Genomic DNA, 144,179 nt, shown 5'->3' with positions numbered 1-144,179 from the left:
TCCATGTCCTAACTACCTCTAATTATGGATCACTTATTAAATAACAAGTGTCCATTTACAATAAATGCTATTCAAACCAACTAGCTAACTAATCTCCTAAAATAGAGCCTAAGATACGACACATTTGGAGAGTCATATCTAGTTACAACAATATGCTAATTCTAAAAGTCTCCATTAAATAATTAAACATTCTAGAATAATAATTATTAATTTAATATCTAAAATTAATAATTATTTTATTCTAATTTTATAACCTATGATAAAATTGTATTTTTGGATCATCTAACACCATATGCAATATATTATATTAGCAAAAATCTATCTCCTGCTGAATTAAACTGTACTATGACTGAAAAATAATTTTTAGTTGTAATATATGCTATAAATAAATTTAGACATTATATAACTAGATATCTTGTAGTTTTATACACAGATCACTTTGTCATTAAATATCTAGCAAATAAACCTGTTACAAATTGAAGAGTGACAAGATGGTTCATTCTCTTGCAGGAATTTGACATTACAATTGAGGATCGACCTGGAAAACAAAATCCTATAGCTGATTTTCTCTCACGAATGCCAAAGCCAGCTGACGCAGCAGCAGTTGAGGATCAATTTCCTGAGGAACATTTATTTTCTGTTACTATCAGAACGCCATGGTATGCGGACGTTGCAAATTATTTGGCAGTAGGAAAATTACCCAAGCACCTGATGCCTAATGAAAGAAAACAAATAGTGCAACACAATACCCGATTCTCTTGGATCGGGGGCTATTTATTCCATACTATTGGGTGTGGAGCCTGATTATCTTCTATATTCAAAGGTATCGCCACATAGGACCCCAGTTCGAAATGGGGGCAGCAATGCTGCCCGTAAAATATTCGCTGCAGGGGGGGGTCCGGGGGGGGCGACTGCGGGGGCGGGGGGTTTCGGGGGCAGCGCCCCCGAAGCTAAAAACAGCTGTAAAATTGCCTTGTAAAAGTATAGTAATTTCTAGTCAATCTGGGCCGTTCATTAGGTAGATGATCTGACGGTAGAACTTATGTTTAGTTTAGGGTTTTTTGCCCTAGAAGGCAACCCCTCTCTTTGTATGAGGGTATTGTATTTTGAGGCTGTGTGATAGATGTGTATTTTGTGAGCGAGAAACAGAGAGGTGAGACTGTGAGAGAAAACAGAGGATATTACAGCGGATTTGTTGTAGGTTGTGTCTCTTCATTTTGCTGGATAATAGAAAGGAAGGGCTGGCTGTTCGGGGTGGACGTAGCCCAAACTGGGTGAACAACGTATATCTGTGTCTCTCTTGTTTTGTGCGTTTTCTGTGTTTATATTTCTGCAATATTTTATGTGTTCCATTGCTCCGTAATATATAATTTTCTAACACATACAAGAGCAGATATGCACATTAGAAGATGCGTCTGGGAAGATGGAGTGTTTGACATTCTAAAAGAATGGAATGAGGAGCCATGTGGCGGAAATTTTGCAGACTACAGAACTTATCACAAAGTCTTAAAAATAGGTTATTACTGGCCCACTATCTTTAAAGATGCTAAAAAGTTTGTTCAAGCCTGTGATAGCTATCAGAGGATGGGATGCCCTAGACAATTTGATGAGATGCCTCTGAATCCGCAATTAGTAATCGAACCTGTTGAGTGGTGGGCGCTAGATTTTATTGGTCCTATTAACCCATCATCTAATAAAAAAACATACATATTGGTTGCAACAAAATATGTAACCAAATGGGTCGAGGCAAAGGCATTACCAAGGGCTACTGAGGATTCAGTGATACATTTTCTTTTCCAATTATTTGTGTGATATAGCCTGCCAAGAGACATAATTATAGATGGAGGACTGCAATTCATAGGCAACAAGATTGCTGCAACATTGAGAAATTACCATATTCTCCACAAAATTACAACTCCATACCACCTACATGCAAATGGCCAAGTAGAAAGTACTAATAAGGTAATTGAGTCAATACTTACAAGAACAGTTGCATCAAACAGACGTGACTGGGCTTCCAGATTGCTAGAAGCCTTGTGGGCATACAGCACAACATGGAGAAATACCACGGAATATTCACCATATCAATTAGTATTTGGTAAAGAACCCATCTTCCCAATCGAATTCGAGATCCAAACATTAGGAACAACTCAGGAGGTGGGTTTGAATTTAAATGAAGCTCAGATCAATAGATTACGACAGATCAATGAATAGATGAAATAAGGCTATCAGCTCTTGAGCACACTGCATTAATCCAATAGCAGAGAGCGAAATGGCATGATGCCCTTATTAAAAAGAAGATCTTCCACGAAGGAGATTGGGCACTCCTATACGATTCTAGGTTCCAAGATTTCTCCGGAAAACTCTAGACAAGATGGTTAGGACCTTATGTGATACAAAAGGTGCATGATAATGGCACCATTACATTGGCAACCATTGATGGATCTTTCTATTCTTTTAAAGCGAATGGTCATAGAGTGCGACTTTATCACAAACCGCTTACCAGGGAGTCCTTTTGCCAATAGTTACGGGAAGATTCCACCATGAAAATCCTTGTTGAGGAGGGTAACCCATCCTCAGCATCAATCTAGGGAACAATTCATTTGCTTTTGAATTTTGTATATAAACTTTTCTTTCTGAATTTGCTTGTATAAACTGTAAATAAATTTTTTGTTTACTTTGGCTATTCCATTTAAGGAACAGTTGTTGTTCCCTCCTAAGAATAGTTGTCGTTCTCTAAAGGAACAACAATTTTTTTGTTTTGTACATATTTTTGTGCTATTCCATTTAAGGAACAGTTGTTGTTCCTCCTAAGGAACAGCAGCCGTTCCATTTAAGGAACAACAGTTTTCTCTTTATTCAATTTTCATGTTGTTCCATTTAAGGAACAACTGTTGTTCCTCTTGAGGAAAAATAGCCATTCCATTTGAGGAACAACACTTTTGCGTGTATTTTCTTTTTGCTATTCCATTTAAGGAACAATTGTTGTTCCTCTCAAGGAACAACAGTCGTTCAATTTAAGGAACAATAGTTTTGCGTATGTTTTGTTTTTGCTGTTCCATTTAAGGAACAGTTGTTGTTCCTCTTAAGGAACAACAGTCATTCCATTTAATGAACAGTAGTTTTGCATGTGTTTTCTTTTCACTGATCCATTTAAAGAACAGATGTTATTTCTCTTAAGGAACAACGGCCATTCCATTTAAGGAACAACAATTTTGCGTGTGTTTTCTTTTTTTTGTTCCATTTAAGGAACTGTTGTTGTTCCTCTTAAGGAACAATAGCCGTTCCATTTAAGGAATAACAATTTTGCACGTATTTTCTTTTTGTTGTTCCATTTAAGGAACAATCGTTGTTCCTCTTAAGGAACAACAGCCATTCCATTTAAGGAACAATAGTTTTGCGTATGTTTTCTTTTTGTTGTTCCATTTAAGGAACAACAATTTTGCATGCATTTTCTCTTTGCTGTTCCATTTAAGGAGCACTTTTTGTTCCGTCTAAGGAACAACAGTTCCGTTTACATGTGTTTTCGTTGTTCCATTTAAGGAACAGTTGCTATTCCCTTTAGAGGAACATAATTTGTTCCATCTAAGGAACAACAGTTGTTCCATCCAAGGAACAACAGTTTGATATGTGAGTTCATCCTAAGGAAAAATTGTCGTTCCTTATAAGGAACAACAGTTTCGTCATTATTTTCTTTTTGCTATTCCTTCAAAGGAAAAATAGTTTCACTTCAGTTTGTTTTAATGTTGTTCCCCCGAAGGATCAACACTTTCGCTTGCACCCATTTTTTTGTTGTTCCTCTTAAGGAACCACAACTTCGTGTGCAATTTTTTGTTTTTTTGCTGTTCCTCTTAAGGAACAATAGCTTTGTGTGTAGTTTTTGTCTTTCTGTTGTTCCTCTTAAGGAACAGTTGTGGTTCCTTTTAAGGAACAACACCCTTTTTTGTGTGCATTTTTTGTTGTTCCTCCTAAAGAACAACACTCTTTTTGAGAGGTTTTTCTTTAGGAAATAAACATCTTGTGAAAAAATTTTCACTCTTTATGATCCTTTAAAGGCAAGAGTACAAGCATATATGCAAGGATACAAAAATTTAAAGGCTACTGGAATAAGAAAATCAAAGAAAAATTATTATCTTTAATGAGATTGCTTTGTATAGATTAGAAAAGGGGGAAGACACAACTATCTATATCACTTTGTTGTCCTTATCCTCACTATAACTTAAATTGATTGATTACTTGTATCCTGTTGTTTCTTCCCTAATCTCCAAAATTCTCTTTGCTTATTAACATTGAATAATAATAAGGGCATATTTTATTCTATTGATATGTTTAGACTTCTTCCACCATCCCTACTCTTAAGGAGTGTAGAGCCACCCTCTATATATAAATAGGAAATGTCATATAAAAGAAAAGAAAAAAGAAGGAAAGAAAAAAAAAAAATATATATATATATATATATATGTTTACTAACAATTCTATTATTTGTCAGATAGAAGATAGGGGGTCTCATCATGAGACAGCATACCATGATCATAAGGAAGCAGTGAAGTGGCATTCCCACTATGGCCACCACACTAGGGACATGATCTAATGGACACATCAGAAAAATAAAAAGCCCTTGGAACAGGAGGTCTCATCACAAGCTGGCTTGACCACCCTTCACTCCTTCCCAGTGAATGGCATTGTGATGCATCTGGTTACCAAGCCAACACAATGGCCTCCATTCTGACATCAGAAGGCACTTTCCTAATTATACATAAAGGATCATGGTTCCAAAGGGTGAAAAAGAAACTCTGTCAAGGTTATAAACACCTATGGGCAACAGAAGCTCTGCTGATGGTATTGGAGTCATATTTTTCAACATCAATAGTAATTATAACTCCATTTTCTTATTCCTTTATCTTTATTACAAAAGAGATTATGTTACTAATTCCCTCTGAACATTTATGCATCAAATATCGTTTAAAAAGTCAATAATAACAATTTAAGTGGAATAATGACCGCATAACATCTTACCTACGTTAGACGTCCTTTCCTCCTTTTCGAATCACTCCATGGAATCTCCATATTTATTCATACTTTTCATGCTATGCATCGATTTTAGCAACTTAATATTTTTGTGATCTTGTCATAAATATGTACACCTTTCCATTTTTACTGTTGTACGATTACTGCCAATACGTCGTTCCTTTATTCAACCAGTCGAAGGTGACCTATCATTTTAAAGGGGGGCACGGGTGACTTCCAAAGCACTCTTGGATACGTGTCAGTCTTTTATTTGGTTGTACTGGGCCACATGATATCCCATAATAGCATGTTTTTAATGGTATCAATGTTAAAAAAGTATTATCCGATATTAACAGTTTTTTGTTCCATTGTTGGCTCTGTGTATTGTTGTGTTACTTGTGATAAGCTAACAGTGTGCAGAATTCAGAAAAAATGGGAGGACGATTAGTATTCAGCGAGCCACATACACTATCTGTTTCCAATGCCACCCAAGAAATTCTAGTACGAGCCAGATGGGTGGCATATTTTACACGACTGCAACAACCCAATGAAACCATGGCTATCGAATTTTTATAGAATTTGCAGGATGATCATTCTATAATAAGAGGAGGGCGAATGATAGTAACGAATGTAGTAATAGCTGAGGTTTCTAGATTACCAACAATCGGACCCATATGTACGCATAAAAAATTGAGGCTACAAGATGCCATTGCCGCCTTTCAGGATGAGGGACAGAACCTGATTGTCAAAGGCAAAAGAGTTCAACCCTCATTTCTGGGAGAACCATGGACAGAGCTGGCTAGAATCATTCAAAGCTATATCACATGCGTTGGAAGAAAATATGTGGTAAGACCACACCACCTCAAATTATTAGCAGTTTTAAAACAGAAATGTTTTGTAAACTTGCCTACATATTTGAAATTCTTGTTGGATGACCCTGCTCAAAGCATAAAGAAATCTTAGCATGTAGAGACTATTGTAAGTCATCATTGTTTAATTAGGTTGATAGTAAGCTACAACCTTGCCCAGCAACAAACCAGTTGGGAAGAATTAGTGTTTACTATAGAGGGAGGGTTAGCCTTCCCTGCCCCAAAAAGGAAAAGGGCTACCAACACAATAAAAAAACCACAAAAATGCAGACGATATGCTGAGATAAGTCAAGGAACAGCTAAAAACCTTATGGGTAGCAGTAGCCAACCCTTTGAACTATCTAGCCCTGAAAACGAGCAACTTTTATAGTTGGAAGGAAGAGATAACCTAGATTCAGAACTTGAGGAGGAAACAGATGCATACTAGTGAAGAGGAGAGGGATGAAACATAACTTCCCTTAACTCCCAGCACAAGTCCACCACAAGATTTACTTCATGATGTTGAATTGGCCCAGATTTTGGCCAATATGAGTGAATATATATAGCCCGAGAGTTCGCTCAACCTCAATATTGAAGCATCATAATTGAAAGAAAACTTTGCCCACAATAGGAGTATATCAAAAGAAATAATTGGTGAAGTAGAAACAGGGGTAGAAGTCACTTAGAAGGAGGCAAACCAAATTAGGGATATCCCTCCAGAAGAACCTAGTTAGGTCAATTTAAACACAGAAGATGTGGGCCAAACAGAGGAAATAGAAACTAGTCAGGGTAGAGACATAGCCCTTGAAGAGCAAAACCTAAATGAGAAACCAAGCTCACTAAGAGAAAAAACGATGAGTGAAATAGTTGTTCCTCCCAAAAAGAAGAAAAGAGAAATTAAGAGGTTGAAAAAGGAACAACAAAAGCTACAGAACTTAGTGAAAAGACTCAGGAAAAAGATAAGGACATTAAAAAGGGGGAAAATTTCAAGCAGAATCCCAAAAATGGTGAATGCAACTATTCAAACTGAATCTCATAGCACAAGGGTTACTGGGACTCAAACTGATTCCATATTCATTCTGGATAAGGAACAACATGCAACTATTGCAAAGGTGGCTACCCAAATGGAGAGCACACACTTTCACAGTCAAGCTGTTAAAACGGAGGTGATACCCTCCAACAGCGCGGCCACCCAGACAGAAAGTCTGGTTGTCCATAATAAAAGAATGCAGACTTTAAGAATTCCATCCCTTGATAAGGGCATGCAAACTACAAGTACTCGGTCATATAATAAGAACACCTAGACAGATATCCAAGCCAAAGATGTTTTAGCAGGTAGCGATCCTGGTATAAAAATCTTCAATAGAATCTAGCACAGGCTCGGCTGACCATAAAAAGGCTTGAGGAAGAGACTGTTCCCCAACAAAGGTACCAAGAATTACAGAGGCAATTGCAGTATATCAGCGCATCAGAAAGCGAGGCCTTCGATAAATATCAGAGGGCAGAAGAAAGAACTGAGAAAATAAAGATCAAATTGGAGGTAGTCATGCATCAAAGGGATACTCTCTGTTCACTATACATGGATATTTTAGCATGTAGGTCCCCAGGCAATAACTACGCTTTATTTTTGTTAGAAAGATATTTACAGTTAAAAATTAAGGTTTTCAAGGCAGGGAAATCCATAGGTTTTCACCCCTGTGAGCATCACCCGATGCAATGAGTGCTAAGTGAACTATTCAAAAAAAATCATGAGAAATTAGTCAGTTACGACTACCTCTCATGGAAATAGTCATACGTTTGAATGACTTACTTAACGCAGTTGAATCCCAAAAATGATATCTAATATAATGCACTGCGTAATCCCCCATACTTAAATTCAAAAAGAGTCAAGGGATCTCTACTTGAATGGTTCATGAGGCACAATACTTGCTAAGGTTTTGCAAATGGGGTAGCAAGCTAAGTGGGCTTGATTGTGGGGAAAAACTCCACAGTTAAGCGCGCTTGAGCCGGAGGAGTTCTGGGATGGGTGACCTCCTAGGAAGTCCTGGTTACCGGGTGCAAGTCCCGGAAGTGATGATTGATGCTATGTGATTCGTTCTCCACATTTCACTAGTTTCAATCCCACTTCTTCACCCCTGTGAGCATCACCCGATGCAATGAGTGCTAAGTGAACTATTCAAAAAAATCATGAGAAATTAGTCAGTTACGACTACCTCTCATGGAAATAGTCATACGTTTGAATGACTTACTTAACGCAGTTGAATCCCAAAAATGATATCTAATATAATGCACTGCGTAATCCCCCATACTTAAATTCAAAAAGAGTCAAGGGATCTCTACTTGAATGGTTCATGAGGCACAATACTTGCTAAGGTTTTGCAAATGGGGTAGCAAGCTAAGTGGGCTTGATTGTGGGGAAAAACTCCACAGTTAAGCGCGCTTGAGCCGGAGGAGTTCTGGGATGGGTGACCTCCTGGGAAGTCCTGGTTACCGGGTGCAAGTCCCGGAAGTGATGATTGATGCTATGTGATTCGTTCTCCACATTTCACTAGCTTCAATCCAACTTCTTCACCCCTGTGAGCATCACCCGATGCAATGAGTGCTAAGTGAACTATTCAAAAAATCATGAGAAATTAGTCAGTTACGACTACCTCTCATGGAAATAGTCATACGTTTGAATGACTTACTTAACGCAGTTGAATCCCAAAAATGATATCTAATATAATGCACTGCGTAATCCCCCATACTTAAACTATTGAAGATTTCATAAACTATTGTAAATACCATGGAGTGAAAGTTCAACGATTACTATGTGAGTCTTATTTGCATAATTTTGTATTGGAAGAAGAAATGGAGAAGAATCCCAGCCTTTTTGTGGGGGATGTACAATTTCAAGCTCTCATTTCATTTGCTGTTAACCAGTCAAAATGGTTCAAAGCCCATAATACTTTCCAGAGGCAGGAAAATGGGTTGGACCTTTGGGTCTGGGGTGAACCAAAACCCCCACTACAAATGCTGGCCAAACACAAAAGTTTGATGCAAAAGGAAGGAGTAATCCGGATCTTGGGGCCCATCCACAAAGAAATTGTCCAGCAGGGGGTAGAATATTTTCTCTCTATCAAAGGCAACTCCTTGGCAGCAGCTAAACTTAGATGGACAGTTTCCAATCATAATGTACATGATAGAGAACCATTCAACTATAAAAAATTTAAATTGGCTGTCGATCGCTTTGCTACTTATAGCAACCTCATCTTGAGGGAAGGCCCATATTGGCTAGGTTGTTGATTTCGTAGTCATATTGTCTAGTATCTTGCAGAAGACTATAAAGCCATATATGAATTACTTGAAGGACATACCAGACACATTTTTGAAACCTTGGCCAAGAATCATGGTTTCAGACCCCCTCATGATATTCCTTCTCCAACCTATTCCTTGACTGCTTTGCACACAAACTACATGGTTTTCATGAGGGCATGAAAAAGGGTAAGTTGGGGAGTGTGTCGAGTTATGGAAAAGGTATGTATATGCTATTTATTTCATCATCCTTTTCTTTAGTTAATATCCCCTTTATATTCTAAAATGTTAATATATCAAAGGATTATGGAAAAAATGAGGGAATTGTCTCTTATCATAATTTAGCTTATTGATGTCCTTCCTCATGCAGGGAAAAGATGAAATGGGCCAACTGTCGTTCCCTAACCGGGAAAAGGGAAAAAGACAAAATGGAACAACTACTATTCCCTAACTAGGAAACAGCGTATAGGCAGCAAGCCAAGGATGGAGCGTGCAGTTATGGATAAGAACAAAGGAAATCACAGCATCAGTGTAAGGAAGGAAAGCTAACTAAAGATGGAAGATTACGCGAATTCCTTAGGATCTCTTGATCTTGAGGGATCATTGTTACTCTTTATCCTTCTTACCGCTTGGCCATTATAAAAGGTAGCGATTGTAAAGAGAAAAATATTATTATTCAAGAATTATTGTTGTATTTATACTTTGACCATCGACTCTCATTGTTGAAACAGAGTACGAATTGGCTATAACTATTTTGCAAACAATCAATATATAAATAGTTGTTGTTCCTTCTCATATACTGAAGTAGTACAGTGGTGTTCACTGGCGGCTAAGGGCCCGGCCTTGGTGGATTTACTTGTTGTTCCTGTACCATTCTTTTATGATTTCTGTCGTGTGATGATTTGGTTTGACCTCCATTTATTGTAATTGCATAACGTTGCTGTTTCATAATTTCAGTTTTAACGAAACTGTTCTATTTTTCTTTCTGCGGTAATATTGATTCTGTTATTGGTATTTCAGATTTATTCATTTTTCTCAGTGTTATATTATTTCTAATACAGATATTTAATTCTGCATGCTATCTTGAGATTCTCTACTGTAATGAGCATTGATTACTGTTATCTACACTCTCAGATTGAGATTCCTACTATTTAGATTACAAATTACATTTGGAAGACTAATCAGTTAAAAGAGAAATGAGTTATTGTTACTGTATTCTTGACTGATACTTGAGTGAATGTCTAATTTGATTTCATTAGCAAAGATAGACTTTCCTTTAATTGTAATTCAAGTTCACTAGCTGCATCCATTTACTCTTGTGTTTGAAAGCATTGTACTGCAATTTAGAAACATTACTCTTGAGTAAATAGCCGCCACATACTATGTACACTCTTGAAATAGAAAGTCTTGCCCGAATTGATAACTAATGTGAAGATAATTAGGAGTTAAAAATACCCCTTTTTAAACCTTAACAACTGCCTTCTTTCTCGAATTGATCTTCTCACACCTAGAGTTTGTGGCTCTTCATCTTCTGATTCCTCCTCTCCTGTAGAGTTTAATTCTTCCTCCTTAAGCTCAAACTCTATCTTCTCAGGTTCCCTTGGTTGGACTTCATGTTTAATAACATCTTTCACCTCTATGAACACCACATCTCGGTTGTACACAACCTTCCTTGTTACTGGATTCGAAATCTTATAACCCTTCAAACCATCATTATACCCAATAAAGATGCACTTTTCAAATTTACTATCCAACTTGGTTCTTTTCTCCTTTGGAACATGTACATATCCATCACATCCAAATACCTTCAGATGTGAAAGAAAGGGTTTCTTACTAGTCCATACCTCTTATGGATTCTTATCCTCCAACACTAATGAAGGTGATCTGTTGACTGGGTAACATGCTGTCTCCACTTGCTCTGCCTAGAATTCCTATCCTAACTCGGCGCCACTGAGCATGATTCTTTCCCTTTCCATCAACATCTTGTTCATTCTTTCTGCAACTCCATCTTGCTCAGGTATGTATGGAGTAGTCTTCTGTTGTGCTATACCACACTTCTTACAGAATTCTTCAAATTCCTTACTACAAAACTCTCCACCGTTATCTGCCCTCAACACCTTTATCTTCTTCTCTGTTTGGTTTTCCACTGGAGCCTTAAATTCTTTAAACTTGTCAAAGACTTCAGATTTATTCTTAATGAAATATATCCATGCATTTCTTGAGAAGTCATCTATAAATGATATATAGTACACAGACTTACCCAGTGATGGAACCTTCATAGGTCCAAACACATCACTATGCACAAGTTCTAATATCTGTTTCGCCCTCCTACCACTAGAGGGAAACTCACCCGATTCTGCTTACCATGTACACAATTTTCACAGAAATCAAAATCTAGAGAGCTATTACTCATACCTTCTACCATACCTTTACCATGAAGCATTCGAAGGCCCTTCTCTCCAATATGTCCTAGCCTTTAATGCCACAACATGGTCTTATCTCCAAAGACCACTAGATTTTTTACTCCACTTTCAGGAACCACAGAGTTTTTGCACCCATCAACAACAGTGCTACCTTGCAGCTTGTACAGAGTTCCAATCCGAACTCCCCGCATCAATACTAGTGCTCCCCGAACCATCTTGCAGGTATCCTTCTCAAACACTGTTTTTACACCTGCATCATCCAGCTTGCTTACAGAAATCAAATTTCTAGCAAATGTAGGAATATGCAGAACACCCAGAAGTGTTCTAACACTTCCACCTTGTAACTTCAACTTTACTTTTCCAAGACCAATGATTTTAGCCTTCCTATCATCCCCTAAGAAGACATCACCACCATCGTATTTCTAATACTTGCAGAACCACTCTCTATGGGGAGTGAAGTGAAAGGATGAACCTGAGTCAATCGACCATGCCTCATGATCTACATCTGCACTTGAAGAAGCCAAGTACACATCCCCACCCTCATCTGAGGTGGTTTTCACCTCTGCAGAAGGAGCATCATCAGATCCCTTTCCTTTATCAGGAGCTTTAGATTTACAATTTCTTTTGTAGTGCCCTTCCTTTCTGCATTTCCAGCACAACACCTTTACAAGTTTTCCTAGAGATTTAGATCTCCCTCTAGATTTGGACCTCCCAATCAATGACTTATTTTTGTTTCTGTTCTAGGACCATCCTCATATAGACAAGGCACCACCATTTTGGCTCTCCATATTTTTCGGTCTCATTTCCTCCGTTAGCAAGGATGAGACTGTTTCATCAAACTGTAAGGCAATTGCATTGCTACCTATTGCAATAACTAGACTATCCCACGAATTTGGTAGAGAACACAACAAATTGATGCACTTATATTCATCTGAAATTTTAATATCAACAGAATTGACTTACCATAGTATTAAATGTGTTCAAATGCTCTGTCACTGAGTTTCCATCTTTCATCCTTAGGTTATACAGCTTTTTCTGTAGGAACAGTTTATTCACCGAGACTTAGATTGGTACAAAGTCACTAACTTGTCCCACAAAGCCTTCATTGTAGCTTCCCTTGATACATTTAGCAATACTGAATCTGAGACACACAATCGTATTGTGATATTTGACTTCTGATCCAACTTATTCCGTTCTTCATCGGACACTCCCATTGGTTTAGTACCTAGATCTACCGTGATCCACTGATCTTTATCCACCAATATATCCTCCATCTTGAGTTTCCATAACTCAAAACTCTGACCATTAAATTTCTCGATCTCTATATTTCCACTGCTCACCATCTTCTTTCACCACCAGAATCGATCCCAAAGATCTCCCACTAAACAGGGTCTACCACAGGCCCGAGCGAAACCCCTTAGCAACAAAGGCATCCTTGAAGCCAAAATAGCTCCAATACCAAATGTAGGTTTTAAACCCATACAGAAATTACCTGCATACGAATTCTAAAACACAAAAAATAAACAATGCGAGAACCTAACACATAAAACACATATACACAGAGATTTTCCCCTGAATCCCAAAACCGGGACTACTAGCTTGATTTTTCATTATGTTCCTTTCAATGTTACAATACACATTTATACATGCTGAAGCATCCAATACCATAGATCGAAAACCATCACGTTCAAAACCATGTGCGAAAAACATGCACGAAACCATAGGTAGGTCCGCCCAACCTAATATAGGGTCCAAAAAACAAAATTTTCCAGGGCACTACTCTGGACCCCATAGAGGGGGGTTACCTGCACCCCTAAAACCCCCTATGAACCCCCCTGCTACATTATTAATGCAACAAAGGGGGGCCTCTGTCCCCCTTCTAACCCCCCGGTTAGCTACGTCGGCTAGTTGTGGAAAGAATATAACACAACCCAACATAGGGCTGCGCAAAGGCAGTGTATCAGGCCACGAGAAACAGGAAGTGCGTGAAGAGACCTATGCGCAAGAACAAGTTGAGGACCAGTCGTACCTCTCAGACATCTCAAGGGTGCAAAAACCTGGTTCTAGCACCCTCCCATACTACTTCGGGTGAGACCTCAGTCCACACTCCGCAGACTGTTGCCGAAAGGGCCAATAGTACAGGGATTTGTTTGGCTAATTAACTCTAAACCTCGGTCAGGCCCCAACAAGCCAACTGAAGCATGGGATGGAAGTTTAGAGAAGAAAATCAATGTGAAAGCATGCATACCACATGAGGAAAAAGAGGAATTGACAACAACAAACAATTCCTCAACAGTGACTCCCTCTACTCCTATTCAAGCGCAACAAAGCAGACAACAAGGAACACCATCAACAAATAATAGGACAACGTCACGCAGTCAAGCAAGTGCTTCTCCAAGCATGCCGCAAAGTGCAACACCAAGTGACATGTCAAGCCCATCTTCAGCAAACACAAGAAGACCAAAATTCATAAATCTAAATGAAATTTATGAGCAAGATGAGGTTGATAGCAGCGCTCGTCTGAATTCATTTTTTGCTTTGTTTTTTCATGTAGATGACCCAATCCATTTTTAGGATTCAGTCAAAGAATAAAATTGGGTTGCAGTAATGGAGGAAGAAATAGGAGCAATAGAAAGGAATGACACATGGGAGTTAGTGGACTTGTTGCAAGAAAAACATGTCATTGGAGTGAAGTGGGTCTATAATACGAAGAGTAATGTCGACAACAATATTGAAAGGCACAAAGCAAGGCTAGTTGTCAAAGGATACAAGTAGCAACATGGAAGAGATTGTGCGGAGACATTTGCTTCAGTTGTGAGGATGGAGACAGTGCGTATAGTTGTGGTGATTGCCGCGCAACATAAATGGAAAGTGTATCAAATGGACGTAAAATTAACGTTCTTGAATGGAGTGCTAAAATAGGAAGTGTATGTTGCACAACCACCTGGTTATGAGGTAGAAGGCCAAGAAGACAAAGTGTATTGATTGAGGAAAGCTCTTTATGGGATGAAGCAAGCACTGCATGCATGGTACAATAGGATAGATGCCTACTTGTTGAATAATGGTTTCGACAAATGTGACGGTGAGCCTACTCTCTACATTAAAGAGAGCGATGGTAAGATTCTTATTGTTGTCTTATATGTAGATGATTTAATTTTTGTAGGCAGTGATGATTCCCTCATCGCTGATTTCAGACAATTCATGAAGAATGAATTTGAAATGACTCACTTGGGGTTGTTAAGATAAGATATTTTTTGGGCATAGAAGTGAAGCAAACAGAAAATGGGTTTTTTTACCTCTCAAGAAAAGTATGTAGCAGACATTTTGGAGAGGTTTAATATGAAAAACAACAAGCCTGCACCAACTCCAACTGTCACGAGGTTGAAGTTGAGCAAAGAAGATTGCAGCAACAATGTCAATCCGAAATTATACAAAAGTATGATAGGCAGCTTGATGTATTTGACTGCCACTAGGCCAAAGATAATGTATGCAGTAAGCTTGGTGTCGAGGTTCATGGAGACACCCAAGGAGATGCATTAACAAGCAGCGAAAAGGATTCTAAGGTATGTCAATGGGACAAAGTAGTATGGCATTTTGTACACTACAACAGATGATTTTAGGTTGGTTGGTTACACCGACAATGATTGTGCAGGAAGTGTCAATGGTAGAAAGAGCACGTCGGGTTATGTTTTTCATTTGGGTTCTGGAGCCGTTTCATGGGCCTCTAAGAAGAAACCGATAGTTTCATTGTCAACAACAGAAGCTGAATATGTCGCCGCAACAAAAATAGCATGTCAAGCAGTTTGGATGAGACATATGTTGAGGGATCTTCGCCACGACCAAGAGGGAACGACAACTATTTTCCGCGACAACACATCAACAATTTCATTATCAAAGAATTTTGTTTTTCACAAGATGACCAAGCATATTGATGCTAAATATCATTTTATTATAGAGTTGATTAACAATGATGAAATTGTGTTGCAGCACTGCAGGTCATAGGAATAATTTGATGATATTTTCACAAAGCCATTGACACGTGAAACTTTTGTTTATCATAGAGACAATTTGGGAATTGTCAATGGTGGTAGTTGTTATTAAGGGGGAGTGTTGGAAATAATAATCCCAACCACCACCTTAAACACACTAACAATCACCATGATTTCCGAGCCAACTATTGCACGATTATGATTTTGTTTGCAAGCGAAAGAACTGAAGTCAGAGCAGAAGTACAGTGCTGACCATTCCACAACACAACAGAGAAGTAAAAGCATTTAATGAAGTTTAGTAAATAAGTATGGGCAAGAATTCACTCCGCGACTGTTGCCCACACTCCACAACACCTACAAGTTCAGATAACCATTTACTATGTAAATCCGCCCATGCTATGTATTAATTATTTTCTTTGTCATGTATTAATGTAAAATTTGTATGTTGAGATAAATATAGATGAAAATGTCATTTGTAGTGTTGGGCAAGTTAGAGAGCGAGATTCTGTGAGGTAGTGAGGAGAAAATCTTGAAGGAAATATTGGTGGGCACATTAAAACCATTTTTACAGAGTTTTACAGAAGTTTACTCCACAACCCAATGATGCGTAAGTAAGTTTGTTGTGTTTTTCACTTGGAGTTGCAGCCTCCATTTATCATGCGAATGTATTTCTTTATGTTTTAACATATAATATAAAGTATGGATAGTTGCATTATGACATTAATCCTTTGCAAGTAGATTTATGACCTCCTTTGTTTTACTCTGTTTTTCCTTGAGTTAATTTCCTTTGTTTTATTAAGCCCCTGTGTGGTTGTGATATCCTAGCTGCAACTTATTTATGAGCTAGATGACTTTTTTGCAACCGAACTCGTCAACCTCCCCATAAATTCAAATTTTTCTAACAATCACAACCCTAGACAGAGTCACAAAATAGTAGAAAAAATCTCAAAGGGACTCATAGACCATGATCAACATCATCGCCATGAGCCAGTGTGTGATAAGGAAACAAGCAACTCATCAATAGAAGCACTTACATTTTTGTTGCTTGTACTATCACAGTTTGTATGAGCAGGCACCGTATTTCTTGCCTTCTTTTTACCAACTATGCACCAACACCATTTCTTAAATCGGTGATATTTTCTCTTTTGAAGGCAAGTAGACACACAATGCTTCACCAAAAAATGCATACCAATTGTTGGAAATAATAATCCCAACCACCGCAATAAACAACTTCACAGTAGCCATAATTGTCAGACGTATTTTTGTAGGTTGCGTCTCTGTTTGAAGATGGAAGGACTGAAGCCAAGCGCAAACCATTCTGAAACACAACAAGGAATTTAAAGCATCTAATGTACTTTGGTAAATAGATATGGGAAAGCATTCATTTAGTGACTATTGCCCACACTCCACAAACACTTGCGTGATTCTGATTACACTCAACAACAACATCATATTAATTACTTTGCTCTATCATGAATTAAATGTAAAATCGTATGTTGAGTTAAAAATGTAAAATTCATTTTGTAAGAGGTTAGAGAGTAAGATAGCGCAAGTCTCTAGGGAGAAAATGGTGGAGCAAATTTTGGTGGGAACGTGAAAACAACAGTTATTGTGTTTTACTATGTGTTATTTCGTGTAAGTGTAAATCACCATAAAACCTTTGTTTTACTTGGTGAATGCGTTGCAGTCTCATGTAAATGTATTTTCATGTTTAAGAACTCAATCCTAAGTTTTAGTGTGTTGCTCCAAACCTACTTTGTTATTTTTTCCGTGAGTGAATATTATTCATTAAGTCTCTGAAATAGCTCCACGGTGCATGAAGGTAGTTGTGCAAAATCAGCTCTGCGATGCACGAAGCTAGTTGTGCGAAATTAGCTCCACAGCAGATGAAGCTAGCTGCGCGAAAGTAGCTTCACGAGAGTCATAGCTCTCTACCCCTCCATGAAAATTAAATTTCCTAAATATTTCTAACATGGTATCAGAGTGGGTTAAACATTGTTAGTGTAAAAACAAGTGTTTTTTACTAGTAGTTAAAAGTTGTTTTGAGGGCAGATTGTTTTTAGCATATTTACCAGTAGGTAGAAAGTTTCTTTTAGGCTTAGAAATGGCAACATCAAGCACAAGCTTGACTAATCATCAAATATCTTAGTGTAATGGGAAAAATTATGATTATTCGGCTATTACAATGAAGGCCCTATTTTCTTCTCAAGACAATTGGGATTTGGTGGAGAATGGTTTTCAAGAACCAACAGATGTAGCAACATACAATGCCTTATCTCAACAAGAAAGAGATTTGTTAAGGGACAACATGGAGAAGGATTCAAAAGCCCTATTTTATATTTTTCAAGCAGTTCATGAAAGTGTTTTCCCAAGGGTTGCAACAACAATGAAGTCCAAGCAAGCATGGGACACCCTCCAGACATCCTACCAAGGCATGGCAAAAGTCAAGACAACAAAGCTACAAATGTTGAGGAGAGATTTTCAAACAATTTGTATGAAAGAGTCTAAGAATATAGACTCATTTTTTACACATGTAAGTGGGCTAGTTACTCAAATCAGGTCTCATGGTGAGACACTTGAGGAAAGAAGAATAGTTGAGAAAGTTTTGAGAAGTTTGCCAGCAAGGTTTAAGGCCATTGTCGTGGCCATAAAAGAGACAAAGGATCTCTCACAGTTCTCAGTGGATGACCTTTATGCATCACTAATTTCTCATGAACATAGACTGAATAGAATAGCAAGCTCCTCATTGGAGCATGCCTTCAAGGCACAAGTATCATTTGGTCAAGGTCGAGGAAAAGAAAGATCACATGCTAGAGGAGGAGGAAGAAGCCCACACAGAGGTGGAAGAAGTATCCCTTCAAGCTCAAGTGGAACAGTCAATAATCAAAATCTGAGTGAAGGTCCAAGCCAAAATCAAGCACAAGGTCAGATGTATGATAAATCTCAAGTCCAATGTCATTACTGTAAGAAGTATGGTCATTATGAAAATGAATGTAGACAGAAGCAATATGACATTAGTAACAAACCAAGTGTAAATTTCACAAGAGAAAATTAAAACCAATATAGCATGTTTTTAGCTTGTAATGTATCACAAGAAAAACATAGTGATATATGGTATCTAGATTTAGAGTGTAGCAACCACATGTTAGGAAACGTAGAAATGCTTCCTAATCTAGATGAGAGTGTGAAATCTGAAGTGAGATTAGGGATTGATAGCAAACTCTCTATCATGGGAAAAGGAAGAGTTAATATCCTAACAAAGAATGGGGAGAAGAAATAAATCTCATATGTTTACCTTGTCCCTGGTCTGAAACATAATCTCATGAGCATTGCACAGCTCATGGAGAAAGACTACAATGTCTTCTTCAAAAATGATGTGTGCACAATTTTGGATAGGCCCCCAAGTAGACAGCTAATTGCAAAGGTTCAGATGAAAAAAGATAGAATAATTCCACTAAAAATAATATCATATTTGCAGAAAGAAGGTGCACAAGCACAACTATCTATGAATTCACAAGAAGATTGAAGAAAAGAGGCAACTGTCATACAAATAAACTTTCAAGCAGAGGTAAAAGATGAAAACTGGTTATGGTATTTGAGATTTGGAAATCTCAACTTTGGAGGTTTGAATTTGATACATAGGAAAGGCATGGTGAAGGGTTTACCACTCATAGAAAAACCAGACAGCATATGTGAAGGACATATCTTGGGAAAGCAACATAAAGAGACATTTCCAGCATGAAAGTTAGTAAGGGAAAAGGCACCTTTGGAGATTGTCCACTCAGATTTATGTGGAACAATGCAAACACCATCAATTGGTGGCAATAACTATGTATTGACCTTCATAGATGACTACACAAGGAAGACATGGGTCTTTCTCCTAAAACAAAAAAGTGAAGTGTTTGAGCGCTTTCGCCAATACAATGCTCTTGTTGAAAAGCAAAGTGGACACTACATCAAAGTCCTTAGGACTTATAGAGGTGGCGAACATATCTCAAATGATTTCCTTCGATTTTGCAGGGAGCATGGAATTCACAAGCAATCTACAACAAGGTATACACCTTAGAAAAATGGTGTGGTAGAAAGGAAGAATAGGACCATTATGGAGAGGGCAAGGAGTATGTTGAAGGAAAAGCATTTTCCAAATGACTATTGGGCTGAAGCTGTCTCTTCTGCAGCATATATCTTGAATAGATGTCCAACAAAAAGCATCCAGAACATTGTTCCTGAAGAGGCATGGAGTGGAAGAAAGAAAAATGTCACTCACATGAGAGTTTTTGGATGTGTGGCGTATGCACATGTCCCAGATGAGTTAAGGAAGAAGTTGGACAGCAAGGTGTAGAAATGTATATTTGTTGGATACAGTGATGAATCGAATGCATACAAGCTCTACAATCCATCAACCAAGAAGGCCATAATCGGTAGAGATGTGCAGTTCATAGAAGAGGAAGCATGAGATGGATGTTTAGAGAAGACAGTCAATGTCAAAGCATGTATACCACATGAGGACAGAGAGGAATTAACAACAGTAAGTAATTCCTCAACAGTGACTCCCTCTACTCCTATTCAAGTGCAGCAAAGCAGGCAGCAAGCAACGCCATCAACAAATAATAGGACAGTTTCATGCAGCCAAGCAAGTGCTTCTCGAAGCACACCGCAAAGCGCAACACCAAGTGACATGTCAAGCCCATCTTCAACAAGCACAAGAAGACCAAAATTTAGAAATTTAAATGAAATTTATGAGCAAGATGAAGTTGATAGTAGCGCTGGTTTGAATTCCGTATTTGTATTATTTTTTCATGTAGATGACCCAATCCACTTTTAAGATGCAGTCAAAGAAGAAAAATGTGTTGCGGTAATGAATGAAGAAATAGAAGGAATATAAAGGAATGACACATGGGAGTTAGTGAGCCTTCCGAAAGGAAAACATGTTATTGGAGTGAAGTGGGTCTATAAGACCAAAAGCAACATTGAGGGAAAGAATGAAAGGCACAAAGCAAGGCTAGTTGTCAAAGGATACAGGCAACAACATGGAAGAGATTACGCGGAGACGTTCGTGCTAGTCGTGCGGATGGAGAAAGTGCGTGCAGTTGTGGTGATTGTCGTGCAACACAAATGGAGAGTGTATCAAATGGACGTAAAATCAATGTTCTTGAATGGAGTGCTAAAATAGGAAGTGTATGTCGCACAACCACCTGGTTATGAGATTGAAGGCCAAGAAGACAAAGTATATCGGTTGAGAAAAGCTCTTTATGGGTTAAAGCAAGCACCACGCGCATGGTACATCAGGATAGATGCTTACTTGTTGGACAATGGTTTCGACAAATGTGATGGTGAGCCTACTCTCTACATCAAAGAGAGCGAAGGTAAGATTCTCATTGTCATCTTATATGTAGATGATTTGATTTTTACAGGCAGTGATGATTTCCTCATCGCTGATTTCAAACAAGTCATGAAGAGTGAATTTGAAATGACTGACTTGGGATTGTTAAGATATTTTTTGGGCATAGAAGTGAAGCAAACAGAAAATGGCATTTTTATCTCTCAAGCAAAGTATGTGGCAAAAATGCAGAACAACAAGTCCGCACCAACTCCAACTGTCATAGGGTTGAAGTTGAGCAAAGAAGATTGCAGCAGCAATGTCAATCCGACATTATACAAAAGCATGATAGGCAGCTTGATGTATTTGACTGCCACTAGGCCGGATATAATGTATGCAGTAAGTTTGGTGTCAAGGTTCATGGAGACACCCAAGGAGACACATTGGCAAGCAACGAAAAGGATTCTAAGGTATGTCAATGGGACAAAACAGTGTGGCATTTTGTACACAGCAACAAGTGATTTCAAGCTGGTTAGTTACATTGATAGTGATTGGGCAGCAGTGTCGATGACAGAAAGAGCACATCAGGATATGTTTTTCATTTGGGTTTCAGAGCAATTTCATGGGCCTCCAAGAAGCAGCTAGTAGTGTCACTGTCAATAGCAGAAGATGAATATGCCGCAGCAACAGCAACAATGTGTCAGGTAGTTTGGATGAGAAGGATGTTGAGGGATCTTTGTCATGACCAAGAGGGAGCGACAACTATTTTCTGCGACAACCCCTTAACAATTGCATTGTCAAAGAATTTTGTCTTCCACAAGAGGACCAAGCATGTTGATGCTAAATATCATTTTATTAGAGAGTTGATTAATAATGATTGATCCAGATTTAAGCAGGAACGCAACAAATTACAGAGATAACCATATACACAAAGGTGCAGTGGAAATAATACTTCATTTCATTAATGGAAAATACTGACATATGCTTACAAACAGAAATGGCAATAAACTAGCTAGGGCGATGGTAGCTTATCTCTGAGAAGAGATGTGATGGCTACATGCCTCTGAACTGTTCTGAACTGTATTACAATGAGGCTCGAAGGCCTATTTATTGTTGAGAAACAATGGAAAACCCTTCACATACCGAAACCTAACCCTAGAAGATGAAACGCCAAATTGTGGGCCCCGTTTGGGTAAATTGGTACATCAATTTCCCGGGGTCGTAACTTTGGCATACGATCTCCGTTTGACGCGTACGATAGCTCGTTAGAAAGATCTATCCGAGTACTACCACTTTGGGATAGCTTGGTCGCCCCAGAATTCCAAAAAAATGTCGTTTAGGGCCTCAAAACGGCTCCGGAAGTTAAGGACCCGAAAAACTGCTAAAAATAGTAAATTGTGCTACAATTAAGGAAACTGAAAATGCTGAGATAGACAATGGTGGGGGTCCAGGTGGACCTGGCAGGTGGCCACCAATATCCACCTGGATCATTCCTCCCCCCTTAGGAAGCAATGGTCCCCATTGCGTTGAGCTCCTCCATGAGATGAGGAAACCTCTGCTGAACTTGTTCCCTGGTGAGCCACTTGCCCTGCTGAAGGAGTTGGCCTGCTTTGACAACTCGATACAGTTGGATATGCTGTTGGCGAGTGTTCTTGATCTGTGTGTCCATGATCCGATCAGTTGCAGCTTGTTCCATGCAATCTGGATTTAATTCTGTGGGTTTGAGCTGTTCTGCAATGTCGGATGTGTCTAGCAATGGTGGAAAGTATGGCCGAAGGCGGTCCACATTGAACACTGGGTGCAGGCCAAGGAATGGGGGAATGCTGAGATCAAATGCATTGTCTCCCATAGCCTTAGTAATGGTGTAAGGACCATATCGAAGTGGTCTCAGTTTCCGATAGGCTCCAGTAAGGCGTTCCTTTTGCAAATGCAACCAGACTTTGTCGCCCACCTGAAACTTGTGTGGCACCCGGTGTTGATCATGTCGCTGCTTGTACTTGGCATTTGATTTCTCAAGAATGTCATGGACCTGCTGGCGAATATGTTGGATGCGCTCAATGAAGCTGGTGGCCTTATTTGTTTCGGACTGGACATGAGCTGAATTCATGTGAGTAGCTGCAAGTGGCATGGCCACATCAATGGGGCATAGTGGCTGGAATCCTAAACCCACCTGAAAAGGGCTATGGCCAGTGGAGCTGTGAAGAGCTCGGTTGTAGCTGTGCTGAACATAGGGGAGGCTCTCGTCCCATGTGCGTGGATGCTTTGAGTTATACATGCGCAGAATGTGCACAATCATCCTGTTGACAACCTCTGTCTGGCCATCAGTTTGAGGATGGAAGGCTGTGGACTTCGTGAGTTTGGTGTCCAGCATTGACCAGAGACTGGACCAAAATGTGCTGAGAAACCGACTGTCCCGATCTGAGATGATAGACTGTGGGATCCCAAAGTGCACCCACACTCGTTCAAAGAAGAGTTTAGCAGTGGCTTCTGCTGTGATATTCTTCTTGCAGGCCATCATAATGGCCATCTTTGAGAACCTGTCGACGACCACAAAAACACAGTCATTTCCATGCTTAGTGGAAGGAAGGCCTGACATGTAATCCATGGAGATGGATTCCCAAGGTCGACTAGGGGTAGGCAACGGGGTATAGAGGCCTTGCTTCTTAATGGTCGGTTTGGCAATGGCACAGGCAGTACATGATCGGATGTACTTCCCAACATCCTATCGAAGATTCGGCCAATAGAAATAGTTTTGCAGTACTGCCACTGTTTTCTCGACCCCGAAATGCCCAGCAGCCCGACTGTAGTGTGCTTCCCAAATCATCTTGGCACGCTCGCTTGAAGGAACACAAAGGTGACCGAGGTGGCATAATAGGGCATCCTGGAGGTGAAAATCTGCAACCTGCCGACCCTCCAAGAGTGTCTGGTATGTGTGGCCGAATTCTGGGTCGCTTTTGTAGAGAAGTGGCCAATCAGAAGTCTCGTGCCCGCAAGAGTTGAGCACGGTGGTTAGCGCCATGATCGGTGGTCGACTGAGGCAATCTGCAACATTATTGGTGCTGCCCTTTTTATACTTGATATTCAAGTGAAACTGTTGCACGTATGTAGACCACTTCTGATGGCGATCATTCTGCAATTTCCCTTGGGTCTGTATGAATTGCAGAGGTCGGTGGTCTGTGTGGATGACCGTTTCCTTCCCCAAAATGTAATGCTTCCATTGTCGGCAGGCCTGTACAATCATAAGTGGGGTACTTCCGGACTGTGTCTGAAAGTGTTTCACTGTGATATGCCACTGGATGTCCATGTTGAGTAAGGACTGCCCCAATAGCATAGTCAGAGGCATCTGTCTCGACCTCAAATGGTTGTTGTAAATCTGGTAACGCGAGCACTGGTGCCGTGCAGAGGCGATCCTTCAACTCCCTGAATGCCTTCTGTTGAGATTCAGACCAAAAGAATTTTGCTTTCGCCCCGCCCTTGGTGACTTGACTCAAGGGCCAAGAAATATGAGAAAATACCAACACAAACCTGCGGTAGAAGTTGGCAAGACCTAGAAAGCTGCGGAGCTCTGTTAGAGTGGTTGGAGAGGGCCAATCCCGAATGACTTGGACCTTGGCTGGATCGACATGCACCCCCTGTTCATCAATGATGTATCCCAGATACTGGACCTCGGTCATGCCAAAAGTGCATTTCTCCAAATTGGCACATAGCTTGTGTTGCCGCAGTGTTTGGAGAACCTGTCGGATGTGGTGGAGGTGCTCTTCCCAACTCTGGCTGAAGATCAGAATGTCATCCAAGTATACTACTACAAAGGAGTTGGTGAATGGCCGCAAGATGTCATCCATTAGCCTCATAAAGGTTGCAGGAGCATTCGTCAATCCGAAAGGCATGACCAACCATTCGAAGAGGCCCTCCTTGGATTTGAAGGCAGTCTTCCACACATCTGAGGGTTCAATTGGTACCTGGTGATATCCTGACTTCAGATCGATCTTGCTGAAATATTTCGCCCCCTTTAGTTGGTCTAGGAGGTCATCAATCCGCGGGATCGGGTACCTATTACGGACAGTGATCTTGTTCAGCGCCCGATAGTCAATACAGAGTCTCCACGTCCCATCCTTCTTCTGTACCAACACTATCGGGCTCCCACAGGGCGAAGAACTCGGACGGATGTGACCTTTCTGTAGGAGATCCTGAATCTGCCTCTTGATTTCATTGTTCTCCAGAACGGAGCGCCGATAAATTGGTCCATTGGGTAGCGGCGCACCTGGGGTCAGATCAATGGAGTGCTTGACTTGACAGTGCAGAGGAACCCCTGCCGGGGAGGTGAAGATGTCTTTGTACTCCTCCACAATCTTGTCCATTTGTAGCTGCCGTGCAGAGGGACCTCGTTTGGAGGCCGCGACCACTGTCTTCTTCTTCCCTTGAGGGCGTATCATCAGGAAAACAAATTTCCTGGTTTTGGAAATGATCTTACTGCATTGTTTTGCAGTAATCAAAGAGATGGCGGCAGGTGGTGGTACCTCTGGTATCCTGAACAACTTATTTCCCAATGTAATAATAACAGCACGGGGCCTTGATTCATACACAGCATGTCGCTTCCACAAGTATGGTTGTCCTAGTAATACATCACAAATTTCAAGGGGAGCAATGTCACACAATACCTCATCCGTGAAGGGCTTGATGTTGTATGGAAGGCGACACTGCTGGCTCACGCGAAGATCTCGCCCTTGGTAAAGCCACCCAATGGTGTATGGTTGTGGATGTGCTGTGGTCGGTAAGCCCAACCGCTTCACGACCTCTGCCGAAATGAGGTTCTTTTGACTCCCGCTATCAACAATGAACTGTATCGGGGAGCCCTTGACCCACATCTGGGAGTGGAAGAGACGCTCCTCCTCCTCTGGATCTTCGGGTTCATTTTTCTGGATCTTTGCGGTAGCAACAGTGGCGCTGGGATCCGCATCAATGATCTGCTTCCCTTTTTCATACCCCTTATCGGGTTCTGACTCAGAGTCGGAACATGCATCTGATTCTGAAACCTTTAGCTCAGCCACCAGTGACTGTTTGGCCCGACACTCACTTGTGTTGTGAGTGGAGCTCTTATGGAACTCGCACCATTTTCCAGTGTCCTTTCTCGGCTTCGCGGCGTTGCTCTTTGCTTGCAGCTTCAGCTGGTTGTCTTGGGCTGTCCCGCCTTGGCTTTGTCCTTTGTTCTGTGGTTTAGGGGCACCTTTCCCCTGCTTTGGATTCGCAGATCCAAAGTCTCGCTTCTTTTGTTTAAACTTCTGCTCGACTTTGATGGCATACCGGTATGCTGCACCGAGCGAGGGGATGTTTAGGAACTGTATTTCTTCCTGGATGTACTTGTGCAGGCAGCCACGGTATTTGAGTATCAAATGTTGCTCCGAACCCTTGATACCCAACTTTGTGCGAAGGGTATGGAAAAGATTGGTGAACTCCGGCACATCTTGGTCCCTTCCCTGCCGCAGCGTGGTCCACTTTATGTATTCATCCTCATAGCTTCCGACAGGGTAGTACTGCTCCTTGATGGCATCCCGGAATGAATCCCAGGTGGGTGCGGCTGAAAATAGTGAGCCAGTACTTTCATCCTTCTGCTCGCAGTAGGTTTCCCACCAGTCCTTGACGTGGGGGGCTGCTTTGAGAAGAGCAAAAACAATCTTTTCCCGACTCGAAAATTCATGAACAGAAAAATAACCCTCTAGCAGATTTAACCATTTATCTACGGCATCGGCGTCTATCTGACCCTCGAATATGGGGATTTCAAAATTAACTTGTACCTTAAAGGGTGTGGCGTTTCCAGAGGAGCTGCTGGAAGCCAATGCGCCGCTTCTGGGTAGCCGCTGAAGGATCTGCGCAAAGCTGTCCATCATCGCGTTCCGTTGTCGCTCGAGCGCTTCTTCGAGCAAGATTTTGATGGGATCTCCTGCCCCCTCGTCTTTCTTCTCGTCCGCCATGGGAGGCCGTCGGGATTTGCGAGGCTGGTCTTGCAAAGGTTCAACCAGTTCAAGCCCTAACTCCTTATATCCCGACCTTGTTGGGGACATGCAAAGAAAAACAGAGAAAAAGCAGACCGCTCTGATACCACTGATCCAGATTTAAGCAGGAACGCAACAAATTACAGAGATAACCATATACACAAAGGTGCAGCGGAAATAATACTTCATTTCATTAATGGAAAATACTGACATATGCTTACAAACAGAAATGGCAATAAACTAGCTAGGGCGATGGTAGCTTATCTCTGAGAAGAGATGTGATGGCTACATGCCTCTGAACTGTTCTGAACTGTATTACAATGAGGCTCGAAGGCCTATTTATTGTTGAGAAACAATGGAAAACCCTTCACATACCGAAACCTAACCCTAGAAGATGAAACGCCAAATTGTGGGCCCCGTTTGGGTAAATTGGTACATCAATTTCCCGGGGTCGTAACTTTGGCATACGATCTCCGTTTGACGCGTACGATAGCTCGTTAGAAAGATCTATCCGAGTACTACCACTTTGGGAGGCAACATAGGGCTCGATCGCCCCAGAATTCCAAAAAAACGTCGTTTAGGGCCTCAAAACGGCTCCGGAAGTTCAGGACCCGAAAAACTGCTAAAAATAGTAAACTGTGCTACAATTAAGGAAACCCGAAAATGCTGAGAAAGACAATGGTGGGGGTCCAGGTGGACCTGGCAGGTGGCCACCAATATCCACCTGGATCAATGATGAAATTGTGTTGCAGCACTGCAGGTCATAGGAACAATTTTTTGATATTTTCACAAAGCCATTGGCAAGTGAAAGTTTTGTTTATCTGAGAAACTGTTTGGGAATTGTCAATAACAGCAATTGTGATTAAGGGGGAGTGTTGGAAATAATAATCCCAACCACCGCAATAAACAACCTAACAACAACCATACTTTTGAGACGTATTTTTGTAGGTTGTGTCTCTGTTTGAAGATGGAAGGACGAAAGCGAGGCACAAACCATTCTGAAATGAAACAAGGAATTTAAAGCATCTAATGTACTTTGGTAAATAGATATGGGCAAGCATTCATTCAGCGACTATTTCCCACACTCCACAAACACCTGTGCAATTCTGATTACACTCAACAATAACATCATATTAATTACTTTGTTGTGTCATGAATTAAATGTAAAATCATATGTTGAGTTAAATATGAATGTAAAAGTCATTTTGTACAAGGTTAGAGAGTAAGAGAGTTGGGGAGAAAATGGTGGAGAAAATTTTTGTGGGTGCATGAAAACAATTACTGTGTTTTACTATGTGTTATTCCGTGTAAGTGTAAATCACTGTAAAACCTTTTTTTTACTTGGTGAATGAGTAGCAGTCTCATGTAAATGTATTTTCATGTTTAAGAACTCAATACTAAGTTTTAGTGTGTTGCTCCAAACCTATTTTTTTTATTTTTACAATGAGTGAATATTATTCATTAAGTCTCTGAAATAGCTCCGCGGTGTGGGAAGGTAGCTGCGCCAAATCAACATCACGGTGCATGAAGGTAGCTACGCAAAATTAGCTCCGCTGTGCACTAGTTTTGTGAAAGTAGGTTCGCCGAGTGTCATAGCTCTCTACCCCTCCGTGAAAATTAAATTTCCTAAATATTTCTAACACAAATGGTGAATAGATCGAAGTAGTCGCAACAAAAGGCCTTTGGAGCTTTGACGCCACTAATTAATGAAAAAAAAATATTAAGTTGCGACTGGCCTGAGACTTGCAGGGAAAACTGTGGCTGCGATATTCCTTTTCTTGTACTAGTACTTACAAGCAAATATCCAAAATAAATTGCGCTTCTACAAAAAAGATGCCATAGAACTCTTAACACTAAAGTTTGCGTGGCAGAAATGATAAAGTCAACATGGTAGAAAAAACATGTCGTTTGAAATGATAACCTTCGACATCTCTCACAAGGAGAGCGAGTGTAGACATGTCGCTATCAACATACCCATAATCACAAGCTTAGGTTAAAGTACATATAAGAAGATCCAGTTTTGTTCATCTCAATCCTTGCCAATCATGGGCATCATCATTGTAATCTTGGTGGCTTGAGAATTCTTATCAACTAAATCCAGAAATGTAAGCAGATTTGATATCAGTGAAGGAAATTTGTAGATCTAAAATAAAAGTTGTGAAACGACATTCATATTATAAAGAAAAAAGCAATTTTCTACGAAATCCTCAAAACAAAATTAGCACAGAAATTTAGCAGAAGAAGAAAAATTCAGCAGGGAAGGAATCACCTAGTCAGATACCATGAAAGAGTATTTTATTATTTATATTGTTGTGTCAAAGTACATAGAAAGCTAGCAATAGAGGAGGATACTAGTGTCTAATAAAGATAGTTACACAATCGCCGACATATAAGTTTTTATGTGAGCTTATCACTTATTATAGAAAATGTGGTGTTGGAAAAGCCAACTCTAACATTATGGATAACATCACAAGACAAAAGACCACAACTAGGTATATGCAAGTCCCTATATGAGTTTACAACTCACCATAATTAAATCATAGAAAAACACTATACATGCAAGGCCCTAGGTAAGATTACAACTCAACATACTTAGCTCATAAAAAAATAAAACCAGAACAAGATAACTCAACCGATTTTAAAGATTTTAGATTATAAAATGCATTAAACTTTACTTTGGTAAACGGGGCTGTCTCTAAGCCGATAATGGCTTAGATATACGGCACCGGATGGAAATTTACGGCGGATTAGCGAGCACTTACGACAGGTTTCAAATTATGATGGAACGCAACGGAAGAAGGGTTAAATGGCGGCGACAAACCAGCCATCTCAACGATCATCACAGATCGTGCCACAAGTTTCACAATACCGAGAGCATTTATCGCAGATCATCTGGCAACCCACCGTATCACAAGGAATCAGTAGCATTTATGGTAGTGGGAATGCAGTTAGGGAAGACAAGAACTCACAGTATGGGAAAGCGGAAGAAGGGTAAACAGAGCCTGTCCGAATCCACCAGTGTTCATAACGATCCTTCGGAGGTACAGCATACTTGGCAATTTAATCAATGGTTCTCGCACTACCACAGTCATTTTATGTCATTCGGCTTCAGCTCCGCGTGTGCGAACCGCCATCGAATTGACGGCAACAGTACCCTCATCTACAGCAAAATCAAGCCCGAACTCGGTTGCATCAACATCCGCGATGGCTATATAACCATGGGTCTTCGCTCTGCTCTCATTACTGTTTCATTTCAGAGGGCAGACTCACCTTTAGAAAGCAAGAGGATTTATGGTTGGAGGAAAAAGAGTGTGGCCAGGATGGATGCCAGCGGGTGCCGGAATGATGCTGCTAACCAGGACCTGTTGGAAGCAAGGCAGGGCTATGAGACCCGGGCGGCCGCAAGGAATAAACGCAAGGTGGAGGAGCTGGAAGCGGAGGACGGGCGTACCGTTGAGGAGATTGCCGCGGAGGTGGACTGGTTAAGGGACCCCGGCACGCCGTCGAAGAGGGCTACGCAGTTTGTAAGAACGAAGGCGGAAAGCTGGAGGACTAAGATGCTGATTGCCAAAGCCCTGGGGACTGTGGAGAAAGAGAAGCAGAATATAGTTACCGAGGTGATTGTCACAGACGAGCAGATGGGGAAGATTATAAACTACAACAATACTCTGGAAGGGCGGATTAACACAGTCCATGAAGCTGTTCAAGTTGTTAACAGGAAGCTCACCCTCCTTATTCAGATCCTGAGAGACACGGTTAATGCTGCCCCAGGAGCCTCTCAACCTGCCAAAACAGGGGCAGAGGAAAATGAAACTCTGGAAGCAATGCAAGCCCGAATGAACACCCATATGCGGCAGATGGGGCTGGATACCATCAGCCAGATGGGCAAATCTATCTAATTTCAGTCCCGGTGTGGCTCTCTTTAGCTCTTTCTGTGCCTCTGTTACAGTTTGTCATGTCTTTGTTCCAGTCTATCTATGTGTTTGCCATACTTTGTTATGTGTTGTTTATGTCGGCTGTTAGGAAAAAGTTAAGGTCAAGCTGCCCTGCGAGGTATGCTGTTCATAGTCATGTTTTGGAGAAAACTTTGAGCAGAGGTGTAGCTATGGTTCACTGTTATTTCCTGCTCTCGATCCGCCATCGCGGATTTTTTGTACTATATTTTGTTATATAATATAATCTCCTGACTTACAAAAAAAAAAAAAAAAAAACGGGGCTGTCTCTAATCATTCAAGATCAAAATACTATCCACTTAGAAATCTCTCTCTATATATATTAATTGATTGTTCGGGATAAATGCATTGCTTCTCCCATATGAAATTATTGAATACTAGCATAAGTGGTTGAAGGAGAAAATAAATGAATTATTCATAATGAATGGAGGTCATGTTTGAGCAAGTGAACTTTACAAGTCAGCATTATATATCCTTGGGGTTCCTTTCATGCACTCTACAACGTTGTTAATTCAGATCGTGATACAACCCTGCAGTAATTGATCCCGTGATTGTAACGGAAACGTGCTCTACTCTAAATGATTCCCGGCACAGGCTGGTCAGGCTGGGCATCGGTTCTGCAAACGGGACAGGTGGAGTGCGAACGAAACCACATGTCAATACAGTCAACATGAAAAGTATGCCTGCAATTTGGCAGAAGCCGGCCTGCGTCGTTCTCATTGAATTCGCATAGGCACACTGCGCAGTCCAGACCATCTATAAAATTCTGCGGTTCGTAGTGAAACAAGGGCAGACTTTCTATCACAGCAGAATCCAGCCCCACATTCCACAGCCTCGCTGGTTCTTGACCTGTAAAATGAAACCGGCTACGCCTTGGAACTATTCTCCACCTGGGCAATCTAACAGGTTGTCTCCATATCCATCTGACATAAATGTGCAGAAAAATGACGAGCAAAACCATAACAAAAAGAATTATTAAGGTCGATATCATGATTTTGACATTGATGCCATATTTCCGCTCATGGTATTCCTGGTTGGGTGGATCAAAATAATCTTCGGAGTTCATGGCTGAATCTTCAATTTCTTGTGTTTGAAATTGAAACGACTCAACTGTTTTATTATTTCAATTGGGTAGAAACTTAGGCCCTAGCCCACCCTACCGCTGGAAATAATCGCAGAATATTATGCCTTCTCACAAACTACTTGGTGCTCAAGTCTGGAATTTCTCCAAATGGGGAGCACCTCTGATGACTATATGAATCGGAAATTGACTTTCCGATCCCATCATTTGACTTCATCGCTCAAATAGCTACTCAGGTTCACCACCCAGCAAGCAAAAATTCGGAAAATTTGATATTAAGAGATTTTATTTTTGAATCTGGTCATCTTTATCCAAATTCGTGCGGTACGAGGGTTCAGTGTATGATTGGAGTCAATTTCTTAAGATAAGCATTCTAAGATTCTTTGAGTCAATTTCTTAAGATAAGCCTTCTAAGATTGTTTGAGTCATAATTCGGTTGTAACACGTTAAAAACTACAGATGTGACCGTCCAGCATGGTACCCAAAATACATGGACAGACGTTAGGATCTTCCCCATCTTTTCTGCATATAGGTGTCAATTAACCATGTAGTTCCCTACTTAACCTTCCAATTTCATGATTTTTATCACATCGACTCCTATCTAATGATGGAAAAGTTACGAAGGTAAACTAGTTGGTTTGGAGAAGAGTTACCAAGGTAAACTAGTTGGTTTGGAGAAAAGTTATGAAGGTAAACTAGTTGGTTTGGAAAAGTTACGAAGGTTGTGTGGAGTGTAGTTTTCCATAGATTTCAGGTTTAAATGTCATGGAGAAGAGTTGAGAATGAGAACCAATTGTAATGATAAAGTTAAATGTTTGAGAGAAAGATATAACTAGCACAACCATATTCGAGTAACTCAGCTCTATAACCAATTTTCCCCATAATATGTTAACTTGGCTCTACAACAAATTCACCCCTATAATATGTCAACTTGGCTCTACAACCAATTTTTCTCTTACAATGTTAACTTGGCTCTACAACCAAATTTCCCCTTAATATGTTAACTTTCAAGAGGGAAATATGCCAATTTCCAATTGGGAGATGCTATTGATGTAAATATGAAATTTGTGAAAGAGTAAAGGGTTTTTCACTCTCATTTTATTTAGTTTGGATAATTTGAATGGTTGTATGTTGCATAAACTTATACATAGGATTTATAAATGTAATGATGTTTGAAGGCATTGTGCATTAATTCAATAAAGAGGTGGTTTCAAAGTGTGTGGTTATTTCTATTGAGTGGTCACAAGTGTCTGAGATTTTGTGGTGGATGTTTATTTGTTTCTACCATGTTTATTTATGCATATATTTTTATGCATTAAATGGTATTAGAGTAGGTTGAACATGCACTTGGGAGGACTAGAGAGACCTTGATTTCAAATTGAATAACTTGTGAATATTAGTGTGTTGTGGCGTTAAATCCCTATGATACTAATTTAGCTCCCATATTGTTATTGTTGCGCCCTTACATTATTATTGTTATGTAGGCCCTAATTATATTTTGGCACTTTAGACTCCTATATATACTAAGGAGGTCTTTTTATTTGAATCAATCAAGAATTGTTCATTTTGTGATATAAAAGGAGGTTTCCCCCTCAAAGTTTTTTATCAGCAAGTTGTTGATTTTTTTTTTCCTATGGTTCTTCATTATTTTGATTTGGATATATAACATTTGGTATCAAAGCTCTTGATCCCAGGGTTTTGCTGCTTCGAATTGGCCATTGGGACATTTTAGCTATAAATTTTTTATATGAAGCTTCAAACCATGAAATTGCTACCACATGGAGGTGAAATCTTGATGAATATTTGGTTAAAATTACATAGCTTGGTTCGCTATAGTTTCTTAGATATAGTCCAAGGAAATAGGGTTTTTGTGTTCTCCATAATTCAGTCTCAAGTAAGTGTCATTGGGAAAATTGACATAAATTTTTCTTCGAGGATAAGATTTGAATTCTATAAAAAGGGAATGAAATTGTACATATTGTAGTTTTTTGGGTACAAGTTTCAGGGCCGCAGGTTGAAACAATGACATGTGGCATCCCATAAAATTTTTCTCTACTGAATCAATCCATAATCAAGTGATCATGTGAGATTTGACATAACTTTGCCATGAAGAATCCAATCTCTGTTTGACTTTTGGCATTGGAAAGAAGACATAGAGAGATAGCTTAGGACTCAATTATAGAGCTTGGAGATTGAAATCACAGAGATATAATAGTTTCAAGGTCATGTAGTCCCCTACATAGTTCCCTACCTAACCTTCTAGTTTCATTACTTTATCACATGGACTTCTACTGACTTTGTAGACTATAATCTAACAAAGAAAAAGTATGAAATCTAAACTAGTTGGTTTGTGTGGAGTGTAGTTTTCATTATATTTGAGGTCCAAACCTCATGGAGAGGAGTTATCAATGAGAGCCAACCTTCCAATTTCATGATTTTTATCACATGGACTCCTATAGACTTTGTAGAGTATAATCTAACCATGAAAAAATATGAAGCCAAAACTAGTTGGTTTGTGTGGAGTGTATTTTTTATGAGATCTCAGGTTCAAACCTCACAGAGAGAATTTGCGAATGGGAGACAACCCCTAATTGCAAGTTTAAAAATTTAAGAGAACAAGTATAACTAGCACAACCATATTCAATTAAATGTAAATTAATCCAATTTTCCCCATAATATGTTAACTTGGCTCTACAATCAATTTTCCTCTTATTATGCCAACTTTCAATAGGGGAATATACCAACCTTCAATAGGGAGATGCCTATTGATGTAAATATGAAATTTGTGAATGAGTAAGGGTTTTTCACTCTCATTTGATTTAGTTTGGGTAATGTGAATGGTTGTATGTTGCGTAAACCTATATATAGTGTTTGTAAATGTCAAAAGCGACTTGAAATCATCATGCATTATTGTGCATGGTTGTTTCTACTGAGTGGTCACTGGTGTGTGTGATTTTGTTGTGGATGCTTATTTGTTTCTACCATGTTTATTTATATATGTATTTCTATGCATCAAGTGGTATTAGAGTAGGTTGAACATGCACTTGGGAGGACTAGAGAGAATCCGAGCTCAAATTGAGTAATTTGTGAATGTTAGTGTGGTGTGGAACTTGTAGCAATATATCCTAGAATAGTATGATAGTGATGGTGTAGAGAGGAAAACGTTATACCCAGAAGACATGATGATGTAGAAGATGTAGATGTAGAAGATGATGAGGAAAGTAGGGAGGAATTTGATGATGAGGAAAATATTATTGTAGTTTGAAATATAGGTTAACAAATAACTAAAATGAAGGAAGACAATATTAAGAAAGGAATGCAAGATAAGAGGTTAAGTATGCATTGTTATTTGGTGATTGATATTGGTAATTAAAAAAAATGGTATTCAGTGATTTTGGGAATTTGAAGTGTACACTTCTTCTAAATGCATACAAGGTGTCATTTTTATAAAATCAGTGCAAAATCACTATAAGAGAGAAATTCTTGATTAATTTTAATATTAGGGTTTATAGTGATACTATTACATATGATTTATTTTTTCATGAATCAAATTTTGTTTGGAAGACCATAGTAGCTTGATTAAAGAGTTACGCATGATGGGGAGGAAACAACTAACGTTTGGAAAACAATGGAATAAAATTTAACTTAAATCCTTTGAATGAAGATATGGAGAACCTTGTAAAAGTGATGTTAAGTCTAATCCTAGCATATGTGAAGGAATTGGAGTAATAAAAATATGTGAATTAGAGGTCATGAAGAAAATGAAGAACAAAGTCTTAGTGCTAAAAGAAAAACACATTTGAAAGAGGAGAAAAATAGAGTTTTTGGCTCACATAATGTTATTTGTGTTTTCTATGTTTATGGAAAATATAGAAGAAACAGTGGAGGATGTATGTCACCATGAGGGAGGTAACAAGTAGCAAAGTATATAGTGAAGAAAATTGTGTACTCATGTAATCAATGAAACAACATTGGGAATGGTGCTTAAGGGGGAGGTAGTGAGGAAGTGAACAACACTAAGTGGGAGTCGTGTAAGGGATCAAGTAACATTGGGGTCAAGGATAAGAAGGTAGTGTAACATTATGGGAAAAATTTGAAAGGAATAAAGAAACATTATAAATTAGTGATCTAGGTGTAGCATAGGTGTATCATAGTGTTGGGTCATTGTAGTGAAAAAAATGTTGTGAATGTTAGTAGTGGAGATAAGAAAAAGAGGATGTCTTGTATGCAACTTTTGTTCACCAAGATTTTGTACATGCACAGGGGCTTCACTAGGGGAGAAATACCATACCAAATGGGTTCATATTGGGGTATATATATTGAGGAAAAATTGACTTAATATATTGGAGGATTTATAGGGGGTAAAGGGTTTTTATATTGGCAGGTATAAAAAATGGAACTCAAAGTTAATTAAAAAATAAAAAGGGGTATAAAACATGTTAATGAAAAAATGGATACATACAATATCTAGTGAAAGTATGGGATTTTAAATTGGGAAGGTATATTGGGTTCATATTGGTAGGGGGTTAAATAATGTGATTTTTAGAGGTATTTTCTAATATGCAGTCAAATTAGGGGTACTATTTAGTATGCCATGAATGCACACGATATGTTAGAGTTTCATTGAGTAAATCCCTGTGTGTACATGATGATCAAATTTTCCAACTAAAAAAATTCTTAACAATGCAGATATCTTGCATGCTTGTTTACATTTTCACTCGTTTAAGTTTATTTTATGGTTTCAAAAAAAATACATGAAATTGTATTCTATTACAATATAATATATTTTGAAATATGAAGTATTTCATTTCAAGTTTGAACAATTATAATAATTGTAAGGTGAAATTCCAATGACTAATAATAAACTTGATGAATAAGTAAAGGGTTTTTGAATCTCCTTTAACTTAATGTGTTTAAGGTTGTACTATTGTGCGTTCAATAAATCTATGCATAAGTTCTAAAAGTATAAAAAATATAAAATCATTAATAATCAATTCATTAAAAAAAATGAATAGATATATTTATTTCAAACAAATGTTTTGTAAAATTAACTTTATTATAAATATTTATTATTTTTATTTTCTATTTAAATAAATATCTCTTTTTTTATATAGATTCCTCAAAATTAATGTTATATTCACATGGTCCACAATAATTTCTTACATATAACCTTTCAATTTTATAACTTGTGTTGCATGAAAACCTAAGATATATATATATATATATATATATATATACACACACACACACACACACACATATATATCACTTTATAATCTACAACCTACAACCTTAAGATTAAAGGAGTACTCCTTACCCAATCCTCTTGATTTAAACTACTCTTTTTATTGAAAGCACAGTTATGACCAGGTATATCACGTATAAGTAGAATTTATACAACATGGAAGCCAAGATGTTTCCTATAATTGCTTCTAACTCTAGACAAAACCCCACTTTTGATTCAACCATGGATATCATAAAGATGCCCAATATTTTCTTGACTATTGAGGGATAAAGAAGGAGATCACTTTTTTCCAAAGATAAAGAAGAATATCGCTCGTAGAATAAGGATAATATTAAAAATATTATTACTTCCAAATTTAAGGAGAAGTTGGGGGGCAATAAAGAGAAGGAAAAAGGAAACTAAGAAATTATAATGAGATGATCAACACCAATCTTGAAAACCAGAATTATTTATTTGTCTTGACTAGTATTAAGAATAAAATGAACATTTCTAAGATAAGAAATGATTCTCATGAACTTCATAGTGAATTTTGGCATTTGTCTATTCGCAAAACATCACTGAAAGAAGGAATTTGTCTTCTATGCGATACTAAGAGGGTTGAATATGAAAACACTTTCATTTAGATTGTTCAAATTATCATCAAATCCATCATCATTTTAAAAATATTTGTCACACTACTGATCTCCTTAACCTATTAAGGCATCAAAACTATGTTGATCTCAGAATGCTTCTCTCACTTCTCTTCAAGCCTAGAAATAATATGTTACAGAATTTCAATTAATTTATTTACACTCTTAAGATCTAGTAGACCATATTGGTCTTATTGAACGATCATCATCATCATCATTATATATATATATAAAGGAAACAAAGTGTAAAATTTTCTCTACAAATCAGGTAGCTCACTGATATCATGTAGAAATTTCACCTGCAGATCAAACTGATATATGCAATGTACTAAAGCATAATACTAGATCTACATCTACCATAAACTTTACGGAAGCTAATCAACCATGAGTAACATCAAGCATGAACACATATAACTGACAAGAAGGAATCAATAACACATAACACAGAAAAATTTATTCAGGAAAAGCACCAGCCTAAAACCCCATCTTTTTATTATCAATCAAGTGGAAATCCTCAACAACATACAAAAATAATCAGCTCTCTCTCTCTCTCTATACTCTAATGATGTAGCTCATGGACTACCCAGCCCTGTATATAAAGGCTGCACCTCAGGTCCAAGCTCCTATTTCCTTGCACAGATTTGATTGGGGTCCAATTACAAAACACATGTAAATTGGCCTGATCATACCTGTTGTCACCTCATGTCCAACTACGCAGTCATAGAAGGAAGAAGCTTCCTTCCCCATGCAAGGAATACTTACTAGAAATATCCTAGCATCTGATAGCACACTGTCCCACATCTAATCTCAACTAGGTCTCTGATAGAACTGACATGCATCAGTTATCCATGAGTGAATACACAGTTATCTGAAAATAATAGTTGTCACATGCATGGAAGAATCAACAAACTATATCTCATTAATTAACAACTTGTTAAATTAATCTAACTGAACTTGACTAAGTTAAACTAAGTCAACTGATCCTCTCAATATAGAACTCATCCTTAATTCCTCAATCAGTGGAGTAAATCAAGGACACATTCCCCAACCAGTGGAGAAATAATTGCATGTTCTCACAAAGACTTCAAGTTTTCTTTTCCCTAACTAATTAACTCATGGAAAATTAATTAATTAATATTCCAAACTGCTGGTAAGACCAAATTCGAATTTACTTCCTATAGATAGACCAAGGATTGCTATAAATAGGAAGGGACCCAGAAATGCTATTTTTAAAAGATGTTATTTTTAGCAGTTTCACCTCTCACCCAAGGTGTCCAAAATGCTCATTAGCCAAACTGCTATTTTTAGAAGTGCTATTTTTAGCAGTTCTATTTTTAGCACTTCCTAAATTTAGCATTTCTTGTTGCACACTTTTCAACACTCCCTCTCAACAAGAAAGGCTTCCTCTTGAACCCGATCATGTAACTCTGGAATGTTTTGTATGCAACACATCTACAAAGTGCAGTTGCTCCAGCAACACTCGGAACAAAAAAAACTCCCAACTGACCTCTCTGTTGGGCTAGAAACATACTCTGATGTTGAAGCTCTACTTGCTGCTGAAAAGTGCTCCCTCTCTAACCTCTGCACTACTGCAACATCTCCATGCATCTCGCACCATTGCACCATTCTCTGTGGAAGAACTAAATCTTCCTGTTGAAGAGGTTGATCCTCGACCTTCTTGTTAAACAAGGATTTCATTTTCTGTTGGTAATTTTCCGATTTACCCCCCACCTATTCCCTGTTTTCATGAAGTTCAACTAGTTGTTTTATCCTTCGTGTCAAAGAACTTAGCTCTTCCTCAGCTTCTTGCAATAACTTTTCCATTGGCATTTCCAATTGGATTGGGAAGACTGTAGCCTTAACATACACTAGCTCGAAAGCCGATTTTCTAGTGGATCATTTAGGAGTCACTCGGTTAGCACAAAGGGAGAACTTCAATTGAGTGTTCCAATTTCTCTGATTCTCAGTGATGGTATTCTTCAACACTCTCATGAGATTTTTGTTTGAGGATTCAAATAAACCGTTTCCTTGAGGATAGTAGGTAGTGGAGTGTCCAATGGTGATGTTGAACTTCTGAAAAAAGCTAGTGAATTTTGCAAATTTGAATACTTGAGCATTGTCAATGATAATTTGATAGGGCAACCAAAATGCGATAATATGTTTTCCTCCATAAACTTGATTATCACTTAGTTGGTAGCGTTTCTGGCTGGGATGGACTCTACCCATTTGGTGAAATAATTCGTGGTTGTTAATAGCCACTTATGTTAGCCACTGGAAGGTGGTTTTATCTCACCTATGAAGTCTAGTCCCCAATTCCTGAAGGGTTCCTCCACATGCACTGGGATCAGGGGGAGAAGAGAAATTTTTTTTTCTCTCAAAAAAGGCTTGGCACTTCTGACAATGACGATGAACCACACTAGTTGGTTCGAAATGCGTCGACAAAGGTCTTTCCTCATGTGATTTTCACCGAAGTTCTGCTTACAACTATTATAGATCACAGAAGCCTCAATTCAATAATTAATGACCTGACTTGTGAGCGAACATTTCCATAAAGTGTATGCCAATAGAATCCTGCCTTGAGGATTTTATGAGTTGTGGTCTTCCAGTTGTAATGACCTCCACAAACTCCTCCATGGAATTCCTCAATAAATTTATGAGTTTCACCTTCCACCAAACATAACATAAAAAATCTCACTGTTTCCTTCTCGTAGAGTTGACCATTGGGTATGATATACTTTTGAGCTTGCAGTGTCAATGTCCTATATTTAGATTTATCCAACCCTAGTGAGCACCTCAAGAATAAGAGATAATGGATGATATTCTTATATGAGGGTGATCCCTCATATTTAGCACAGATATTTTGCATTCATGCTTTCATCCCGCTATACTGAATTTATGTTTTGCCTTCCTTTGTTATCAGGTTTATTCCCAAATCCTGGTAGTTAGATTCTGATAAAATCTTTGCCAACCCATGGCCTTTTATGAGCTTAGTGGGCTTTATGTCTAACTCATATTCCTGAAACTTGTGATCCACCTATCCCTCTTTCCTTCATTATTGGCTTATTGGGGCCTAACCTAAGTTTGGAAGAGTTATTAGCCAAACAAATCTCGTGCTACCAGCCCTTTCAGCAATAGTCTGCCGAGCGCGGACTGAAGTCTCACCTGAGGTAGCAAGGGATGGTGTTTGAACTAGGTTTCTGCACCCTTGGGATGTCTAGATATGTTCTGAGAGGTTCACAAACTGATCTGTGGCCTCGCGCCACTCTGCTTCCGCGTAGATCCAGAACAAGACACTTCCTTAATTATTAATGAGTTTGTTATAGATTAGATCTACTTCTTACAGTCTTTAAGCAAACATTCAATAGAGATAACTAATGCACACACCCAGAAATGTTATAAAGTTGCATAAACTCATAACATAAGCATGAGCGCACAGATCAAAACAGATATATAAACCAGAAATTAACCAAATCCACAATATTTTAGAATCAACACAATATTTCAGAACCAACTTATCTTTATTGATATCTTTATTCCATACAATCCACTTCCCACCCTGCGCACTCAACTGCAAGGGTCCACACACACAACTGCAGACTCTACCAAGCCTCTGCGCACATATCTGCAGAGCCTATTCCACTATTGTCCAACCTGAATCGAACTTATATAGACTCAGATCCACTATTGCCTTCACAAACCCATACATTCCAGATCAATAAAAAACAAGAACTGCCTTCTACCCTTAGAGCCTCGCTTTATTTATACATTCTGATGGTCTACGGACCATGGGCAAGCCGACTTACTTCCTATTATTCTATATTATTTCTGGGCGGACAACCCTTTGACTCGACCTATTACATTTTGTGCTCTGCGCATTTCGAAGATTTACAATATTATTACCCTAACTTATAGGCTTTAAGCCCCAAAAACGTTAAGCAGGGCCTCCACTACCCAACAGGCCCCCAAAAAAATCATCGTCACTCGTTCCGAGTCACTCGTCGGTATGACGATACGTGCTACCTAGGCTCTACGGTCCACCTCCCCATGAGTGACGCACTTTGTTATACTGTTCCCTCTTATCTCCTGCAACGCTTCTTCAAGCTCCTGCTCCATTGCCTTTACCAATTCACGCAACCGATGATGCTCATTCTGCTCTACTCAGTTAACACAGAGCACCCCCTCATAGGATTTTAGCTCTAGCTGGGGTGCTGTATATGGGGACTCCTTGCACCATAGCGGAAAATTTCCAACATCTGGTCTATTATACGCACTATCTGTTGCAGCTTGTGTTGCAATTTTGCAAGACCCTGTTGTCTGTGAGATCCCAATCTTCAAGGTGCATCAGAGATGAATTGTTAACAACAATTTCACCATTTGTCTCCATATGTACAGTCTTTCCCTTATTGTTTATGGTTCGCCGACCAGCCCATGGGTTAGGCAGCGGCATCCGGACCAGTTCTGCTTCGTGTCTAATAATTTCCAACACATCCCCTACAATCGGTGCTAAACTTTGTGTGGTGCCCATAGCCGTCAACACCATATGAGTCAGAAAGTCATGTAGCACCATTGGCCGTATCACAACCCTCGGGCTTACTCCTTGAGCGTAAATAATGAATAGTTCCATATCGGTTGGAAGGCACAATAGCTTACTTTTCTCAAAAGCGCGGCTCATTTAGCGGATGCCCCCCTGTAATTTATAATCATTGTGAAATTCAAATTCAGTTGTTCCCTCCAGTTCCGGTGTTGTAACGTTAAGCCTACGACAGTTTAGCTTGGATTTGGTTTGTACCTCATGTCTTAATTACCCGTTGCTCGCTCCTTTTCACCATAAGTCAGACATCTTATCATGAATAGTGACAGCAACGGTCACCTCTCTGCATGTCAATGTAGCAGCGCAACCCCTTCTGTGCAACTGTGACCCTTGTGATAAACCAAATCTATGCACACCCCTGTTGTCACGCATCTTCCCCAGAAATTGCTTTATCTTCCCGCACTCTCTTTCAACTGGCTAGAGCAGTGAGACTGTCCTTCAGTCGGTTAGTTAGGTAGTTGGCCCACCCATCTAGAGCTTCAGGCGACTGCCATTTACTCTTCCCAGGAAGGGGTCTCCATTGAGTTCGACAAGCTGGACCGCGCCTCCATCTATAACTTCTTTGACTACATAGGGTCCCAACCAATGCATTTGGAGCTTGCCAGGGAATTTCTCGAACTTGTTGTCATATAGTAATACTATATCATTCTCCTTGAAAGTGCGCACCTTGATGTGGCGATCACGCCAAGTTTTCTCTTGCTGCTTCTATACCTATTGATGGAATCCGACCAAAATTTATTCCTCATCAAGTTCCTCCAGTTGCACGAGCCATTCTTCCAAAGCCCTGTAGTCTGCCATGCCTGTCATTGCTGCGATTTGCAAACTAGGTACAATTTATTCCATTAGCATTATGGCTTCCATGCCGCAGATTAATCGGAAAGGTGTATGGCCCATCAACTTCTTGCACGTGGTTCGATATGCCCATAGCACAATAGGGATGTGCAAGTCCCAATTGTTTCTCTCCGCATTACATACCTTCGTCAATGAAATCTCCAAAATCTTGTTGAACGCTTCGACGGTCCCATTCGCTTCCAAATGGTATGGCGTACTTTGTTGATGATATATCTGGAAGTCCTCAGTGAGCACACTGATAGTCTCATTCAGGAAGTGCGTTCCATGGTCACTCATTAGAATTTTGGGACATCCAAACTGTGTCAACACATTTTCGAACAAAAATTTCATAGTTGTAGTAGTCGTGCAGTCCTTAACTGACTGTGCTTCTGTCCACCAAGTCAATTTTCTATCATGGTGATGATATAGCGCGCACCCATCTTCCCTTGAGGTGCAATAGGCCCCACAAAGTCAATTGCCCATTTTTCGAATAGTTGCATCGTCATCTGTGGCTTGAGTGGCATTTCATCCCTCTGCAATGGTTTCCCAGTCCATTGACATACATCGCAGGCCCGACAGTACGATTTTGAGTCTTGATGTAGAGTTGGCCACCATAGTCTGGTTTAGAGAATCTTCTATGCTGTGGCGTGTCCCGCATAATGTCCTCCTGCAGCCCCCCCATGTGCTTCGACAAGGATTTGTCCTTGCTCAAATTCAGGTACATATCTGCGTAATATTTCATCGTTGCCTATTTTGTAGAGGTGCCCTACAATAACAGTAAAGTCTACTACGCGTATTACTAGTTCTTTCTTCTACTACACAAAATACCCTGACGGCACGGTTCTTGTGGTTAAGAAGTGGATTATATCCTCAAAGTGGCCATCCGTGACACACGCTGCATAGAGTTGTGTGTCAGGCAGTCCCTCCTTTAAGTTTGTGGGCTCTTCACCATTCTCAATTTGAGATAGGTGATCTGGGCCGACATTTAGACGTCCTGGCTTTACGATGACTTCAAAATCATGTTCCTAAAACAATAAAAACCATCGAAAAATGCGGACCCCCAACACAAGCTTACTGACTAAGTATTTTAATGCAGAATGATCAGTATCATCTTAAAGTGTCCCCCGAGTAGATAGTGGCGGTATTTCTGGAGTGTGTACACCATTGCCAACCCCTCACTCTCAGTGGTGGAGTAGTGCTTTTCAGCTTTGGATAATTGTCGGCTTGCAAATGTGATTGGGTGATCAATTCCTTCCGCTCCCTGTGTGAGTACCTCACCCAGCGTGATACACGACGCGTCAACATGTACGTGAAATTCGATGTCCCATTTTGGAAAGACCGAAATGGGCACTGATGCCATCTTTTCCTTGAGAGTTTCCATACTTTTGTTACATTCCTCATTCCAATTATAAGTGGTGTCCTTTTTCAACAACTGTTCCATCAGTGTCATGATCTGTGCATAGCTCTTGATGAACATTCGATAGTGCCCAGTGTGTCCCAAAGTGGCGCGCAATTGTTTGACACTTTGCGGCGCTTGCAAATTGAGTATGACAACGATATTCACTGGGTCTACCATCAGGCCTTTCTTGCATACCACATGGCTGAGAAAGTTCCCGAAGGGGATGAGGAAAGTAAACTTCTTTAGATTTAGCGCAATCTGGTGCCGTTGGCAAGTATCCAACATTAACCGTAAGCTCGCAACATGTTTCTTGACTAACCCAAGTACGGTCCAATCATCAAGATATACTTCCAAGAACTTATGTATAAATTCCTTGAATGTAGCTACCACAATGCGCAAGAATATCGCCGACGCATTCTTCAGTCCCAAGGGCATCACAATGTACTGAAAACAACCCCATTCGGTGGTGAAATTTTTTTTACTCCTGTCCTCTGGCGTGATCTTGATCTGGTGATACCCCGAGAAACCGTCCGTGAAGGATTAGGCTTCCTGTCCACCCACATTTTCCAGTACCTCGTCTGTAAATGGCGTCGAGAAGGAATCATTAACACATGCATCATTGAGCTTCTTGAGATCCACCCAAATGCAAATTTCACCTTTCTGTTTTTTCTCCTGTACAATCTAAAGACTTACCTAGTTGGATTCCTCCATTGGTTCAATTATTCTTGTTGCAAGCATTTTGTCCAACTCCTCGCGGACCTTCACTTCGTATTTTGTATTCAACCGATAAGGCCACTGCTTCACTGGCTTCGCGTACGAATTTAGAGTTATCTTCATCATCCCTAGGTCACCGATGACTCCTTTTAACTATGTGATTTTAGTCGGGAATAAGCCTTGATATTCTCGAAGTAATTCGAAAACCTTTTCCACTGTGGCATCATCCCAATAGTCCCCAAGCGTCGCATACTTTGGCTCCTCCTCCGTACCAATGTTCACTTTTTTTGTTTTCAGCGGCTCGGTGATGTCGGGGTCCTCAATCGCTGGTCCTCGAACCTCGCGACTCCCCTCTGTTTCTGAAATATTGATGTTTCTGGGGTCATCCCCATCATCCTCTATCTACACATTGTAACATTCTAGGGTCTGGCTCAATTGACGTGACCAATCTAGCTACACTATTTCTTCTAGTTCCAGTGGTACTTTGAAAATGGCAGCCTGCACTACTTGCAGTGCATCATCAACAGTATCCATCCATTGGTCCCCAAATAAGAATGTCAATAAGAAGCCCTCGCGCAAGATATCCCATTCACCTGTACCATGTCAGAGTTCTGTTTTAGTATACTAGTTCCTTGGGATGACATCCAAGTTATGATAAAATAAGTGTACCCGCTCCTGCTAGGGCTCTTCTCCATAGGCCTGGGTCCATCTGGTGAGGTGCATGCGCGGGTCATCACGTCCATCATATTTCTCAGTTATTCATAGTTCCGGCTTCCCAAACCTTATCTACATCATCCGCCTGTAGCCGCGCCAGTCTTCAAAGGTTCCTTCATGCATCCCCCACCAACGCATTGGCGTTGCACACAACGCCCATTTTAACGCATTGAACCGATGGTGTTCTGGTACCACGCATTCTACTTGGTCAGGAATTCATCTACCACTATTAGCCCATCATACATCGGTAGTTATCGATCCTGAGCCTTTATGCAATACAGTGACCTAGTCATAATGTTGCAGTTTAATGTTGTTACTCCGTTCAACCGATTATGCCACCGCTCATCTTCCTCATTTGAATCTACAGTGCAGGACTCTGTATGCTCCCACAATATTCTTCCTTTTGCAGTTGGATTGACCCAATCTTGGTTAGTGCAGTGATCTTATAGATACAATCCAGTTCATCATCACTTCCTTCATCGTGGACGGGTTCCATGTAGCGTGCTCCTTCAGCTAGGTCTAGTGGAATAACTACGCGGAGTGGCTTCTTCTCAAATATCATTTTTCGCTTCTTTAAATTAATTACCCATTCATATATGTGGCCCACTCTATTCCTAACAACGCAAGGTAATGGCTATTGTCGTCCACGATTTCTATTACCTCAAAGTCCGTTTCTGTGCTCGCACCTTCTATATCTACTGTGATTCCTTGCAGTCTCCCCATGGGAAAGATCTTTTGTTGATTTTCCATCCACAATTGAATAGGAGACCATTGCAGTGCGGGATTTCCCATGCGCTCCCAAATCTGTTTAGGTAGCACGTTTGCATCCGAGCCTAAGTCGAGGATAACCTGATCCATCTCATAGTCATTGATTTGCGCTGTTAACCACATCTCCTGTCCAGTATGAAAAACATGTTTCCCCAATTTTCGGACCACGCGGGGTTCACCTAACCCTGCGCATCTAGTTATCAGCTCTTGTAATCCTTTAACCACCTTACTATTGCAAAGAAATTTCATGCATGTCTCTAAGAAGGTATTTAGCATTGAGGGATCCCTTTCTGACTCAGGTTGATCCTTACTACCTAGGGTAGAGACCTCCGCGCAGCTCTTCCTAGCTTTCAGATCTGTCTCCTTGCAAACCCCGACATCGTCCTTGGTTAATTTCCTCTTATCCTCCCTTGTGGCTACACCACTTATAAGCACCATGTTCATGTTGGGTTCTTCCTCACGCGGTTCGGCCCTCATCATTTGGACGTTCTACGTCGCCGTAGGTTGCACTACCTTCTTCTCACGCATCTGTGCTATCAATATGGAGCAATCTATCATTTCATGATCAAACTACTCACAGTAAGGGCACAATATTCTGTTCGGGTTGGTACAATCCCATGCATAGTGCCCTGGTCCACCATAATTATAGCAGATTCGCTGCCCACAGCCCCTTCCTGGCCCCATTTCCCATCCTCGTCCTCGCCCCTGGAAACCCACCATGCGCCATCACTGTGGCTGGATCCTAACCTCGCACCTCAATCTGCATCCTGTAGGCAGGTGTTCGATTCATCAGTAATTTATAACTCCAGCAGTCCCGTTCATCGTGGCCCACTGATCTGCAAAAATTGCAAAATAGTTGCTAGGGGGTCTGGGTAAACTTTTGCAGTAGGTGATAGTCTTCTATGGTGTGCTTTCCTCCCACCTGATAGATTTCACACCAGAGCGAGGGTGTCACACTTGGCCCTACCTGTGCCTTTGGTCGCAATGGCATTGGTCCCCCCCTACCAAATAATTCGCAAATACCGAACAATGATCCTTATCATGACCCTGGCCTTTGCATTTTACACACCACACTTCTTCCCGTGCTTTTGGGCGGGGTGCCTTTTCTTGTTTTAAGCTCTGCATTTCTAAACATAGGGTGTGTATTTTCGTGTGGATTTTCTAAACTCCCAACCCTATATCCTTTATTGAAGTTTCATGCAACCTCATCGCTATCTCTAATGCTTCAGCCTGGGTTAAGTTATTTTTCTATGACAGCACCGTCCTCAGATGTGGCCTTAAATACACCACAAACCACCCGCAGTGCTGCGCATCCATCAGTGTCATGTCAGCCTCTTAGATCGTACTTTTTAGCCTCCGATCCAAGTCCCAAGGGGTTTCTCCTGGCAACATTACAATCTCCTTAAACCTGATGATCGACTATGTCTCTGATCTCAGCTGACTAAACTCTTTTTTCAATTCCTCCCTGATCTCTGTTATTCCCACATTTGGGTGATTGCTTGAGTACTTTATATACCACATCAATGCACGGTCCTGCAATGCGTTAACTAGAGTAGCCTTTTTGATGTTATCGTCTATAACTCATGTGCTTCCCACACCGCCCTTACTACTAACCAAAATTGTTCTAGACCTTCGCTTCCTGCTCCTTTGAATATCGGAAGCTTGATCGCGCTTGTCATTTTTAACTCCAGGTCTATGCGCGGGTATGCTAGGGCCCACTACGACCTCGTACCACTTCTGATCCAAAAAATATTCAATCTCTTTCTTCGTAGTTCTTCAAAATTCCGACATCAGACATCCCTTAGGCAAATCCTGGTCTCGGCAATGGAACCATTTGTTGGCTTATTGGGGCCTGACCCAGGTTTGGAAGAGTTATTAGCCAAACAAATCCCGCGCTACCGGCCCTTTTGGTAATAATCCGTGGAGCGAGTACTGAAGTCTCACCCGAGGTAGCAAGGGAGGGTGCTAGAACCAGGTTTCCACACCCTTGGGATGTCTAGATATGCTCTGGGAGGTTCGCGAACCGATCCATGGCCTCGCGCCACTCTGCTTCCACGTAGATCCAAAACAAGGCACTTCCTTAATTATTAATGAGTTTGTTATAGATCAGATCTACTTCTTACAGTATTTAAGCAAACATTTAATAGCGATAACTAGTGTGTGCACCCATAAATGTTATAGAGTAGCATAAACTCAGAACATAAGCATGAGCAGACAGATCAAAACAGATATATAAACCAGAAATTAACCAGATCTGCAATATTTCAGAATCAACAGAATATTTCAGAACCAACTTAGCTTTATTGATATATTTGTTCCGTACAATCCACTTCTCACCTTACGCACTCAGCTGCAGGGGTCCGCTTACACAACTGCGGACTCTACCAGGCCTCTATGCACATAGCTGCAGAGCCTATTTCACTACTATCCAACCTGACTCGAACTTACAGACTCAGATCCACTATTGTCGTCACAAATCCATACATTCCATATCAAAAAAAAACAAGAACTACCTTCTACCCTTAGAGCCTCACTCTATTTATACATTCCCATTGTCTACAGACCATGGGCAGGCCGACTTACTTCCTATTATTCTATATTATTTATGGGCAGACAACCCTTTGACTCAACCTATTACATTTTGCGCTCCGCGCATTTCAGAGATTTACAATATTATTACCCTAACTTATAGGCTCTAAACCCCAAAACCGTTACACGGGACCTCTGCTACCCAACATTCATTGTCTCATTGCACAAGGATGTCCTTGAATTTTATCGTTGGAACATATGTTGTGATTTCTAACTGTAGTACATACACTCAAAATGCCTTTAAAGATTTGACTAGGGCATAGGCATGTTTCTCCAAGATTTTGTATTTCAGCTCAGCATCCCTCAAGACTTAGCTGAAGAAAGCAATGGGTTGTTCATAACCATATTTATTATTTTGTAGCAGAACAACAACAATAGTATGTGGAGAAGCAAAGGAAAATATATAAAAAGGTGTGGAGTAGTTAGGGCTGACTAGTATCGGTGCTTCAACAAATGCTTCTTTAATTATAGTAAAAGAATCTCATGAGGTAGGGCTCCATTTGACTTCATTTTCCTTTTTTAGCATATCTTTAATACCCTTCACTATTTCTGCATAGTTGGGCATGAATCTTCTCAAGAAATTGATTCTCCCCAAAAAGACTTGGACCTCTTTCTTATTTCTAGGTAGAGGAATATGACTGATAGTTTTGACTCACTTAGGATCAATTTTAACTCCTTCTTGTGCTACTATGTGTCCTAATATCTTTCCCTGACTCAAGGAAAACTAAGATTTATTGGGATTCAAAGATAGCCCATACCTCCTACATTTTTCAAAGGTGAGATTCAAGTGGAGGATGTGTTCTTCCTCGGTCTTAGAGCAGACTGTGATATCATCCAAATATACCACTACGAACTTTTATTTCTCCAATACAAAAGCTATATCAATAGCTCCTTGAAATGTGGACCCAGAATTAATAAGACCAAAAGGCATGAGAAAATACATGAAAGTTCCCCAAGGGGTGGTGAAAGCAGTCTTCTTCTGGTCATCAGGGTGAACTACCACTTGGTTGTAACCAGAGAACCCATCCATCATGAACATTCTAACTGATCCAACCACCTTCTGCAATATGTAATCCATCATAGGAAGTGGGTAGTTGTCTTTTAACGATGCCTTGTTTAGATTCTGAAAATCTACACATAATCTTATTTCTCCATTCTTTTTTCGGACTGGGACTAAGTTAGCCACCAACTTCAAGTACCTTAAAGGCACTATGATTTTAGCCTATAGAAGTTTCCTTCTTTTTCATTCAAGGGGAGTAAGAGTGGATTAATCTACCTGAGCTTCTGATTGCATGGTTTTACTCCACAATTTGAAGGAATATTATGTTGTATAATGTTAGTACCAAATGTTTTTAAATTCTCATGATACCAAGAAAAAACATCATTACATATTTTGAAAATATTTAAATACCTTTGTTTATATTGTGAGGGGTTTCCTTTCGATAGTCTAACCATCTTGGGTTCATCTTCTGATCCAATATTGAAATCTTCTACTTGTTCGTCCACCTCTAGAGCAGTTCGTTTGGAGGCCACATCATTCTTGTTAAATAACCTTTCTAGTGGGACTAGCCCACGAGGAATGCTAGTCCTTTTTAGTTGTAGAATTTTATGTCCAACCACTGTCTTCCCACGAAGTTGGTTCTTGGTCTGCCTCTTTTTCCTCCCCTTAATCAATAGTTGAGCTAATGAACTCCCCAATTACCTCTATAAATAGTTTGATTTATTCATCTTCCTCAAAAACCTTCCAATTCTTGACATTATTAGGTATAGAGGGTCTGTGTCTGACCTCCAACTCATACCTGAGAAGCAGATTTTGAGGGGGTTTGAAATGTCTTGCTGCTATAGCAAGGGAATCGACCATTATTTTTTCTTCTCTGGGAAGAAATTGGATATTAAAGGCCAAGAAGAAGCTATCAATTAAATCCCATACTTCATTCTTGTAGGTCCTCAATCTAGGGTGTTTAGCCTGGCACTGATTTCTGCTTTGCTTTACAATCATCTCGGAGTCTCCATGTATAGTTAAGCATTCAATATTCATATTCCTTGTTGTTTGTAGCCCAAGGAGAAATGCTTCGTACTGTACCACGTTGTTGGTTTCCTCAAATTCCATCTTGAATGATAGGGGTATCAAGCTGCCCTCAAGAGATACCAACAATACCCCTGCTCCATTTCTCTCTTTGGAATTCACTCCATCAAAATATAGTTTCCATACTTTGTTTTTATCTTTGTGTTGTTTTTCCAAATGTATCGTTACATGTATTTGTGTTTCTTCTGAAATGATCTCATACTCTTATAGAAACAAGCAGGAGGGGTCACTTTCTTTCCCATTCACTAGAGAATTCTTAGAACCTTCAAATAGGGTCACAGTCTTTACGAATCTAGACTCTATGTATAGCCTCCTTTCTTTGCCTCCAAAAGTGGGAATATTAGTATAAGTTAGATCTAATTTTATAGAACCCCCCAGCTTGGAACCCCAAGACCTAGATAGGATCATGCCAAATCGAGGAGGAATATCTACTACTACTATGTCCATCACTACACTCTTCACGGGGATCTGAGCCAGGTTCACCACCAGAGCTTTTATCATTCCCAAGCATTTGACTCTTTTAGAGTCAAAGGAGTGTAGGTCCTTGTAGGTTCTAGTGATCTACAAGCCAAGTTTCTCCATCACTACCAAGGGCATGAGGTTATGCAAGTCTCTAGAGTACAACAACAATTGTGAAATAAAAGGTCATGAATTACCACTGTCACATAGAACGGTGCAGTGGAAGGATCAAGTTCTTCAACATGAGGCACAAAAAAAACCATCGATCTTTCTTCTTGAAGGTTTAAATAGTCATGGGTCTTCACTGAGGTGGATGGAAGCATGAACTGGGAGACTTGGGATTTATAAGTGGGTTATTTTAGAATTTCAGTTAGGGGAACAAGGATCTTTACCTATTCGAGTTCCTTCTGAAGATTGAATGCAGATTGGACCTTTTCTATGCCTCCCAACTCTATTTCTCTTTCCTTATCAAAGGTAGTCTTTATAGGAACAGGTGCCTTCTCTTCTGTGTGTTCCTCAGAGCTATTGCATTCCTTATTTAAGGAGACTTTTACTTTGGATGAGTCAGGATTCAACTTCCCCTTCCATTTAGCTAACACTGGGGGAATATCTTGAGGAGTAGTTCCCTCTTGTTGCTTAGGTTCCCTCGACCTCTTTCTTGAAGATCTGAGATCATACCTTCGATGTAGATGTGATTGCATGAAATTTACAAACTGTTTACAATAATCACCTATGTCCCCCTCATTTACTATTTCTTTTCTATCATGACATATTTCTCGGTGAGCCATGTTTTCTTGTTCTCCTTTAGAGGAGGAATACAAGTTTCCCTGCATCTCATGTGTATCCGATGGTTGTTCATTTGGATCATATTCTATATATAAAGGAGGAGGGATCTGATCGAGATGATATTTTATTTCCCTTTTAAGTATCTGCAATGGTGGTCTTATGTATTGTGGTTTATAACCTCAGTTGTTACCTTAAGCATTCTATTTAGGGAGACTCTTATTCTCGAGTTCAAGCTTCACCACCTTATGCGATAAATTTTTTATGAGTTTATCCATTTCTTCCCACTTTAGATCTAGTAATTCTTTAAATTGACCAAATGAGGATGTTTCCTCTTTCCCCTTTTTCTACTCAGTAGGTTCATTCTTTCCTCTTGAATTCCCTGCCAAGGTGAAAATTGCTTCTACCTGAAGAGCATCAACTTGGAGTTGATCCAAAGTGTGATACTTCCTTTCTCGTAGGGTAAAACCAAATTTGAATTCAAAGACTCCCACAAATACTACGCGAACAACAACTTGAGGAGGATTTATCACAACAAGCAGGTTATTATATTGCTTGTTGAACCTTTTTATAAACTCTAAAATATCTTCTTCTCATTTCTTCCTTATAGCATTGAACTATTTGAGGACATACTCATGATCTCTATTTTCACCCCATTTTTGTGTTAAAGAGTTTTCGAGTTCTTCCTAGGTGGTGATGGATGATATAGGGAGGGCTTTAAACCATTTTCTAGCTTCTCCATCCAAGGATTGCACAAAGCATCTTAGGACCACATCTGGTTGTTCTACATTTAGATTCTCAACAAAAGCAGAGAAGGTTTCAATGTGTCTCTGTGCAGTGTTTTCATCCTCCCCATTGAACCTAAGCAAAATATTTAGGTATTCCTAAGGCATAGCACTTAGGGGCTAAGGTAAATCAAGGGAGGCATATTTATTCACTAGGAAATCCAAAACAACCATCTGAATTAATGGGGGAGGATTGATATTTACTAGAGGAACTTGGGCCAGAATCATAGTAGTTGGATTAGGTAAACTGAGAGCAGTATGACTAAGTGTATAGTGAGTATTGTTGTTATTGAGGATAGATTTTCCTTTTCCAATATCAGGAGGAAGATGAAATGAAATAAAAGGAGTTGTAACTAAGATTTCTTCCTCTTTAATCTTTGATATGGGAGTAATATGTCCTAGGTCTTCTTCTGTAGGGTATGGACCTTAGCAGTAAAATCTGAGCAGTGAATGACAATGTGATGGGAGCTAGATGAGGAAGATTCAAGGAATGATGAGGATGTAGCATTGGTAGCAAGAGTTTTCTCCTTCCAGACTCTCATGAAAATTAGTTTCTCTGGGTCATATGTAGATGGGGTTTTCTATTGAGAGGTATTTGAGAAAGTGTGAGGATTTCTAAAAGCCAGGATGATAAATCATAGTGGGAATTGTGGAGTCGCTAAGGTGATGAGGATGCAATCAGAATGCCTTTCCACACCTATAGAGTTTTTGTATCCCAGGGGAAAATTATTTGAATTCGGTCCCCAGCAACAGTGCCAAAATATGTTGTCACTTCAAGAGACAACCTTGGATTTCTTACAAGACCAGTGCCTGGAACAACTAGATGTTATGTGTCTCATATGATTTTAATAGACAAGAGACGTCATATACATTTTTGTACATCAAAAGTTATCTGCCATGTATCTCGTGGTATTCTTAAAACATATACAATGCACAGAAATATATATATATATATATATAAACTCGTGGATGCTGAGAATTTCAAGGATCTATAGTTCAATCAGTTTTAATAGAGCAATGAGAGAAGATGAAGAGATAGAATAACTCATTACGTAAAGCTTGAAAACCTCAAGAATTCTACATATATCTGAGTTAAGGATGGACCTAATGGATGGAAGAGAGATGAATGCAATGATTCATGGAGCACAATTTAAAGAAATTACCCTTAAGGTTCACACAGGCATAGGCATTAACAAGTTAATACAAATGAAGCTGTGAAAGTAAGAAACATTTATGGCAGCTACGATAACATGAAATCGGAGAGGAAATATTTACATAATGGAATTTAAACAGAGAGGCAACATACTACAGTTCTCGATCATGGAATCACCATCATTTCATTAATATTCTGAAAGAAGCACATCTTGAAGTCATACAATCTCTAAAATAACATGGAGTTCTTCTTGCTAATTTTGAACCTGTTTTATTTTTATTTGATAGTATATATACCCAAAACGGCCTCTAAAGCATAGGCTGTTAGCAAGATATTCTTTCTTGATCTCTTACATGATTACAAAAATTATGGATTAAAATTCTAGCATGCGCTAAGGCATCACTCCTGTAATAGAAATTTTTGCTAACATCATAACGAATTAATGTAAATGTAATTGAAAAGTAAAAAACAAAGGCCATTACTGGCAAAATAAACAAGATGATCATTGTCAATGAGAAGACAGAGAACCTGTTATAGATCTGATCTGAAAATATAATATAACATAAATAAACCCAAGAATAATAATATCTGAATATAGATAAAAGCTTCTCTTTATTAATCAAACCCTTAAGGTAGGGCAACACCATACATTCACTCTTTAAGGAAGGAGAACACTACACAAGCCATATGCATGTTCATACAATAATTCTTGACACCTCTCCATGGGTAGTCTCTAGCCTCTATATAGGCCTCATACATACAATACCATGGGTCATTACCATGTTTCCCTCAATACCATCTATCTAATACCATGGGCTTATTACATTATTGCTAACTACTTGTGGTCCCTTACATGATACAGGTTAACCACCTTATTTATTACTATGGTCCATCCCATTATTACATTTTTCCCTTGGGTACCTCCCTTTGTACCCCATATTATTCCCACTAGGTATACTACATTCCACCCCCCTTAGCATGTTTCATCCCTGGAATATGGGAAGAACACAAATAATAAGATCTACTCAATACAATAGTCCACTGGTACCATGCATGTGCATCTAGCCATCCCAGAGATAGGTGAACCCTCGATCCAGCTGGTGCCTCACTCGCTTGAGATGGAAGTTGACCCTAGCGGCTCTTCTGTGTTGATGTGTAGTAGGTGGATCGTTGCTCCTCCCTATCTATCATGCGAGGGTTGTTGTCCTTGTGGCTAATTCGTTTCCATCTTGTTGGTTGTTTTCTCACGGAGTGATGTGGGTGGTGATATGCTAAAGTTTTAACCAACAGTGTATCTTTCTTTAATTTACCACCTAATGGAGCCTGATTGGTATCTGGTACATGTTGTGGTGCCTATTGTTGTTTCTTATTTTGCAATATTACTTTAACCACTGAATCCTCATCTGATGTAACATTTTTTGCTTCAACCTCCTTGGACTCTACCTGTTTTTCTGGTACCTGGTTTGACGTTTGTGTTTGGTTGTCGACCATCAGTGGCTCATCATCTGATGTGTCAGTCCCTGTAACATATTCTGCTTCAGCCTCCATGGACTCTACCTGCTTATTGATGGAAATATCCTGTAATGTAATTTTCTTCTCTTTATACTAGAGCTTCAGGAATTTCTTCTACACAATAATATTGACAGTACCCACAAATTCCATCCAAGGATATCCCAAAACAACATGCATTTTATCCATATCTAAAGTATAAAAATCACCATGCAACACATATTTATCCATATAAAGCTTCAAATCCTTATAAACTTGAACATCCTCATCATCAACCTATGTGTTTTCAATGTGTTTGGCTGGAACTTGCAATTTTTTTTCCAAATTAACATTGATAAAATTATGCTTGCAGCTAGGATTTATAGACATAATCATCTTCTCCTTATGAATCAATCCATGAACCTGCAATAACACGACACCAGTAGAAAATAACCCCTTACGTGTCTCATTCTCCTTTTTTCTAGCACGAGACCATTTGTCTAAAAGGACTCTTTCCAATTCTTCATCTGACAGTTTGGTCAACTACTTGTAGCCAAGTGAGAACCACCATCTAGTAGCCTCATCTTTCATACTAAGCGCCACTAAATTCTTCCCATATGTGAACTTGTGTCCCTATATGAATTCTTCAATAGTAGGGCTAGCATCTTTCCCTATAAAATTACGATCCGCCATGAAGAATGTTTTGAAAAAAATTCACTTACTTGGCGAAAATTTGAAATGGGGACAATTCTGTCAATATTGCTCAGAATCCCTATTATGACCTGTTTTCGGAAATGGAATAACCATTCTGCATCTTCTCATGTGGTAGAAATCCCGATCTATGCAATGAAATTTCCTATTCGCGTTGCAACTGTCCCACCGTCATTAAAAATTGCTGAAAAGATAGCTGATTTTAAATCAACAATATCTCCCTCATCCGAACTCCGATTCGATTGATTGTTTTTTTGAAATTGGGTATTTTTTCACAAATATTCTATATCTAGAATTAGATTTCATATATTTTGCACCAAAAAATACCTATCTTCGCCACAAACGTGTTGCCCCAAAAATGTCTGCAACAACACTGATTTTTAAATCAACGAGATCTCCTTCATCCAGACTCTGATTCGACTGATTTTTTTTTCAAATGGAGTACTTTTTCATCAAAAACCTAGATCTGCAATTAGATTTTTCAAATTTTCCCCCAAATCATACAAATCTGATTTTCAAATTCATCACCCTGGAAAATGTCTGCAACACCATTGATTTTTTTATCAGCGATATCTCCTTCATCCGAACTCCGATTTGACCAATTTTTTTTTTGAACTTGGGAAATTTTTCACAAAGAATCCAGATTTGCAATTAGATTTTGCAGATTTTTCCACAAAATGTACAGATCCAATATGCAAACTCGCCGCCCCAGAAAGTTCCTGCAAAAAAAAAAAAAAAGTAAAAATTCTCCACTATTGGCCAAGAAAGTGCTCCGATACCACTTGTTATAGACCTGGCCTGAAAATATATGATAATAAAAATATACCTAGAAATAATAAGGTCTAAATATAGAAATGTTTCACTTTATTGATCAAACCCTTAAGGTGGGGCAACACCATACTTTCATTCCTTAAGGAAGGAGAACACTCCACAAGCCATATGCATGTTCGTACAATAATTCTTGACACCTCTCAAATGGGAGTCTCTAGCCTCTATATAGGCCTCATACATACAATACCATGGGTCATTACCATGGTTCCCTCAATACCATCTATTTAATACCATGGGCTTATTACATTATTGCTAACTACTTGTGGTCCTTTACATGATACGAGTTAACCACCTTATTTATTACTATGGCCCATCCCATTATTACATTATAACCTTGGCTACCTCCCTTTGTACCCCATATTATCCGCCCTAGGTATACTACAGAACCCCATGGACATACCATTTGAATCATAGGAGGATTAGCTAACTACTCGTAATGATGCCACATATTCGAAGGAGTAGGTGGACTAGAACTGAAATGACGGTAAGGAATTCGCAGATTGACCACCCTGGCGTAATCCAATTTTTGTTGAGAAAGAATTTTAACCATCCGAGAAGATCAAGTTCCCTTTCCAATAAGCGGGTAATGGTTGATCCCTTAAGGATGGTCTTTCTTCTCGGAGTTGCCCCTGTCCTGCATTTAAGCTCCATTAGTTTTTGATTGTACAACTCCTGTGAGAGAAGTTCTCCATCTTCTCCCCAACAGTTAGGAAACCCAGCCTCAAGGAGCTAATTAAATGTGACATCAAATCTTGACAGCTCTTTCTGAAGCCTAGTCAGACTTTGCTCCACCTTGGACCTGGCTTCCTCTTTGGTGATAACTTTATAAATCCCAATCACTACTTCCACCCTATCCAGTATATCGAGGGGCCTGAGCTCCTAGGTCATTCTTTCTGTCAGAAACTGAATGTACCTCCTAACATATTGGGAGTTGATAATAGTGGTCTACTTGTTGCTTTGAAGAGTTGGGGAACATTCCTTGCAGATCTTCCTTTTTCCATGTATTAGAACCAATTTCTCCCAGCATTGATGAACTCCATGGATGATCTTGTCCCACACCCCTTGCTTGGCTTCTGTGAGTGCCAAATTTCCTTTCATATTGGCCTTCAACTCCTTGATCTCCTAAGTTGCAGTATGTGACTCTTGGGTGAGCTTATTGATGTTAGAGTTTATTGATTGGAATAGTCTTTCTTTCTTAGTCGCTTGGGCCTTGGTTGTATCTAACTCCCTCTGAACTCTCTCCAACTCATCCCTAGAAATATTTAGTTTTGTTAACGCCTTAGTAAGGTGATCAATCGCGTTTTGGGGATCATCTTGGACCAGCACCGTACAGACATGAGAGTTGACTCGGATCTGTAAAACATCCAACCTCTATTGTAGGACCTCGACTCTTTCTCTGATTGCATTTAGTTCCCTGGGTAAGGCCTCCTTTTCCTTCTCGCTTTGTATTACCTCAAGGGTTTGGACATGCTCACCTATGGTCATCTTTAGCCACCTTCTCAAGGTCAAGTTCTCCACCTTAGATTCCTTCTGAACTGCTACCACTCCTACTTCATCTGCTTGATCTAGTCACTTTTTCAAGATCAGCTCTTTATAATGCTCCTTTTGTTGGAAGAGAGCATGAGACCTGACCTTCTCAAATTTTACATTCTCAACAAGCTTATCTATGTAATCTTGGGCCCAATCAATAGTCATTTGATTCCCATTGATATCATTATACCACATTTCCCCCATTTGCCTATGTAGATTGACCTTGTCCACCAGTGGGATACTAGTCAAGTCGAGAGTCACATCTAGGTCCTGAACCTTGGAACCTGAAGGTAAGGTTTCGATAGAGGGGTGGTTCAACTTGATTTTTATCTCTTCTTTCTCTACATTTGTTGCAGCTAATAGCCGAGTGTGTTGAGGGATGACATGTGAAGTCATGTCTTGATGTATCTTCTACTTTTCCTTGTTGGAATTTTCAATAATAAACACATATTCAACAGAGATTATCCTGATTATACACTATTGCGAAATACATGCATAATACATAACCTCCTCTACATTGATCATCAATTTAGCAGCATCAAAAACAATGTAACATCAATCGCATGCACACATTAACACAGTATGTAACCCGGGGAAAGCTTACAGCTGAAAACCCCACACTATCTATATATTAATGATTGAGAACATGTAACAATACATAGTACAATACTCCTCACAAGTACTCAGTACTATCTCCACTTGTTACACACAATACAACTCAGATCTGATCTCCAAATCTCCCCCGCTGCTTTGCCTGCCTCCACTGCACAATCCTACAAGAGAATGAATGATGAATGGCTTATCCAAACTCCTATTTACCTTGTGAAAATCACTCACACTCAAAATCACGTGAGCACAGGCTATATCACTAGGCATATGCAATTCTCATGGGCATACTCAATCCTTTAATTGTGCAAGATCTCATGCACCACTATAGTCACAACTTATAGCAATCTCAACCTCTAACACCTGTCTCCACTGAACTGTACATACACTGAGTTAACTGATGTATTCTTCAGTTGCATTATGAGTTAATAATTAGTGAATTAATTAATAACTAATTCACACAACTCATCACTTAGTCTATTGGCCAGTTAGACTAAATACAACTAGTTCAACTAAGTCAAACTGAACACAACTCCATTAACTTCTCATCCAAGTCCACAGAACTCAACAACATCAGTTCTAACTGATGTCCTGCATGAAATAACTAAACTGACCCACAAAGAAAGCGTATTTCCTTCTGACAGCTGCATGTGCCACATCTGTAGCTCAAACTGAAGTGCTCCAAGAGGATAAGATAAAGTTTATAGTCTAAATATTATTATGAGACAATAATATTTGACTTTTCTATTTTTGACTAGCAGTCTAAAAATAGACTCTGATCACTCTTGCTGTGATCCAAAAATAGAAGTCCATCTATTTTTCCCAACATGACCAATCATCCATAAACAACATCCTGCAACTCATAGACCATGATCCATATGTCTAAAAATAGAAATAGTCTAAAAATAGACTTTGCGCCATAATTTGCCTGCGCGACCACTTAGTGAAGGCGACTCCTTTCCACTAAGCTCCATCATCTTGTTGCATTCTCAACAAGCATTTCTTGTTGCACACTTTTCAACACTCCCTCTCAACAAGAAAGGCTTCCTCTCAAACACGATCTTGTAACTCTGGAATGTTCTACATGCAACACATCTGCCCGGTCCACTTTGCTCCAACAACACTTGGAACAAAAACACTCCCAACTGACCACTCTGCTGGGCTAGGAACATACTCTGATGCTGAAGCTCTACCACCTGACAAGTGCTCCCTCTCTGACATCTGCACTACTACAACATCTCCATGCATCTTGCACCAATGCACACCTCTCTGTGCCACCTAGCACTGTGCAAAACACTTGTGCCTCTCGCACTGCTGCAGCCTACATGCTATTTGTTGTCTTGGGATTCCCTGCACTGTCGCTCTCTCTGCCACTCAATCCGCATCTGTCTCTACCCAATCAGTCAGTTCCTGCTACTCCACATCGGGGCTCCCGTAGCAAGGTCTCATCCAAGAGGTTGGGTACCTCAAGGATCCTGCCCCTCCTCCTTGGGATGATCAATCCACATCACCCCACCTCCTACCTGGAGGTATGGCTGCATGCGATCCCTCTACCCACCTGGCTTGCAGTTTCCCCCTACTGGAAGTCTCTGCATGAGTAGATGTCTCTACTCGATCTCCTCTCAGCTTCCCTTGTTGTGGCTGCTCCACAACCTCCTGAAGCCGCTGCACCAATCGTGGCTCCTCCACAATCATCTGAGACTTCTTTTGGCTCTGCATTTTGAGAGGTAATATATGCTCCCTCTCAACCACCAAGTCTCCATCAGTTGCCTCACTGCTCAAGGCTTTGCATGCATCTTGAGCCTCAAGAGCATATAAGTTCTTGACCCATGAACCAATCTTCTTCACCTGTCTAGTGATGATGTGTCTAAGGAAAACATTTCCCTTACTGAAGACTACATCATAGCCTTTGTCTTCCAGCATCGCGATCGACACCAAGTTTCTCTTCAGTCCTGGTACATACTTGACATCGATCAAGGTAAGGCGAGCTCCATGCTCCCTCTAAAAAATAACCATGCCTACACCTGAGACACTATACTTCTTATCATTACCCATCCCTATGAGTATCTAGAGATCTTTCTCCTCCAAAGTACTGAACAAACTTTTGTCACCAGTCATGTGGAAAGAAGCTCCACTATCAAGAAACCAACCACTTCCCACCATGGATGAAACCATGCATGCGAAGAGTGTGAAATCCAACTCAAACTGTGAAGCAAGTGAGGTTGCCTCACCTTCAGATCCTTCCCCGGATCCCTTCTTGGATTTCTTCTTTGGGCAATTAGTAGCATAATGGCCCAACTCATGACAACGAAAGCATCGCACCTTCGACTTGTCAACCTTCTTCCCATCATTGGAAGAACTGGATTCGGAAAGAGAAACCTTCCCCTTCCCCTTCTTTGCCTTACTCGCTAAGGCACAGTTCTCCTCATCATGCATAGATGAAGAACTGTCTCTGGTGCACCGTCTAATCTCCTCTTGCACAAGATCCGACCAAAGTCTCTCCCATCTTGGCAATTTCTCCCTTCCATTCACCGAGTCCTGGTAGCTATGCCAACTCTTAGGAAGGCCAAGGAGTGCTAGACTCACCATATCCTCATCCTCAACAGTTACTATTATAGCTCCAAATCTCACTCTTATGTTTTGTGATGCTACACTCATGGCCTAGGGCAACCTCTCCTTCCAGACCTAGTCCCAAAATTTAAAAAACAGTGTTTTATCCCTTATACGCGACATTTCCCTGAGTTAAACACGTGTGTACGTGGGTAGGCATATACCCAACCCGTGTATATGTATTAAAACACTTAAAAAAATATAAAACTCCTTAATTTTGGGCGGAGATCGTGGGTTTTACCTACTGTTCACCTGTTAGTGCCCGTGGCCCAACTGTTCCCAACCAACTCCCAACTAAAAAACTACTTTGGGAGAGGTATAAAAAGACCTCAATGGGAAGGCCTAAAGGAGGAGAGAAGAGAGAGAAAGGTTATTATGCTGAGATTTTTCCCCTGACCAGGTCTGAAGACCCTTGTGCCTTCTGCACTTCCCCCATTTGTACAGGAAACCCTTGTTTCCTTGTGTGTTGATGTTCATCCACTACTTGTGACATCATGGAGTAAGTCATGGAAGGAGTTTGTTAAAGGCTTGAGGCTGGACGAATCTGGAAGGAAGCTTTTCTTGGAGCCTGCGAAAGGTGACTCAGGTGAAATTATTCCTTTTCTGTACTTTATTTGTCTATAATAAAAGAAACACATGTCTTGGTTCCTGATATAAATCTTCTTTATGTTTATGATATTCATGTTGGAATTCATATGTGAATGGTTGTTTATATTTCATAACTAACTACCTTTCTTTATAACATGAAGATGGTTTCTTTATAAGGTTTTGTCCATATACTGTTGTGCTCTCAGGAATCGGTTGTTTTGCAGGACAAAGGAGCCAAAGGAACTTGAAGAAGGGTTTGGACCCTAAGGACCTTCTCGAACGTAGGAGCTAAGGTACGCCCCCCTTATCATAGAATTTGCTTATAATAGCTTAATGGTTGTGTGAATGTGTGTTTCTCTGTATAGACAACTTTTAGTCTGCTAGGGTTTCAACACAAAAGCCCTAGGGGAACATTTCCCTTAACAGTTACCCCCACACTTCCCAGCTCATCCCAGCATTGGGTGAACTTCGTGAGATACTGGGGCATACTGTCTCCATTCTCACACCTAATGTTTCTGAGTTTATCCTTGAGCGCAAACTTCCTCTGGTCGCTCTTGCTTTGGAATAATTCTGTCAATGTTTTCCACATCAATGTGTTCCTCAGAGCTATTGCATTCCTTATTTAAGGAGACTTTTACTTTGGATGAGTCAGGATTCAACTTCCCCTTCCATTTAGCTAACACTGGGGGAATATCTTGAGGAGTAGTTCCCTCTTGTTGCTTAGGTTCCCTCGACCTCTTTCTTGAAGATCTGAGATCATACCTTCGATGTAGATGTGATTGCATGAAATTTACAAACTGTTTACAATAATCACCTATGTCCCCCTCATTTACTATTTCTTTTCTATCATGACATATTTCTCGGTGAGCCATGTTTTCTTGTTCTCCTTTAGAGGAGGAATACAAGTTTCCCTGCATCTCATGTGTATCCGATGGTTGTTCATTTGGATCATATTCTATATATAAAGGAGGAGGGATCTGATCGAGATGATATTTTATTTCCCTTTTAAGTATCTGCAATGGTGGTCTTATGTATTATGGTTTATAACCTCAGTTGTTACCTTAAGCATTCTATTTAGGGAGACTCTTATTCTCGAGTTCAAGCTTCACCACCTTATGCGATAAATTTTTTATGAGTTTATCCATTTCTTCCCACTTTAGATCTAGTAATTCTTTAAATTGACCAAATGAGGATGTTTCCTCTTTCCCCTTTTTCTACTCAGTAGGTTCATTCTTTCCTCTTGAATTCCCTGCCAAGGTGAAAATTGCTTCTACCTGAAGAGCATCAACTTGGAGTTGATCCAAAGTGTGATACTTCCTTTCTCGTAGGGTAAAACCAAATTTGAATTCAAAGACTCCCACAAATACTACGCGAACAACAACTTGAGGAGGATTTATCACAACAAGCAGGTTATTATATTGCTTGTTGAACCTTTTTATAAACTCTAAAATATCTTCTTCTCATTTCTTCCTTATAGCATTGAACTATGTGAGGACATACTCATGATCTCTATTTTCACCCCATTTTTGTGTTAAAGAGTTTTCGAGTTCTTCCTAGGTGGTGATGGATGAATTAGGGAGGGCTTTAAACCATTTTCTAGCTTCTCCATCCAAGGATTGCACAAAGCATCTTAGGACCACATCTGGTTGTTCTACATTTAGATTCTCAACAAAAGCAGAGAAGGTTTCAATGTGTCTCTGTGCAGTGTTTTCATCCTCCCCATTGAACCTAAGCAAAATATTTAGGTAGTCCTAAGGCATAGCACTTAGGGGCTAAGGTAAATCAAGGGAGGCATATTTATTCACTAGGAAATCCAGAACAACCATCTGAATTAATGGGGGAGGATTGATATTTACTAGAGGAACTTGGGCCAGAATCATAGTAGTTGGATTAGCTAAACTGAGAGCAGTATGACTAAGTGTATAGTGAGTATTGTTGTTATTGAGGATAGATTTTCCTTTTCCAATATCAGGAGGAAGATGAAATGAAATAAAAGGAGTTGTAACTAAGATTTCTTCCTCTTTAATCTTTGATATGGGAGTAATATGTCCTAGGTCTTCTTCTGTAGGGTATGTAAGGACCTTAGCAGTAAAATCTGAGCAGTGAATGACAATGTGATGGGAGCTAGATGAGGAAGATTCAAGGAATGATGAGGATGTAGCATTGGTAGCAAGAGTTTTCTCCTTCCAGACTCTCATGAAAATTAGTTTCTCTGGGTCATATGCAGATGGGGTTTTCTATTGAGAGGTATTTGAGAAAGTGTGAGGATTTCTAAAAGCCAGGATGATAAATCATAGTGGGAATTGTGGAGTCGCTAAGGTGATGAGGATGCAATCAGAATGCCTTTCCACACCTATAGAGTTTTTGTATCCCAGGGGAAAATTATTTCAATTCGGTCCCCAGCAACAGTGCCAAAATATGTTGTCACTTCAAGAGACAACCTTGGATTTCTTACAAGACCAGTGCCTGGAACAACTAGATGTTATGTGTCTCATATGATTTTAATAGACAAGAGACATCATATACATTTTTGTACATCAAAAGTTATCTGCCATGTATCTCGTGGTATTCTTAAAACATATACAATGCACAGAAATATATCTATATATATATATATATATATATATATATATATATATATATATATATATATATATATATATATATATATATATATATATATAAACTCGTGGATGCTGAGAATTTCAAGGATCTACAGTTCAATCAGTTTTAATAGAGCAATGAGAGAAGATGAAGAGATAGAATAACTCATTATGTAAAGCTTGAAAACCTCAAGAATTCTACATATATCTGAGTTAAGGATGGACCTAATGGATGGAAGAGAGATGAATGCAATGATTCATGGAGCACAATTTAAAGAAATTACCCCTAAGGTTCACACAGGCATAGGCATTAACAAGTTAATACAAATGAAGCTGTGAAAATAAGAAACATTTATGGCAGCTACGATAACATGAAATCGGAGAGGAAATATTTACATAATGGAATTTAAACAGAGAGGCAACATACTACAGTTCTCGATCATGGAATCACCATCATTTCATTAATATTCTGAAAGAAGCACATCTTGAAGTCATACAATCTCTAAAATAACATGGAGTTCTTCTTGCTAATTTTGAACCTGTTTTATTTTTATTTGATAGTATATATACCCAAAACGGCCTCTAAAGCATAGGCTGTTAGCAAGATATTCTTTCTTGATCTCTTACATGATTACAAAAATTATGGATTAAAATTCTAGCATGCGCTAAGGCATCACTCCTGTAATAGAAATTTTTGCTAACATCATAACGAATTAATGTAAATGTAATTGAAAAGTAAAAAACAAAGGCCATTACTGGCAAAATAAACAAGATGATCATTGTCAATGAGAAGACAGAGAACCTGTTATAGATCTGATCTGAAAATATAATATAACATAAATAAACCCAAGAATAATAAGATCTGAATATAGATAAAAGCTTCTCTTTATTAATCAAACCCTTAAGGTAGGGCAACACCATACATTCACTCTTTAAGGAAGGAGAACACTACACAAGCCATATGCCTGTTCATACAATAATTCTTCACACCTCTCCATGGGTAGTCTCTAGCCTCTATATAGGCCTCATACATACAATACCATGGGTCATTACCATGTTTCCCTCAATACCATCTATCTAATACCATGGGCTTATTACATTATTGCTAACTACTTGTGGTCCCTTACATGATACAGGTTAACCACCTTATTTATTACTATGGTCCATCCCATTATTACATTTTTCCCTTGGGTACCTCCCTTTGTACCCCATATTATTCCCACTAGGTATACTACATTCCACCCCCCTTAACATGTTTCATCCCTGGAATATGGGAAGAACACAAATAATAAGATCTACTCAATACAATAGTCCACTGGTACCATGCATGTGCATCTAGCCATCCCAGAGATAGGTGAACCCTCGATCCAGCTGGTGCCTCACTCGCTTGAGATGGAAGTTGACCCTAGCGGCTCTTCTGTGTTGATGTGTAGTAGGTGGATCGTTGCTCCTCCCTATCTATCATGCGAGGGTTGTTGTCCTTGTGGCTAATTCGTTTCCATCTTGTTGGTTGTTTTCTCGCGGAGTGATGTGGGTGGTGATATGCTAAAGTTTTAACCAACAGTGTATCTTTCTTTAATTTACCACCTAATGGAGCCTGATTGGTATCTGGTACATGTTGTGGTGCCTATTGTTGTTTCTTATTTTGCAATATTACTTTAACCACTGAATCCTCATCTGATGTAACATTTTCTGCTTCAGCCTCCTTGGACTCTACCTGTTTTTCTGGTACCTGGTTTGACGTTTGTGTTTGGTTGTCGACCATCAGTGGCTCATCATCTGATGTGTCAGTCCCTGTAACATATTCTGCTTCAGCCTCCATGGACTCTACCTGCTTATTGATGGAAATATCCTGTAATGTAATTTTCTTCTCTTTATACTAGAGCTTCAGGAATTTCTTCTGCACATTAATATTGACAGTACCCACAGATTCCATCCAAGGATATCCCAAAACAACATGCATTTTATCCATATCTAAAGTATAAAAATCACCATGCAACACATATTTATCCATATAAAGCTTCAAATCCTTATAAACTTGAACATCCTCATCATCAACCTATGTGTTTTCAATGTGTTTGGCTGGAACTTGCAATTTTTTTTCCAAATTAACATTGATAAAATTATGCTTGCAGCTAGGATTTATAGACATAATCATCTTCTCCTTATGAATCAATCCATGAACCTGCAATAACACGACACCAGTAGAAAATAACCCCTTACGTGTCTCATTCTCCTTTTTTCTAGCACGAGACCATTTGTCTAAAAGGACTCTTTCCAATTCTTCATCTGACAGTTTGGTCAACTACTTGTAGTCAAGTGAGAACCACCATCTAGTAGCCTCATCTTTCATACTAAGCGCCACTAAATTCTTCCCATATGTGAACTTGTGTCCCTATATGAATTCTTCAATAGTAGGGCTAGCATCTTTCCCTGTAAAATTAAGATCCGCCATGAAGAATGTTTTGAAAAAAATTCACTTACTTGGCGAGAATTTGAAATGGGGACAATTATGTCAATATTGCTCAGAATCCCTATTATGACCTGTTTTCGGAAATGGAACAACCATTCTGCATCTTCTCATGTGGTAGAAATCCCGATCTATGCAATGAAATTTCCTATTCGCGTTGCAACTGTCCCACTGTCATTAAAAATTGCTGAAAAGATAGCTGATTTTAAATCAACAATATCTCCCTCATCCGAACTCCGATTCGATTGATTGTTTTTTTGAAATTGGGTATTTTTTCACAAATATTCTATATCTAGAATTAGATTTCATATATTTTGCACCAAAAAATACCTATCTTCGCCACAAACGTGTTGCCCCAAAAATGTCTGCAACAACACTGATTTTTAAATCAACGAGATCTCCTTCATCCAGACTCTGATTCGACTGATTTTTTTTTCAAATGGAGTACTTTTTCATCAAAAACCTAGATCTGCAATTAGATTTTTCAAATTTTCCCCCAAATCATACAAATCTGATTTTCAAATTCATCACCCTGGAAAATGTCTGCAACACCATTGATTTGTTTATCAGCGATATCTCCTTCATCCGAACTCCGATTTGACCAATTTTTTTTTTGAACTTGGGAAATTTTTCACAAAGAATCCAGATTTGCAATTAGATTTTGCAGATTTTTCCACAAAATGTACAGATCCAATCTGCAAACTCGCCGCCCCAGAAAGTTCCTGCAAAAAAAAAAAAAAAGTAAAAATTCTCCACTATTGGCCAAGAAAGTGCTCCGATACCACTTGTTATAGACCTGGCCTGAAAATATATGATAATAAAAATATACCTAGAAATAATAAGGTCTAAATATAGAAATGTTTCACTTTATTGATCAAACCCTTAAGGTGGGGCAACACCATACATTCATTCCTTAAGGAAGGAGAACACTCCACAAGCCATATGCATGTTCGTACAATAATTCTTGACACCTCTCAAATGGGAGTCTCTAGCCTCTATATAGGCCTCATACATACAATACCATGGGTCATTACCATGGTTCCCTCAATACCATCTATTTAATACCATGGGCTTATTACATTATTGCTAACTACTTGTGGTCCTTTACATGATACGAGTTAACCACCTTATTTATTACTATGGCCCATCCCATTATTACATTATAACCTTGGCTACCTCCCTTTGTACCCCATATTATCCGCCCTAGGTATACTACAGAACCCCATGGACATACCATTTGAATCATAGGAGGATTAGCTAACTACTCGCAATGATGCCACATATCCGAAGGAGTAGGTGGACTAGAACTGAAATGACGGTAAGGAATTCGCAGATTGACCACCCTGGCGTAATCCAATTTTTGTTGAGAAAGAATTTTAACCATCCGAGAAGATCAAGTTCCTTTTCCAATAAGCGGGTAATGGTTGATCCCTTAAGGATGGTCTTTCTTCTCGGAGTTGCCCCTGTCCTGCATTTAAGCTCCATTAGTTTTTGATTGTACAACTCCTGTGAGAGAAGTTCTCCATCTTCTCCCCAACAGTTAGGAAACCCAGCCTCAAGGAGCTAATTAAATGTGACATCAAATCTTGACAGCTCTTTCTGAAGCCTAGTCAGACTTTGCTCCACCTTGGACCTGGCTTCCTCTTTGGTGATAACTTTATAAATCCCAATCACTACTTCCACCCTATCCAATATATCGAGGGGCCTGAGCTCCTAGGTCATTCTTTCTGTCAGAAACTGAATGTACCTCCTAACATATTGGGAGTTGATAATAGTGGTCTACTTGTTGCTTTGAAGAGTTGGGGAACATTCCTTGCAGATCTTCCTTTTTCCATGTATTAGAACCAATTTCTCCCAGCATTGATGAACTCCATGGATGATCTTGTCCCACACCCCTTGCTTGGCTTCTGTGAGTGCCAAATTTCCTTTCATCTTGGCCTTCAACTCCTTGATCTCCTAAGTTGCAGTATGTGACTCTTGGGTGAGCTTATTGATGTTAGAGTTTATTGATTGGAATAGTCTTTCTTTCTTAGTCGCTTGGGCCTTGGTTGTATCTAACTCCCTCTGAACTCTCTCCAACTCATCTCTAGAAATATTTAGTTTTGTTAACGCCTTAGTAAGGTGATCAATCGTGTTTTGGGGATCATCTTGGACCAGCACCGTACAGACATGAGAGTTGACCCGGATCTGTAAAACATCCAACCTCTATTGTAGGACCTCGACTCTTTCTCTGATTGCATTTAGTTCCCTGGGTAAGGCCTCCTTTTCCTTCTCGCTTTGTATTACCTCAAGGGTTTGGACATGCTCACCTATGGTCATCTTTAGCCACCTTCTCAAGGTCAAGTTCTCCACCTTAGATTACTTCTGAACTGCTACCACTCCTACTTCATCTGCTTGATCTAGTCACTTTTTCAAGATCAGCTCTTTATAATGCTCCTTTTGTTGGAAGAGAGCATGAGACCTGACCTTCTCAAATTTTACATTCTCAACAAGCTTATCTATGTAATCTTGGGCCCAATCAATAGTCATTTGATTCCTATTGATATCATTATACAACATTTCCCCCACTTGCCTATGTAGATTGACCTTGTCCACCAGAGGGATACTAGTCAAGTCGAGAGTCACATCAAGGTCCTGAAACTTGGAACCTGAAGGTAAGGTTTCGATAGAGGGGTGGTTCAACTTGATTTTTATCTCTTCTTTTTCTACATTTGTTGCAGCTAATAGCCGAGTGTGTTGAGGGATGACATGTGAAGTCATGTCTTGATGTATCTTCTACTTTTCCTTGTTGGAATTTTCAATAATAAACACATATTCAACAGAGATTATCCTGATTATACACTATTGCGAAATACATGCATAATACATAACCTCCTCTACATTGATCATCAATTTAGCAGCATCAAAAACAATGTAACATCAATCGCATGCACACATTAACACAGTATGTAACCCGGGGAAAGCTTATAGCTGAAAACCCCACACTATCTATATATTAATGATTGAGAACATGTAACAATACATAGTACAATACTCCTCACAAGTACTCAGTACTATCTCCACTTGTTACACACAATACAACTCAGATCTGATCTCCAAATCTCCCCCGCTGCTTTGCCTGCCTCCACTGCACAATCCTACAAGAGAATGAATGATGAATGGCTTATCCAAACTCCTATTTACCTTGTGAAAATCACTCACACTCAAAATCACATGAGCACAGGCTATATCACTAGGCATATGCAATTCTCATGGGCATACTCAATCCTTTAATTGTGCAAGATCTCATGCACCACTATAGTCACAACTTATAGCAATCTCAACCTCTAACACCTGTCTCCACTGAACTGTACATACACTGAGTTAACTGATGTATTCTTCAGTTGCATTATGAGTTAATAATTAGTGAATTAATTAATAACTAATTCACACAACTCATCACTTAGTCTATTGGCCAGTTAGACTAAATACAACTAGTTCAACTAAGTCAAACTGAACACAACTCCATTAACTTCTCATCCAAGTCCACAGAACTCAACCACATGAGTTCTAACTGATGTCCTGCATGAAATAACTAAACTGACCCACAAAGAAAGCGTATTTCCTTCTGACAGCTGCATGTGCCACATCTGTAGCTCAAACTGAAGTGCTCCAAGAGGATAAGATAAAGTTTATAGTCTAAATATTATTATGAGACAATAATATTTGACTTTTCTATTTTTGACTAGCAGTCTAAAAATAGACTCTGATCACTCTTGCTGTGATCCAAAAATAGAAGTCCATCTATTTTTCCCAACATGACCAATCATCCATAAACAACATCCTGCAACTCATAGACCATGATCCATATGTCTAAAAATAGAAATAGTCTAAAAATAGACTTTGCGCCATAATTTGCCTGCGCGACCACTTAGTGAAGGCGACTCCTTTCCACTAAGCTCCATCATCTTGTTGCATTCTCAACAAGCATTTCTTGTTGCACACTTTTCAACACTCCCTCTCAACAAGAAAGGCTTCCTCTCAAACACGATCTTGTAACTCTGGAATGTTCTGCATGCAACACATCTGCCCGGTCCACTTTGCTCCAACAACACTTGGAACAAAAACACTCCCAACTGACCACTCTGCTGAGCTAGGAACATACTCTGATGCTAAAGCTCTACCGCCTGACAAGTGCTCCCTCTCTGACATCTTCACTACTACAACATCTCCATGCATCTTGCACCAATGCACACCTCTCTGTGCCACCTAGCACTGTGCAAAACACTTGTGCCTCTCGCATTGCTGCAGCCTACATGCTATGTGTTGTCTTGGGATTCCCTGCACTGTCGCTCTCTCTGCCACTCAATCCGCATCTGTCTCTACCCAATCAGTCAGTTCCTGCTACTCCACATCGGGGCTCCCGTAGCAAGGTCTCATCCAAGAGGTTGGGTACCTCAAGGATCCTGCCCCTCCTCCTTGGGATGATCAATCCACATCACCCCACCTCCTACCTGGAGGTATGGCTGCATGTGATCCCTCTACCCACCTGGCTTGCAGTTTCCCCCTACTGGAAGTCTCTGCATGAGTAGATGTCTCTACTCGATCTCCTCTCAGCTTCCCTTGTTGTGGCTGCTCCACAACCTCCTGAAGCCGCTGCACCAATCGTGGCTCCTCCACAATCATCTGAGACTTCTTTTGGCTCTGCATTTTGAGAGGTAATATATGCTCCCTCTCAACCACCAAGTCTCCATCAGTTGCCTCACTGCTCAAGGCTTTGCATGCATCTTGAGCCTCAAGAGCATATAAGTTCTTGACCCATGAACCAATCTTCTTCACCTGTCTAGTGATGATGTGTCTAAGGAAAACATTTCCCTTACTGAAGACTACATCATAGCCTTTGTCTTCCAGCATCGCGATCGACACCAAGTTTCTCTTCAGTCCTGGTACATACTTGACATCGATCAAGGTAAGGCGAGCTCCATGCTCCCTCTAAAAAATAACCATGCCTACACCTGAGACACTATACTTCTTATCATTACCCATCCCTATGAGTATCTAGAGATCTTTCTCCTCCAAAGTACTGAACAAACTTTTGTCACCAGTCATGTGGAAAGAAGCTCCACTATCAAGAAACCAACCACTTCCCACCATGGATGAAACCATGCATGCGAAGAGTGTGAAATCCAACTCAAACTGTGAAGCAAGTGAGGCTGCCTCACCTTCAGATCCTTCCCCGGATCCCTTCTTGGATTTCTTCTTTGGGCAATTAGTAGCATAATGGCCCAACTCATGACAACGAAAGCATCGCACCTTCGACTTGTCAACCTTCTTCCCATCATTGGAAGAACTGGATTCGGAAAGAGAAACCTTCCCCTTCCCCTTCTTTGCCTTACTCGCTAAGGCACAGTTCTCCTCATCATGCATAGATGAAGAACTGTCTCTGGTGCACCGTCTAATCTCCTCTTGCACAAGATCCGACCAAAGTCTCTCCCATCTTGGCAATTTCTCCCTTCCATTCACCGAGTCCTGGTAGCTATGCCAACTCTTAGGAAGGCCAAGGAGTGCTAGACTCACCATATCCTCATCCTCAACAGTTACTATTATAGCTCCAAATCTCACTCTTATGTTTTGTGATGCTACACTCATGGCCCAGGGCAACCTCTCCTTCCAGACCTAGTCCCAAAATTTAAAAAACAGTGTTTTATCCCTTATACGCGACATTTCCCTGAGTTAAACACGTGTGTACGTGGGTAGGCATATACCCAACCCGTGTATATGTATTAAAACACTTAAAAAAATATAAAACTCCTTAATTTTGGGCGGAGATCGTGGGTTTTACCTACTGATCACCTGTTAGTGCCCGTGGCCCAACTGTTCCCAACCAACTCCCAACTAAAAAACTACTTTGGGAGAGGTATAAAAAGACCTCAATGGGAAGGCCTAAAGGAGGAGAGAAGAGAGAGAAAGGTTATTATGCTGAGATTTTTCCCCTGACCAGGTCTGAAGACCCTTGTGCCTTCTGCACTTCCCCCATTTGTACAGGAAACCCTTGTTTCCTTGTGTGTTGATGTTCATCCACTACTTGTGACATCATGGAGTAAGTCATGGAAGGAGTTTGTTAAAGGCTTGAGGCTGGACGAATCTGGAAGGAAGCTTTTCTTGGAGCCTGCGAAAGGTGACTCAGGTGAAATTATTCCTTTTCTGTACTTTATTTGTCTATAATAAAAGAAACACATGTCTTGGTTCCTGATATAAATCTTCTTTATGTTTATGATATTCATGTTGGAATTCATATGTGAATGGTTGTTTATATTTCATAACTAACTACCTTTCTTTATAACATGAAGATGGTTTCTTTATAAGGTTTTGTCCATATACTGTTGTGCTCTCAGGAATCGGTTGTTTTGCAGGACAAAGGAGCCAAAGGAACTTGAAGAAGGGTTTGGACCCTAAGGACCTTCTCGAACGTAGGAGCTAAGGTACGCCCCCCTTATCATAGAATTTGCTTATAATAGCTTAATGGTTGTGTGAATGTGTGTTTCTCTGTATAGACAACTTTTAGTCTGCTAGGGTTTCAACACAAAAGCCCTAGGGGAACATTTCCCTTAACAGTTACCCCCACACTTCCCAGCTCATCCCAGCATTGGGTGAACTTCGTGAGATACTGGGGCATACTGTCTCCATTCTCACACCTAATGTTTCTGAGTTTATCCTTGAGCGCAAACTTCCTCTGGTCGCTCTTGCTTTGGAATAATTCTGTCAATGTTTTCCACATCAATGTGTTCCTCAGAGCTATTGCATTCCTTATTTAAGGAGACTTTTACTTTGGATGAGTCAGGATTCAACTTCCCCTTCCATTTAGCTAACACTGGGGGAATATCTTGAGGAGTAGTTCCCTCTTGTTGCTTAGGTTCCCTCGACCTCTTTCTTGAAGATCTGAGATCATACCTTCGATGTAGATGTGATTGCATGAAATTTACAAACTGTTTACAATAATCACCTATGTCCCCCTCATTTACTATTTCTTTTCTATCATGACATATTTCTCGGTGAGCCATGTTTTCTTGTTCTCCTTTAGAGGAGGAATACAAGTTTCCCTGCATCTCATGTGTATCCGATGGTTGTTCATTTGGATCATATTCTATATATAAAGGAGGAGGGATCTGATCGAGATGATATTTTATTTCCCTTTTAAGTATCTGCAATGGTGGTCTTATGTATTGTGGTTTATAACCTCAGTTGTTACCTTAAGCATTCTATTTAGGGAGACTCTTATTCTCGAGTTCAAGCTTCACCACCTTATGCGATAAATTTTTTATGAGTTTATCCATTTCTTCCCACTTTAGATCTAGTAATTCTTTAAATTGACCAAATGAGGATGTTTCCTCTTTCCCCTTTTTCTACTCAGTAGGTTCATTCTTTCCTCTTGAATTCCCTGCCAAGGTGAAAATTGCTTCTACCTGAAGAGCATCAACTTGGAGTTGATCCAAAGTGTGATACTTCCTTTCTCGTAGGGTAAAACCAAATTTGAATTCAAATACTCCCACAAATACTACGCGAACAACAACTTGAGGAGGATTTATCACAACAAGCAGGTTATTATATTGCTTGTTGAACCTTTTTATAAACTCTAAAATATCTTCTTCTCATTTCTTCCTTATAGCATTGAACTATGTGAGGACATACTCATGATCTCTATTTTCACCCCATTTTTGTGTTAAAGAGTTTTCGAGTTCTTCCTAGGTGGTGATGGATGAATTAGGGAGGGCTTTAAACCATTTTCTAGCTTCTCCATCCAAGGATTGCACAAAGCATCTTAGGACCACATCTGGTTGTTCTACATTTAGATTCTCAACAAAAGCAGAGAAGGTTTCAATGTGTCTCTGTGCAGTGTTTTCATCCTCCCCATTGAACCTAAGCAAAATATTTAGGTAGTCCTAAGGCATAGCACTTAGGGGCTAAGGTAAATCAAGGGAGGAATATTTATTCACTAGGAAATCCAGAACAACCATCTGAATTAATGGGGGAGGATTGATATTTACTAGAGGAACTTGGGCCAGAATCATAGTAGTTGGATTAGCTAAACTGAGAGCAGTATGACTAAGTGTATAGTGAGTATTGTTGTTATTGAGGATAGATTTTCCTTTTCCAATATCAGGAGGAAGATGAAATGAAATAAAAGGAGTTGTAACTAAGATTTCTTCCTCTTTAATCTTTGATATGGGAGTAATATGTCCTAGGTCTTCTTCTATAGGGTATGTAAGGACCTTAGCAGTAAAATCTGAGCAGTGAATGACAATGTGATGGGAGCTAGATGAGGAAGATTCAAGGAATGATGAGGATGTAGCATTGGTAGCAAGAGTTTTCTCCTTCCAGACTCTCATGAAAATTAGTTTCTCTGGGTCATATGCAGATGGGGTTTTCTATTGAGAGGTATTTGAGAAAGTGTGAGGATTTCTAAAAGCCAGGATGATAAATCATAGTGGGAATTGTGGAGTCGCTAAGGTGATGAGGATGCAATCAGAATGCCTTTCCACACCTATAGAGTTTTTGTATCCCAGGGGAAAATTATTTCAATTCGGTCCCTAGCAACAGTGCCAAAATATGTTGTCACTTCAAGAGACAACCTTGGATTTCTTACAAGACCAGTGCCTGGAACAACTAGATGTTATGTGTCTCATATGATTTTAATAGACAAGAGACATCATATACATTTTTGTACATCAAAAGTTATCTGCCATGTATCTCGTGGTATTCTTAAAACATATACAATGCACAGAATATATATATATATATATATATATATATATATATAAACTCGTGGATGCTGAGAATTTCAAGGATCTACAGTTCAATCAGTTTTAATAGAGCAATGAGAGAAGATGAAGAGATAGAATAACTCATTATGTAAAGCTTGAAAACCTCAAGAATTCTACATATATCTGAGTTAAGGATGGACCTAATGGATGGAAGAGAGATGAATGCAATGATTCATGGAGCACAATTTAAAGAAATTACCCCTAAGGTTCACACAGGCATAGGCATTAACAAGTTAATACAAATGAAGCTGTGAAAGTAAGAAACATTTATGGCAGCTACGATAACATGAAATCGGAGAGGAAATATTTACATAATGGAATTTAAACAGAGAGGCAACATACTACAGTTCTCGATCATGGAATCACCATCATTTCATTAATATTCTGAAAGAAGCACATCTTGAAGTCATACAATCTCTAAAATAACATGGAGTTCTTCTTGCTAATTTTGAACCTGTTTTATTTTTATTTGATAGTATATATACCCAAAACGGCCTCTAAAGCATAGGTTGTTAGCAAGATATTCTTTCTTGATCTCTTACATGATTACAAAAATTATGGATTAAAATTCTACCATGCACTAAGGCATCACTCCTGTAATAGAAATTTTTGCTAACATCATAACGAATTAATGTAAATGTAATTGAAAAGTAAAAAACAAAGGCCATTACTGGCAAAATAAACAAGATGATCATTGTCAATGAGAAGACAGAGAACCTGTTATAGATCTGATCTGAAAATATAATATAACATAAATAAACCCAAGAATAATAAGATCTGAATATAGATAAAAGCTTCTCTTTATTAATCAAACCCTTAAGGTAGGGCAACACCATACATTCACTCTTTAAGGAAGGAGAACACTACACAAGCCATATGCCTGTTCATACAATAATTCTTCACACCTCTCCATGGGTAGTCTCTAGCCTCTATATAGGCCTCATACATACAATACCATGGGTCATTACCATGTTTCCCTCAATACCATCTATCTAATACCATGGGCTTATTACATTATTGCTAACTACTTGTGGTCCCTTACATGATACAGGTTAACCACCTTATTTATTACTATGGTCCATCCCATTATTACATTTTTCCCTTGGGTACCTCCCTTTGTACCCCATATTATTCCCACTAGGTATACTACATTCCACCCCCCTTAACATGTTTCATCCCTGGAATATGGGAAGAACACAAATAATAAGATCTACTCAATACAATAGTCCACTGGTACCATGCATGTGCATCTAGCCATCCCAGAGATAGGTGAACCCTCGATCCAGCTGGTGCCTCACTCGCTTGAGATGGAAGTTGACCCTAGCGGCTCTTCTGTGTTGATGTGTAGTAGGTGGATCGTTGCTCCTCCCTATCTATCATGCGAGGGTTGTTGTCCTTGTGGCTAATTCGTTTCCATCTTGTTGGTTGTTTTCTCGCGGATTGATGTGGGTGGTGATATGCTAAAGTTTTAACCAACAGTGTATCTTTCTTTAATTTACCACCTAATGGAGCCTGATTGGTATCTGGTACATGTTGTGGTGCCTATTGTTGTTTCTTATTTTGCAATATTACTTTAACCACTGAATCCTCATCTGATGTAACATTTTCTGCTTCAGCCTCCTTGGACTCTACCTGTTTTTCTGGTACCTGGTTTGACGTTTGTGTTTGGTTGTCGACCATCAGTGGCTCATCATCTGATGTGTCAGTCCCTGTAACATATTCTGCTTCAGCCTCCATGGAATCTACCTGCTTATTGATGGAAATATCCTGTAATGTAATTTTCTTCTCTTTATAGTAGAGCTTCAGGAATTTCTTCTGCACATTAATATTGACAGTACCCACAGATTCCATCCAAGGATATCCCAAAACAACATGCATTTTATCCATATCTAAAGTATAAAAATCACCATGCAACACATATTTATCCATATAAAGCTTCAAATCCTTATAAACTTGAACATCCTCATCATCAACCTATGTGTTTTCAATGTGTTTGGCTGGAACTTGCAATTTTTTTTCCAAATTAACATTGATAAAATTATGCTTGCAGCTAGGATTTATAGACATAATCATCTTCTCCTTATGAATCAATCCATGAACCTGCAATAACACGACACCAGTAGAAAATAACCCCTTACGTGTCTCATTCTCCTTTTTTCTAGCACGAGACCATTTGTCTAAAAGGACTCTTTCCAATTCTTCATCTGACAGTTTGGTCAACTACTTGTAGTCAAGTGAGAACCACCATCTAGTAGCCTCATCTTTCATACTAAGCGCCACTAAATTCTTCCCATATGTGAACTTGTGTCCCTATATGAATTCTTCAATAGTAGGGCTAGCATCTTTCCCTGTAAAATTAAGATCCGCCATGAAGAATGTTTTGAAAAAAATTCACTTACTTGGCGAAAATTTGAAATGGGGACAATTCTGTCAATATTGCTCAGAATCCCTATTATGACCTGTTTTCGGAAATGGAACAACCATTCTGCATCTTCTCATGTGGTAGAAATCCCGATCTATGCAATGAAATTTCCTATTCGCGTTGCAACTGTCCCACTGTCATTAAAAATTGCTGAAAAGATAGTTGATTTTAAATCAACAATATCTCCCTCATCCGAACTCCGATTCGATTGATTGTTTTTTTGAAATTGGGTATTTTTTCACAAATATTCTATATCTAGAATTAGATTTCATATATTTTGCACCAAAAAATACCTATCTTCGCCACAAACGTGTTTCCCCAAAAATGTCTGCAACAACATTGATTTTTAAATCAACGAGATCTCCTTCATCCAGACTCTGATTCGACTGATTTTTTTTTCAATGGAGTACTTTTTCATCAAAAACCTAGATCTGCAATTAGATTTTTCAAATTTTCCCCCAAATCATACAAATCTGATTTTCAAATTCATCACCCTGGAAAATGTCTGCAACACCATTGATTTTTTTATCAGCGATATCTCCTTCATCCGAACTCCGATTTGACCAATTTTTTTTTTGAACTTGGGAAATTTTTCACAAAGAATCCAAATTTGCAATTAGATTTTGCAGATTTTTCCACAAAATGTACAGATCCAATCTGCAAACTCGCCGCCCCAGAAAGTTCCTGCAAAAAAAAAAAAAGTAAAAATTCTCCACTATTGGCCAAGAAAGTGCTCCAATACCACTTGTTATAGACCTGGCCTGAAAATATATGATAATAAAAATATACCTAGAAATAATAAGGTCTAAATATAGAAATGTTTCACTTTATTGATCAAACCCTTAAGGTGGGGCAACACCATACATTCATTCCTTAAGGAAGGAGAACACTCCACAAGCCATATGCATGTTCGTACAATAATTCTTGACACCTCTCAAATGGGAGTCTCTAGCCTCTATATAGGGCTCATACATACAATACCATGGGTCATTACCATGGTTCCCTCAATACCATCTATTTAATACCATGGGCTTATTACATTATTGCTAACTACTTGTGGTCCTTTACATGATACGAGTTAACCACCTTATTTATTACTATGGCCCATCCCATTATTACATTATAACCTTGGCTACCTCCCTTTGTACCCCATATTATCCGCCCTAGGTATACTACAGAACCCCATGGACATACCATTTGAATCATAGGAGGATTAGCTAACTACTCGCAATGATGCCACATATCCGAAGGAGTAGGTGGACTAGAACTGAAATGACGGTAAGGAATTCGCAGATTGACCACCCTGGCGTAATCCAATTTTTGTTGAGAAAGAATTTTAACCATCTGAGAAGATCAAGTTCCTTTTCCAATAAGCGGGTAATGGTTGATCCCTTAAGGATGGTCTTTCTTCTCGGAGTTGCCCCTGTCCTGCATTTAAGCTCCATTAGTTTTTGATTGTACAACTCCTGTGAGAGAAGTTCTCCATCTTCTCCCCAACAGTTAGGAAACCCAGCCTCAAGGAGCTAATTAAATGTGACATCAAATCTTGACAGCTCTTTCTGAAGCCTAGTCAGACTTTGCTCCACCTTGGACCTGGCTTCCTCTTTGGTGATAACTTTATAAATCCCAATCACTACTTCCACCCTATCCAGTATATCGAGGGGCCTGAGCTCCTAGGTCATTCTTTCTGTCAGAAACTGAATGTACCTCCTAACATATTGGGAGTTGATAATAGTGGTCTACTTGTTGCTTTGAAGAGTTGGGGAACATTCCTTGCAGATCTTCCTTTTTCCATGTATTAGAACCAATTTCTCCCAGCATTGATGAAATCCATGGATGATCTTGTCCCACACCCCTTGCTTGGCTTTTGTGAGTGCCAAATTTCCTTTCATATTGGCCTTTAACTCCTTGATCTCCTAAGTTGCAGTATGTGACTCTTGGGTGAGCTTATTGATGTTAGAGTTTATTGATTGGAATAGTCTTTCTTTCTTAGTCGCTTGGGCCTTGGTTGTATCTAACTCCCTCTGAACTCTCTCCGACTCATCTCTAGAAATATTTAGTTTTGTTAACGCCTTAGTAAGGTGATCAATCGCGTTTTGGGGATCATCTTGGACCAGCACCGTACAGACATGAGAGTTGACCCGGATCTGTAAAACATCCAACCTCTATTGTAGGACCTCGACTCTTTCTCTGATTGCATTTAGTTCCCTGGGTAAGGCCTCCTTTTCCTTCTCGCTTTGTATTACCTCAAGGGTTTGGACATGCTCACCTATGGTCATCTTTAGCCACCTTCTCAAGGTCAAGTTCTCCACCTTAGATTCCTTCTGAGCTGCTACCACTCCTACTTCATCTGCTTGATCTAGTCACTTTTTCAAGATCAGCTCTTTATAATGCTCCTTTTGTTGGAAGAGAGCATGAGACCTGACCTTCTCAAATTTTACATTCTCAACAAGCTTATCTATGTAATCTTGGGCCCAATCAATAGTCATTTGATTCCTATTGATATCATTATACCACATTTCCCCCATTTGCCTATGTAAATTGACCTTGTCCACCAGTGGGATACTAGTCAAGTCGAGAGTCACATCTAGGTCCTGAACCTTGGAACCTGAAGGTAAGGTTTCGATAGAGGGGTGGTTCAACTTGATTTTTATCTCTTCTTTCTCTACATTTGTTGCATCTAATAGCCGAGTGTGTTGAGGGATGACATGTGAAGTCATGTCTTGATGTATCTTCTACTTTTCCTTGTTGGAATTTTCAATAATAAACACATATTCAACAGAGATTATCCTGATTATACACTATTGCGAAATACATGCATAATACATAACCTCCTCTACATTGATCATCAATTTAGCAGCATCAAAAACAATGTAACATCAATCGCATGCACACATTAACACAGTATGTAACCCGAGGAAAGCTTACAGCTGAAAAACCCCACACTATCTATATATTAATGATTGAGAACATGTAACAATACATAGTACAATACTCCTCACAAGTACTCAGTACTATCTCCACTTGTTACACACAATACAACTCAGATCTGATCTCCAAATCTCCCCCGTTGCTTTGCCTGCCTCCACTGCACAATCCTACAAGAGAATGAATGATGAATGGCTTATCCAAACTCCTATTTACCTTGTGAAAATCACTCACACTCAAAATCACGTGAGCACAGGCTATATCACTAGGCATATGCAATTCTCATGGGCATACTCAATCCTTTAATTGTGCAAGATCTCATGCACCACTATAGTCACAACTTATAGCAATCTCAACCTCTAACACCTGTCTCCACTGAACTGTACATACACTGAGTTAACTGATGTATTCTTCAGTTGCATTATGAGTTAATAATTAGTGAATTAATTAATAACTAATTCACACAACTCATCACTTAGTCTATTGGCCAGTTAGACTAAATACAACTAGTTCAACTAAGTCAAACTGAACACAACTCCATTAACTTCTCATCCAAGTCCACAGAACTCAACCACATGAGTTCTAACTGATGTCCTGCATGAAATAACTCAACTGACCCACAAAGAAAGCGTATTTCCTTCTGACAGCTGCATGTGCCACATCTGTAGCTCAAATTGAAGTGCTCCAAGAGGATAAGATAAAGTTTATAGTATAAATATTATTATGAGACAATAATATTTGACTTTTCTTATTTTGACTAGCAGTCTAAAAATAGACTCTGATCACTCTTGCTGTGATCCAAGAATAGAAGTCCATCTATTTTTCCCAACATGACCAATCATCCATAAACAACATCCTGCAACTCATAGACCATGATCCATATGTCTAAAAATAGAAATAGTCTAAAAATAGACTTTGCGCCATAATTTGCCTGCGCGACCACTTAGTGAAGGCGACTCCTTTCCACTAAGCTCCATCATCTTGTTGCATTCTCAACAAGCATTTCTTGTTGCACACTTTTCAACACTCCCTCTCAACAAGAAAGGCTTCCTCTCAAACACGATCTTGTAACTCTGGAATGTTCTGCATGCAACACATCTGCCCGGTCCACTTTGCTCCAACAACACTTGGAACAAAAACACTCCCAACTGACCACTCTGCTGGGCTAGGAACATACTCTGATGCTGAAGCTCTACCGCCTGACAAGTGCTCCCTCTCTGACATCTTCACTACTACAACATCTCCATGCATCTTGCACCAATGCACACCTCTCTGTGCCACCTAGCACTATGCAAAACACTTGTGCCTCTCGCACTGCTGCAGCCTACATGCTATGTGTTGTCTTGGGATTCCCTGCACTGTCGCTCTCTCTGCCACTCAATCCGCATCTGTCTCTACCCAATCAGTCAGTTCCTGCTACTCCACATCGGGGCTCCCGTAGCAAGGTCTCATCCAAGAGGTTGGGTACCTCAAGGATCCTGCCCCTCCTCCTTGGGATGATCAATCCACATCACCCCACCTCCTACCTGGAGGTATGGCTGCATGCGATCCCTCTACCCACCTGGCTTGCAGTTTCCCCCTACTGGAAGTCTCTGCATGAGTAGATGTCTCTACTCGATCTCCTCTCAGCTTCCCTTGTTGTGGCTGCTCCACAACCTCCTGAAGCCGCTGCACCAATCGTGGCTCCTCCACAATCATCTGAGACTTCTTTTGGCTCTGCATTTTGAGAGGTAATATATGCTCCCTCTCAACCACCAAGTCTCCATCAGTTGCCTCACTGCTCAAGGCTTTGCATGCATCTTGAGCCTCAAGAGCATATAAGTTCTTGACCCATGAACCAATCTTCTTCACCTGTCTAGTGATGATGTGTCTAAGGAAAACATTTCCCTTACTGAAGACTACATCATAGCCTTTGTCTTCCAGCATCGCGATCGACACCAAGTTTCTCTTCAGTCCTGGTACATACTTGACATCGATCAAGGTAAGGCGAGCTCCATGCTCCCTCTAAAAAATAACCATGCCTACACCTGAGACACTATACTTCTTATCATTACCCATCCCTATGAGTATCTAGAGATCTTTCTCCTCCAAAGTACTGAACAAACTTTTGTCACCAGTCATGTGGAAAGAAGCTCCACTATCAAGAAACCAACCACTTCCCACCATGGATGAAACCATGCATGCAAAGAGTGTGAAATCCAACTCAAACTGTGAAGCAAGTGAGGCTGCCTCACCTTCAGATCCTTCCCCGGATCCCTTCTTGGATTTATTCTTTGGGCAATTAGTAGCATAATGGCCCAACTCATGACAACTAAAGCATCGCACCTTCGACTTGTCAACCTTCTTCCCATCATTGGAAGAACTGGATTCGGAAAGAGAAACCTTCCCCTTCCCCTTCTTTGCCTTCCTCACTAAGGCACAGTTCTCCTCATCATGCATAGATGAAGAACTGTCTCTGGTGCACCGTCTAATCTCCTCTTGCACAAGATCCGACCAAAGTCTCTCCCATCTTGGCAATTTCTCCCTTCCATTCACCGAGTCCTGGTAGCTATGCCAACTCTCAGGAAGGCCAAGGAGTGCTAGACTCACCATATCCTCATCCTCAACAGTTACTATTATGGCTCCAAATCTCACTCTTATGTTTTGTGATGCTACACTCATGGCCTAGGGCAACCTCTCCTTCCAGACCTAGTCCCAAAATTTAAAAAACAGTGTTTTATCCCTTATACGCGACATTTCCCTGAGTTAAACACGTGTGTACGTGGGTAGGCATATACCCAACCCGTGTATATGTATTAAAACACTTAAAAAAATATAAAACTCCTTAATTTTGGGCGGAGATCGTGGGTTTTACCTACTGTTCACCTGTTAGTGCCCGTGGCCCAACTGTTCCCAACCAACTCCCAACTAAAAAACTACTTTGGGAGAGGTATAAAAAGACCTCAATGGGAAGGCCTAAAGGAGGAGAGAAGAGAGAGAAAGGTTATTATGCTGAGATTTTTTCCCTGACCAGGTCTGAAGACCCTTGTGCCTTCTGCACTTCCCCCATTTGTACAGGAAACCCTTGTTTCCTTGTGTGTTGATGTTCATCCACTACTTGTGACATCATGGAGTAAGTCATGGAAGGAGTTTGTTAAAGGCTTGAGGCTGGATGAATCTCGAAGGAAGCTTTTCTTGGAGCCTGCGAAAGGTGACTCGGGTGAAATTATTCCTTTTCTGTACTTTATTTGTCTATAATAAAAGAAACACATGTCTTGGTTCCTAATATAAATCTTCTTTATGTTTATGATATTCATGTTGGAATTCATATGTGAATGGTTGTTTATATTTCATAACTAACTACCTTTCTTTATAACATGAAGATGGTTTCTTTATAAGGTTTTGTCCATATACTGTTGTGCTCTCAGGAATCGATTGTTTTGCAGGACAAAGGAGCCAAAGGAACTTGAAGAAGGGTTTGGACCCTAAGGACCTTCTCGAACGTAGGAGCTAAGGTACGCCCCCCTTATCATAGAATTTTCTTATAATAGCTTAATGGTTGTGTGAATGTGTGTTTCTCTGTATAGACAACTTTTAGTCTGCTAGGGTTTCAACACAAAAGCCCTAGGGGATCATTTCCCTTAACAGTTACCCCCACACTTCCCAGCTCATCCCGGCATTGGGTGAACTTCGTGAGATACTGGGGCATACTGTCTCCATTCTCACACCTAATGTTTCTGAGTTTATCCTTGAGCGCAAACTTCCTCTGGTCGCTCTTGCTTTGGAATAATTCTGTCAATGTTTTCCACATCAAATATGGAGTAGCCTTTCCATGGAGGCTCGACACAATGTGATCCCTCACACCCTCCAACAGAATCCTTCGACAGTTTGCTATCTTCTTTTGCCAATCCCCGACTTGAGCATCATCAGTAGGTTTTGGGACATCCGCATCTATGAACTCCTTCAACCCATTATCATCTAACACCGCCTCCATCATGTCCTTCCATGCAATATAGTTCGAATTCCACCAGCTCAAAAAACTCAACCGCTTCTGATCTAAAATTCACGAGAACAAAGTATTTCTCGTACAGAGATCGACTGTATGGGCATTCACCGGATATCTCACCTTCCAAAGAAGGATGAATCCAGAGGCTACCTGGCCCGATCACAGACTCTGCCTGAAGAAATAAAATGTAAACACTTTCTGAATAATAGATCTGATGATCAATACATTACTAATATCATGTAGAACTTCTTCTACAAATCAGCTCGCTCCGATACCATGTAGAACTTCTTCTACAAATCAACTTGGCTCTGATACCATGTAGAAATTTTTAATAATAAACACATATTCAACAGATATTATCCTGATTATACACTATTGTGGAATACATGCATAATACATAACCTCCTCTACGTTGATCATCAATTTAGCAGCATCAAAAACAATGAAACATCAATCGCATGCACACATTAACACAGTATGTAACCCGGGGAAAGCTTACAGCTGAAAACCCCACACTATCTGTATATTAATGATTGAGAACATGTAACAATACATAGTACAATACTCCTCACAAGTACTCAGTACTATCTCCACCTGTTACACACAATACAGCTCAGATCTGATCTCCAAATCTCCCCCGCTGCTTTGCCTGCCTCCACTGCACAATCCTACAAGAGAATGAATGATGAATGGCTGATCCAAACTCCTATTTACCTTGTGAAAATCACTCACACTCGAAATCACGTGAGCACAGGCTATATCACTGGGCATATGCAATTCTCATGGGCATACTCGATCCTTTGATTGTGAAAGATCTCATACACAACTATAGTCACAACTGATAGCAATCTCAACCTCTAACACCTGTCTCCACTGAACTGTACATGCACTAAGTTAAATGATGTATTCTTCAGTTGCATTATGAGTTAATAATTAGTGAATTAATTAATAACTAATTCACACAACTCATCACTTAGTCTATTGGCCAGTTAGACTAAATACAACTAGTTCAACTAAGTCAAACTGAACACAACTCCATTAACTGCTCATCCAACTCCACAGAACTCAACCACATGACTTCTAACTGATGTCCTGCATGCAATAGCTCAACTGGCCCACAAAGAAAGTGTATTTCCTTCTAACAGCTGCATGTGCCACATCTGTAGCTCAAACTGAAGTGCTCCAAGAGGATAAGATAAAGTTTATAGTCTAAATATTATTATGAGACAATAATATTTGACTTTTCTATTTTTGACTAGCAGTCTAAAAATAGACTCTGATCACTCCTGTTGTGATCCAAAAATAGAATTCCATCTATTTTTCCCAACATGACCAATCATCCATAAACAGCATCCTCCAACTCATAGACCATGATCCATATGTCTAAAAATAGACATAGTCTAAAAACAGACTTTGCGCCATAATTTGCCTGCGGGACCACTTAGTGAAGGCGACTCCTTTCCACTAAGCTCCATCATCTTGTTGCATTCTCAACAAGCATTTCATGTTGCACACTTTTCAACATTCCCTTATGTTTCTCACCATTATGTTCCTGCGCCGTGTCCAGCTTTTTCCTGCTGCAAAAAGACTTTCCTTGGCCTTTGGTATAGCTACCTCAATTAAGGATGTTATTAAGACTTCAGGAGGTATCTCCAAATTAACTTGAAATCCTGGGTTCTCAGTCACTTATTCCTAGAGATGGATTCTTAGTACTTCCTCTTCCTGCTCTTGTTCATATTCATGTTCCTATCCTTTCCCTTGACTTTTGGCTCACTTATGAGCTAGTTCTTATTCCTTGTTAGTTTTCCCTGAGGTGTCAGCAGTCCTCTTTTGTTTCTTGTCTGTGCTGACTGTGGATTCGGTCTCCATGTATGTATTAAGAGGCCAAGAATCAAAGTTAGCTTTCCATTCGGCCTCAGGCTTAGGATCATGCACATACATTGATGTTTTAATATTTTCCCTTCTCTGAGCAATGTGACCTCGGGGATCATAATGCCATATTTGACCTTTTTTAATTCCATGGCTTCAAGCATAGTTTCAATTGTTTTAAATGCTTTCGTGGTGCTGATCACAAGAGGATGTACCAGTTGTCCCATTTTAAATATGTAGCCTTTCTTAGCCATTACAAAATGGAGTAGATCAACATGGAGGACTTTCCTGAGGAAATCAATGGCAAACATTCTCATTGGTAGGAACACTAGAAAATGATAAGGAGGAATCTCGCACTCGTACACTCGAATCTCTTTGTAATCCTCATAGAGGTACCAGTCCCGAATGGAAATTTTCTCACAAAGTTGGAGGAGCTCTTTTTGCTCAGGGAAAATTCAGGGGGGAGGTTTTATGAATGATTCAGTAGGCAATAGCCATGAAAGATTAAAGGAATTGAGAATAGCCTCCCAAGCCTAGCCTTTTCCTTACAGAAATGTTTGAGTTGAAGACTGAATTTCTTTCCTTATCAAGGGTAAACACATCCAAGTGAAGGCATTGGAATTCTTCAATGTGAGTATAGAGAAACAAATAAAATAATAGTGAGTAATAATGGAAGGTGGCAGTAGCTCTGACGTAGCTAAATTGAAAACAGATGGAGTATGAAAGGAACTCATGGATGTTCAACTGACATCCGGGTTGTTTCATCTTGTGCAGACATAGGAGAGCCACCCTACTTAATTGTAGAGCAGAGTTTTTTCCTAAAATAGCAACGATAGCGCCTAATATTGGTTGAACGGAAGGTTTAAAAAGAGTGAATGGGAGCTGAACATCTGAGGCAAAAGTTTTGGCTTCGAGGGCGACACTTTTCTCTATGAAGGAATGTATTCTCTCGTAGGGAGTGTTGAGAAATGTCCCTCTAGGGTTGAATCAATACAGGTTCACATGGAGGAAGATGAGGGGAAGTTGAGAGCTCTATGGATTAGAAGAGGGGTTATTCCTAGAATTACATTCCCTGAGGGAGAAACAAAATAGTCCTTCTTGACTTGGTAGAATTCCAACAACCAAATCACGAACTCAAGGAGATGATGCATAGGGGGAGAAATCTGGTAATATAACCCACAAGCTACAACTCGAAATGGGTCTTCATTCTTGACATCACTAGAGAATATTTCATAATGGAGGCCGGTGAGGGAAAAGAGACAAATGGTGTCTGCAATATGAGCCTTAGTGTTGGTTAGAGGACTGGCACCAGGGTTCTTGACCTCGTGAGTATTTGGGGTAGCAAGGGTCTTATGTTTCATCCTTTTGAGTAAAAAAAATGAAAACAAGGAAACTAGGTTGTGTTGGGTTACCTGGAGGCTGTGGGAGAATGAAAGTGACTTGGGAGGGTGCCCGTGGTCTCTAGAAGGATGGAAAAAAGGCTCCTATGCAGTTTTCCAGGTGGGATACTCTTTGACTGTGGTGGAAAGAAATTTTTGTCAGGTTAATATTTTTAGGTCCTTCTTTGTTTTATGCATGGTTAAGGATCTATGCCTAGGTGGTGGGAGATAGAGGCACAATAGGATGACACACGTAGTTGGAGGGTTGGTCGAGAATGGAGAGGCATGAGCTCAGTTCATCAAACCACCACTTTACCTTTACCTTTTACCTTCTATAATTTGATGCAGATGTTGTCACCTTGTAACCATGAATGCAAGGAATCCACATGGTAGGTGGTCCCTACATGATTCGGTGGGATACATCGTGGCGTGGAGAAATCTTCTATCGAGTTCAGAATCCTTTAGGATTGTAGATCAGGTGCTAACTTTTTCAACATTGGGGCCTGTGGAGGTGTTAAACCGCTTGTAGTTATGAAGCTAGAACTGCGTTTGAACGTCGCCACATGTGGGTTGCGAGGAGGGGAGAAGCTCATCCTTTAACTGCTTTAAAATTTAGACTACGCTTCCTCCCGCATCATTGATTTATACCTTATTTATTTACCTTAGGTCTATATAGTTTCCTTATCCACTAGTAAAAGTGTAATGTTCACCCTTTACAGGTTATGGTAATCCCTTCGAATCTGGCTTATGGCCTTATTTCTCATGGCTTCTCATATCGATCCTAAGAAGAAGCCTTAGTGATATCTAATGATAATAGTACCTCTCGAATATTTTTTCATCCTCAACATCTTTACCCTTGTGACTATATATATACACTACAAACATCACAGAACCTTTCATGCAAATATGCTTAGCCTGCATAGCGGTAACCATCCTCACTGATGTAGGATTCTTCTTTCCCTATAAAATTCTCTTTTCCCCATTATCATCTCGAAACTCAATGGCCTTTCCGAAGAAATCCACTTTGGTCCTGTGAAGGTACAACTAATCCATACCCAAAATCATGCTATATGATCCCAATGGTAGTACATTCAAATATGTTGCTGTAGGCATACCATTTAGCTTAAATGCACAATCTCTTTCCCAATGGTGAGCTCTTTTCTTTATACCTATATCCGGCTGTACCAACCAAGATTTTTCATGCACTTCTTTTATCAAACCACACTTATCCACCAGGTCAGGATTAATATAACTATAATTAGATCTAAGGTCAATCAAAATAGAAACAACTTGATCACAAAGATTACCATCCATCTCAATGATTGATGCCTGACCACATTTTATTTCTCACCTACACCTTGAGGTCTTCCCCTCTTTGATGTCCATTTTCCTTTAAATTTCTCATTTCCTTTCAAGTCACGCTTAGCCTCAAATTTGCGCTTCAACTACTCATAACAATGCTTTAGCTTTCAAATGGTGTCCTTTAATGATCTAGGCTCATCGAACTCAATCTGGTCTTTGTATGCTAATGGAAGTCCACTACTGAGTCTCTGAACCCTGTTCTTCTCCTCCTTGAGTTAAGGTACATATCTCAACAACTCCAGGAACTTGCTAGTATACTCACCATCTGTCATGGAACCAATCTACAACTCATAAAACTCCTTAGCTCTGTCATCATAGTACCTTTCCAACAAATACTTCTTCTTGAAGAGCCTCTCAAACTCATTCCAAGTCAAATCATCCTCGCGAATACCTTTAACATTCTTCTTATCCTCCCATCAAATATCTTCTTTCCCTTTAAGACTGAAAATGGCTCTCTTTTCTTTCATGTCCTCTATATAGCTATGCAATCTGAAGAATTTCTTCAACCCAACAAACCATACCTTAGCATATTCTGGCTTCTTCATCTCTCCATCGAATGTAGGTATCTTGACTTTCTCAAAATTCCTCATGAAATTACTTTCCCTTCCTGTAAGGATGATGACATTGGTGACGAAGGTAATGTCTCCTAGAAGAGGAACTAGAATGATGCCCATACATACCAATCCTCCTTCCAATGATATGCCACCTCTAATTTTGTCCTCTCTATCCAAATTGTGCTCGGATAGAGACATGCTACCTTAGGCTCCATTGATCATTTCTTCCTTCTCCTGACTAATCCTCATTTATCCCTATTTTTGCAACTTTGACAAGCTCTAAAGGATAGTTGCATTAACCTCTATCTACTTTTCCTGAGCCCTTCCAAGTATTTTATGAGCCTCAAAAAACCTATCATTATCTTCCTTGAAACTTCTAATTTCAGCCCTCAAGCTCTTCAATGAATCTTCGATACTAGGATAATTCTCATCTCCTTGCTGCCCAACTGATCTGTGAGCAGAGTCAAAGGAGCTATAGTCTACCATTTTGTTTGTCATCCTTGATTCTCTTCTTCCTACGAGTATATCATGTCAGAAAAACCAAATAGATACCAAAATAAAATCCATACCTTATTGTTGTTCAGGGGAGGCTTATCTCATCTACAAGACCAGTCCACATTAGCATGTATGTGTATAAACATAAGCATATATGGATATCTAATATTATCAACACATAACATCATGCATGGCCATACCAAAAATATACCGTAATCCCATGCATGATGATAATGACCTTGACAACATCAATATTTTCTCATAGAAAGTGCAACCCACTTTGATACCACCCTGTAATGACGCCTCCCTTCATATCTACCCACTTTCACCAGCTTACTTGAGGTAAACATGAGATGAAGGGATATTATGACAAGACTCGATCTCCTAGGTGACCTTAAGGAAGTGGAATCGACTGAAACCCATAACACAAACCTTCTATACCTACTATAGGATACATCCCCATGACCAGTCCTTCAGTCCTGTTGACATTTTATACCATTAAGCCCCTAGATTCTCCCTTGATAGGGACAAGGATGTGTTTGGGAGGCTCTAGTCGCTCCCACAACAAGGCATGCACGTGTCTAGGGAATTTTCTCTTCAATCTCATGACTATGACTTTGGGATTTGTGCCACTTTTCAAGCCCATAGTCCATCTCACTACCCAGAAACCCCTATAGCTTTCAGAATCCATAATTTACATGAAATCAAGACTTGCAAACCAAAAAAGGGCTCCAATAATAGGCTTGACCATCCCCAACTGGAACTGACATTCTGTCAAACACTTGGCTGTAGAAATTCTGACTGTAGATTAACTTGAATATGCAATAAAACCAAAGAAAAATACTTTAACCTACTTCTACAATCAATTTGCAGAAGCTTAAAATATTTGAGCAAGATCAAGTTGAACACATATAACCAGAAGAAGAATCAATGCACATGAGACACAGAAGAATACTCAAGGGAATGCCTCATATAAAAACCCCACTATCTGTATTATCATACAAGTTTGGAAATATCTTAGAATTACACCAAGCCTTTGTTGGGTTGTGTTATATTCTTTCCACGACTAGCCCACATAGTTAACCAGGGGGTTAGACGGGGCGCAGAGCCCCCCCTTCGTTGTGCTGATTGCGTAGTGAGGGGAGTTACAAGGGGTTCAAGGGGTACAGGTAACCCCACTTTATGGGGTCTGGGACAACGCCCGCGGAAATTTTGGTTTTGGAACCTATGTTAGGTTGGGTAGACCAACCTATGGTTTTGTGCATGCTTTTCGCACATGTTTTTGGACGCGATGGTTTTCGGTCCATGGTATTGGGTGCTTCAACATGTATAAATATGTATTGTAACATTGAAAGGAACATAATGAAAAATCAATCTGGTAGTTGTGTTTTTGGATCTAGGGGAAACTCTCTGTGTATATGTGTTTTATATGTTAAGCTCTCGGATTATTTATTTTTTATGTTTTAGAATTCGTTTGCAGGGAATTTATGTACGAGGTTAAAACCTACATTTGGAATTAGAGTTGTTTTGGCTTCAAGGGGACGCCTTTGTTGCTGAGGGGTTTCACTCGGGCCTGTGGTATACCCTGTTCAATGGGAGATTTGCGGGATCGATTCTAGTGGTGAAAGAGGATGGCGAGCAATGAAACGATAGAGATTGATAAATTTAATGGTCAGAGTTTTGAGTTGTGGAAACTCAATATGGAGGATCTGTTCGTGGATAAAGATCAGTGGATCACAGTAGATCCAGGTACTAAACTAACGGGATTGTCTGATGAAGAATGGAAGAAGTTGGATCGGAAGGAAAAGAGCACAATACGATTGTGTGTCTCAGATTCAATATTGTTGAATGTATCAGGGGAAGATACGATGAAGGCTTTGTGGGACAAGTTAGGGACTTTGTACCAATCTAAGTCTCTGGTGAATAAATTGTTCCTGTGGAAAAAGTTGTATAACTTGAGGATAAAAGATGGAGACTCGGTGATAGAGCATCTGAACGCATTTAATATTGTGGTAAGTCAGTTAGTATCTGTTGATATTAAAGATGAAGATAAGTGCATTAGTTTGTTGCATTCTCTACCAGATTCATGGGATAGTCTGGTTATTGCAATAGGTATCAATGCAATTGCCTTGCATTTTGATGAAATAGTCTCATCCTTGCTGACGGAGGAGATGATAAGGAAAAATATGGAGAGCTAGAATGGTGATGCCTTGTCTATACGAGGATGGTCCCAGAACAGAAATAAAAATAAGTCATCGAATGGGAGATCTAAATCTCCAGGAAAACCTATAAAGGTGGTGTACTGGAAATGCGGAAAGGACAGGCACTACAAAAGGGATTGTAAATCTAAAGCTCCTAATAAAGGAAAGGGATCTGATTATGCTCCTTCTACAAATGTGAAAACCACCTCAGATGAAGGTGGGGATGTGTACTTGGCTTCTTCAAGTACACATGTAGATCATGAGGCATGGTTGATTGACTCAGGTGCATCCTTTTACTTCACTCCCCATAAAAAGTGGTTCTATGAGTATGAGAAATACGATGGTGGTGATGTCTTCTTAGGGGATGATAGGAAGGCTAGAATCATTGGTTGTGGAAAAGTAAAGTCGAGGTTGCAAGGTGGAAGGGTTAGAACACTTCCGGGTGTTCTGCATATTCCTACATTAGCCAAAAATCTGATTTTTGTAAGCGAGCTGGATGATGCAGTTTTAAAAACAATGTCCGAGAAGGATACCTACAAGATGGTTTGGGGGGCACTGGTATTGACCTGAAAGTGGAGCAGAAAATCTAGTGGTCTCTGGAGAGAAGACCATGTTGTGGCATCAAAGGTATGGACATATTGGAGAGAAGGACCTTCGAATACTTCATGGTAATGGTATGGTAGAAGGTATGAGTAATAGCTCTCTAGATTTTGATTCTATGAAAATTGTGTATATAGGAAGAAGAATCGGGTGAGTTTCCCCTCTGGTGGTAAGAGGGCGAAACAAATATTAGAGCTTGTGCAAAGTGATGTGTTTGGAACTGTGAAGGTTCCATCACTGGGTAAGTCTGTGTACTATGTATCATTTATAGATGACTTCTCAAGGAATACATGGATATATTTTGTTAAGAAGAAATCTGAAGTCTTTGACAGGTTTAAAGAATTTAAGGCTCTGGTGGAAAACCAGACAGAGAAGAAGATAAAGGTGTTGAGAACAGATAATGGTGGAGAGTTTTGCAGTAAGGAATTTGAAGAATTCTGTAAGAAGTCTAGTATAACATGGCAGTAGACTACTACATATACACCTCAGAAAAATGGAGCTACAGAAAGAATGAATAAGATGTTGATGGAAAGGGCAAGAAGCATGCTTAGTGGTTCCGATTTAGGACAGGAATTTTGGGCAGAGGCGGTGGAGACAACATGTTACCTAGTCAATATATCACTTTCATCAGCGTTGGAGGATAAGACTCCACAAGAGGTATGGACTGGTAAGAAACCCTCTCTTTCACATCTGAGGGTATTTGGATGTGATGCATATGTACATGTTCCAAAGGAGAAAAGAACCAAGTTGGATCATAAATCTGAAAAGTGCATCTTTATTGGCTATAAGGATGATTTAAAGGGTTATAAGCTTTGGAACCCAGTAACAAGGAAGGTTGTGTACAGCTGAGATGTGGCACTCAGAGAGTTGAAAGATGTTATTAAACATGAGTCCAACCAAAGGAACATGAGAAGGTAGAGTTTGAGCTAAAGGAGAAAGAATCAGACTCTACAGCAGAGGAGGAATCAAAATATGAAGAGCCACAAACTCCAGGTTTTAGAAAGAAAGCAGCCGAAAAGGTATAGTCCGTCTGCTTTCTGTTCAATTTTTTCTTTATCTATTACTAATGATGATCCTAGAACTGTGAAGGAAGCAGTAGATTCAGAGGATGGAAAACTCTAGAAAGAGGCCATGGTTGATGAAATGGCATCTTTGCACAAAAATGAGGCTTGGGATTTGGTGGAGTTGTTGGCTAGAAGGAAACCCATTGGCAGCAAATGGGTGTTCAAGAAGAAGACAAATGCAGAAGGAAAGGTGGAGAAAAACAAAGCTCGGTTGGTAGCAAAAGGTTATTCCCAGGTGTCAGGAATTGATTTTGGTGATATTTTTTCTCCTATTGCCAAGTTAACTTCTATTATATTACTTTTATCTGTTGCTGCTGCTTTTGATTTTGAGGTAGAACAGATGAATGTGAAGACAACATTTCTTCACAGGGATTTGGAAGAGGAGATCTACGTGAAGCAACCTGAAGGCTTTGCAGTGAAGGGTAAGAAAGAACTAGTATGCAAGTTAAAGAAGTCTTTGTATGGGTTAAAACAATCACCAAGGATGTGGTATCAGAAATTTGATACATTTATACGGAGACTTGGCTTCACCATAAGAAAAGCAAATCACTGTGTGTATTTTAAATTAATTGGTGACTGTGTTATTTATCTGGTCTTGTATGTGGATGATATGTTGCTGGTTGGAAATGACAAATAAATTATCCAAGATTTGAAGACCCATTTGTCCTCCAAAATAGACATGAAAGATCTTGGTGCTACAAATTATATTTTGGGCATGGAAATTAAAAGAGATCGGACAAAGAGGAAGCTCTAGTTAAACCAGAGGAAGTATGTTGAGACAATATTGTAGAGGTTTAATGTGCAGGATAGTAAATTGGTCAAGGTTCCTATTCCTATAGGTGTAAAGTTATCTGTTGAGCAGTGTCCCAAGACATAAGAAAAGGAAGAGGACATGTCCCATGTTCCATATGCAAGTGCAGTTGGTAGCCTGATGTATGTGATGGTCTGTACTAGACTAGACATTACACATGCAATGGGATTATTGAGTAGGTTTATGTCAAAACCAAGGAAGGAGCACTGGACAGCAGTGAAGCGGGTTTTTAGGTATTTGCATGGCACTATTGTTTATGGTTTGTGCTACCAAGGAAGACCAGGATTAGACAGAGTGTTGGATATTCGTGGATTTGTTGATGCAGACTGGGCTGGAGATCTGGATCAAAGAAGATCTACAAGTGGGTATGTGTTTAACCTATTTGGAGGTGCAGTTAGTTGGATGAGTAAGAAACAATTTGTAGTGGCACTATCAACTGCAAAGGAAGAATACATGGTAGCCACTCATGCAAGCAAGGAAGCAATTTGGTTGCAGAGATTGTGTTCAAGTATGGGGTTAGTACAGGGAGCTATAAGGATACACTGTGATAGTCAAAGTGCAATTTTCTTGGCAAAGAACCCTACATATCATTCAAAGAAAAAGCACATTAATGTTAAGTATCAATTTGTGAGGGATATAATAGAAGACAAAAAGGTGTTGTTGGTAAAGGTGGACACTTTGAAGAATATTGCAAATGCATTAAAAAAATCTGTGAGCTCTGAGAAGTTATCTTGGTGTAGAGAAACAATGGGTGTTGCAGGGTTGGATAAATGACTAAGCTTTCTTGTGGCCCCCTGTGGAAGGAAAACAACAAGTGTGAGAATGTTGGGTTGTGTTATATTCTTTCCACGAGTAGCCCACGTAGTTAACTGGGGAGTTAGAGGGGGGGCAGAGCCCCCCCTTCGTTGTGCTGATTGCGTAGCGAGGGGAGTTATAGGGGGTTTGATGGGTACAAGTAACCCCACTCTATGGGGTCTGGGGCAGCGCCCCAAAAAAATCTGGTTTTGGAACCTATGTTAGGTTGGGCAGACAAACCAATGGTTTTGTGCATGATTTTCTCACATGTTTTTGGATGCGATGGTTTTTGGTCCATGGTATTGGATGCTTCGGCATGTATAAATATGTATTGTAACATTGAAAGGAACATAATGAAAAATCAAGATGGTAGTCCTAGTTTTGGGATCCATGGGAAAATAACTGTGTATATGTGTTTTATGTGTTATGCTCTTGCATTATTTATTTTCTGTGTTTTAGAATTCATATGCAGGTAATTTCTGTATGGGGTTAAAACCTACAGCCTTAGCTCCACAGCTAGCCAACTATCAGTACAATCCTCACAGATGCTCACAGGAAAAGGGACTTCTCATGAGCCTTCTCCTATGCCCTCCAAGATCCTATTTCCTTGTGCAGTTTCTCCTAGGTGATCCTCCTGTTACCAAGTGGAACACTAATCTCTCACACTAATCTCACACCCTGTAAAACTGCACAATCCTCAAGGAACGATGCCTTGACTGCATGCATGAGTTTTCTTTATAAGAGAACACATGCAACTGGTAGTACACTGTCCCTGTCTTTAGTCTCAACTGGGTCTTTCTCATAATAGACATGCATGAGTTAATGATGAGAGAATCTTCAGTTATCTAGCGTACACTAGTTGAGTGCATGCATGCATTACCTGACTGTTAACTCAAAATTAGTTCCTCAAATAGTTTGGAACTAATTTAACTGGACTTTACTCAGTAAACTGAGCTAACTAATTACAACTCAAATATAACTCAATATTATCTCCTTAATTAAGGGATAATCTCCTTAATTTAAGGGATAACTGTTGCATGACTTCAGAAAGACTTCTAACTTGAATTTATCCAACTAATTAACTCAAGATGAATTAATTAATTATTTTTCAAGGACAAATTAAAATTGGAATATTCTTGTTTCCACATTTCAACACTCCCTCTCAACAAGAAAGGGATTATCTTCCACCCCAATCCTATCTCTATGGAACTCGATTTTACACTTTGACAATGCCTTTTTCAAAATGACAGCATCTTGCTCCTCTGTTGAAATATACTACAGCAACATGATCCTCCTCGTTACACAGTCTCTGAGATGATGGTACCGGATATCGATGTGCTTGGACCTATCATGAAATAATGGATTCTTATAGAGTTTGATACAACTCTTATTATCATAATAGATCATAGTTGGATCCATCCTCTGGTCAAACAACCCAACTAGGATTTCCCGCATCTAGATGGCCTCACATGTTGCCTGACTTGTAGCCTCTGTTTCTGCTGTACCAAGAAACTGCAGCTGACCTAAGGTTGAAAATCCCTCCTAATGTGCTCTTCTGATTTGATGGACTCCCTACCCAATCTGCATCAGTGAATCCCTGTAGCTTCACTCCGTCTGTCCATCTGTACCATAATCCATACTGAGATGTGCCTCTGAGGTATCTCAATACATGCTTTGTCACCTTCCAAAACATCTTGGTAGACTGAACCATCGCTTGACTCAGTTGGTTCACTGCATAGCACAAATCTGGTCGTGTGTTCACTAATTACATCAGTGGACCCACAAGATGCCTGTACACAGTAGCCTCTACTACTTCTTCTAAAGTAGCATCCTCCTTCCTCCAGTTACCTGCTAGAGGACTCTGCATGGGCTTTCACTTCTCCATGTGGAATATCCTAAGTATCTCGTTGGCATACTTTCCCTAAGACACAAACAACTCCCCATCCTTCTTCCACACTTCCATGCTAAGGAAGTAATGCATGAGACCCATTTCTTTCATCTCGAATTCTCTTGCAAGGTCCTCCTTGCAAGACTTGATCAACTGATCATCAACTGTTAATATGAGATCATCAACATAAAGTACAATGATCAACGGCTTACCTTTCACCATGATGTGGTACAAGTTTGCATCTGCTTCACTCTTTGTGAAGCCCAACCCGGTGAAGTAGTTTTCTATCCTGGTGTACCAAGCACGAGGTGCTTGCTTCAGCCCGTACAAAGCTCTCTTGAGTTGGCACACATGCGACTCACGATCGAAGGTCTCAAAACCTTCTGGTTGCTCTATGTACACCTCTTCCTCAATCTTTCCATTGAGGAATGCAGTCTTCACATCCATCTAATGGATCTTCCAACCCATCTATGTTGATAGTGCCAACATCGATCTAATAGATGAGTACCTTGTGACAGGAGAAAAAGTCTCATCATAGTCAATCCCCTCAACCTGTGAAAAACCATAGTAACAAATCTTGCCTTATGCTTCTCCACACTACCATTAGAAACTTTCTTTACCTTGTAAATCCAACGGGAACTCACAACTGACTTGTTCTCCGGTCTCAAAACCACATCCTAAACACTGTTATGAACTATGGAGTCATACTTCTCCACCATAGCATCAACCCAAATCGGCTACTGCACTGCATCCTCAAAGGAAGATGGCTCTATCTCAACACATTCCCCAACAAGGGCCATGTATCCAGTGTATCTCTTAGGTGACCTCCTATGTCTGCGCTGAGAAGATGTTTCTCCCACATTCTCTCTCACATCTGTCAACAATCTGTCAGCTTCTCTTGTGCACTTTCGAGCATCTCTGGAAGACTCTACCTGAGTGAATGTCTCCACTCCTAGAACCTTTGTATGATGTTGCTTCGCATCAGTTTGAGGCTCCTCCTCCTTAGGAATCAATTGTTCCTCCACAGCCTATATTTGGAGCTCCCTCTCAAGGGAAACTTGCATGGCCTTCTACTCAACAAACTTGAGATCTCTGTGAACCACTGTAATCTGACTGGTAGGCAGATACACCTGATAGTTGTGGGGTATATCAGTGTACCCTGAAAGTATCCCCAACTCTGCTATTAGCTCAAGCTTCTTCCATGCATCCTTTTTCACATGGAAACATACCGATGATCCAAAGATCTTGAAGTGACCCACATCTGGTCTCTTACCTGAGAAACCTTCCTTTGGTGTCTTCATCCCAAGTATGCAATGCGGGCTTCTATTCCACAAATAGACCATTGTGTTGCATGCCTCAACCCACAAGTGAAGTGGTAGGCCTTGGTCATGAAACATCACCCGTGATGCCCCTATAATAGTTATGTTCTTCCTCTCGGCCACCCCATTCTACTGTGCATTATGAGGTGTCGTCAACTCTCATTTAATTCCTTCCACTGCACAGAAGTCCTTAAACTCTTGAGAGACATATTCTCCACCATTGTCGCTTCTCAAGGCCTTTATCTTCTTCCTTGACTCTTTCTCAACCAAAGCTTTGAACTCACAAAACTTTATGAATGTTTGTTCCTTCTTCTGCATGAAATAAATCCATCATTTACGAGAATAATCATCAATGAAAATCACATAATACATTTGCTTCACTGTGGATGCTGTCAAGAATGGTCCACACACATCAGTATGAACTCGCTCTAAGATAGCCTTTGCTCGACTATCTCGATCATGAAAGGAAGACTTGGTGTACTTTCCTAAGGTACAACCTTTGCATGTGTCGACTTGCTCAAGTTTACGTTTGGGAAGTCTAGTAGATATTTGTTGCATTATCTTCAAGGCCCCATGATGCAAATGGCCCAACTGCATGTGCCACAACTTTCCAATGTAATGGCTTTGCACCAATTCTTCTTTCATACTTAATGCCGCATAATCATATACCTCTAGTTTCTAGAGATTCTTCACCTGAAACCCTATCCTCTTGGTCTGATCCATGGCTATGTGTCTTAGGAATGCCTTTCCTTTATTGTAGCCTTTGTCCTCCAACATCGCAACCGATACCAGTTCTTCTTTAGCCCAGGCACATACATCACATCTGTCAAGGTGAGAGGAGCTCCATGCTTCCTCTAAAAAGCAACTGTGCCCACTCCTGAAACACTATACCTTCCATCATCATCCATCTCTATGCGCATCTTGAGGTCTTTCTCCTCCAAGGCACTGAATAAATTTTTGTCACCGGTCATGTGGAATGAGGCTCCACTATCAAGATACCAGACACAACCCATCATCAATGACACGATGCATGCGATGAGGGTAAAGTCAATTTCAAACTAAGAGGCTAATACCTCACCTTCCGATCCTTTTGAGGATCCCTTCTTCGACTTCTTCGATGGGCAATTAGTTGCATAATGTCCCATCTCGTGACAATTAAAGCATCTCACTTTAGACTTGTCAACCTTCCTTCCTCCATGAGAAGAATTCGATTTGGAATGGGAAGCCATCCCCTTCCCTTTCCTTGCCTTACTTTCTAAGGCCAGATTTTCTTCATCATCATTCTTGGATGAAGAACAATCTTGTGTGCTCCTCCTGATCTCCTCGTACATGAGATCCAACCACGTCGTTCCCAATCCAGCAGTTTTTCCCTTCCATTCACAGAGTCTTGGTAGCTATTCCAGCTCTTTGGAAGGCCAAGGAGAGCGAAGCTCACCATATCATCATTGGAAATGGTTATTCCCACACTTATAAACTCATCTCTACAGGTGGTCAGCTTGTTCAGATATGTGGAAATATTATTACCCTTCTCCATCTTGATTCTTTGAAGCTTATCCTTGAGCGCCAATTTCCTCTGGTCGCTACTATTCTGGAAGAGGTCCTTCAATGTCTTCCATGTTGAAAATGGAGTATCCTTCCCATGGAGACTAGAGACAATATGGTCTCGAACTCCCTCAAGGATGATCTATCTCACCTTCACCACACACTTCTTCCACTCAGCCAACTCTTGTGCATTAGTTGAAGCTGGTTTTTTTATTTCTTGATCATTGAATTCCTTCAAGCAGTTGTCTTCTAATACATCCTCCATGTGATCTTCCCATGCTATGTAATTCGAGCTACCATCCAAGGCATACTCAAGTCTCAAGCCATTGAACACCATTGGCCAACCTTGCTGTATGATAAGAATTCGATTTTGCACCTCCAACCCCGAACTTCAAACTTCAAATTCTCTTCTCAATATATTGTTCACAGCTCCGATAACCTTTGCTCTGATACCATGTAGAAATTCTGACTGTAGATTAACCTGATAATGAAATATAACTAAAGCAAAATAATTTAACCTACTTCTACAATAAATTTGTGGAAGATTAAAATATTTGAGCAAGATCAAGCTGAAAACATATGACCAGAAGAAGAATCAATCCACATGAAACACAGAAGAATACTTAGGGGAAAGCCTCAACTAAAAACCCCACTATCTATATTATCATACAAGTTTGCAAATATCTCAGAATTACACCAAGCCTTAGCTCTCACAACTAGCCAACTCTTAGTACAATCCTCACATATGCTCATAGGAAAAATAGACTTCTCATAAGCCTTCTGCTCTGCCCTCCAAGCTCCTATTTCCTTGCGCATTTTCTCCTAGGTGATCTTACTGTTACCAAGTGGAACGTTGATCTCTCACACTGATATGACACCCTGTAAAACTGTGCAACCCTCAAGGAATGATGCCATGACTGCATGCATGAGTTTTCTTTATAAGAGAACACATGCAACTGATAGTACATTGTCCCTGTATTTAATCTCAACTGGGTCTTTCTCACAATAGACATGCATGAGTTAATGATGAGAGAATCTTCATTTATCTGGAGTACACTAGTTGAGTACATGCATGCATCAACTAACTGTTAACTCACAATTAGTTCCTCAAACAGTTTCGAACTAATTTAACTGGACTTAACTCAGTAAATTGAGCTATATGATTACAACCCAAATATGACTCAATCTTATCTCCTTAATTAAGGGATAATCTCCTTAATTTAAGGGATAACTGTTGCATGACTTCAGAAAGACTTCTAACTTGAATTTATCCAACTAATTAACTCAAGATGAACTAATTAATTATTTTTCAAGCAGTTGGTGAGACTAAATTTTAATTTTAATTCATGAACAAATTAAAATTTGAATATTCTTGTTGCTACATTTGAACATTGGCATCAATGTAATCTACAAGACATGAATACAAGACAGAGCATAAATGACTGATAACTCATATGAGACTTAACAAGAAGGATCACCACCCTCTTCCCTTAACTGTTTTGACATCAATGAGGTCTTGGGATAAGGTCTCTTGGGGTCAAGTTTTGGTACTTAATTTTTGTACAAATGTAAATTCTTTGCGATTTGAGGAAGCGGAGCACGAAGATAATAAGAGTCAAAGGGGCTTTAGTCCCTTAGTTTGTTAGGAGATGATAATTTTTTAGACCTACCCATCATATGTATACCATGGTATTGTAAAACCAAAGAATATATTTAGAAGGGTCATAGCGAGTCTAAGAAAAAAGTCATAACTAGAAGATCATTATTTTGGACAAGTAAGATAAGGCGAGGAAGTTTGTTTCCTATACTTAGGCAAAGGGGAAGGCTCCTACGGATGAGTGCGCAGAGACCTTGGTAAATCTGTAGGCTAAGTGCGTAGGCTCCTACAGCTGAGTGCACAAGGGAAAAGAGTATGTACTTGAAAGAATACATCTAATAAATATAGTTTTGATCCATTAATTGTGCATCTATGTATCTATTTTAACTTCTGTAAAAAAAAAAATTATTTTTGCTCTATATTGCAAATTATATGAATGAATGTTTATCTTATGTGCAAAAGTGGTAGATCAGTAATATATGTTGATGTTATGAATATTTAAAGACCTTCGCAAAGATATAGAAGTTATTTAGGTGAATTACTGTAATTTACTGTTTCAGAAGGGTTAGGGTTCGCAAAGATAGAGCTAAGATCTAGAAGCTGCAGGAACACATCACATACACCTCTGGATGTAGAAACTTAGTTCTATCGTCCCCCCATACTGCTTCATTTGAGACTGCAGCCTGCACTACATGGGTTGTTGCCAAAAGGTCTAGCAGTTTAGGGTTTTTTTGGTTGGCACAACTAACTTTGAACCTGGGTTAGGCCGATACACAATGAACACTGAACCTAGAAGAAATAGAAGAGGAAGGAGGAGGAGGCGCGGAGTAGGGAACCCCCTTCGTGGTAAAGAATAGAAGCATACATGCATAGAACCGAGGAACAAACAGAATTCTGACCGCTCAGCTAGGGCGACCCCATTAGTCCTCACTGAGGGGGACTTAGAGGAAATTAGTGATGTGGTTCGCGACACGACCTCAAAACTTTGGGGCCACTTCGAGGAATAGTACCATTAGGCACTGGGAAAGGTTCATAAAGACCTGTGCATGTTGCAAGTCCAAACAAGTCGAGTGCAGGCAAGCGTGTGACAAGCGAGCGAGGTGCAAGCGAGGCTACATCAAGCACTTCAGTTCTGGATATGGACAAGACTTTGGATCTCTATATAGTTCAGCTACCAGATGGAGCCCTGTGCATTGAGACAGGAGAAGCAATGGCCCAACTATTGCAAATTAAGAATCTGGGCCTAAACCTCACGATACTCCCTATCCAAACCCCGCATGACCTTCACCAGGGGGTCTCCGATGAGTTGCAGATTAGGGAGTAGTGCACATTATTAGTTATCAGTGAACTGAAAAAAAAAAAAAACCAACAGATATTTGCGGAAAAGGAAGAGGCACTCAAGGAGAAGGAGGAAATCACCGCCCAAAGCCAACAATTAGAGGCAGCCATTACACAAGCTTGCAATGAGCTGCCAAAACTTAACATTTCAGCTGAAGCATATGCAGAGAAGATCCAAAAGCTTGCAGTGGTAGTAAAAGAGTCTAGGGATGAAATCGATCAAGTCAAGTTTGAATTGTAGTTACAGATATCATAGCTGTAATTAAAGTTATAGCCTACGAGTCCTCCAGAGGTTCAGGAGCAGCACAGAGTTGCTATCAAAGAAGGCATAGCCAATTTAGAAAACATAGTCAAGGGCTGCACCGAGCTATTTGAGCAAGCCATGCAGTTATGGACTTCACTACAGGAGGACCCAATCTATAGAAGATTGGCACTAATATCATGGAAAAAAATAGGCAGTTTGAGGAGATTCGATCGACCGTGTGGACACTAGCGCCAGTACAGTAGTTCATGAGGTTGCAAGAAGGAAAGTTGTCACAAACAAAAATTGATAAGATGCACCACAGGGAGTAAATTATTTCTTCTCAAACAAAGCATTGGATAGAGAAGGTCAGCCAGCTAACTCTCTCAATCCAAATTAAACTTAAGAGCATGCAACAGACATAGACGACCATGGGCCTTGTAGTGGATGGCCCAACTACCAAAAAATTGGTCGAGGAAGTGTAGTAGGCTGCTATGTACGGAACAACCGATCTATAGGTTTTGATGTTGGAGTTCCAAAAACTCCAAGTGAAGATCGAAGTGCCAGTGGAGTGACTTGAGGACAAGTCACAGAATTGTGTTGGGGGCCTATTGGGATAGGGTCTCATTGGGTCAAGTTTTGGTACTTAATTTTTGTACAAACATAAAGTCTCTACGATTTTAGGAAGAAGAGCACCAAGATAATAAGAGTCAAAGGGGCTTTAGTCCCTTAGGTTGTTAGGAGATAAGAATTTTTGAGACCTACCCATGCTCTATGGACAATGGTGTTGTAAAAGAAAAGAATATATATAGGAGGGTCATATCGAGTCTAAGAAAAAGGTAATAACTAGAATATAATTGTTTGGGACAAGTAAGCTAAGGCAGGGAAGTCTGTTTCCTGTACTTAGGTGAAGGGGAAGGCTCCTACAGGTGAGTGCACAAAGACCTCGGTAAGTCCGCAGGCTGAGTACGCAGGCCCTTGCAGTTGATTGCGTAGGGAAAAAGAGTCTGTACTTGAAAGAATACATCTAATAAAGACAATTTTTATCCATTAATTGTGCATCTGTGTATCTATTTCTACTTCTGCAATTTTCTATATTTTATCTCTGTATTGCAAATTATATGAATGAATTCTTATCTTATACGCGAAAGTGGTAGAACAATAATATTTTTGATGTTATGAATATTTAAATACCTTCACAAAGATATAGATGTTGTTTAGGTGAATTGTTGTAATTTACTGTTTCGAAAGGGTTAGGGTTTGCGAAGATAGAGCTAAGCCCTAGAAGCCGTAGGAACCCATCGCAAAAACCTCTGGATGTAGAAACTTGGTTCTATCCTCCTCCAATATTGCTTCGGGTGAGACTGCAACCTACGCTATGTGGGTTGTGGTTGAAAAGGACAACAGTTTAGGGTTTTTTTAGTTGGCGCAGCTAACTTTGAACCTGGGTCATGGCCCATCAAGCCAACACAGTTACAAGTAAATACATGAAATAACCATGACCATAACTAGTCATATAACCATGCTTATAACCAAAATTAAACCATGTGAATAAAAATTAGATAACAAACATTAAGGCCACATAAAAATAAGTAAAAAATCAAGAGAACTTAGCTTTTACTAAACATAGGCAAGAGCCAACCAGGTTCGGGAGTGCCACCTACCACTCGACCATAGGCATGGCTAAACCAAATATTTCTTTCAGCCAGTTGCCCCCATGCCATATTCCATGTGTGAATGTGGGATCTCATGGATAAACCAATCCAAAAACAACCAATGGAATCCAGGGAATAAACCACCTCCACCCTCACCAAACTGTGATCCATTAGGGGATTTTTGAGGTCTAAAGTAGGCCTCCTAAGAAAAATATACAACCAAAATAAACTTTATAAGAACCAATAGGATTCAAGATGATGATGTCAACCATAGGGGATGTTGTATGAAACTAGCTCACAAAAGATAGAAAAGATAGATCAACGCCTTAGAATTCAGCCTCTTCGAGGGGGCAACCTCCTTTACATTATACAAATGAACAATTCTTGGATGATACAAATGACAAAACCTTCTTTCTATATATATGAGTCTAAGGGGTCACAATATAACCAAGTCGACCTAACAATAATAATATAAAGGCACAAAAATAACAATAGTGGGATTCTATGGGGCACAATAATAACAATAAGGGATACAATGACAATAGTAATGGGGGAATCACTAGTATTATAGGGACCTAACATGCCCCTCTCCTTCAAAAGGTGTTGTCCTGAACGCTTGAGTAGATATGGATGCTTCTATATAAAATTCTCATCCTCCCATGTGGAATCTTCAATGGGTAAGTTCTTCCACTTAATGAGATACTCTGAAATTGATCGATTTCATAGTTGTCGAGTTCTTGTTTCTTTCATTACTTTGGGTTCCAATATGATTTTTCCTTCCTCATCAAGTTCTGGCAATATTGTTTGAACTAGAATCTTTTCACCTATAACCTTATTTAAGCATGAAACATGGAAAACTGGGTGCACTAGGGAAGATGCAGGAAGCTCCAATTTGTATGCCATAGTACCTATCTTTTGCAACACCTTGTACAAACCATAATACTTTGGTGATAATTTATTATCCTTCTTAGCTTGCTTGAGGGAAATTTGTTTATATAGTTGTAGCTATAGGAATACCCAATCACCTACATCAAAACTTCTTTCGCTGCGATGTTGATTTTCCTACTGCTTCATTCTATTATGTGCCAAGGTGAGGTTATCCTTTAAGAGTTGGAGAACTTGTTGTTGATGCTTGATGTGATCTTCCACTACTTAAACCTTAGAATTTTCTGTTAAATATTATGTGATGGATGGTGGGTGATATCCATAAAGTGCCATAAATGGGGTCATTTTTTTTGCAGTATGGAAGGAAGTATTATACCACCATTCAGCTAGAGGCAACCATTTGACCCATTGTGTCTACTTATCAGATACAAAGCAACGAAGATATCCTTCTAAATATTTGTTTACTATCTCAGTTTTCCCCTCAATTTGAGGATTATAAAATGAGCTATGAGCTAACTGAGTACCAAGAGAAGAAAATAATTTTTTCCAAAAATTTCCAGTGAAAATTGGATCTCTATCACTTACAATAATCTTTGGGTTTCCATGTAGCTTTTGGATTGTTTCCATAAATGTAGTAGAAACTGTACTCGATTTAAATGGATGAGATAATGCACAAAAGTGTGCATACTTGGTAATTCTGTCAACTACCACCATGATAACACTCTTTCCTTCAAACTTGGGTAAACCTGTGATAAAATCCATTGAAACCTCCTCCCAACATTGGCTTGGAATTTATAAAGGTTGTAATAGTCATGATGTCTTAATTGTTTCAACCTTATTGTTTTGGAAAACCAAACATTCTGCCACAAACTTTTGAATATCCAATTTAAGGCCATCCTAAAGAAAATCCTTCTTAATCCTGTGGTAGGTTTTTAGAAATCCTGAGTGCCCTCCTAAGGGAGAGGTGTGCAATTCCCTAAGAATATTTTGTTTGAGTTGGGAATTCTTACATAGGTATAACCAATCCTTATAACATAACGAATCATTTTTCTATCTAAATGTATCAGATGTACTGGGATCTTGTTATATCTTTTGAATGAGTACCCACACTTACTCGTCATTCTTCCATTCATCCCTTGCTTAGTTTATCCAATCTGGTTGGATAATAGAAATGGCGCAAAGAAATGCTTCCACATCCTCATCCTTTCTTGAGAGCGCATCTGCCACAACATTTTGCTTCCCTTTTTTGTAGATGAATTTAAATTCATAACCCAACATCTTTGTGACCCATTTTTGCTGCTCTTCTAAAGATAATCTTTGTTCTAGAAAGTATTTAAGACTATCATGATCTGTTTTTACCTTGAAGTGTCTTCCCATTAGGTCGGGTCTCCATTTCTTAAGTGCATATAATATTGCCAACATTTCCTTCTCATAAATAGCTTTGTGTAAATACTTTCCTTTTATTGGACGAATTTCGAAAGTAATGGGTCTTTCTTCTTGCATTAAAACAGTACCAATCCCATTTCCTGAGGCATCACATTCCACAATAAAGGTTTTTGTGAAGTTTGGTGTAGCTAAGGCTGGTGCTTGGCACATTGCCTCTTTAAGATGTTCAAAGTCATTTGTTGATTCTGGAGTCCATGAGAATGCATCTTTCTTCAATAATGTTGTTAGGTGTTGCTATTCTCCCATAATTCTTAACAAACTTGTGATAATATTGTGTCAACACAAGAAATCCTCGTAGATGCTTTATGGATGTGGGGATTTTCCATTCCTTAATGGTTTTAATTTTGCTAGGGTCTACCTTAACACCTTCATGAGATACAATATGACCCAAATATTCCACCTCTTGTACTCCAAAGAAACATTTGGAGATTTTTGCATATAATTGTTTCTCCTCCAATAGTTTGAGCACCATGTCAACATGTTGGACACGATCCTTCCAAGACTTGTTGTAGATTCATATATCATCAAAAAATACTAACACAAATTTTCTAAGGAAGGGTTTGATAATGGAATTCATCAAACCTTGAAATGTAGAAGGTGCATTAGTAAGGCCAAAAGGCATGACCAAAAATTCATAATGACCCTAATGAGTTCTAAATGTTGTTTTTGGAATGTCTTCAGTATTCATTCTGATTTGATGATATCCTGAACAAAGATCCAACTTGGTGAAGTAAATTGATCCATGCAATTCATCCAATAATTCATCAATGACGGGAATGGGAAATTTATCTTTAATAGTGAGCTTGTTGAGCTCCCTAAATCTGGACACATGTGCCATGATCCAGCCTTCTTGTGAACCAATACTACTGAAGCAGAGAAAGAACTTTGACTAGGTTGAATTATACCAGCCTCTAGCATTTCTACAACCATACACTCAATTTCAGCCTTTTGGACATAGGGATATCTGTAAGGCTTGATGTTTGGAGGAACACTTCCTGGAATCAAATTGATAGCATGATCATGATCACGAATAGGTGGTAGGCCTTTGGGAGTCTCAAATACATTAGAATGATTTTCCAAGACTTTTTGGAGATTTGGAGAAATGGATGATTTTGATGTGGGAACCTCTAGTGAACATAATTGTGCAATTATGCCTCGTTGTTCTTTCTTTAGAAGCTTTGTCATTCCGTTAGAGCTGATTATCATTCCCGATTTCCCTGCGATACCCCTTAATTCAACTTCCTTTTCTTCTGCAGAGAATTTCATGAAAAGTTCTTGAAAATTAAAAGCTATTGTACCCAAGGATTGTAGCCATTGGACTCCTAGTACAACATCAACACCATCCCTTGGAATGGAAAGCATTGGGCTATTCAATACATATTCTCCCATGGATAGCTTGATATTATGGCACTTTCTTGAGAAATTTATGGTTCCTCTTGCAACCATCACTTGACACTCTGGTGCTAGATATAGGAAGCAATTCAATTCCTTGGCTATCTTACAATGAATAAAATTATGGGTACTTCCTGAATCAATCAACACTATTACCTTTTTCTTCTTGATATGCCATTCTATCTTGATAGTTTGAGGAGTGGTAATTCCAGCCAATGCATTACAAGATATGGTCGGATTCATTTCTTATTTTTCTAGGGTTTGTTCCTGGTGTATATCCTCTTCTTTTGATGTTTCTTGTTCCTTTTCTTCCTCCTCTTCACAATCTATGTAAAATAATATCTTCTGGGCACACTTATGACCTTTAGTGCATTTGCTATCACAACTGTAACAAATCCCTTTTTCTCTTTTTTCTTCCAATTGTTGTGGTGTCAACCTTGTAGGTTGTGGATGGCTAGGGGCAGCAACACCCCCATCTTTATGATTGTGAGTGGTAGGCTTCCTTGTTGCCATAATTTTGCTTTCCATTTTTCTTGCCAACCTAAATGCCTTCTCTAATGAATTTGGTTCCCAAAGGCAAACCTCATGTTGGATGTTGTCTTTTAAAGTCCCTATGAACACATCTTTTACCCTTATATTCAATTTTTGGAAGTCCTTAATGTGCTCCATTATTGAACCCTTTTGTTTGAGATTTATCAATTGCCTAAAAAAAGTGTTGCTTTTTTTATCCTCATAATGTGTTATCATTTCATCCGTAAAAATAGACCAAGTGACATTTTTTTACGAGAGCAAATCCATCGATACCATACAAACTAATTTGGTTCCAAATATAAAGTTGCAATGCATACCTTTTGTGTGTTTTGCACATTATGGAGATCAAAAAATTGCTCCATCTGTAGTATCCATGTTCCAGGATCCTTGCCATCAAACTTCCTCATACCGATCTTTGGAACATGGTGGTTCTTCCATCCAATGTTAGAATCTATGAAATCATGATTAACATTTATTTTGTTCTCATCATGAGTTTCTTTTATTACCCTTTCGCCATTAGTAAACATTTATTGTATAAACTTTGTCAAATATCTCTTCCAATTTGTCTTCAAATCTTCCATGCTTCTCTTCAAATCGTTCATCTTAGCTTCCACGTCACCCATCTTAGCTTCCACGCCATCTATCTTAGCTTCCACACCATCCATCTTAGCTTCCACGTAATTCATCTTAGCTTCTACGCCTTTCTTTAAACCATCCATCTTAGCTTCCATGTCTTTCTTTAAACCATCCATCTTAGCTTCTACATATTTCTTTAAACCATCCATCTTATGTTCTATTACTTTTTGTTCGAGTGAAATTTTTTGCACTTGGTCTCATAATTTTAATATATCATGTTGCATTTCTACCTCTTCTTCATGAGTCATGATAGAGATTTCAGGTTGCTTACTAGATGTTTCCATTTTCTTTCTTTGCGGCATCAATTACCGATAATAATGCTTCACTATGCCCTTTGAATTCCTTCAAACTAATTTTTTCAAACCAAGCTTATGCAAAAATTAAAAAAAAAAACTACACACCTTTTTTCACTTAGTAGGAGCTTGATATTGAATTGGATGTATCTCTATAATTTTGGATCTCCCAGATCTGAAATTACTTTCTTTGGTAACTCTCTGAGTAATCTTTATAACCCCGCAATTCTAATCAAGATTGGATTCTCCAATGAAGAGTTATGCGAAATCTCCCATGATGACCTGAGTATAGACTTCTTCAGTAGAGAGAACTTGTACAACGTGCCGCAGGTCACTGTTTCAACCTTAGGTTCTGAAAATGGTACCGAACAAACTACATTCCATCCTCTTTCTACAAATTCTTATGAAAATTCAATCTGATACTCAGAGAGAAAGTTATGATGATTTTCCCAAGGTGACATGTTTGGAATGTAATTCGGGGGCCTGCAAGTACCCTAACTTCCTCACATTATCTCTCCGAAAATGTAGTGAGACAGTATCTAAAATTTGGAGCCGAGGTTCGGATCAATTTCTTCTCAAATGGGTTTTTTTGTTATATTTTGAAACTTCATAGAGAAATCATTATAGTAAACATTCCACAATGATCTATTTTAGATGAAATTCTAGAGCTTGCAAAAACCCTAATTTCCTCATACCATATCTCCGAAAATATAGCGAGACAAGATATGAAATCCAGATGCAAGGTTCAATACGATTTCATCTCAAATGGTTTTTTTTTTTCACTTCTGAAACATCGCAAAAAGAAAAGTTATAGCGAAAATTCCACAATGACCTATTTGGAGCAGCGAAATCTTAGAACCCAAAGCTCTGATACCAAATGTTATGAAACAAGCTCACAAAAGATAGAAAAGATAGATCAACGGCTTAGAATTCAGCCTCTTCGAGGGGGAAACCTCCTTGATATTATACAAATGAACAATTCTTGGATGATACAAATGATAAAACCTTCTTTCTATACATAGGAGTCTAAGGGGTCACAATATAACCAATCTGACCTAACAATAATAATATAAAGGCACAAAAATAACAATAGTGGGATTCTATGGGGCACAATAATGATGATTCACCATTTTTGGAGTAAAAAAGTAAAAAGATTAAAAAATAATAAAATAATAAAACTACCTTTTCAACTCATATTTTTAACTTATCTCCTTAAGTTTTTACTCAAATTTCAAGCGGGAGTACTCTTTGGATGAAAAATTTAATTCCTTTTACAAGGAGTACCCATGTTGCATACTTTCGATAGACCTTTCTACAAGAAAATTGAGAAATACATGAAAAAATGTGATTGCAATCATGTTTTTCATGTATTTCTCATCTTTCGAGTCGTAGGGTGCATTTGAAATATGCAACATGGGTACCCCTTGGATTAGAAATCAAATTTTTCATCCAACGAGTGTTTCCTCTGGAAATTTAAGTAAACCCATAGGGAGATAAGTTGAAAATACGAGTTGAAAAAATAGTTTTTTCTTTTTTCTGTCTAAAATTTGATGATGTAATCAATATTATTTTATTAATTCCACTATTATTTTATAATTTCCTTAGTAGGCCCATTTTAGACCTCAAAACTTCCCTAATTCTCACCAAAGCTGGCACCAAGATCACAAAACCAAACTAAGCTTGGAATGCCTCTAGAATCCATCACTATCCTTTAGGAATTTTCCATCTCCTTCTCTTTTAGGCTTTATCGCAATTCAAACCAGATCACTAAGCCCTAAACCGAGACTTCGTGCTTAGGATTTACCATGTATCTTGCCAAAATCGATCAATGGATTCCTAGACCTTGTTAGTACTCCTTAGTTTCCCAAGGATGAGAAATGAAACCAAAGAGTTAACCACAAACCAACTTTGGACCTGGTAGCTAGCCCTGCCAAATCAAAGAGGGCTCTCTCTAAAATAAACCTCACAACCAATGGAACTGACTAGAGAATACTAGGGTTTTAGGCTAGTTATCATCTCAGTAGGGTTTTGATTAGGATTTGTTGGATAGAAAGCACTAGGCTAGGAACTAGTGAAGTATTTCTTTAGGATAGTTGCCGTCATAGAATGGGGAAAGGTAAGTGTAAAAAATGACTCAAAGTTATTTTTTCATTGTAGTGTGGTGAGGAGGATATAGAAGGAGTTAGTGAGCAAGAGCATGAATTCACTTATCTAGAAGGAAAACATTTGACATGCTAATCTTAAACAAAACAGAGCATTAAACAATGATTTTTGTTTCAAAACTCAAAAGATTAACATAAGAGGAAGTGTAGATGGTTTCTAGAAATATATAATAATCAAATATATAATAAAACACAGGAAAAATAGATCCACTAACTACAACACAAGAATTCCACAAAAATAGTTGCAATTGTCTGTTATATTTATGCAAATAGTCAATTACACTATTTCCAAGTCTGAGCTTCAAGTATCCAACCTTTAATTACATTAAATTTCATCGTCATATAGGAGATGAGGTCGAATTCTATCTTCAAAAAGTCAACTAAGCAAGTACATGCACCTATCTTATCTTTGCTAAGACCTAAGAGGAGTTAGAACAAACTTTCCTCCTTTTAGCTAACTGATCTTATCTCTAAAAGAGTATCCAATGTTCAATTTAACCATACGATATTTACATTTACAATTCCATAAAAAAATATAATTTACCATTTACATTAACCCTATTTCACTTTAACCTTTTACATGTACTAAAAAACATTGCTCACACAGAAATGCAACAGATTCTCCAGAAGCGCAACGAAAAAATAGGGGTCAAAGATGAACTGGTATCTCTTTAACCATAATATGTTTTACAAAACGGGGATAGGTTTTTGTGGATAATATTGTTTTATAGAAAAAACTCTCTCATTTTTTTAAATTCATTCCCATCTTCTCGGAATCCATGCTACAAAAGAATGTCTAAAACAACCAAGAAAAATTGGAGAATTTGATTTTCTGAAATAGGCTTCTAAGAAAGCTGAATATATCCCAATATATGATACCTTTGTAGACCATGAAGTAGTTTATTGTGATTTATTTTGTCCTTAACAAAAAACTCATTTGGTCAGAAACTGCTTTTGAAATTAATGACCAAAAACAGAGTCAAAAGCGTAGTGACTCTCTTGTAGCAACTTGTATTTTTGGCATATCTCCCAAATCATAAGGTATATTGAAAAATGGAGAGACATTTTTGTTTTTGGGTATGTTATGAACACAAACCTCCTTCAGGTTTCAAAAATAATTTCCCATTTGTTCAAAATCCAATCTTGAAGTTGGTGCAACAGATAGTTGTTGTGTTTCTATACAATAGCAACACAGAGCTAAAAGCGCAACAAATTGAGGGAAGGGAATGAAGGGGAAGGAGGATAGGATAATTTATGAGGAAATTATTGGGAGTAGGGATATGTGTGATTAAATTAATGGGAGTGTAATTTCTCCAATTGAGTGAGAAAAGAGGGGAAGAAAGGAAAAACACAGTCCTAAGCTAGAAGCGCAACAACTAGCTAGGGTTGTGAGGGAAAATGATAAAATGAGTGATTTTGAGTGTGGGGAAAGGTGGAAAGTGTTTTATGAGGGTAATTAGGGATATGAAATATTAGAAACAAGGGGTTTTCTCTTGAAAAGGATCCAAAAACCATGAAAATGCAAAAACGCAGCAGAAATGTAGCAAAACCCTAAGCAAGGAATTTAATCAATTTTCTGAGGGAATTGACTGCATCTAGGGTTTTTGAAGGCTCCACTTACTTGTTGAAATATGCTTTGAAGAAATTAAATTAAGAATGAACCCGTTCCTTCCTCCTTTTAGCCTCCCAATCAAAAGCATAGCAACCTCCAGAAGCGTAGCGAGGCCCTCCAGAAACACAACAAACTGATAGCTAGAGCAATGGTGATGGAATTTCGATGATTTGATGGCTATGGTGAGTGTCTCCATGGTAGAGAGGATCTATTGGAACTTTTGAAGGTATTAAATGCACTTTTAAATGTTTTGATGCCCCTTTATACTTGAAAAAATGAATTTTGGCTTGATGGTTGAATGACATTATGTGTACTTTTTGATAAAATGGCTATTGATTGATTTGACTACAACATTATTTCTTCAAAAGGAAATGCTACTTTGATTCCTTTTGTTCCCTAATTTCTAACTCCCATGATGATGACCAAGATGGATGACCTGACTCCCTTGTTTGATTTTCACTGATATAATGATGACCATCAAATGTATATCCTAAACCATGACCTATATGGTAGCCCACTAACTCTTTTGATGACCTTGGACAAGGAATGATGACATGAACATGATGGGTGATGGTGACTTTAAATAAGTGGAGGGAGTAGAAATGTTACCTAGACAATGACTTGGGACCTTTTGAAAACTATAAGAGATGTGAAATTTTATTTGAAAATATAATAATTTGACCTAAGACTTTATCAACCACATGAAAAGAGTACATTTTATCACTGTGACTATTGGACACTAACGAGTCTTTCAAAATTTTCCTCAGACCATCTTCGCCCCGTATTCTGAAACCATCCGGAAATTCCAAAGCTTAAAACTGAGAAACAATCCCATCACTCCATGGCTATCCAAACAAAGGCAAGGCAAGGTTGAAAAACATTATCATAACTCGGCAATACCATGCCACCCATAACTAAAAACCCAAATTCCAACATGAAAATCCATGCATTTCAAAACCATCTAGGAAATCACACATGCAATATGTTACCTGCAAGTATTACTACTGAAGCTACGTGATGATGCTCTTCCTTGTTTTCTCTTTGCTTTCCTTTCTTTTCCTTGTCCTTCCCATAGGGGCTTCACTAGGGGGCAATACCATACCACGTGGGTTCATATTGGGGGATATATATTGAGGAAAAAATGACACAATATATTGAGCATATAATAGGGGGTAGATGGTTTTAATATTGGAAGGTATAAAAAATGGAGCTCAAAGTTAATGGAAAAATATAAAGGGGTATAAAAAATAATAATGAAAAAATAGAAACCTACAATATCTTGTGAAAGTAGGGGTTTTTTAAATTGGGAAGGTGTATTGGGTTCGTATTGGCAGGGGTGTTAAATAATGTCATTTTTGGAGGTATTCTCCAATATGTAGTGAAACTAAGGGTACCTTTTAGTATGCCTCGAACACACGTGCTATGTTAGAGGATCATTGAGTGAATCCCCCATGGTCCTTACTTTTCTTGCTTTTCCCTTCCTTTCTCTAATGTTAGAATTCACCAAGAAAACTCTAAGTGTCCAAGAGTGAGAGAGAGAGAGAATAATGAGAGAGCTCCAAAATTGAACTGACCAAAAGCCATGAACTGATCCTCAGAAGCCTTTTTATTAATGAGGCCTCTATTTTCTCCATTTCCCATTATTTTTCCTTCAATTTCCTCCTCACATGGAACATGTGACCTTTCACCTTCCTTTTCTCCTATTTTCCTTTATTTTCATAAATAAATGTGCCAAAATACCTTTTTTCGTTTTTAATTCCTTAACCATGAGCTTTTCCAATTTCCCTTAGTCATAAACACATCTAATGATGCCCACTACAATATCTTTGCCCAACATTCAGCTTGGAATAAGTGTCCCTTAACCATAGTATTATTTTTCCTTTATTAAATTTTATTACATGAACTTTTAACCAGGGGTTGTTACACCTTGGGCCCTGGTGCTGCACCAAATTCCTTTGTATTTATTTTCCTTTGTGAACCTGGCGCTTCCAAGAAATTATTATCTGTAAGAACTTACAAGCTTTTGATATTCTGATGGCCTCGTCCTCTAATATAGCCTACTTGGAAGTTTAGATATTCTACGACCTCTGATATACCATGCTTTGAGGTTCTTATATGCTCTAACCTCCGATATAGCCTTATCCAAGGTTTTGATATTCTTGGACCTCTGATATAGCTTGATTTGATGCTCTGATCATTCCTCTACTCCGAGGTTTCGATATTTGGTCTCCTCTTAAGGACTTCAAGCTCCATACTTTGGTGATGAATAAATTTTGATTCTGATGGCCATTTCTAGATTTCCATATACTGTTGGAAAGCTTATTCATATAACTTTCTGTTGGAGATGGTTTGATGCAATATTTGAGCCCATTTTCAACCTAAAACATTATGCGAGGAACCTGGATCCTCGATTCACCATAGTCCTCATTTTATGGATTTTCAATAAGCCTGCTACTATGATGATTCTCTACCAGAAGCCTACATCTACCATAGGATTCCTCTTGAGCCTGTATTATCAATCACTATAGTCATAATTTTATTGCTTTTTGATAAGCCTGCTACTACGATGATTCTCTAGCAGAAGCCTACAACTACCATATGATTTGTCCTGAACTCCCTATCACCATGCTAATCCTATTGACATCAATGCCAACACACTCAAAACCACTAGCCATCCAGAAAATTCCAACTATCCAACATCATCTTCAAATTTAGGCTTCTCTGATCCATATCTTAAATAATGAGAATTACTTTCAGTAGAAATCACATCAAGAATGTTTGGTCGATGTGTTTTGAACCATATAGTGTGGTTCATCATCAAGACAATATGGAGAATGATCTGAATTGGATCATTATATTGTTTTCAATCCATGTCAATGCATTTGGAGTAGAAAAAGTGGAGAAATCATCTCACACGATTGGTTTTACCAGCAGGACCCAGTTGGGCAAATAAGGTTCTAAAGCCTTCCATGAGAGTTTTGAGGCATAAAACAACATTTTTTGGGGGAAAAACTTTACCTCTCTAGTGCCACACCATTTCATGCTATTCTACACACATATATCTTTCCAACAATGTAAGAAGCATGTATATCAGAGTCTGTATGCAAAAATTATGCCACTCAGAAGTTGACCTTCCTGTTTTCACACCTATAGTTTGGGAGGATGTCACGTCAGCCCCCATTATTCATCGAAAAGGGGATAGCCATTTGAATCTGATGTATAATACTCTAAAAGAGTATATATTGTAAATCTAGTTAGGAGTTGATGTAGTCAAAATTAACCACTAGTAGGCTATCATGTTGTGTTATAATCGGGCCACTAGTAGGAAGATACATTCCATTCTTTCGAGAGCATTTTGTTCCATAGTAGAGAAAAGGTAGCCAGGAGAGATAGGAGGTAGAGGAAATAGAGAGTATTTGTGCATTGTAGTAGCCCATGGGCCACATACATTACTTATTTGTACCTGCAACCATATTTGCAAATAGATAAAGAGAGCAAAGCGACATCACTTTCCAACTTGTTTTCTCCCGAAATGCTTTCCCGTAGAGAATATTTTGTGTCTTATGTGTGTGTGTGTGTGATATTATTTTATCATTCTCTACTTTTCTGCATAATTTCCATTCACATGCATGCACTATAAAATATACATATCTAGAAATTAAATAAAATTGTAATAGTGTAGAATCTCATATTTTAAATATAATATTATTAGATCTATTGTGACGATCTGTCCAGTGGAATATCCATAGAAATTTACAGATCATTTGGTATCGGAGAATTTTTCTTTTTATATTTTATAAAGATTGCAGGGATCTAGATCAACGAGCCAAAAATTGTAAAACCCTAATCATGGTCGACGAATCTATAAATGAACCTCATGATCTTACAGAGGTGAGGTTTTCATGGCTCGAACAACAAGTCACGGGTATAAACCGCAACATAAACCTCCTCATGGCAGCCTTAAGTACTAAGGTGGGTATATTTGGAGAAGATGGGGGTTTGAATGCATAGGACAAATCAGAAGGGGGATTAGGAGATCAGGAAGACACGGAGAACTAGCCAAAAAAAGAAACTAGAAAAGATCAACCCATTTTGAGTGTCATGAAACAATCCATTTTCAAAATGGAAGAAAAATTTGATATCAAGTTGTACCATGACGAAATCAATGCTCTGAAGTTGAACCACTAGTTACAATAACTGGAAGTTTATTTCAGTGTCCATCATATTGACAAAGGGAAAAAGATACCATTCACGTGACTGAAATTAAAGGGCCATGCAATTATTGGTGGGACAACCACACAATACCCTGAGGTTGGAAGGAAAACCTCTAGTGAATAAGTGGGAGGATTTCAAAACCCTCATTAAGTCATAGTTTTATCCCATCGGGTACATGGAGGACCAGTGGATCCGGTGGAATTACTTCAGGCAAAAGTCGGGCCAAAGCATGGAAGAACACACCACGAAATTGAGGAAGATGGTTATAATGTTGGGTATCTATCCAAAGAACCCAGATGTACTCCTAAAGTATATGGGGGGTCTACACTGCCATCTACATGAGCAAGTAATGATGTTCAAGCCCAATCAGTAGATGAGGCTTGTGTATAGGCACAATACCTAAAAAACATAGGCCTAAAAAGAGCACAATCGATTTGGTCAAAGAAAAAGGAAAAACAAGAAGCTTCTAAGGAGGGGAAGAAGAAGAAAAAAGTGCAAAAAGATAAAAGGACAATGGCCACAACACACCAGTGCAAAGATTTTAACAACCAATGCAACCACTGTAACATTGATGGCCATACATAGGAAAAGTGTTGGAAGTTTTATCCATAGCTTAACCTAAAGAACAAGAAGAAAGATAATAATAAGAATCTCATGACCATTGATTCGAGCAACCACATTGAAAGCAGATCGGATGTGGATGAGAAGATCATGTGCACATCAGTGCAGAAGGAGGTGAATCTAAGACAAATATAAAGATATAGGTCAAGAAGACAAATATTGATGCTCTGTTTGACCTAGGATCGCAAGTGAATCTCATTAAAGTAGATTTGGTTAAGAAGTTGGGGTTGGAAGTTTGTGACCATCCAAACCCATATCCACTAGGGTGAGCAAATAAAGATGTGAAGTTGAAGGTAACAAAAAAATGTCAAAATTATATTTTCTACCAGTGTTGATTTTATTGATGAAGTAGATCTAGATGTGGTTCCCCTTGATGTATGTGGAGTTATGTTTGGGAGTACATATGTACATGCGAGATCTAATATTCATTGGGAGGGCCAAAAAATACTGGCTCATCAAGGATGGAAAATATTTCATCATCAACGCGCACAAAGGAAAGTCAAAATTTGCACGGGAAAGTGAGAAACAAGCCAAGAAATTGATCAGTTCCAGCAACAAGTATGTTTTATTGTTTTTAAGAGAAAGTCAGTCTAAAGAGGAGTCAATAAGAGGTAAGGAATCCCTAGAGGAGTGTACTAGGAAACATAAACAACAATTGGAGGAGTTGTTACATGCATACAAGGATGTGTTCCGAGAGCATAAAGGGTTACCACCTAAGAGAGAAGTGGAGCATGAGATCCAACTATTTCCAGACTCCCCATTTCCAAATATTGGGATGTACAGGCGATCTGTTATAGAATAAAGTGAGGTGAAGAAACAATTGCAGCAATTGCTGGAGCAAGGTATCAACATCACCATGTGGGTCACCCATCATCATTGTGACAAAGAAGGATGGGACTTGGCAGATGTGTATAGATTAGAAGGCATTGAACAAAATCATGCTTAAGAATAGATATCCCCTACCTAGGATAGACGATCTGCTAGATCAGTTGCAGCAAGAAAACTACTTCACCAAGCTAGACTTGAAATCTGGATATCACTAGGTTTGATTCAAAGAAGAAGATACATGGAATACCACCTTCAAAACTAGGCAAGGTTTGTATGAGTGGTTAGTTATTCCATTTGGCCTATATAATACACCATCTACATTTATGATATTAATGAATGATGTATTGTGCCCTTTTATAGATTCATTTGATATTGTATATTTGGATGATATATTGGTATATAATGCTACCTATGAGGAGCATATATCATATTTGACGCAGGTGTTGGAAACATTGAAGAAGCACCAATTGCTAGCAAATCTCAAGAAGTGTGAGTTTGTGCAATGGTCTTTGATGTATCTAGGGTATGTGATTGGTGGAGGAGAGTTGAAGATAAATCCTTCCAAGATGGAGGCCATCATGAAATGGTTAGTACCTACTAGTGTTTCTGAGGTCAGGAGTTTCATTGGGGTAGCACAATACCCGAGGAAGTTCATAGCCTCATTTTTAGTGGTAGCAGCACTATTTCGTGCCATGAAAACAAGTGGAAAGAGTTTCCAGTGGGGAAAAGGTCATCAAATGGATTTCGAAGAGCTAAAGAAGAAAATTAGCCCAGCACCAGTTATAGCATTACCAAACTTGTAGCAATCCTTTCAAGTGGAGATAGATGCGAGTGGGTATGCTATGGGAGTTATCTTGATGTAGTGAGGAAGGCTTGTATGCTACCATTCTAAAGTATTTCATAGGGAAGTCCTTAACTACCCTACCCAAGACAAGGAGCTTTATGCCATGGTGTAAGCTCTGAAGAATTGGAAGCACTATCTGATGGGAAAGGAGACAGTAATCCACACAGATCACTAGTCATTAAAGTACTTGCATGCCTAGAGTAAGCTACAACAGACCAGGCATTACAAGTGGATGGGGTTTTTACAATAGTTTCATTGGTGATCAAGTATAAGAATGTAAGCACAAAAAATTTGGCTGACATGATTTCAAGGCTATTGACATTAAATATTACAACTTTGGGGACTCTTATGCACATGGAACCATTCATCCCTGATGCATACAGAGAGGCATATTCATAATATTAGGACTTCAATGAGGTGTATCAACAGTTGTAGAGTCAGATTCATGTGCACGATGTCTATAGCACGGTTGACTACCATCTCCAAGATTGGTTACTCTACAGGTTGGATAAGCTATGTGTTCTTAATGGTGAGCGATTGCCGCTGATTAGAGAGGCTCGGACCTCCAAGGTTGTAGGGCACTTTATTGTAGGGAATACCATGGCTAACTTGTAGAGGTATGTGCATTGGCCCATGATGCAAGAGCAAGTAGCTAGGTTCATAAGAGGATGCATGCTTTGTTGTACCAACAAGCGTAGCAACATGAAACATGGTCTATATCATCCCTTACCTGGTACCTACTCATCCTTGGGAAAGAATTTCCATGGAATTTGTGGTAGGTTTACTGACAACCAAGAAGGGACATGACTACCTATTCGTGGTAGTTGACAGGTTCAACAAGATGTGTGTTCTGATGCCCTGTGAAAATACCATCTATGGGTAAGAAGTAGCAATCTTATTCTTTGGACAGGTCTAGGTGTACTTTGGGATACCAAGGAACACCATTTCAGAGAGGGATACAATATTTATCAGTGCATTCTGGACTACATTGTGGGATAATATGGACACAAAGTTGAAGATATCTACAACATTCCATCCATAGACAAATGTTGAGACAAAAGTAGTCAACAAAACTTTGGTGCAACTTTTGAGGGGATAAAACCAGAAGCATATGAAGATCTGACATGAAAATATGGTATATATACAACATTATTACAATAGAGTAGTCCATAGTCCTACATGAAAGTCCCCATTTGAGACTTGTTTTGCATATTTTCCACCTTAACCTTTGGATATTGCATATGGGCAACAAGGAGGAGAGAGGGAAGATCTTATAGGAGATGCTTTGAGGGCTGACAAACTTATAGATAAGATCAAACAAATCCATATATAGGTACAAGAAGCACTGCATAAGTTATGGGAGAAGTATAAGGCCATACATGATCAACGCAGAACATAGAAGGAATTCAAGGTGGGAGACAAAGTAAGGTTATAGTTGAATAAGGAGAGGCTGCAGGGGCCTGGTAAGAAAATCAAGGCTCTAAAGTATGGTTCCTTTGAGATACTGCAAAAAGTGGGTGATAATGCCTATCGACTTAGCTTACCACCATATATGTGAATTTACTCAGTTGTGAATGTAGAGAATATGAAACTCTATTAGCCTTCCATGCTAGATAAGGAAGAGGAACATGTCTTACCTTCTGCGGAGGATTTGGCATCAGATGATCAGGCAGAGTTGAAAGAAGATATTTTTTCCCAGAAGAGGGCCATAACTAAAATATATGTGCAACATGGCCTTTGGAATATTGGGTTGAAGGGACAACTTCTAGGCAAAGCTAAATTGTACACTAAAGAGAAGGTGGAGGAAACTTTGTCTCACCTCATCCAGTAGAAGCTTTTGGGGACCAAAAGCCTCCAAAATGGGGAGGTATGATCCAGATTGGATCATTATATTGTTTCTCATCCATATCGATGCATTTGGAGTAGAAAAAGTGGAGGAATTAGCTCACAGGATCATTTTTATAGACAGGACCCGGTTTGGCAAAGCAGGGTCTAAAACTTTCTAGGAGCGTTCTGAGGCATCAAACGATGTTTTTTGGGGGTAAAAATTTTCCATTTGAGTGCCACCCCATTTCATGTTATTTTACAGACAAATACCTTTCTAACAACACAAGAAGTGCGTGAATCGAAGTTTGTATCCAAAAGTTATGCCACTTAGAAATTGACTTTCCTATTTTCACACCTATAGTTCGGGAGGATGCCACGTCATCCCCCATTATTCATGGAAAATGGGCTAGCCATGTGAATATGATGTAAAATACTCTAGAAGGGTCTATATTGTAGCTCTAGTTAAGAGTTGATGTAGTCAAAATTAATCACTAGTAGGCTATTGGGCTGTGTTATAACTAGGCCACTAGTAGGAAGAGGCAATCCATTCTTTCGAGATAATTTTGTTCCGTAGCTGAGCATAGATAGCCATGAGGGATAGGAGGTAGAGCACACAGAGAGGATTTGTGCACTATAGCAGCCCACGGGCCACATACATTACCTCTTTGTACCTGCAACCATATTTCCAAACAGAGAGAGAGTGAAGAGGCCTCGCCTTCCCACTGGGTTTTCTCCTAAAATGGTTTTTGAGAGAGAATATTTTATGTCTTATGTGTGTGTGTGTGAGATTATTTTGTCATTCTCTATTTTTCTGCATAATTTCCATTCGCATGCATGCACTAATTACACTAAAGTCTACATACTTAGAAATTAAATAAAACTATAATAATGTAGAATCTTAGATTTTAAATATATTATTATCAGATCTGTTGTGATGAACTAGTATTAGAATATCCACGACAGTTTATGGATTAGAGGATCAGATCATGGCATCAGATTAAATAAGGAGATTGTGATGCACAGAATCTTAATTCTAATGGCTAGATTACAAAAATTACTTTTGAACAAGAATAATTTTATTAACAAGGAATAATTTTTTAGAAAGAATAAAAATTATTATTCTTGTTATATTATTATTTATTTAATTTATTAATATATTTTTATATTCTAAAAATAAACTAAAAAGGAAAGATAATGACCAACCAATTATAGGCCAACGCAGGTCAAGATTTAAAAAAAAAAAAACAAAACAAAACAAAACAAAACAAAACCAAATCTAGAAGAAATAGAAAAAATCAAATAAATTCTAATGGGCAAATTAAGGTCAAAATTAATGAACAAATGAAAAACAAATACGAAAAAATATAAAATAATCAAAGGCTCTGTGAAGATTGATAAATGTTGAATTACTAAAAGATTAATTAATTAGTTTATATATATATATATATATATATATATATATATATATATATATATATATATATATATATATATATATATATATATATATAAGGAAAATAAAGGACAATTTAAAAAAAACATATATATAAATATATAGCATAAAACATCATATAAAAAAATAGATGCTTTAACCAAAAAGCATAAATAAACAAATAGATAAAATTAATAATAATTATTATTATTATTATTATTATCATTATTATTATTATTATTATTATTATTATTATTATTATTATTATTATCATCATCATCAAATAAGAAATAATTAAAAATAAAAATAAAAATCAATACATAAATAAATAAAATGAAAATATTCTTCATCTTGTCCTGACGATGAACCACATTAGATGGTTCAAAACATGTTGACCAAAGATTCCTGATGTGATTTCTACTTAAAGTAATTCTCATAATTTAATATGGTCACCTTTAGTAAGAACTGTCAACCATGGCCAACCATGGTCAACTAAAATCTTTCATGGGAAACCATGGGCTACCATGGACAAATATGGACATAGATAGTCTACATGGTCAAACCTAGTGAAACATGGTCAACCATAGTCAACATGATCACCCTTGGTCAACCATAACTAGCCATCATGACACATAGTCAAACATGGTTAATTATGGTCACCCATGGCCAGCATGGTCTTCCATATTTGATAAGGGTTTATCATAATCAGCGATACTCAACCATAGTCAGTCATGGTTAACCATTGGCAACCTTAGGAAACCATAAAAAACATTGGTCAACCATATTTAGCCATAGATACCATGGTCAACTATGGACAACCATAGTTAGCAATAGTTAACCTCATATGACATAAGAAACCATGGTCAAGCAATCAACAATGGCTAATAATGATCAACCATGGCAAATTGACCAACCATGGTTTGACCATAGACAACATGGCCAATATGGTCAAACCACATTCAACCATCCTCAAACCAACGTCAACCATGGTCAACTAGGGTCCACATGTTCAACCATAATCTATCATAGTGAACTTTAATTAAATGTGGTCTATCATGTTCACCCATAGTCAATAATATGTTGACCAGAATATCCCCTCATCAACCATAACTTCACTATGTTTAACCATAGTCAACCATGGTTAATGAAGTTCAACCATAGTGTTACAGGTCTATTTGGCCACATCACTCCCATCATTCAGATCAATACTTTTAGGGCTCATCAAACCCTAATTTTGTTGCTACATTCCCTAGACAAGTCATCACATTCAATGCCATCATTCCTAAGAGTTTCTTGGCTTGAGGACATCCTGGATTGACTCTTTGAGGGACCAGCACAGCCTTAGTCAAGGGTAAATGCGCTGCAGAGCACTTAGGCCCATTCAAGCCTGCTCTGAAGAGAACCTAGGACCAATTTGACCTACTTTGGGCGAGATTGAGCAAAATCTTCATAGGGTTCTGGGAATATTCTTTCATTCTAGATCATTCTAGAAGATTCCCACCTCTTATCCTCTCCTATGAGCTCGAAATTGGATAGGGAATGAATCAAATAACCTCCTATCCTCTCATCCATGGAAACTAACTCCCAAATTGGAAAGCCATTCAATGCCCAATTTATGACAAAACAACCTCTATTTCCCTATAAATTGAGCACTCATCATAGTGATCAAGGGTTGGACATTAATAATTTGTAAGGAGATACTATTGGTTTGAGGTTTGAGATTGTAAGCAAGTATTGTTATGCTGTCAAAGTGTTGTGCTTTTGGTGTGATGATGGATGGAACTCAAGCTGGATGAGTGACATGGGATCAAACTTATTTGGTTGTAACTCTTCCTTCTACTTAATAAAGTTGTTTACACCTTTTCCCACATTCTTGTCTTTATGTATGATGATTATGTGTGTAAATGATTTCAATTCCATTTGCTTATAGTAGATTGATCTCTTGCTTTGATTGGTTTTTGTCCTCTATTTATGATTGCAGGTACTTATCGAGTGGATTCAGTTCGAGAAGGAGTGACGGGAGCTATTCAAGGGAAACAAAGGGAAGAAAAAGATAACAAGTAGGTCCCTTGTCTTATTTATCTTCTATAGGAAAAGGTTAAACTCTTTAAATATGTTTTTCTAGGTGTAGCTACCCACCTAGGGAAGTTGTGTTTATCCGTAGATGAAAAATTCCACAAAACAAATTGGAGACCATACTAGGGAACAATCATCATTCCGGGTAGTTTATCTTCATCCTAGTACACCCTAGTAGACTTTACTTTCCTCTCTTGATCTTATTTCAACCTTTTTGAAGCTTTTTTGGTCAAAATTTGCACTAGAATGCCTACTCCAGGAATGTGCTAGTACCAAAGAACCCTTGGCTTAAAGACAGTGCTCTGCAGTACAGTTACTCCCACTCTAACCTGCGTTGATCCTCCTTAACCTTAAAAACCCATCTTTGGTTTGGATTTTTCCAATTTTGCTTCTAAAGTTCTTTGTTTAAAGATCAATATTTCTATGGTTCTGAAATCAACTTGTATCTCTTCTCCTAGCCCTACTTTGACCTTGATTGTTTAGTGTTTCCTAAGAGTTTTCTTTATCATTATCAATTTTGATTGTCAAAGTTAGTTTATATTGATTAGCCTTTTCTGAAAAGGAAGTGTCGTAAAGTCTTCATTTCTTTGAAAAAGACACTGTTATAAAGTCTTTGTTTCTTGCGAAAAGTATTGATTGATTATATGTGCATTTAGTTTCCTTTTGTTCATCTAAACATTAAAGGGACTGAAAATAAAAGCTTGCATTGTGCTAGGGAAATTGCATTAGGTGTGCTCTTTGCTATTTGTCAAAGATCTAATTTCTCTCTCCCTTACTAGCTACGATTTTCATTGTTAATTGAATGAAAGAATGTTTCTCATGTTAGTTTCATTCTAGGAATTGCAAACATACATCACGTGGTGAACCTTTAATTGAATGAAAGAATGTTTCTCATGTTAGTTTCATTCTAGGAATTGCAAACATACATCACGTGGTGAACCTTGAAAGGAAAATTCTGAAGAGTATCAACTTAAAAGTTATCTCAATTAACCTAATGGAGCATTGTAACTTAACACATAACATTTAGAGGTCTAGGCTAGAGACATGTTCTGACGTCGTAAAACATAGCAGTTGTCGTTAATTGTTTGTGATACATTCCGAGTGTGATACCTCATTCCACGTAAAGTATATCGTATCTCATCCATGTACCTTCGGGTATATAAGGCGGTGTTATAGTATGAAAAGTATAAAGGAATTCTCTCACTATGCGGTTTTGCGTTAGACAACGCTAACACAGATTGGGCCTCCACGTACTTTTGGGTATATATGGGAGGACTACATTAGGTTGCTATCCATCCTTAGGTAACCGAGTCGACCGCCTTGTACACTGTGATATACCGAACACAGCATTCAGGGATATTTCCTGCACGCATGTTAAGTCCTTGGTTTACTGAGGCAATATATTGCAGTTCACAGTTGCTTGGTAATCCTTTTGCCTAGATTATCCCTTTTTTGTTTTGTTATGTTATTTTGATTAAAATAAAATTAATTGACCGCGGATAACGTCCTCCACGCTCACTCCTTAGTTGATCTTAGGTTGATACATATGGAAACAACTCCGGAGTCCACCGATCAAGGAATTCCTTTTGATGGGAATCCTAGTCCTTTTCCTCCTTTTGGAAACATTGGTGCTCCTTATATGGAAACATTGTCCCTTCCGAGATTTACCATTGGCTTGCTAGTATGGTTGTTTTCAACCTCCTTGGTTCAAAATTTCATGATTTCTCCGCAATCGAGTACTCCTCCAACTGGACAAAATAAACGTTCAGTTGATCCTAAAGTTGACCCTATGCCTTCTTCCTCAGTTTTTTCTTCCTCCCCTTCTTCCTCTTCAGGTGGCTAAGAAGAAGAAGAAACTTCAACAGGGGGTCAACCAAGCAACCATTACTTCGAATGCAACTTCTAATGAGAAACCATCTGATCAACCTCACAAACTTCAACATCCTTGTAAACTTTGTATGGGAGACCATCTTCTTCGAAATTGTTCTGGTATTCCTCAGATCTTAGAAGAATGGTCTTCTCATTCACATCATCCCGTGTCATCAACTTCTCGAGATCATGATGGTGTCATACCATCAACTAGTGGTAGTAAAGTTCATGGAAAGAAGGGTAAAGTTAAGTTTCCCTGTATGTTATGTAAAGGGAATCACCCCATTCACCTTTGTCCCTATCAGGATGAAGCCAAAAAAGTGTTGGATAACCATCCCACTTCTCCACAGCGACTTCCATCTGGTTACAGGAGATTCTCCCTTAATCCTTTACTAGTTGATCAAGTGACTGACCCAAATCAATTGCTGGTCAAACCCACTCTCTCTGAATGTGAATCCCATGAGTCTATGCCTGACCAATCACAGGTCAAGGAAACAGCTGACCCGATTTCACCTTCAGTTAATCATACCTTTACCATAGAGGGTGAGTATGATACCACTCATGTTTTTTTCATTTCTTTAGATTCCAATGAGCTTTGGGGCAACCCTCCTGTTCCATCAAGAAAGAAGGAAAATCCTCCAGGTCTCGTAACTCAAGGGGGTAATTCTCTCATTCTTACGGTACACCCTCCAAATAGTCTAGTCACTTCCTTTGATTAGAATCAACTGGCAGGATGTCGTCTTCCTTCTTATGTGCCTTTCAAGATCATAGTATAGGTTTGTAATATGATTATACCTGGGACTATTATAGATGAAGGTGCATCTGTGAGTATCCTTTCCTCCGCTGCTTGGCAAGCACCCAATTCACCGCCACTTGTGCCTGTTACCCAAAATTTGTTGGCTTTCAACAGAGGAACCAATCAGCCATTAGGGATCCTTCCTCAGTTGCCTATTACTTTGGGAGGAAAATTTGTTTATCTCAATGTAATGGTAGTCCTGGGCCCTTTATATTACAATTTACTTCTTGGGCATGATTATGTTTATGATATGGGATCTATTGTTTCAACGCTCTTTCGAGTGATTTGTTTCCCACATGAAGGAAAAATTGTCACCATTGACCAGCTTTCATTTCCCGGTCCAAATATGGCTTCCAGTCAACCATCTTCCCTAAATGGTCCTTTTTTCCCAATGGTATCTTCCCTGTCATGGGTCAATTATGTGGAAACCCGTTCCATGCTTACATTAGCAAACAATCAATTCCATGATGTTGTACATTATGTACTGGGGGCATTGGAACCAGATCTTGGATTCCTTGTTATGAATCCATTCCAGAGCATTGTCCTCCCATCTCATGAGAACCTCTTGGAAGTCATGACCTCTTATAGGTCGTGATCAAGGGTGTGAGCATAGTTCCTTGTCTTGTGTCAAGCTCGTTAAAAACTGAAACACAGAATTTGAGGATAGTTCCTGGTCTTGTGTCAACCTCACTAAAAAATGAAACAAAGGGTATGAGCATAGTTGTCTTATGTCAAGCTCGTTAAAAAATGAAACAAGGAATACGAGGGTAGTTCTTTTATTGTGTCAAACTCATTAAAAAATGAAATAGGTCCTAGAGCAGAGTTCCTTGTCTTGTGTCAAGATCGTTAAATAAAGAAACAAGGAATCTGAGTAGAGTTCCTTGTCTTGTGTCAAGCTCATTTAAAAAATGAATCAAGGACCCCTGGAACAAAGTTCCAACTCAATTCTTTGATTATATCTCATAAAATCCAAGTTGTTTCTTTCACTTGATCTCGTAAATGAACCTTCATTCCATCCACCTGATAGCCACAAGTAGTCTACTTAGGTGAATGCAATGAACCTTGGGGGGCATGCACCTAGAATTGAGTCATCTTGTTGGGGGTGTGTAAACCAATCTCAAGCATAGTTTTTTCGTTTCAAGCTTGTGTAAAAATGAAATTGAATCTAAGCATAGTTTTTCGTTTCAATCTTGTGTAAAAATGAAACTGAATGTGAGCATAGTTTTTCGTTTCAAGCTTATGTAAAAAGGAAACTAAATCCAAGCATATTTTTTTGTTTCAAGCTTGTGTAAACATGAAACTTAATCCAATCATAGTTACCTATTGTTCAAGATTGTGTAAAAATGAGCCCATATCCATTTTAACCCTTGTGATTGCCATTCTATCAACCTCTTCTGTCAAATGAGCCTTGGTTTTTCTCCTTCCATCGTCACTGTCTACTTGGCCAATCATATGCTTTCACTTGATTGTTTTACCCTTTTTGAGGAACAATTGCAATGAGTGGTCTTATTAGCCAGCCTCATCACATAAATCAACATGTTTTGAGAATTTCCAACATCACCAAAACCAGTTGCTATTCTAAACACCACTCGTTCCTCTAAGTGGAGTCTTCTTTAAGCTCTTTTTAGACTCTCAAAATATGAAAAGATTGTCGAATGCTTGTCATTTTCATCTCGTTAATGGATTGGAAATGACATCTACTTAGTATAAGTTTAACCCTTTTCTAGACTGAGATAGATTATTTATGAAAAAGGAATACGTTGATCGAACATGGTCAATAGTTCTCTCTCATATTATTTTACGCTTTTTCGGACTTAAGAGACAAACTTAAGAAGAAGAACTTGTGGAGTTTTCTTTTTGTCCCTTTGAAAACTCTCTAAACATGAAAAGGACCGAGTTATCATTGTCGTTAAGCTCGTTAAAATATCAAATAGCGACAAACTTGTCCATCATGACAAAATTGAGTTTCACCTTCGCTAGACTCATTAAAACATCACATAGTGATGAATTCACTCAAATGGCAGAATTATACAACAAGAATATGTTATCCTCTTCAAGGTTGATAATAAATAAAGAGGTATTGGTTAGCAATGACTAGGGAAAATGGGAAAAGGGGTAAACCACTTTATGGCAGCAGGTCACTCTTGAACATGACACTTTCACTTCATCTCAGTGACTATTTGGGTTGGGTTATCTACTTGATGGTTATCACACCTATGGTCTATCATACCATCCATTACTTTGGTTTTGGGTCAATGCTTCCAATTCATTCAGTGTCACCAACATGTTCAAGACAAGTCACTCAGTTAAATCCATCCTTTGCAATACGCATAAACCTTCATTTTCATGACCGCCATTCTTGAACCTTGTGTCGTCAGTCATATTCTGTCTCCAAAATAATTACACTCGTTTCGTGTCATTGATGTGGGAAACATCAAGTCCCTCTTGCGATGAGTCACTTCTTGTCGACATTAACACATTATCCAAGAAGTTGACTAAGAGACACCCTTCCATTAGCTTGGGGCTTGCATACATCAATGGCAAGCTTCTCACTTCTAGCGATAGTTTGACATCACTGGCCTTCGAACGAAAGACTTCGTATGGAATTCGACATCAAAACATCCATTCACACCATGTAGAATGTACTGCAGTACCTTGAGGATTATTATCATTATCAGTGATTTCTCTCGTGTCTATTAATGGCTTACATCATTGGCTAGTAATCAAATGGTGTCTTCCCATGTTCGACTTCAGATCACATATTCACATGGTTAGACTCGTACTTGAGCAAACGATTGAACTAGATAGAAGACCCTGAATCTAGTTGCATCCATCCAGGCTACGATTTCAGGAGAATACTAAATCATCTGTACAATGGCTTTACACTGATGATCATCCCACCATGGGTCTATATCTGTAGATGACTATCTATGTAAATGTAATGAAAGTTTATATGCTGAGCATGGGTATGCCTTCCCTTAGAGATTCATGAAAAATCCAAAATATCATGATATTACGTATTGTAATTGATGTAGGTTACCATCTTCTTCAGAACTTCCTCATCACATCGTAAAGCATATCACTCAATGTTATCATTTTCGACTTCATGCTTTAGGGGGCAACTGTTACAGGTCTACTTGGGCACATCACTCCCATCATTCATATCAGTACTTTTAGGGCTCATCAAACCCTAATTTTGTTGCAACATGCCCTAAACAAGTCGTCACATTGAATTCCATCATTCCTGAGAGTTTCCTGACCTGAATACATCCTGAATTGACTCTTTAAGGGACCAACGCAGCCTTGGTCAAGGGTAAATGTGTTGCAGAGCAATTTGGCCCATTCAAGCCTGCTTTGCAGAGCACCTAGGTTCACTTTCACCTACACTAAGCGAGATTGAGTGAAATATTCATAGGGTTCTGGGAAGATTCTTTCATTCTAGATCATTCTAGAAGATTCCCACCTCTTATCCTCTCTTATGAGATCAAAATTGGATAGGGAATGAATCAAATAACCTCCTATCCTCTCATCCCTTCCTCCATGGAAACTACCTCCCAAATTGGAAAGCCATTCAATGCCCAATTTATTACAAAACCACCTTCATTTCCCTATAAATTGAGCACTCATCATAGTTATCAAGGGCTGGACTTTGCGAATTTGTAAGGAGATACTGTTGGTTTGAGGTTTGAGATTGTAAGCAAGATTTGTTATTCTGCCGAAGTGTTGTGCTTTTGGTGTGATGAAGGATGTAACGCAAGCTGGATGAGTGACATGGGATCAAACTTCTTTGGTTGTAACTCTTCCTTCTACTTAATAAAGTTGTTTACACCTTTTCCCATATTCTTGTCTTTATGTATGATGATTATATGTGTAAATGCTTTCGATTCTATTTGCTTATAGTAGATAGCTCTCTTGCTTTGATTGGTTTTTGTCCTCTGTTTATGATTGCAAGTACTTATCAAGCGGATTCTATTCGAGAAGGAGTGACAAGAGCTATTCAAAGGAGACAAAGGGAGGCGAAAGATAATAAGTAGGTCCCTTGTCTTATTTATCTTCTATAGGAAAAGGTTAAACTCTTTAAATCTATTGTTCTAGGTGTAGCTACCCACCTAGGGAAGTTGTGTTTATTCATAGATGAAAAATTCCACATAACACATAGTCAAACATGGGTTACTCATCCTCCTTATGCACGGTGATTGTCAACTAGCGAAAACATTTTAAGTAAAAGTGGTTGAAATTTGTTAATCGATGCCATTTTGATTAGTGTCATTAGTTTTTGAAATGGGTAAATGACATTGATCAATAAATATCAACCACTTTTACTCAAGTGGTTGTTGCTAATCTAATGTGAGTGAGATAGGTCGTGTATGAAATACTTAAAAAAAATTCTATAATAAAATCTCATGAAAAAAAATAATAAACTAAAAAGTTGAATGAGTATAAAGGAAAATGTTATGATATTGTAGTTGCCTTCTATTAAATTACAAAATAATAATTTACTATTAAGTGGAGAAGGATTGCCTCAATGATAAAAACATAAGTAAAGGCATAACTATCAGAGACAACATGGACAAAATTAAGGATGACCATTTCATATTTATTACAAAACCGTTGCTACCAAATATACATATGAAACTTAGAAAATAGTTCACAACCCATTCTCCTAAGCAAAGGCATGGGATGCACCCGCACATGCAAGTTCACCACAAAGTAGAAAAAAAAATATGTATATTGAGAATTGGTCAAAGATCTTAGATTACATCCTTATTTATGGATAATAAAATAAACTAATATATATATATATATGTTAACCATATATTTTTAAGTGATGAAATATTGTATCTACGTTTCTTTTTAAATCCTTTACAAATAAACCATTATAAATATATTTTAATTAAAAAAAAATTAAACAATGAAACCGTGGTTTTTAATTTTCTTTTCTATCCCTTCTAATGCTTCATAGTAAATGGATTTATGTTTGTAATATGCAAGTGGGTTGCTTCCTTTAAAAGAAAATTTAACATTATGTCCACTAATGTTTCCCTCTAGGTTTTTTTTTCATAACAATATTTTATTTTTAAGGTTACTGTAAAAACAAATACATCGATGGAAATACGTAGGTAGAATCTTTACATTAAATTTATGGAGATTTATTTAATATTAATTTAAAACTAGATATTTATTGCATTTAGTTACATTTTTTACATTTTATTTTTAAGAAAATGTGTAATTTCTTTTAGGTTAATATGATGTTTAATATTAGTCATATGTAGAATCTTTACATTAATTTAATATTAATTTATAACTAGATATTCATTTCATTTAGTTATATTTTTTTACAGTTTATTTTTAAGAAAATGTGTAATTTCTTTTATGTTAATATGATGTTTAATATTAGTCATTAGGTGTAGAGTAATTGGTTTTAGTGAAATTTAGTTTTTGTTTATTTTCAAATTCAAAACTCAATGGAAAGTGGTTAAGGATAGAAGTTTATTTTTAGGGAATCAAACTATTTCAACAAATATGTTAATATCAACCTAAACATAACGTAATTACATAGCTATTTATGAAAAAAATACTTCAACATTAAAAAAAACCAATATTAATGGTAAATAAAAACAATTTATATTATTTATATACTATTTTAATAATATTACACTGATCTGTCATAATATCTCAAAATAAAAGGGGACTAAAGTATGCTTTAAAATTGCTTCTGGTTGGCTAAGAGCTCGTCTTCCTAGGACTTAAGGAAGTTAACCACCCATGACCCAGAGGCATCTGGCAGAGTGAGAGTCTGTAGCCTTACAGATCACCAAGGGTTATTCCAGGTGGCATGGATTTCTTTGAATAAAGCGAATATTAAAGTAGAAATAAATTACATTATATAAATATATTAAACAATATGAAATAAATTACAAATAAAAATGTTAAAATCAGTGTCCTCTAGTTTAATATTGAAGAGATATTATGTCATATAAATATTTTTACTTGGTCAAATCACATAAAAACAAAATTAAAATTAAAAATTATATTATATATATATGTAGATATGAGAACCGTTTTAACTTGAGATCTATTAAATGTTGAGAGGGATAAAATATTTCAAGATGCAAACTTTTTCTCAAGTTTTATACTAAAAAAGTGAGTTGTCTTTAGTGGACTTTTTTGAAGCTTTTCCCTGTAGTCTAATATTTCTAAAGTCCTGTACAAATTTATTGAAATCGCAATTCTGATGGGTAATCCCTGCACAATCCAAGTACCCTAAAAGTTTTTCAGTGTGCTGAATCCATATATAGAGTCAAAAAACCATCACAATTTATCCAATTCTCTGCACAATCCAAGTACCCTAAGGGTTTTTCAGTGTGCGGAATCCATATATAGAGTCAAAAAGCCATCACAATTTATCCAAGTACCCTAAAGGTTTTTCAGTGTGCTGAACCCATATATAGAGTCAAAAAACTATCACAAATGGGTAATCTGTGCACAATCTAAGTACCCTAAAGGTTTTCCAGTGTGCTGAATCCATATATACAATAAAAAAAACCACTGTAAATAAAGCAAATCAAGATTTCCAAAAAAAACTTTGTATTTTGAGAAATTTAATCTATCTCCGTCATTGATAAATTTAAAATTAAAATAAATCTAAAATAATACAAAATTTAACTAAAATAAATTTAATTAACATTAAAAAAAAACAAAATATATATATATATATATATATAAAATTAATTTTCATAATAGTTGCAATGTGAGTGCAAACAGGTTAAAATCTATATTTACTAAATGTATCATAAGTCAACATCAAAATCCTTGCTCACGTTTTGAGAATCATACGTCCAACGTCCAAATCCTTGGTGACGTTTTTCTCAAAATTTTAGAAGTTAATTTTTTATTTTTTATTTTTTTTTAATGGATTTAATCCTTTTTAAGTTAATGACACATCCACAGTTAAAAGATGCATCTACTACCGTATATACAACATTTAATAAAATAAAACACATTTTATTGAAAGAAATCTGCCCAATTATATTCAGTCAACTGCAAAGTTTTCCAGATATATTAGATTAACATAAAGAAGAGAAGCTATTGGATTAGCATAAAGAAGAAAAAGAGCAAAACGGAGTAAACTCTGGATCATTGATGTTAACTTTTTTGTGTTTTTTTTGTTAGTGTATTTAATTTTTTAAATGATAAAATTTGGTTATTTAAGTACGTTGGATGTGGTTTAATGGTTAGGTGAATAAATTTGGTTTTATAGATTTTGGGGTTTAATTTTGGGCAATGGGCTGTTGGATTTCTGAACAAAACTATATATACTTATGAGCTAATCTAAGTATAAATTTTCAATTTATCCAAAAAATAACACATTTATTTTCACCTGCACAAATAAAAAAGCAGCAATTAATCCAAAAAAACAAAGAATCGTGCCATATGGCAGAATCTGGATTGCACAGTTATGTTAGGTTAGCTGTAATATATTTGTTTTCACCTGCACAGAAAAGAGAAACAGCAATTAATCCACAAAAGACCCATAGGAATTTTTCATACCTCAGATTGAAGCACAGAGACTGACATTCACTTGCAGAAATAAAAGAAGCACCAATTGGTCCACAAAACAAAAAGAAAGAAATCTGTCATACCTCAGGTTGAAGAACTGATAGTGACACTGCCCCATTTTCTGAAGAACTGATAGTGACACTGCCCCACTTTGTGTAGGTGCTCATAAACTGATCATAGATGGAGGACTGCTCATCCAAGGTCTTATTCAGACACTTGATATCTGTTTGTTGAAAATGCAATCCCTCAAATGTGAGCAATTTCCCATCTATGAGCAGTTATGACCACATTATGGAGGGAGTTGAATTGGTGAAAATGTGTGAGATAACCCGTGGCTTTGATATTCTTGCCAGCCTCATCCTTCAGCACCAAATGGCCACTAACACATAAGAGAGGAGAGGAGAGGAAGAATGAGAGAAGCTATCTTCAAAACATGTGCCCATGCTCATCAATTGTCCCCATTACAATGCCCTCATCCTGCATTGAGCGTTGATGAGCTATTTGAAGGGATTTTCCGCGTACTTCCCGTGTTTCGACTTTCACTTGGGTTAGGCACGCGTGGAGTCGAGCCAACGACTTAAGATTCCTGAAAATAATTCAAAGTCGTCGTGTGACTCGGCAAAAATCGGACCAAAGTCAGGTTGGAGGGGTTAACCCAGACTTGACGAGTGTCGCAAGACAGCTAAGCTACAGCTCAACTGGAAATGGGACGGGGTCAGCATTACCTACGATTACAACTTCGGTCTTTAAAAAAGTTTTATTAAGATTCGTCGTTTAGAATAGACATCACTTTCTTATTTATTTGCAATAAATAACGAGGAATGGAATTATTCAAATCTTAAAAGAAAGGAATTTGAAATACGTAAGGAATTTGAAATAAGGAAGTTTTCATTGTTTTTTATTTTATATTTTGGTGAAAAAGGAAAGTTTATATTGTTTTTTATTTTGGTCCAAAAAATTGTGTTCTTATAATTGGTGGTGGACTATTTTCATATGGTTTTTGAATTAGATTGTATATAAAAATTATATTAAAAAGTTAAAAAATTTTAAAAAGTTTATATTGGTTAAGTGCCATAATAATTTAGGTTTTGTTGCAATATCATGGGTCAATATCATGACTTATCAACACCACTTGCTCAAAAACCATACCTCATTTCAAAATCAAAATTATTTATAAATATTTTATTCTAATTTTATTTTATAATATTTTTTAAATTAAAACTTAGTACTTACAATATATAACAAGATTCTTAACCATGGATATTTACACCCATTTTATTATGGATATTAAATAGGCTTTGTTACTTACCAATACCACTTGCCCAAAAACCATAACTCATTTCAAAATCTAAATATTTTATTTTAATTTTATGAAGAAGCTCTCATTATACTAAAAGTTGTTTTTAAAATTATATTAAAATTATATTAAAGTATGTTTATATATATATATATATATATATATATATATACATTTTGTTGTTAAGAATCTATTTGCTTTTCACTACACATTAGATGAGTTTTGACTAATATATTCTTTAATGTTTAACTTATATATATCCAACCAATTTTTCATTAATTTACTTTTGGCTACCCATTAATTAGATGAACTTTGACCACAATATTCTCTAATGTTTATATATATATATATATATATATATATATATATATATATATATATATATAGATAAACATTATTAAAAATACTAAATTGTGATCGTCTTATTGATTCATATTTTGAAGGTTTTATTTTTACTTTCATGACACATGCATTGAAGCATAATGAAAGGCTCATTTTTTCAACCAAACTCTATGCCTCCTCATATTTAGGCCGATAGGCCTTCTTATGCATCAACTTCTTCATCAACACTTTTACCCTGCTCTGTTCGATCAGGTGAGACACTTTCAACCGTTGATCTGAACGAAAAAATGAAACAACGAAAAATCAAAAAAGCACAAAAAGTCAAGAAAGAACAAAAGCTCACGAGAAAGGATTCTATGCAGAAAATCAAGAAAGCCCGCCTTTTTTTCCTATGGAAAAATCATCAATCCCATGCCTCTCCACCATGAAGCACTATCATTTCCTATTATGGAACTATAGGAACATGTTACGAACAGAGACAACTATAGCTACTCATGTTTTACTGTTTTGCTTATTGTCAAATGATTTTGATGAAATACAAGTTTAGTTTAATAATTAATCTCCGCAATTAATGGTAGTTCTTGTGATAAACTTCTGCTTTTATTATTTCTAGATCTAAAATCCGCTCTTAGATCTGTTTTGATCATTTAGGCCCTCGAAATTTTCTGAAAGGTTTGGGTGCTTTCCTCTTTTTTGTGGTTTGGAAAAGAATCGATGCGTGAACATTATAGCCAATCTGTTTAACGCTCTACTCGGCCATGGAGAGGAAGCTGTTGGTGTGGGCACGGTTGGATCTTCAGAGGCGATCATGTTGGCAGGCCTTGCATTCAAACGCAAATGGCAGAATAAGCACAAGGCAGAGGGGAAGCCATGTGACAAACCAAACATTGTTACTGGTGCAAATGTGCAGGTAATATCAAGTTTTCATATGAAGTAACCAATTACATCAAAACAAAATCCATTAAAAACAATTTTAGTTGTAACTAGGAATGAAGTGAGGTGGGCGTTAGGATTGGTAATTTGAATATCAGAACCCAAACTAAAAGGGACTTATATGTAATATGAAGGTTGTGAAGCTTGAGATTACGTGTATATAAAGTCCATCAGAATCATCATCCCACCTGAGTGGTAGATTATATGCAAATGTCATTCAGCTAGATATATTTTGCACAAACTTGGTGACAAAATTGTTCCAAATCTGCATTCTTTGCTTTTGTGTTGCAGGTTTGTTGGGAGAAATTTGCTCGATATTTTGAAGTAGAGATGAAAGAAGTTAAAGAGGGCTACTATGTGATGGATCCCATCAAAGCTGTTGAGATGGTTGACAAGAACACTATTTGTGTGGTAGCCATTTGGGTTCTACTTATAATGGCAAGTTCGAAAATGTTAAGCTGTTGAACGATCTCCTCCTACAGAAAAACAAGGAAACAGGGTGAGCCATCATATCTCCTTCGATTTACCTGCTCATTGAATAGGACTGACTAGGCTAAAAATTGTGATTGTGGTCATGACCGTTGATTGTGCCCGATGGTTGCAAGTGGGACACACCCATACATGTGGACATGGCAAGTGGCAGGTTTATTGCACCGTTCCTCTATCCTGATTTGGAATGGGATTTTCGACTTCCATTGGTGAAGAGCATAAACATGAGCGGGCACAAGTATGGACTCGTCTATGCTGGAATCAAATGGGTTATCTGGAGAGCAAAGCACGACCTCCCAGAAGATCTTATCTTTCACATCAACTATTTAGGGGCCGATTAGCCCACCTTCACCCTCAACTCCTCCAAAGGTTAAATCAATTTTTCTTAGTTGATGATCACTGTATTTCATTTCAATTTATTAGGTCAATGGGATATTTGGATGTTTCCCTTGGACAAAACATCTTTGAATTAAAGTCATGACCTTGTAGCCTACAGGGGCCAGCAAAATAATTGCTCAATATTACCAGCTCATACGTCTGGGGTTCGAGGTTTGTTGTTGCCCATCAAACTTTTATTAGCTGTAATACCATTGCCGAGTTTACAGGCAGTTGTTACACATTCATTGTCAGTGGATTTCGACCGAGTCTTCATTTGCATTCCATTCCATTTCATGGCATTGTTCAGATTATTCAGTGTCACCTTATTTAATCCTTAAAATTTGTTGAAATTCTCTTCATGCTATAAAGCTAGAGGTTGTGAACGTGTTGACTTTATCCGTTTTTTTAACTTAAGGTAATTTTACGCTAAAAAGAGATGTAAATTCTTATAATTATTACATTCCATGATTTTGGCGGTTCCAGGGTTTAAGCCACGCCCGTATCGTCATATTCGTTGGTTTAGATCTATTTATTTTGAGTGTTGTGGTTAATTTATGGGTAATCAATTTCAAAAGAGTGCGAGCTTATAAGAGTGTTTTAGTAGCCCATATTTAAACTCGGGGTCCTCTTATACTGCCTAATAATTCACTTGGACCAACATCTCTTCTAGAGAAATTTAACAATTCTAATTTAATAATCCTATCAGCCTCTCTTTGTAACTTTTGGGACAATTGCTAGTTGTAATTCCCATCATTATCATCATTTTTCACCCTATTCTTCTCAACCGTCAACCGTGCAACTCTCATCACTATCATCACTCTCAATCGTGCTTTTCACCCAATTCTTCTCAACTGTACTTTCCACCCAATTCTGCTCAACCTTCAACTAGTGTTAAAACCCTAATTCTATCCGATAACAAATTAGCATAATCACGTGACCATAAAAAAAATTCTTGCCATCACATTTTGCAGGAGATAAATCATTTTTGTTCTTTGTCATTGTTATGATAGATACATTGTTTGGAAGAGGAAAATGCTAGACTTCTTACAAAGGTGCTACTTTCTTGAAACCATAGTTAGCAAATTTGGTCGTACGTGGCTACCTCATATCCATGAAATGGTATGGTATGGTATATTATATGTTTCGGCCAATGAAAAGATGTTATGGTATATGGTACGGTAAAGTTAAAGTTAATTTTTTAATTTTTTATTAGTAGTGTTAATTAATTCCGTAATAATTTATGAGTTATAATACCAGTTTGAGATAGGTTTTCAGTGATAATCACATCAAAATTCATTTTTCGACGCATTTCAAACCAACAAGTGTGCATCGTTAGGACAAGATGAAGAACCAACAAAGGAATAGAGAGAGATCATTCAAATGGCTAGAAAGAAACAACTATAATTGACCATAGTGACAGGGCAACAACTAGATTTGATTGGTCCAAGAGTTAGTTTATTCATTAATTAATTTGTTAGATATTTATATTAATTAATCTGTTAGATATCTTTATTTTTATTATTATTTTTTTATTTATAATTCAAAGGAGCCTAAATAAATCTAAACGAAAATATTAATCTAGGAACTCTAATCCTAATATTTTGATTGCCCTCCTTATCATTACTAGTAATAAAAATTAAATAACTCATACCATATAGGGATTAAGATATTATGTTTATTCTAATTAGTTAATTAATTAGCCAAATTATTACTCGACCTATTTTTATATAGCCACATATGAATAATTTTTATTAAAAATAAATAAACTCATAATGCATAATGTTAAGAGGGAAAAATTACATCATTTAGGATTTGACACACTAAAAACCCTCTTCCTTAGAACAATTAGGGATGATTGGATTGATCTCCTTGATCTCATGAGTAGAGGTGATGTATACAAATTATCATTTGAAGAAATTTCTAAAACATGCAAACAAATAATGAGAGGAAGAGCAAGAGTGAATAAATCAGCATCAAGATCGGTAAGTCAAGCTAAACATGGAAATTTGTTTGATGAATTTAAAACATAAATTCTTAGAAATCTAAGCAAACAAGTAGAAATATTAAGAATGCAAGATGAGGAAAAAGAAGATGTTGATATTTGTGTTGTCCATGCAAAATCACATGTTAAATATTGCTCCTCATTACCAAGGTTGAAGGAAGTTTACCAAGAGGACAATGGAGCAAATCAATTGTCGATGCATCTATGTTATGTAGCTCCAAGAGGACCATGGAGGCTTATTCAACGTGATATGATGCAAGAGCCCAATTCACAATTTCAAGCTTATGCACATCCATCCTAAAGTAATTGGAACACATCCTTTCCTTGAAAACCTTGGCTATCTCAATCCCAAAACCAATATTGGCAACAAGGTTAGCAAGGAACTTATGGGAGTCATCCACAATATCCTCAATATTTTCCTCAATATCCTCCATACCCAACTCCATGTTATCCCTACTATTCACCTCCACCACAACCACAACCCCAACCACATCCATCTCAAATATCCAATCCCACTCAACTACCTGTACCACCATTTCCGAACCCACACAATGAAGTAGCTCAGCCCACTTACAATGTTGAGTACAACACTTCCAAACATCTCCTCTTGATCTAAATGGTATTCATATTAGCTTGAGAAGAGTATCACAAAAAAATATTCTCTTGATATCATTGAAGGAAAACATGCAAAAAAAGAATATTCAGATGAGAAGACCAAAGAATCATGGGCTACACTTGACGAAGGGCAGACATTGGAATCAGAGATTGGTAGAGTGCCC

The 144,179-nt window shown here is 38.6% G+C and overlaps 1 pseudogene; it reads left to right on the top strand.

Moving 5' to 3' along the window:
• Positions 1 to 30,880: 30,880 nt before the first annotated feature.
• LOC149245432 (glutamate decarboxylase-like) lies at positions 30,881 to 141,361 on the top strand (annotated as a pseudogene).
• The last annotated feature ends 2,818 nt before the right edge of the window (positions 141,362 to 144,179 follow it).

The sequence above is a fragment of the Pinus tabuliformis genome, chromosome 7 (genome assembly GCF_031772625.1).
Source record: "Pinus tabuliformis cultivar Carrire ecotype Pingquan chromosome 7, CPIR1, whole genome shotgun sequence".
Classification (NCBI taxonomy): Eukaryota; Viridiplantae; Streptophyta; class Pinopsida; order Pinales; family Pinaceae; genus Pinus; species Pinus tabuliformis.
The sequence above is the reverse complement of the archived record's forward strand: the minus strand, read 5'-3'. Positions and strand labels throughout refer to the sequence as shown.